Below are 112,685 nucleotides of genomic sequence, written 5' to 3'. Positions count from 1 at the left end.
GATGGTACGTAGATACTTTTAACTTTCTGTGACGATATATCATTGTACGGAGGTACTAAGTATTGCAGTGTATGAGGCGTCACCAGTATAATTTAATACTGTCCTGATTTTCTATCAGGTGAACTGTCAACTTGTTTGTTATTTTAAACTACATAGAAAATTTATTTCATTCTCGCCTGTATCATACATTCTGCATTTTCTTTCTGTGAATAGATAGATAGATGTATAATTTATTTGCATTACTTATGTAATACGTTATATTACGGCTTTAAATACAATATCGCCTGTAATATACAATAATAATAATAATAACAATAACAATGTCACATCGCAAGCGTGTTGCCGATTCTAAAAAAATACTTAGAAATTACGTTTGATGGAGTTATTTATTATCTACTAAATTCAATGTACAGGTGCCACATTGAATTTTTATTTTTGTTTAAAAGGGCAACTCACACTCACTCACATTACGAATACCTATAACAATTCCTGAAAAACATAAAATTATTGCAACAGTAAAAAGTCTGTCTATCTGTCTGTTCGTATGTTTTTTCATTACGGATATATTGAACCAAATTTACATATAAACTGGGATAGATATAAAATAGTGGAGTATTATTTCAAGCTTTAGAAAATTACATGCAAATCTAATCGATCTTGGATAAATCCAACGAGAGAGAATGGATGGAATTTGAATCCCGCGTTCAGGAGCTAAGACTTGCCGCATTTTATTCAGGAACTAATTTTCTTGTTTAGTAAGTATTATCTCTTGAAGATTTTAAAGTATAATTCGATACACTATTGCAGCAACATTTTGAATATATATATATATATATATATATATATATATATATATATATATATATATATATATATATATATATATATATATATATATAATATATATATATATATATATATATATATATATATATATATATATATAAAAACTATAGCTTTGTATCGAAGACTGGCAACATACAAAAGTAAGTATCATATGTAAAGATATTACTTTCTATGCTATAGGCAACATAGTGTATTTATAACGTTCATATTTAATATCGTTCGATTCTATCGGGTGGATAGTCAGCTTATCATTCCAAATCGTATAAAAATAATCTAACCAAATGAGTAAAATATAATATAGAATTGTAGACAAACACATAAGCCTTATTAAACACATGCGTAAGTAATTTTTTATATTACTTAAATAAGAAGTTGAGAATTGATTCTGTAATATATGAACTGTTATTTTGTCTTGTTCAATAGATGCCTGCACTTGATGCTTTGTAGTCGAAAAACATCGTAACTCGACGCTTAGTTAGTGAACTATTTTCTTCAATTCCGTAAAACTACTACCAACGCGAGTTTCTCTGAAGTCGAAATTAAAAGGAAAATAGGTATACCAGCCAGAATAGAATGTTATTTTATAATATTATTAATATTATATCACGTCAAAAAATAAGCAAACTTTATGGAAAGTGTGCTCTAAAAATACAGAAATGATAATGTATTTGAAACTATAATACATTCGTACTATAAAAATTCTGTGCCACGATGTTTATTCATACTATTTCACTGAAATCGCTTAACTAATTTTAATAAAATTTTGTGTGTATTATTTGTTCCCATTTGAGAGATAAGATAATTTTACCTAATAAGAAAAACTAGAGATGGTACCTACCAAGTCTATTTTTTCTTAAAAATTTAAACCTGATAGTAAAGGACAAAATAACATTTTTTTAGAGCATTAAAATAACATTTTATGATTTTAATTTATTTGTCGTAATTAATAATTAGAAAATATTACTTACAGACACGTTTATAAAGATCGATAGTAATAATTAATAATTAAATGAAAATAATAAAAAATAGTAAAACATGATTAATTACAAATTACAAAAATTTTATTATTAGATAAAGAACTAAGTACCCACGCTGACGATTTATTAAGTTCGTTACATTAATGTAGGATTTATTTGTGTTAATTGAATAATATTTAATGGAATTAAAACACCTTGTTAAAACCCTTTCGGGTGGCTTCGCTACCAAGTTTAACAAGGTGAGTTAATTTTATAAAATTTACCAAATAAATCTCATTAACAAAATTCCAAATTGAATTCACCAGATTTAACGTTATATCTCTAGTTTAATTGAAGATAATGTTCAAAACTACTAATGTACTTTACTATTTTCTTATTTTAGTTAATAGTAAATGAATTTTATTATATCATAAATATGATGAAGTACAGTCAAAAGAAGCTATTTGTTTTGAAGTTGCCATCTATTTGCTTAAAAATTTACAGAAATAAATTACATGTTATAACTCACGACTTTTATTTGTTTCTAATTAAATTTTATGTATGCACGTTTTAATTTTCATGTTAACTGATGCTTTATTATTATTTCAGCCATTAACTGTCCACTACTGGACATAAGCTTCCCCATAAGGGGAGTTTTGCCAGTAGTTGCCACGCTTGGCAGGCTGGTTGGCAACCGTAGTTACGCTTTTAGAGAGGTTTTGAGAGGGACGCTGCTGACCATCCCTCGCATGCCCTTAGTCACCTCTTACGATACCCACTGGAAAGGAAGGTGTGGCCCATTCTATGCCGGGGCACACACGGCAATTGATGTTTTAGACCCATAAAAAATACGCTTATGACTTATCGTAGATATATTAATTGGATCCATTTTGATGAACACAGTATTCGATATTTAGCCGAACATATTTGAATGTAACGTGGTACAATAAAGCAAAGCTATTATCGTCTCTTAAAATAGTAATTTCAATATAAATTAGTAACCTCTAAAACAATATAAAGTAAATAAATGTCCACCAAATAACAATTTCTTAAACACGTATTATTGACTATTCGGCCCATTACATTCTGTTCACAAAACTGGAAAAAATGTCGTTATTGCCAATAGGGCATGCGAAAAAAGCTAAATATATATCGTTAAATTACTTGACTATAGAAGCACGCGTCATTAAGTTTCAATATTGCTTAGGAGGCTCGCCTCACCATACTTCAGTGGGCGAGACATGAAATCACGCGTTTTATACTGTCAGCGAAAATTCAATCGGGGTAACTCCGGTAAATCGAAGGCGTCGTGAGAAGCGGAAATATGCAAAAATATTCCTAAAAGTGCGGAAATGAAGTCGGCGTATGTAAGTTTAGAGCCTTTGTGATGTGAATAAAGATAAAGTAAATATCAATCCAAATAAAATAGTCTTGTCAAAGCAAATCACAATGATTTTTATATGATCCAAAAATTAATTTAAATCCTAAATTAACATTTCGTGTTAATTTTGGATTTTGGACGGGGATACTCTTTATCCCAAATCATGAGCAAACCCCAACTTGAAGTATTGTTGGTACCAAAATAAATTTCTGCTTATCTACTCATAATATTTACATTACCCCTTTATTCTTAAATCTAAATCTTTCTACAAACCTACTTCAACTTTTGCACTGTTTTGTTACTTTCTTTCAAATTAGGAATTTAGCACCAAAGAAAGAGACAAAATAATAGCTAAAATGGGTATAAACCTCATAAGAGAAATTTGTCTTTTTTATAAATAGGACAGTTTTACAGTCGTGATTTATTCTTTTTTGTATTGGATACTTAAGTAGGTACTTGTATTTGTAATATAAACACCAACTAAATGTGTTAGATTTTATCTTATTACTAACAACAAGCTGGTAAGTAAATTATGTACTTCCGAGTTACCATCAACACGGCGAATATTGTATGAATTTCCATCAAGCAAGATTCAGAGCATCGAGGCGCATTCTATATGCATCCGCACTGGGAATACTACACGCTACAACATGGAACTTTCTTGTTATGCACTGAACGGCTTTTACATACAATCGAATGAAATCTCATTTACAAACATTTGAGTAAACCAAAGTATAATCTATATTAAAAGATTATCTAATTCAAAGAATTGATTAATTCCTTTAGATGATAAAAAAGTTCACAACAAACAAAGTGGTATTATTACTTATACTATGGTTTTTTATGATTAGGTATTTTTTTAAACTATTAGTTAAATTCCATATTACAACGACATCAAAATTTTAAATATCAGTATGAACCAAATCCTACTATTATTGTTAACGCGAAAGTTTATGAAGGCGTATGGATGGACGTTTGTTGCTTTTTTACACAAAAACTACTGAATAGATTTAAATAAAATTTTATGCACGAATAGGTGTTGCAATTACTACATGCGATACTTTTTATACTAATTCACGCAATGCATGATACAACTAATTTATAGTCTATTTGATTCAAAACTTCTCTATTTTATTTTTATTTTAGCTTGTTAATAATTCGAGTAATCAATTTAAAATTTTATTTTAGAAATAGTTTAAAAAAATGGCAATTAACACTCAACACTACAGTGGTTATAACATATATAACCACTGTAGGTGCTTTACTGCTAACTGCTTTAAAAATAATAATAACCAAGAACGAAAACATTTCATTTTTTAAATTATTATTATGAATTAAAATTCTATAATTACACGGAGAGAATACGCCAGCTGCCACAAAGTTCGCCTGATTTGATAACAACTCGAGACTATACAGCCTGAAGGTTGAATTCGCAGAATAGTTTATTTGTGATAAACTTCCCATTGTGTTTACCCAACTCCCGTTTTGTTTCGCAGTTTTCACAAACAATACGCGGCATTTACATTGTCCCGTCATCACATTACCTGCGCTATGTCCGACCGTGACAGCTCGATGAAAGATGTCTACCTACAGAGCGAGCTCTTTTGTTTCCCCACTAATGTAGGCGAGTGTATTAAATACCGTTTATCACTTTTACTACTACTATTATCTGCAATTCACAGCTTTGTCCATATAAATAATTATTGTTATTACACGGCACCATTTAATCTCAAACTAAGCAAAGCTTGTGTTATAGAAATGACAATTAATGTGCATGATCGTGCGATTATGCACGGGCTTTTAACGACCATGTAATTTTAAACATAGATACATAGCACATAGAAACATACACTTAAATACACATAATGTTAACAGAGATTTAAAACGGTAACTGTTGAGTTTCTTGCGGGTTCTTCAGATAACAACTTTACAAACGCTGCATTCATAAAAAAATAACGATTCAAAAGTACTTATAAACAAGTCTATTTAAATAAAGTTGAATTTGATGCTAGACAATTGGTAGCCATACTTGCTTCCTTTTTTATAAATACATACATATTATACATAAAAAAACCCAGGCCAATAAAAATAGATATATGTATTTACTATAACTTAAATGAAATAGCGGCGACCGTCACCCATAGACACGAACAGTACTATGGACATAACAGAGTATACTGTTTCACCCATTATACCCCCATGCTTTGTCATTCCCGAGGACGCAGGTGTTATTATTCCTCTGTGCCCTGTAAATTCACGCCATATCCCACCCTTCAAACTGAAACACAGCAATGCAAACACAACCGCTTTACGGTTGAAACTCGAATGGGACAGAGGTACCCAAGCAAACGACTTGTGTACCAAGTCTTCCTCTGGTATAATACAAATATAAATATACAAATATATTAACATAAAAACGTCCATACATACACGATAATATATTGTAATACCAGTAAAGTACCAATAGAGATCAAAGGTGATGATAAAATTCATAAGGGATTCACAGATTTTTTAAAAGAAAATTGCAACTTCATCTAACAAATCACATATTTTGGAACAGTAAGCGATTATGAATGCATAGTGATGACCTATATGCGGACGCGTGAACCAAGTGTGTCATTTCATTTCCTTTTTTCCATTTATCCCAACAAAAGCAGTTTCTGTCCCGTATATATTCTTCCTTTTTTAAACAAGCAAGGAGTTACAAGCCATTGGGGTTGACTAAAAATGATAATGGGTTTAATATTTATTATTTATTATTACACAAAAAATTATTATATTTTTTTATTATTTATGATTAAACACTTCACATTTTTCTCAGGAACGGCAATACATGGGGGATATCATGGGCGAAATAGTATACTCTGTTATGTTCACAGTGCTGCTCATGTCTATAGGCGACAGTTATCACTTTCCATCAGGTGGGCCGTTAGCTTGTTTGCCACTCTAAGTTGCATAAAAAAAATATGAATATGATTTTAATATTTTAGTAATATTTCTAACTTAGCTTTCGTAGTGCCTCAACGATGATTGCCAGAGCTCGTACAGATAGTTTTGACGTAGTCTGGCGTAAAACGACAACTTCGTTCTTACATAGAATACGCGGAAGTGGCAACAGTATCCTGGACATATTTGGAGAAAACTAAATCATTATTAGTAATTAAGTATTAACATAGTTTTTAAGTATATTTACTAACAAAATATGGGCTCAAGTTGTCTGAAGTAAATAAATAAATTAATTTTTATTTTTATTATTATTAGGTGTAGACGTGCATAATACATATAAATATATAAACATGGAATTTTTATTGGAATTTTATTCTGCTTAGAATGGCAATCATGTTTATTACCTATGTAATGAAAAGTAGTAATTGTCGCCTATAAATTTTAAATAAAATATAAAGGAAATCAATATGTATACCTACCTACCATCTATGTAACATTTATAAACAACTAATAAAATGCATTCATTAAAGAAGAAGATTAATTAATTTGATTAATTTATATATTATTTTCGAAATATGTAAGAAACGAGGGATGTATCCTGTTAGTAGTTAACTTGACCTCAGTTCCACGGTGGGATCTACCATAAAGGTATGAAGTTATAAATCGTGACCTAACAGGTTAAGTGGCTATGAAAATTAATTACATTTTAATGGTTATTTTAAAATTAATAACTTCTTTTATATTTCTGCTAAAAAATTCATTACTTTTTGTAGAAAATGTACTTTCTAATTTTAATATGTTAAATATATTTTCAACAGAAGATAGTTTAATGTATGTTAAAGTATTAATGATAAATAAATATATTACTCTATTACTTATCGTCGGTAGGGGCTGTCCACAAGGCGGTGTACTGTCACCACTATTGTGGAATATAGTCGTAAATGAGCTCATAATAGAGCTCAACGATAACAGCCTCTACACGGTAGGTTATGCGGATGATATAGCTGTACTTTTAACAGGAAGCTTCGAAGGTACTCTGTGTGATCGCATGAGAGTAGCTTTTGAAATAATTGAGAGATGGTGCGCACAGCATGAACTCTCGGTTAATCCTACAAAAACAAAATTAATCATGTTCACAAATAGAAGAGTTACATGTCCTTACAGACTACCAAAACTCTTCAATACGGAACTGAAACTTAAGGAAGAAGTCAAGTACCTTGGCATAATACTAGACAGTAAATTGCTTTGGAATAAACATCTTGACTACAAACTTAACAAAAGCACAATTGCATTCTACCAGTGCAAAAAGATGCTAGGAAACAAATGGGGTCTTTCGCCAAAAATAACTCTATGGCTGTACAGAGCTGTAATCAGGCCAATGTTGGTCTATGGTGCACTGGTTTGATGGCCGAGGACAAAACTATCGACCACCGCCGCCAAACTAAAAAGCTTTCAGAGACTGTTTTGCTCTTCTGTCAGCGGCTGCATGAAAACAGCTCCTACAACAGCAATAGAGTTGGCCCTCAACATAACACCCCTAGACCTGCACATACAGCAGGAAGCGGCGTTAGCCGCTATCCGACTGATGCATTTGGATCTATGGGGTAAAAATCACTACAGTCCCCACACTTCTATTCTGAACCAGGCAATCGAATATGAACCTTTGATTGCGGCTCCGTGTGACAGGACTCATAATCATTATATATTTAACAAAAAATACCAAATACAAATTCAAGAAGAGGAAAAGGACCAATCCGGTGTACATGAATTACGCATATACACCGATGACTCCAAAACCGAGAACGGTTCAGGAGCCGGAGTCTTTTCCTTAGACCTGAATATAAACGTGCACATACTGCTTGGCGTACACAGCTCAATATTCCAATGCGAATGTGTTGCAATAACCGAGGCTGCTGCAGCTGTACATAAGCTAGGAATAAATGGTTTTAGCATTAGATTCTTATCTGACAGCGCAGCAGTACTAAAAGCATTACGAAACAACAAGACAAACAACAAATTGATAATTGAATGCCACCATTCACTGGATAGGATATCTTCCAATAACCGAGTTATCCTCCAATGGATAAGAGGGCACAGTGGATCTTATGGTAACGATGCCGCAGACGAACTGGCTAGAAGAGGCTCAGGAACGAGGGTGGTAGACCCGTATCCACTTCTTCCTCTTCCGTTCTCGCAATTTCGACTGACATACAAAACCAAAGATGGATACAGGCTACTGATTGCAGACAATCAAAATTGGCCGTACCTACGTTGAATCAACGACTATCAAAACGTTTATTACATCTAGATAGAAAAAACCTCAAAATAATGATAGGGACAATAACGGGTCATTGTCCATTAAACAAACATTTATACACAATAGGAGCCACAGACAGCCCTCTATGTCGAGGCTGTTTCGACGCTGAAGAAACGGCTTCTCACGTAATCCTGGAATGTGAGGCTGTGGCCCATCAACGTTTAGAAATCCTCGGAACGGTGAGGTTGCTCCGTGAAGCCTGTGAAGAACCCAGGAAGCTTCTACGCTTCTGGGCGGAGCTAGGTTGGCTGTACTAGCCACGACTCACACGCACAACGGCCCAAATGAGAGGCTAAGTGCGGAAAACAGAGTCTTTCTCATATTCACATTCACATTCACTCCTATATCCAATCGAATTTTTGCTATAAAAAAGTCACTTAAATCGTAACAAAATTTGTATGAAACCGAAGAAAACAGAGAAAATTATTATAAAATTGAATCAGATTTGATCACATAAAACACAAAAACTACAAAAGTCGAATTGAGAATTACTTCTTTACTAGAAGAATAAAAATTGTTGAAAATAAAGTTAACTATTTCATATTATTATGAGAGGTACTTAAACGCATCGTTTATTTCGACCGTGCAGAGTACCTATTTATATTAATTTGCCCTCCGAGACGTTGGAGTACTTGCCTATTCTGAAACTATGGTTCACGAACAAACTATATCAACTCTGTACTTTGAACCATTAATTTAACAGCAAGTAAACTTCAACTATCACCCGAGAGTTAAGCTTGTACAACCTTTACTTGAGTTCGTGTGATGATAACGATCTAAGAACGTTGATTCTCACGTGATCACCTCTCTTTACGACTGCTTAACTCTACGGGCACTACATAAATACACATCTAAGTACGACCGCAGGAACATTTGCATGGCAATTAGAACAGAAGCCGGGTACCCATTACCATTTCAATTGTGGAGAATGAGCGGGCGTTGCATTCACTGAGCAACACCTCTCCGCGCTCCGCTGAATGAAATCTTGCTCGGTTGATTTTTGATCTTTTTGTACCTATTTTCGAATATGAAAGGGAAGTTTGTAAGCCGCCGCAAATTAGCCAGCTCGCTGAGCCACTGCGTCCTTTATTTTTATGATGGCTTTCATTCGCGTATATACCTAGCAATTTAATTCAAATATAACTTTTGGAAATGTGTTAGAATTTTTAAGGGAAACAAAATTAAATATTTTTATGAAAATCTTTCAGTATATATTCAGTATTTACATGTATTATTTTCAGTGTTTGCAGTTGTACTATAGTTCTCAATATTGTTAATGTGTAAGTGAGTTTGTTTATTTATTACCCACAGGCAATAACTAATTTATAAAATTAATATTAATATATACGTACCATATGAGATGGAAAAGGGTCATGCGAACAAGGTCGCAAGTAATACCTGGTAACTTACATAATTTATATGAATTTATAATTCAACAAGATTATAAAATTTTATTTTTATACATGTAACGTAAATAACTTACATATAAAAAAAACATCCTCGTACATCCAAATACATGACAATACCATAAGAATAAATTATTTTTTTTAACTCAGATTATTACTTATACTTATGGTGTATACATTGTATTGTTAATTATATTTTGATGTTAACAATTCAACAATAATGCTGTGTGGTCCTGGCATTAGAATGGGTCAGCCTTTCCTTTCCCCATGGGAGTCATAAGAAGCGTCTAAGGGAACTTAATGGTCGAGTTATGGGCATTAGCGATGTCCCTCTTAAAACATCACCAAAGCCTGAATCGCCAACTCGCCTGCCAAGCGTGGCAACTACTAGCAAAACTCCCACATATGGGGGGCGCCAACTACAGCAGTGGACAGTTAACGGCTTATATGATATGGTAATTCAACAATAAATTGATGATATCAAATAAAACGGAATATGTATACACTTATACGAGTACATCTTTAATCAACTTAATTTAGGCTACAAATTTAAGTAAATACGTCAATAATATTAATTATGTATCGAGAAGTACAGACCTAAATATAATTAATAGTCTCTACATGACCCAGTGTCTGTAGGAGAAACTGACGTCAGTAAGGTATAGCTTTATTACGATCAGATCCCTTTTATCGGCGGAATACAGGCACCGACAATATATTAATTAATTTAGTATATAACTAAGTTCTTATGCCGGTGGAATTAGGTTTTACTTATAATAATCTTTAAATATTTAATAACTAGAAACTTATCTTACGAATATAATAAAACTATGACTAGACAGAATAGAGAAAATTATATCTGTACATGAGATATATATAAGGAAAATTAATATGAGAGCTCTTAATAAGACCAATAGATGCTGAAATAATATTTTTTTGAAATTTTGTTTGTCTGTATTGGCATCACGCAAAAACCACAGCACGAAATCGGATCGGAATTGAAAAAAATCTAATCCGATGAATTTTTACAATCTTATTTCTAAAAATCTAAATTATTAATTATTCTGTCTTTTTCAGTGTAATTTTTTGGAAATATATTGAATTGTGAACCGATTTCAATGATTCATCAATGATATTTATTCTTTAACTGAAAGAATTTATTTTTAATTGAATTATTTTCGTAACAAGCAATAAAGTCGACAGTAATTTGTAGCCCACCGTCTCACGAATTAATTAAATATTTGACATAGTACTCACAACATGCAAGAACAAGATTAAAATACACTTAAGTGTTGTTTCAAGGTCAATGTGCCTATATACCTATCGAAAATAGATTTATTAATATACAAAATTTTAAGGGTTATTATTTTCAGATACATTTTTTATTATAAAAAAATGTAAATGTATGTATAATCATTTAAAATGAAGAATAGAATAGCATTATATTATTAAATTTTATGCAAAGTTCATCCAACATAATCCGAATAACAACAGTAGGCTCGCCTCCTGCCAGAATGGATTTAAATTATGTTCGGAAAATGTGAGCATGATCACTACAAAAGCAATTGATATTTTTTTCTGACAAATTGTCAAAAAAACATTCAGGATTATAGTTATGATCTTATTTCTCAAAATCATGGTGGTTCTTAATTTTTATATAGTAATAAACATTTCCCAAAAAATTGTCATTATTCATACAAAATTGTCGAGAAAATAGAATCGTTCATAACTATTTTACGTGAAATACAATACAACCGGGATTGTCAGTAACAAGATTACAAACAACAAACTGGGCCTGCTATGTTATTCTATAAAACTCAAACGAGAATACACCTTTAAATCTGCGATAAAATTACAGTTTGGCATTTTATAAAGATTTCACAACAATAGGTAAGGTATAAGGTGATGTAAAAGTTAAAATGAAATTACGTGACAAAACTCTTCAGTCCTCAGGAATGGCACCATTGACAATGTACAAAATATATTCTGTCAAGTACTCGGTGCCGTTCATGTCTACATATTCGCAATTCGTACCGTATAAAAACGAAAAAAATGTCGTGCACGAACAATTGGGTTTGGCAATAATTTTTAATATAAGTTAGGATCCGGCTTAGCTTCGCACGGGTAGATAGACTTTTCGAAAATAAAATATTGCTCGCTGATATAGATGAAAGAATTTTTAAAATCGGTTTAGTAGTTTTTAAATTTTTCCAATAAAAATAAATAATCGAATCTTTTCTCTTTATAATATTAGTATACACTTGCTTTTGTCCGCAACATCGTGCCCTTGGATTCTGAAAGTAAGCAAACACTTGTATATGATATATCAAGACAAAACATATAACAAATTTTAATTTTTATAAACACCACTTTAAAAAACCGCATTTAAATTAAAGTAATATTTTTATGCGTGATTCCAGAGCAAACATACAAACGAATAGATAAACACTTTTAAAATTATTGTTTTAAGTTCTACTACTACTGCATTAACTGTCCTTATATATCATTTAGGTAAATATCTCCTATGTACAGACATGGTCTGGTTATAATTTTGTTATATTAGTAAAATTATTATTATTGATTTTTTTTAATAATTAATCTTTATTTCACTATTTGTTACAATATGGTTTGAAGCCCTTAACTCCCGAGGTAGGTATGAAAACATATCAATAACTCCTGAAACACAGGTTTCAGGAGTTATTGATTAAGACAGTCAGATCAACTTCTCAAGCTTGTATGTGCTAAAGATTCAGACATGTTTCGTACACATACACATTAGATAAACATAAGACACATAAGGCGTGGGGCGAAATACAATATTTTATATATAACACATATGGTAAAGTAATTTGTCCACCCCAGCCCCATATTTCATATAATATATTCATGACATCGTGGCAAAAGCACAGTTTCAGCGCGGTCATCGTGACGCCCAAAGACCCTTGGGAATTCATCTTATTACGATATTTATAACAAATGGAATATATACCATTAACTAAGAATTATATCAGTTCCTGCATGTTTTTTAACGAAAGTAATAGATTATGCATGAATAATAATAAAACTCGTTCCTGTGGATAATTTTATGTTATTTTTATGGTTTAATCACAGGACAGCTTCGTCAATTTTATTATACAACTCCGTTATGCCTCGGCTTCGTTGTTATAATTCCAATTAATATTTAAAATGTTGGAGAGAATTTTTCTCGGTTTTATATTTTCATCAATTAATTAACTACAACAAAATATATCCTTATACTGAATAATATAAACGAATTATTTGTATATCAATCTGTTAAATTAGGTCAAAAAATTTTGTATACAATAAAAGTGGAAACCTCTGATATCCTCACATGAGTACTTGAGAAGTAATAGTTACTAGTTATATGTAGGTATAATAGAGATACTTTGTACAAAAGCTTTCTGCTTGTGTACCTCTGTCCCAGTTCAGTTTATACCGAAACAGCTGTGGTTATATGGCTATGTTTCGGTATTAAAATTGTGACTACAGAATATATAGTCCTCAGGAATGACAACATATGAGATTTAACATGAATCCCACCGTAATATATAGTTATGTATAGCACCAAGAACATGAATCTCCAGGCAAAGGGAGTCATGCATATTGAAAACTAACATAACCAATGGCTACCAGTGCGAATTTATTGATGGGCGGATTTTACTATAAAATGGCAAAGGAAACAATCGAATCGAGTTGTTAATCAAACCAACTTGGATAACTATATGCTGTCCAAGTTGGTTTCGTTGACAATTTCAAATAGCTTATTCGTTGAACCCGCAAATATGAGTAGAGTTGAAACATTTTTTTTATGTAAAATTACAAATATACAAAATGAATTAATTTTGAAAACGTCCATTCATTTATAAAGCATTGTGAATTTAAACATCTTACAATACTCAGTCTAGTTTTACGATAGTTTTTAATTGGAAAACAGCAAAGTTAATTCAAATTAACACATAACATCCACTACCTTTAAAGAATTAGAGCTACATAATTCTACTTTGTAAGCAAATACTTTAAAAGTTATCAAAACCGTGTAGACTGATACCTCTATGGTCTATGGCTGGCGACAGCTGAATCCCATTCGTAATGTCTTAAAAATGAATAAGGCGTCTTTGTCAGATATTGTACTAAGGCATAAAGTGCAAGAGAGAGAAAAGAAAGATTATGCCGCGAGCCAGGTTGTCTAGCTCTTGGAGACACGTCTATGTCATAAAGCCCCTAGTAAGATGGTTTACTGAAATTGCTCCCTGAAGTATCCTATTCCTTCGTAGTTCGTACAGGCTTTCCAGCCATACGACGTTTAGTAAGTACATGAATTTTCAGTACAGTGCACCTATTTTACCGCCGATTCGAAAGTTATGAAATAACGTGTTTGTTATTTATTTCGATCTCTTGTAATATTAAATAAATATAACATAATATATATAATAATTTAGTATATAAATATAACAATACCACTTTGTTAACATTTTACCTGCATTAGATGAGTCTCATATAGATATGTTTTTTTATATATCCTATTTATAGATAATCATAGAGAACAGCAAAGCAGTGCATATGTGTTTAAATCTGGCCTATATCACAATTTTAAGTCAATTTAATTTCCGATCAACTCTCTGTTGACGCTAAACATCATTATCAAACCTAATTAATCTAAGAGGCTATAAGCTCGCTCTCTGCCACATTGGATTCCAATATCCTCCCCGAAATGTGAGTGAGCTCCTCTCATTTCGAGTTTCAACATATTCGCAAGAATCGACAAGTCTCTGTATATCTCATCTTGTTATCGGATTATAGTTGTCAGGATGTTTTTCTATGAGGAAATATTATTCATCTATCTATCTTCAAATCAAAATCATATCTATTCAAAATTAAATTAATCATATAGTTTAAGATCTCGCTGCCGAACTTTTACAGGCATAACGTTTTTAAAAGAAAATTGTTTAAATAAAATATAAGTGAAAAGTTGTCTGCTCCCATTTAGCCGCTACTTAGGGTATAGAAAGGTTATATTGCCTTTACCAACCTCGCAAAAGACTTAACATAAAGATATTTTATTTATATAATAAGACTTTCCAATAGTTATACATTTTACCCTATATACTTACATTTTAACATAATTTAGACTACGTACCGAATTAGAATGCAGCAATTTGGTTATATCATTTGTCAACTCTCTACTAAGCTTACAGCAGCTTACCGACTTTACATCGGATTAGATGTAACTGGTACCCCCTTTTACCCCCTCTGTGCATACATAACAAAAATCGAGGTTTCATTGCAGTTGCTACCTATAGTAATACGAACGTGAAAAAAACTATTAACTTTTACTCGTAAATAGGAACCTAGTATTTCTGCTGACGATCGATTGAGTCATTAATATGTCAAGAAGTAAGAAACAAACACACTTACACGTTTTAATATACATCAAATACCAAAAGACCAAGTATGAATCAATTATTACAATCATAACCTGAAAGTCACTCGATAATTTAAATTGATATAGAACACTCTTATGTGTCAGCTGCAAACGAACGTAAGACAATTGAAATTTTAATGAACAGTTTTTTTATAAAAGATAATTATAAAAATATTGTTTCATAAAAAACTTAATAAAATTAGTCTTTATAAAATTAGTACTCGTACATACTACATGCCCTTTCGAATTAAAAGAATTACCTTAAATTATTGGGAATAGTTTGGAATAAGCTACTTTTTGGTATCGATTGAAATTATTTAATTGCATTTAAGAATTTATACCCCAGTAGATTAACAATTTGCTAGTACTACAAACTCATTTTTAATAATTGTTAAAAACGCTTTTAAAATAATTATGTTCATTATGCCTATAAATTATACTCATTTGTATTTTTCGTTACAAATTTTAATTTAACAAAGAAATACAAAAACAGTCCATCCAAATGGGGTTGGAGAGCGCCGCAGGTGCATTTGCGATTGCTGCAATAAATATTCGAAATTAATAACCTACCGTTACCCATTTCGAGCGGAAAGAGTAAGCTCGTGTCGTACCTACTTTGCATCTCGTTATCTGCTTCACACTTCTTACGTACGAATAGGACAGTGATATATCCCAAAACGATGATAACTTTTTATTACTACACAGAACACGTACTTTATCTTCAGGTTGCATTGTTTTTTTTTTTAGATGGGTGAAAATGGAATGGTAACCCCGCCTGCGCTAACGGGATACGCTAGCGGAGCACCAGTGAAAGGTGATAGAAGATAATAAAACAGGCCAGTTAGCCCATCATGATGAATTCATCAGGAATTAACCATGATAGTTTCCAGGGGGAACTGCGAGAAGGTCGACCTGGTTGGGTATATTGCTAGCAATGGGATTCTTAGTCTCCATAACTAACAATCCCTTGCCCCCTGCATTGTGCGTTGAAACTATTAGATACATATAACATATATTATATAAACAATTGCATTGGTCAACCCATAACTTACGCCGTGTGAATCGTAACCATTAAAAAAGTATCCATCATAGATGAGAATAGTAACCACGATATATTCAACTTCATCTAAAACAAGTGTTTCCTTTTCTATTTTATTTTGCATTAAATAAAATATAAAAATAATTCTGTAGTCATAAATTAACAATAGTGCATAATGTTAAAGGAGTATTTTGTAACTACACCGCTCAAAGAATTTTTTAAGCTACACTAGCTATATATTTGCCTAATTTCCATTATCCAATACATTTTCGTCCGTGGCAAATTTACCTCGCCCTTACAACACTATTATAGTGGTTTTACTCTTATTTCAGACGCTGCAAACTAATCCCCCGTTTAATAGCCCGTGAAGCCCAAGGGTTGTTAAGGGGCATTTAAGGAGCAAGTTCATTTGAGAACCACTCGCTTGATTCTGACAAAAGTTGAACATCCTATAAAACTTCCTTAAGAATGACCGTCTGTTCAGTAATATAAAGCGGATTCCAATTTGGAACGTCAAAGCCGTAATTACTACCTTAACCCAATGTTTCTGTCTACAAGATTCCTTGAAACTTTGTTTGCTTGCTAATAACTTTATTTGATGTCCGTAATTTGTCGTAACAAGCAACGAACTGAAATTAATACGAAGAAACAAAATATTTCTTGCAAAAGTTTGTCTATAAAAAACATTGTTCAGAAATACTTCTCGAGAAAAGTAGATATATACAACCTACGTAGATTATGTATGCCTGCTGAAGTGTAAAATAGATAGAATAGGTTACCTATTTAAGTGTATTTAAAAAGGTAACCTATTTTACTTATTAAATAATAATCGGGACTTAACGCGATGTATAAGCCTTTACAGGTAAATAGCATCTACATACTTACTTCTTTCCAACGTTTCAACATTAACTATAAATATACCCTTTTTATACTACGGATTAGAAAACAAGCTAACAATTCAATAGTAGTGTGAACCATCATTTATCATACCTAACATCGGTATGGACATCGCAGAAAACATTATGATACCTTGATATTCCTCAAGAAAGAATAGCATTATGTCTGTATTCTCTATTTCACTGCCTAGAATTACCGTGTCAACAAATACCCAGGTATATTTGCGTATAGGGATGGATCTTACTTTCAAAGTAGATAGTTTTAAAATTAATTAATTTACTTAATATAGCATTTTCAATTTCACATACGTACTAAAACATATACTTAAATTTGCAAGTAGTATTATTATGAATACCGATAGAAATGCAAAGTGCACAGCAGGGACTGTCAAAATTGTAAAATTTCAATTTGCAGAGAGTACACTATGTTTGGAGCACGGGGCACGGATTCGATAAGCTTCGAAATCAATTTCGACTTGTTTACATAGGAACCACAGTCAAATAGATCTGCTGAGCGGAACTCACCTCGCTACAGTACGATTTAGTGACTGCCTAATACCTGGATGAATAAACTCCGTTCCGTTAACAAAGTCTATATCAAAGGGTATTTTCACAAACTCTAATCGATTTTACTAATCTTTCGACTGGTACTTTCATCGCACTTGATTATTCCAAACATTTTCCTTCCAAAACTTATATTAGGTACATGAAGTACCAAAACAATTGGACGTCATCAAGCTTAACAAGCTGAATGTATAAAATGATCTGGCCCTCAATTAGACCACCCTAATTTAATACCTATCAATATGAAGCTCTCACGTAATCAAGTACTCGCTGAGACATCCTGCAGGTATGCGTTACATCTTGAAATCTCAACCCATCCTTTATGTTAATTATTTAAAAAGAGTGCATAACGTGGTGCTGTTTATGTCTATAAACGATAGTTTTTACATCACATAGAGTTTTAAATTTGTATTAACATATATGACCATATAGGTACCATCGTTGTACCTATTTCTTTTTTTAGTTTGAATCTAACTATTCTAATCTATCTAATCTACCACTTTATTTAACATACGTTTGAACTACTAATCTTTATACTTTTGTCTATACACAAACATTAAACTGTTAATATAATTTTATATGTACCAAATATAAATATGTTATTTGTAATAATTTTATCAATATATTAAAATGCTCATTAATAATAGAGCTCAAGTTTCATTCCCCATGTACTAAATACTAGAAAGAAAATATGAACACAAAGTGAATTTTCGAGATATAGTAGTAGAAGAATCTATTAAAAACATTCTTTAAAGAATGTTAATGTTATAGTAATAATTTTAACTGTAATGTTTGTGTCCACAGACTTTATATACAAGCAAAGACAGAAAGAAAATGAGCTATTTACACAGAAATAAAAATAATGCCAGTCAATCCTGTTTTGTCAAAATTTTATTTTTAAATCTTTGAGTTTAGAGTACCCATTAGAAAAATACACTAATACAGTTCGTAGAATGGCAAACAAACTGACGGCCCACCTGAAGGAAAGTGGTAACCGTCGCCTATAGACATGAGCAGTACCATGGACATAACAGAGTATACTGTTTCACCCATGATACCCCCCATGCGTTGCCATTCCTGAAAACTCAGATGTTATTTCTCTGTACCCCGTAAATTCACGCCATATCCCACCCTTCAAACCGAAACACAACTGCTTCACGGTAGAAACACGAATGGGATAGAGGTACCCAAGCAATCGACTTTTGTACAAAGTTTCCCTCTGGTTGTTTTCATATTTCGGCATTTGAAGTTATTGAGTGTCCTGATTACTATTGTCTGATTTAGATTTACGCCTTAAAGACAATAATATTTCACATTTACCTACATCTATTCCCAAAAAGAGATGAATAGAGAATATTGAATGAATTGTACAGTTTTTACTTCGTTTGACTCATTAGCTAAGTATGAACATACTCGTATTCTTGTATCTTGAACATATATAACTTTGTAACAATACAAAAATATAATCATGAATTGTATTACAGTATTTGTATAATATATATATAAACATAAACAAGAAATAATGCGAAATGAACGTTTCAAATTTATTAACTTTTCCCACGTCTTCCTCCGCATGACCTAGATATACTGATTGTTTGTGATAAAAATTAATCTATGTCCGTCTCCATCTCTAATAGTTTGTGTATATAACATTTCATAACGATTGATTGAGCCAATAAGGCGCCAGGTGTTAGCAAATAAATAGACTGACTTCCCCAATTTTGATATTAGTAAGCATGTATAAGATTTGCTAATAACATTAATAAAATAATAAACATTTATAATTACCTGTTGTTAATTTCAAATTTGTATAATTATATTATTATTTTATTAATAATTTTAGTTTCTTCCACACACAACCACTCTTTGGAATCAACTTCCAGCAGCAGTATTTCCGTACCGATACGACATCATAACCTTCAAGAAAAGAGAATATTCCTTTTTAAACGGCCGGCAGCACACCTGCAATGCCGTTGGTTTTGTGGGTTATCATGATCGGCGGTAGTCACTTACCATCAGATGAGCCGTATGCTCGCTTCCCCCTGTTGTAAAAATAAAATATTAAATGTCCACTGCTGTATATAAGTCTCCCCCATATTGGGTTACCTGTAGTAGCCACGCTTAGTTGCCAGGGTTGGCAACTACAATTTTTTTGATGGGTGAAAATAAATTGTAACCCCGCCTGCGCTAACGGGATACGCTGGCGGAGCACCAGTGAAGGGTAATCGATGAGAATGAAAACAGGCCAGTTAGCCCATCATGATGAACTCATCAGGAATTAACCATGATAGTTTCCAGGAGGAACCACGACGAGGTCGGCCTGGTTGGGTATATTGCTAGCAATAGGATTTTTAGTCTTCATTACTAACAATCCCTTTTCTCCTGGCAACCACAATTAGGCTTTGATGTTTTAAATGGGAATCTACTGTCCATCTTTTAACCATTAGGTTCTCTTTGTCGTCTCTTAGAACATTTACGGGAAAGAAAGTGGTGGCCTACTCTATGCCGGAAGCACACGGTAAATTAAATCTTTTCATATTTTTAAAGTTTATATTTAAAATACACGTTAAACATTAATAAAAATCTACTTTCGTTGTCTATAAACTCAGTTATTTCCTTTATCTCCAAGGAAAATATCATTAGACGATATGTGGTACATATATCTTTTGTCGCTGTACCCACCGGTCCCTAGGCGTGCCGTATCAACTAAACCCAATGGCTCGGTCTCCGTCTTGTACATATCCCATACACATACATATGGCTCCTAAATAAATATTTGTAAGGAAACATTCCCCATTGACTAGTCACCTGGTTTTATTAAAATCTATCTTAATAAATCTAATTCGTTTACTAGGCAAATTTAGGAGCTTTTGAATTCTGATAACTTTTTTAATATAGATTTATGTCTATATTAATAATTAAATTAAATAATAAATAAATATTGTATTGATATTAAGCATTTATGACATAAAAATACTTTAAGCCTGACAAAAATAGTATAAACTAGAGAATAAATTTATTAGAATTAAAAGAGAAATAAACAAAAATTTGTACATATTCGAAAAACACATTTTTGAAATTGTTTAAAAAGAGAGACATTGAAAAGCTACATGTAAAGATATAATTTTACGCATATGTATCAATATGACTGCTTGTTAAATTATTTTTATACATAAAATTTCCTACTTCACTTCTATTTCCAATCAGAAATTGGTTCTAATCCGATTGCTACATTAGATGGCCGCTATCAGCCTGCCAATGAGATAATCCCCTTCAAATATCTCAATTAGACAATCACAACGAAAACACTTATCGAGAATTCATCAAAAGCACTTCAACAAGCACTTTACTACAAGTATTGGTACGTTTAAATGTAATATTTTATAAAGTTTGTTTTAAATGAAAGCACCATTATGTCATCATTTTTTAGATAATTTTGACTAAGTTTATTCAATAGTAAAACAAAATAATTACATTTTTTTTTGGGGGGTTTTGGCAATAATTGCCGCGCTTGGCAGGTGGGTTAACTATGGCAGTTAGACTTCGGTAATGTTTTAAGAGGGACACTGCTGCCCATCCCTCAACCATGAATTTCTCTTAGTCGCCTCTTACGATAGCCACGGGAAAGGAAATGGTGGCCCATTCTATGTCTTAATCAATATAATAAAATCAATAGGTAAATCACAATCCATTTGCGTTTGCAACATACAAAATGGTTGTCATCTACACAAACAAATGTCATGGTTATATGTATATATATCAACAAACTTTACATGTCTTACTGATCTACATGTATAATGAATAATACACGATGTGGGTTTGGTGAAAACGCAATATTACTATGGATTGTACGTAGCCGAAATAAAAAAATGAATTGAATTTACATCTACACCGACTGTCGTCGTGTTTGATTGGATCTGTGATGATTTGTCTGTCGGAGCAGAATTCATTTCGTTGTGGTGAAAAAAAAAATCTCCTACGTGACTGACATGGAAATCCGTTGCGGAAATGTTGTTTTCTTTCTGTAAGCCGCTTTGGCTTCTTTCACTTTGACATTCTGTTTCGCAAGTTTGCAGTACGCTCAAATGTCTTTGTTCAATTTTGTTGTTTATTTGTATATTTTATTAAATTTTTGGAAGGAAGATGATCTCGAACGGTAATTTCATTTTCGTATGTTTCAGTATTACCTTATCAATGGTAGTCATAAGCAATAAAATTCTCTGTTTTTGTGCGACTTCAAAAAGGAAATGTATTACGTGGTAGGAAGAATATTATATCCATATTGATTTCGATGATTCTTTTTACAATCAACATAATTTATTTATTCGTATTTCGGGTGTATAATAAATTTGTTATGATGTAAGCCAGTTTTTGCGTGGGTAATATCTTAATATACAGATTATTTGAGTCAGAATATTATTAAATTAGTACTTAAAATAGTCTTTAAATTAAATTAGTCTTCTTTATTTTTGTCTACATATTTATACTCTTTACTACGCTCTTTAACAATATCTTTGTTATTTTAGATATAGATTATCTATTTAAATAACGCGTAGTAATATTACTTCGTGATTGTCAAAGTACATATACATTTTTTTAATCTCAAACTATAAAGTATCTGATTATTGAATGAAAAGAGAACTATCGAGTACTTCACTGTGAAATTCTCAGAACTTCTACAGTGAAACATGGCATTATTTTGGCATGGCATTACTTTTCAAACTAAATAAAATGAACACTTGTGCTACAGTCTACAACTACTGTCTACTTAGTTAACAAATTGCAAAACACGCTTTACGACCGTACATGTCAGTACTTACCTGCAAGTCAGTCTGTTGCACTTTTCATTTCCTTTACACCTGCTTTAAATGTACACGGTACTAAGTTTTCTATTCGAATTTATTATCTAAGTTTAAAACGTATTATTTATTAATAAATAATACGTTTTAAACTTAGATAATAAATTCGAAAAATTTTGAAAATTCAGAAAAATATGTAAAATTATAAATTATGCCTGTTGTGAAATTTTGTATAGATATGTATGTTTGTTACTTGATCATGCTTAAACAACTGAATAGGTTTAAATGTAAATTGATACATAAAATTGATACAAAAAATAATATCATACAAGCATTTATTCTCCTAATTTATATGAAAAAACCCGCTATATATAAAATAATTTGTATTTTCCTTCATTTTCTCCACTGTTCAATAATATATAGATAACAACTCAGGCATTTTATTCACTACGTAGCCCCAAGCGGGCGGGTCGGCGTATGTTATAATAATATGTAGTTAGTTCATCCCGGTTGGCCGGATAGCTGACAAATTTGTCTACATACTCCTGTATTTGTTGGAAATATTTGATCGATAGCATTTTATTTTTGTATAAATTAATATAAAAAAGGCTTATTCTATATTTATTTCCAAAAAAATATATTAATGATATAGTAAAAACAGTGAGTTGTAGCCAGAAAGAGACCTAATTCGAAGAACGTATAGAGGAACGGGCGACTTTAAAAATTTGTACTGATTATGATAATTGTATGTATACATGCATTCTATATGTAGGTGCATATATATCTTAATAGACGCACTCATAACCAATAATTTTATTTATTTATACTTGACATTTTTAAATGATTTCCAAAAGAAAGAGATTCTCAATTCGTCCGAATGTTTTGTGATTTTTATAATTCATTTAGTAATTATAGAGTTTACTTTCATATTGGTCTCATACTTTGTGATGATTGAAACTACTATTTATTTGGAAAATAAAATGCAAACGCGATTTTGTGTTCTAAATTAAAATATGTTGTCGTTCATCAATGTGTGTATGTGTTTATCGTATTTCACGATTGATGTCGCTTTATTAAATTATCGGGTCCTGCTCTATATTCTAATCGAATTAAATACATCCTCTTAAAAAAATCCTCTCCAATATTGGCTGAAGAAATCCCTTTATGAGCTAAGCCTGCCATTGTACATTAAATCTTCTTAATGTCTCTAATATAAAATGTTTACAATAAAGATTTTACAATACAATACATCAATACAATATTATTAACCCTTTATTAGGCTTTAATCGGATTTACTTTTCTCGAACGTATACGCAAGAATTCTTTAAGCATCTCAAGATAATAATTGTATTAAGATAATTTTGTTTCTAGTACATTATTAGTAATTCTGAATCATTCACCTTCAGTTTCAAATAAAAAATAGGGAAAAATCTAATGGTTCGATATACAAACTGCACTGTACACATTTGGTATATAAATTATTATACTCTTACATATTGATTGTAAATTATCACTTACAATCTTATTACAATTACAATCAATAGGTAAAAATTAAAAATAATAATGACAGTTGAGGTGTATATATTACTGAAAAAATTAAATAAAATTATTGTCGTATGGACTACTACCACAATAGTTTTATTACCTCTACTAGATGGAGCGACGACCTCAAGTGTCAGGGAGTCAGTAGATGCTACTGGCTCGGGACTTGTCCTTATAGCAATCTATGGAGAAGGTCTATGTTTAGCCGTGGACAGTTAACGACTGAATGATGATAATAATGATTGTCGTACAAGAAAAATGCTCAATTTTTTTAGAAGATTTTATTATCAACTTTATATATCTAAGAATAATACACAGATCTCTAACCATGAGATCACCGAGAGATGACTAACACAGATCAAATCTATTCACCGCCAGAGGCGCTTATTGTTGCTTACTGTAAAATAAATTTTATAATATAACTTCTATTATTTTTTGTTTACATTTATTTATATAGAAGAGAACTCCTTTATACTTGTACCTTGCAGCCACGGTACATGTCAGAAAGCAGACGGTATCAAAAGTAATAGATGTCTTACTTTACGACACGTTAGCTTGGCCGTCATTTTCCGTCGAGAAAAATATTTCACTCGTCCCGAGACGCTGGCGTTGGCGACGTCTCAGTAATAAACTTAGCGCAAAGCCAGGTGTGAGCCGTTTAATTTGTTCGCCGGAACCCCCAAGTATTGGGTGTAATTTCAAAAAGATATTTGATCTTCTTGGATAAAATAAATGTAAAATTTCCAAATCCAACAATTTGTTAACAAGTCGATCTAGTGACAACTTGTACTTTGAATTTACATAAATTAGTGATGATATGATATTGTAAAATTTATTCTAAAGTAACGTTTGTATAATAGTATAATTTATTTCGTAATATTTATGTGGCAAAATTTAAATTCACCTAACAGAATTTAATCCTTATAATATTAATATACTATTAATACAAGAGTAAATATTTTTTTCCGATTAATAAAATATATTATCTATAATAATATATCCTATCTCTTCTTTACACTATTCTTTTTCATCCTTCAACTCCCGATTACCTCAAAATGTGCTTTGAGTTTCATGTCGATTCTCAGGGTCGTACATTGCGCAGCGCGAGATCCCTTCGTTTAGTAACTCCTATTCATTCTTCTAAATTCTATTCCTATTCTTTCACTATCCAAGCTATCCGTCTCTGGAACTCCTTACCTCTTTCTATTAGATCAGCGCAATCTCTTGCCTCGTTCAAGAGGCAGGTAAAATCTCATTTCCTATCTCTCTAATTTGCTTTGACGTTTACTATGTGTGATTTATCTTGATCTATTTAGTATATTTATGTTTATGTATTATTATTTATATTATATATATGTATGTTTATGTATTATTATTTATATTATATATGTATGTTTATGTATTATTATTTTTATTATATATGTATGTTTATTTAGGTTATGTAATCTTATTTTTATATTTAGAATTTTTTGCATTTTGTCTGATTCCTTTTATGCATTTACTGTGTCTGATTTGCGCCATCTACCTTTCTCTCTGTACTTATCCATTCTTTATGCCAGGTTGTCTGTAAGAGATTGCTTGTAGCGATAAGGCCGCCTTTTGTATATGCACGTTCTGTATAAATACTCCTTGTATACATCTTTACTGTGCGCAATAAAGAGTTTATTATTATTATTATTATTATATTTAATTTATAATCGGCAAAAATGTCGCTTAATATATACAAAAAAACTACAATTTAATTAAAAATCTTTTTTAAATCGATCATAAATAAATATTTAACAATAAGTTATTAATTATTATATATTATATACAAAACAGGCTTTTTATATGAAATAACTATAGTTAATACTAACTTAAACTCTATTGTCATCTTGTCTGAGGCATTGGTTAAGTCCATAGTTCATATTAATAGAATATATACTACTCCCATTTTTTTTTTTAAATTAAATCAGCGCTCACTGATTCGTATTTAAATTTATACGCTGACGAAAATATATCTTATAAGACTACAAAGATATTTCCTGTATTTGTGCTTATAGGTATGTTAATTACCACTAATCCGACCAAAGAGTCTAAAATAAGTTTCATACAAAATAATTTTTACAAAATCAAGGTATCGAAACTCGGACTTGGGTGTCAAACTCAATACTTAAGTCACAATGGTTATCAAAGTATAGCATCGAAGTAGTATTATATTTGTAAAAAACTTTACTAATATAATAATATTTAAATTTAAAACACAGTAATTTCGCATTTTTTTCTTAAATATACATGAAGCTATTTATTTAGCTTCAACATAATATAATTTGAGAACAAAAACATTTTCATCAGAGGTGGTTAACCTACCTAGTTAGAATATACTTGGTATATTTTGTTTGTGAAGAGTTTTAAATATATTCTATAAGATTAAAAAAAATACGTGAAATTTCTTTGTATTTAGAGAAAGAAACTGTAAAATACCTACTTGTATGTCTTTCAATTACTTGCTTGTTACAGAAGCTATTTCTTGATAGCGCTCATTCTACAAAACCCTTTCCGAAATAATGTCTCTATTAAATCTTATTTAGCAAAATATGATATTCAAAGTGATATAATGAAAAAAAAATCATACCCAAACGTGCATTTGTATCATTCATTTAGCTAAATCCAGTTTTTATGCAATTTAGAATAGCCAATAAGTTAATGGTTTCTTGATGGAAATTGATAACTATCATGTATATTATACATTAACAGCACCATTATTATCACATAATACTTAGTAAAACCCATGGTATGAGAGCTATTCAATAACTTTATCTATAAATAAACACGTATGAGTCTCTAATATGTTTGTACTTTATTAATTAACGAAATTACTTCCTATCATTTCGATATTAATAAACTATATTAACCTTTGACATCGGTATAATAATAAGCTACAAATATACTCTTGAACTTCCGTATTGTAATACAAATTTTATGTTTACTCGAATTTTTAAAATGTAATCTAGTTGCTAATGTCCTTGACGTTAAAGGGTGGTAAAAATCGTTGGAATTGTAAGCTCGGTCTACAGGGAAAGAGCCAATCTCTTCTTTTATTCATTTACGAGCAATGTCGCTTTGTAGTAGGCGCGCAAAAACTACCATTGGGCCTGTATATTTATTTTAGAAGCAGAATAAATATAAATAATCATTAACGTAAGGAATTCTAAGTACTTTCTGCTTCAATTAAGTAACGTTATATATTTTAACAATTTGTACAAAGCAATAAACATTCCTTCCGACCCATTTATTACTGTTCCGGGACATTTGATTATTAATCTTAATAACTATTCAACATTACGGTGAGTATTATTATCTTTAAATGAAGGGTGGGTCTCATTTGTCCGAAAGGAGACAAAATTAATTCGATGAAATCACGCAGTCTGATAAACGACTCCTGAGATTCATATAATTCAGACTTTTAAAATTCCATGTGAAGACTCAGTTCGAATGCAATTCGTTACACTTTTCTACCTCTGGGATACTCTAAGACGTATTTTGAATTTTACAGGTAAAACTACCATTTCATTATCATCCATTTTAATATCGTTCTTCATCCTCTGATGGAATTTTAAACCAATCTCGTAATTAACTATCTACACCATGGTCACTTAAATTCAGAATTAAATTTAGAATGTTAGTAAAATAATTAAAGTCTATTATGGTCAGTTATATGAAGTAATGATAGATTATGTAACTTTTAAATATCCACACATTTTTATACTTTTACCTGTTAACAAAAAAAGCTGATTAAAAAGCAAAATGAAAGAAAATAAAAAAGAAACAGATGTGATAATATCAATTATCTCTCAAAATTATAAAAAGAAATATCTTCCTTCTAAAAGATAAATGTTCCGTGTGTTTAAGAAAAATGTAATCTACAAAATCCAACTTCAAGTAATTTATATAAATATTAGGTAGGTATGCTGTACCAGGAGTGTTTTTCTCTAGTCAGGTTCTAAAGTAAGAAACACACGGATAAAAGGGCCTCGGCCTTCCGAGTAACTGTAGTGCAGTTTGCAATCAGTACCCTCTCCGGAAATACAGTGTCCCCTTTATCATTCTCCCCATAAATCAGTCATTCTTTTTTTACCAATTTCCTTTACCCATTTCCTGAGTGCCCTCTTTTTCCTCGATTCTTTCTTCCGTACTGTTGGATACCACCAACTCTAACATTCCCAAGGAGGGTTAAGGTCAAACAGGCGACCGGTCGAACTGGAAAACCAAAAACCAAAATCATGGCTAGTATGGGTAAAATTGTATTACATCGACCCCGAACATTTGTGATAAGAGCAGGATGATAATGATGATTATGTAAATATACTTAAGTATAATAATACTAAATAAATAATTATATTTCATTATTTATTAATTGATAACTTCCAAAAGGAGATTCCCAATTTATCTAAATTTGACATGTTGTCATGAGAGGGATACCAATATTAACCTTCCATAAGCTAGCCATTTTTGCCGTGTGGTCAAAATTTTGCCCCGTTCCTTTCCCGTGGGTGTCGTAAACAGCGACTAAGGGAGGGCGAGGGATGGGCAGCAATGCCAACCAAGCATGGCAACTACTGGCAAAACCCCTCAAGGAGGTGGCTTAAGTTCAGTAGTTGACATTTAGAGACTAATGTGATAATGATAAGCTGGCCAGGTGGTTTGGTATTATTTTACTTCGAGTTTCCTATCACTTATATACCGTATAGTAATATGCTTTATTCCGCTATTACCTTAATAAGCTGTTACGACATGCTAGGGATGAAATAATAATTCTTACTCTTATATTACACCGAAAATACATACGGGTCCTAATCTTATGACTTTAATAACACATTAAACATTCTACTGCCAGGCACAGGTCTCTCATAAAAGAAAGATTTTAACCTACTATAGCATAACCGCAATTAGCAGTCACTTTTGCCAGTGTGGCTTTGAGATTTTCTTCTTTTGGGATAGTATATTGTAAATTACCTTATTAAGTAAGTCACTTACACCGTGTAAGTCCCGGCATAGAATGGACCACCCCTTCCTTTCCCGTGGGCGTCGTAATAGGCGACTAATGGAGCTTATCGTGGAGGGATGCGCAGCAGCATACATAAACATTTGTAAAAGCCTAACTGCGGTTGCCAACCCGCGTGCCAAGCGTGGTAACTACTGGCAAAAGTCCCCTTATGGGAAAGGGTTATGTTAAGCAGTGGACAAGTAATGGCTTAAATAATAAAAAAAAAGTCACGTACGATATTCTAGAGGAATGGCCATACGTAGTATTTATGCTCCATTAACATACTAAAAATAATATATATAAATATATACATATAAGTATTAAGTCCATTAATAAATCTTTATCGACTGATAACGATTAGCGCGTACTTGGCAAAAAGTAAACGTGCTGAACTTGTGAGCGAAACTTCGGAATTGCGCAACCATTGGCTCAGCTCGGGCTCATTAAGTTTAACTATTCGCCATGGGTTCCACCGCTCGAGAACAATCCGCTAATGTTGAACTAGAACTTACGACATAAGAAATTTTGTCCTGGAAGAAACAATTAAGTGCAATAAAAAAAAATTATGTCGTGTCGTGAGTTGTATGTTTATCTATAAAGAATACCCCAAGAAATAAGTTTAATTATTCAGTAATTAAAAAATATATGTATATTGTTTTCCTTTCCCTCGCAGTACTATTAGTAACAATATTAAAAATATGAAAGTTTATAAAAGTGTTTGAAGATTTAGATATGTCTATGTTTGTCCTTTAATTACAGTTAAATAACTGAATTAATTTAATTTTCACTTATAGATTAATATCTTATATTTATGGTTATAAAAAAATGTACACTGGCAGAGTTAAAGAATAAAAGAGATTTTTTCTACTCAACCTTGAGAATCCTAAAGAAAAGGTATCTATTGGGTTTTTATATAAAGCATAACATAATAATACGATGATATTTTTTTGTAATTTAAGTATATTAGACAAATGTATTTATCTTAATTCGAATATACAAAGGTACCAATGAAATAAGATGTTGTATAATATGTTAAAAAAATACACTAGGAAACTTTAATATTTGCCTATTACCTATCGACTTGTTAGTCATCATATATTAACATTATATATTACTTTTGTGTCTGTACTGTCTATTCTAACAGATATAATTTATACAAACTTCTTAGAATTAACTTCCAGTCAGCGGTTGTCTAATTAATAAAGTACAATAAATACGACAATCTGGACAGAGATAGAGCTAATAAATCACCGGGACAACCCCGAGCTCTTCCAGGTGAATTTATCTGCGTTCCCCAAGTTTACGGTCAATTAAACGAAAGAAACTTATCCCCAACTTTGATGTACCGCCGACCTGGAACTAATTAGAATTAGGCGAAAACGGTGCGCTGCCCGCACAGCTTTCGTTCAGCTCACCACTTATTGCTAAAGTTAAGGAAAAAGGGACGAATAAAATTTGAAAACGTTTGTGATGTGCCTTATTAAAAAGAAAATCATTACAATCTATTATCTGTTTATTACATTTTTACTGAACTATTTCGCTAAATAGATGGGTATGCGCTTAATATGTTAGGACTAATATGGAAGTTTTACCAGAGGGAGACTTTGTACAAAAGTCGTTTGCTTGGGCACCTCTATCCCATTCGTATGTCAACCGTGAAGCAGTTGTGTTTGTATGGTTGTGTTTCGCTTTGAAGGGTGGGATATGGCAATGAATTTACAGGGTATAGAGAAATAACACCAGAGTCATCAGGAATGGCAATGCATGGACGAAACGGTATACTCTTTTATGTCCATGGTACTGTTCATGCCTATAGGCGACGGTTACCACTTTCCATCAGGTGACCCGTCAGCTTGTTTGCTATTCTGTTGTATAAAAATAAAATGATCGCGTTAATTCTCGTTTCTTGTAAACCATAAAATATGCAGCGCAAAAGTTCACAAGTTAATAAGTATATATTTATTTTTTTTATTCATATTTATAATATTTTGTTTATATTTATAACAAATTTACTATTGTAATCTTTTGGAGAAAACAATAAAGAGTCTCTATCTATCTATCTACTTACTGTTACATACAGGTACCTATTTTTATATGATTTCTATAGATCCAACCATTAGTGGTAACCGTCATAAAATAAAATACCCATCATGGTGACCTTAAAAGGTACTAACATTTTAAGATCACCATAAAAAATATCGAGATAGGTATAATTTTATCTAAGAACATATATTAATTATATCTATAACATTTATTTCTTACTTGTAGAGTTACAGTTAACACTGAGCCAACTAAATAAATTTTATAATTTACTACCACTTTAATATTAGAAGGACAAAAGCGATAAGAAATTTAAACGAAATTTCTCATATAATAATATATTTGTTAAACAATTAATAATCAGAAGTTTTAATAACCAATTACTATTTCATTTTATTTACAATAACAATAACCTATTTCAGTAACATCACGCTCATTTCGATTTAAAAAAAAAAACATTTTAAATTTTGATATCATTAGAATTTCTTATCACAAAATTGTAGGTATGTCCGTACATATTTATAGTATAGTAGTAGTATAGATACGTATCTATATATACATATCCAGAAATATGTTATGTCGATATCTATAAAGTTATTCCTGATTTACGATTATCAGCTGTGCCACTCCTCTTGATGAGGTAAAAACTTATATGTACCAATATTTTAAGTGTGTTGAACGCCAGGAACGTCAAAAAAATATATCTATATAGAGAGTATATCTAGGTAAATGAGGTAAGTACCTACTTCAACATCCTCCTAATAAAATTAGCATATTCATACTAATATATTGTATAAAATCTATTGCTCAAAATTACCTTTTTTATTTATACTAGCTTTACCCACGACTTCATCTGCTTAATTGGGATATATTAACTGGCCAGGATCAAAAGTATTCTGTAACCTTCTACATCGCATGTAGTACGTGTATACCAAATTTAGGGATGGTAAAGCCGTTAAGACGCTATAAAGTAACAAACAAATATACATATTCTCACAGTCATAATATAAATAAAGATTATCTACGTAACCTTCATTTTAATAGACAATTGTATACAATCATGTTTACCAAAAATTTAAAAACAATATTAAGAATTAAAATATTTAAAAATTACAAAAGTATTATTCATAGATACAACTGATGTCCGCAAAATCGATAAATAACAATAATAGTATAGAAAAGAATGACCAGTAGATATTATCATTAAGCACGTACATCTTCATAACAACTGACATTGAATTTGAATCGAAAAAAAAATATTGTGAACAGTCGTCTCTCTTACCTTTGCGGTCGAGGTGAACTGGGCTGGAATTTATTCCACTTGTAACAGTTATGAGTTTTCCTCCATACCTAAAAAATATTTCAATATTTAATATCCCTAAGCACCTATATATTATATTATTCATCAAAATTCGCATGGAGCTTACTTGAAACTAATCTATCTAAACTGTCCAGATAAATGATATAAAGCTTTGAGAATCGATAATACTAGAATTATATTATAATATATAATAAAATAGAATATATATTCATGAAATTATTTTCACAAATAGGTACTACGAGTATATTCAGAACTGTGCTGATACTAATCTTAGTCGCTAACCAAGATGTAGTAGTTTTCAACCGATTTCTATGAAAGGAAGAAATTCTCAATTCAATCGTATTTTTTTTTTGTTTGTTACTTCTGAATTTCGTCATTTATAAACTTTTTTTTTTATCAACTTAGAATGGCAAACAAGCTGACGGTCCACCTGATGGAAAGTGGTAACCGTCGCCTATAGACATGAGCAGTACCATGGACATAACAGAGTATACTGTTTCACCCATGATACCCCCCATGCGTTGCCATTCCTGAGGACTCAGATATTATTCCTCCGTACCCAGTAAATTCACGCCATATGCCACCCTTCAAACCGAAACACAGCCATGCAAACACAACTGCTTTACGGTTGAAACACGAATGGGACAGAAGTACTCAAGCAATCGACTATTGTACAAAGTCTCCCTCCCTCCCTTATAAACTGATTTGGTTTTCCTAAACGGTTTCTTTTTAATCTCGAAAACTATATTTTCAGATTGATTCGTTAGAAGTTTTATCAAAATTGGTTTAGTAATTTTTCTCTTTTGAAACAAAATATATTATTTTATTATAATATCATTGGTTGTTTGAGTGGGTATTTTATATTATTATTATTGAATTGGATAATTATTATGAAACAAGTCAAAGTCATCTCTTCATCATGTACGTAGACTGCCCTGACTACTTTTTGAATTCGCAGGAAGTCACAATGTAAAAAATATAGCCACTTATTTATTTATTTATTTGAAAATTACTCATCACACTTACAGTCTCCCAAAACGTGTAGTGAGCCATAGGTTTAATTTACAAACTTACAAATTTTGTACAACATTTTAAAATTTTGTCATTAAATATATCAATATCTGGCTGCTGAGCAATCAGAGAATTGAGCAGAGAAATAGCCTGATAAGTGGGAGCAAACTGAGCAGTATAGGTGCAAACCGGCGGTGCCGATAGTAGTCGACAAGCACGTAATCGCATACAGCGTTGGAGTGCGTACAATGAACAACGGCTAAGAGTTGCAGGATTGTCTATTCCGCCGTTGAGCAACCGATTGACCATTGGTATGTTTTCTCCAATCACAGTTTAGTAATGCCGCTCTTTGTGCTGAATCAACAAGTTTTGTATAACAGCGTATCATATCATATTTTGAATATTTACGATTTATTAATATTTCTAGGTAAAACAATTTTTAAAAAATGTACTTGCACATATGTTGCTAATTGCCTTTGTTTGTCTATATACAAATATATTTGGCAGCTTTTATAAAAGAAATAGAATGAATAGTTTTCACTGTTAATATAAAAATAATGATTTATTGATTATTGCCTAAAATAAACTATATTAAACCTTGAAGATGTCTACGAATAAACTCGTTTATTAGATTTCAAATAACAAAGCCATATTTAAATATTCGATGAAATGGCGGTTTGCTCAAATTGAAAACGTTTCATATTCTTACATTTACACATGTTTCGCATAGCCCTCGCCGGAACGTGTTCCAGATGAGCAAACAAATTGGAGATCCAATCACATCCGTCAACATAGCATGAAAATTTGATACGAGCATGTCAGTGCTAACCGGAGCTTAAATGCGTGTCGCCCTAATGTTCATATCTTTGTTTCTTTATCAAAATAATTCTAGGAATAAGTTTATATAAATAATCTAAATAAATGAATTAATGAATAATAATTTTATTTAATGCACATATTAAGTCAACATGTAACAGAATAAACAAAGATTCACAAGAAAACTGTCTAGTGATAAATTTTTAGTAGCTACATTAATGTGTTGTGCATGCAAGGGTTAACGCACATTTACTGTGAGTCCTATAGTATAGAATATCTAGCAAACTTCTAGAAACTCAGTATTAAACTTTTATAGAAGATTTCGTATAATGCTCATGTAAAGATTTTCAAAATGTACATTAGCTAGTTAAGTATCTAGTTTCATAAAATTTCTCTATAACTACAATAACACTAGGGGTAATATATAGCAATATTTATATATTTTACTTAAAAGATCTATATACTGAAGCAATAACGTATATATTTAAAGTCTGTTATACAAAAAATAATAATAGCTTTTAACATATTCGAAAAATATATCCGACCGGTATAGGCGATATTGAAAATGGGTGATGACCTTTTTTCCGCTATCAATGTCCAGCAACATCCAATATATAAATATCGGATCGGTATCTATATTCTCCGCGCCTAAATAATACAGGTTTATATTTACAGATAATCTTATAGAGCTTTCATAGCTAAATTATGTCAAAATCATAAGGTTTTTTTCTAAAAATAGCATACACATATTTACTTATTTACGCACTTGTAAGACAATATAAAAATATTTACATAAATATTAACATTAAAGTATCAGTACTAGTAACTTAACTAGTTAGTAATTAAACATTACTTAAATTTAATGTGTAATGTAGTTAAAACAATATTTCAATCTGGTAGACAAAACATTAACGTCACAATCTTGAGATTGCTTAATATTTCATACAATCCTTAAACTAATGGAATAGGTAGTCCAATGAATACTCTACATTGTGTAATACCTTATTGATAGATATAGGATACATAGCTTAAGTTCACCTCAATCTAGGGCATTCATTGAGCACCGTCAATGGAATTCTGATGGCCCCAATCCGACCCACAAGATGCCTGGCGTCGCAGAGATTATCTATTCGTTGCCGAATCTGTTATACCTACATAGAAAACTTATCATAACTAATGTAGTTATATTATTTATGTTATTGCTATAAGTTTTTTTTATGCAACTTAGAATGGCAAACAAGCTAACGGTCCACCTGATGGAAAGTGGTAACCGTCACCTATCGTCATGAGCATGGACAAAACAGATTATACTGTTTCGCCCATGATACCCCCATGCGTTGCCATTCCTGAGGATTCAGGCGTTATTCCTCTGTGCCCTGTAAATTCAGTGTCATATCCCACCCTTCAAACCGAAACACAGCCATGCAAACACAACTGCTTCACGGTAAAAACACGAATGGGACAGAGGTACCCAAGCAAACGGCTTTTATACAAAGTCTCCCTCTGGTAAGTAGCAGGTCTGGTAAGTGGCAGGTATTAATTTTTTTTTCCGCTTTTAGGATGCTGTACCAAAATGGTACAAAGGATTATGGAGAGACTTGTCTGTTCTTCCAGACGGACAGACAGACATCTGTGATAGCGCTATATCTCGGCTACTAATGTTATCGATTTGGAATATTTATTGAATAGATATTGTTGGCCCATGGGTTACATATATCTTCATATATTATTCGTACGGAATCTTTGATATGTAAGTTCAACTTACCTTTCATCGGTATTATTAAGTACAGACAGTAGTTTAGAAAAGAAATTAATAAGATATTTACGTAAATAAATAACTAGAAAATAAGGTCTCATTACATGTTTTGTGATTCAGAGGTAGTATTCATGGAACTGACTCAAGTTGTCCCAAAGAATATCTAGGTCAAAATATAAAAGTATCTTTTAATTTTTCCTTACGTACCTGTTATTTATTATAGAAAGTAATAAAATATTTATAAACTGTATGTATAATAACATTTGTAAGGTTTGTAGCCGTGTAGGTTTCGATATAGAATAGGCCACCCCTTCCTTTCCCGTGCGTGTCGTAAGAGGCGACTAAGAGAGCTTACAGTCGAGTGATGGGCAGCAGCGTCCCACTTAAAATATAACCAAAAGCCAAATTGTGGTTACTAACCCTCCTATCAATCATGACAACTACTGGCAAACCCCCTATATGAGAGAGGCTATGTTCAGAAAATTGTAAACTAAACTGCAGACGTTATGTAAATATGTAAATGCAGCAAAATATATAATAAGAAAAGGGTCTTTTTTTTTGTTGTAGATTTTGTGGCACATAGCAAAATATACAGTACAGCGATATAAGTCCCTAACCAAATTTTCCTTAAAAAAGTCCCTTCGTGAACATTGCTGCAATTTATCACAGCAATGAAAATCCATATAATTAGTTATGATTTATATATTTATTAATTTAATATGTACTATGTATTTATATGTATATTTTTGTAAGTACAGTGAACGCTCGAAGTGCTTGCTTATATAGCAGCCTCTCTATAAGCAACATTATTTATATTTTATTTATTCTACTATCTATGCACCGCCATTTACTCTCACTGTTTAGCGTAACAGTTAACTGGTAGAAAATGCCATCAGGCTTTAAGACATTTTTTTATCTGTTCAAAAATATAAATAAATAAATTATCCAATGCATCATGGTGCAATTTTGAGTTGACATAATAAATCAGCACAGTAAATTGCGCCTAAGTTATTGAGTTGACGCAAGAAAAATCATTACCCATCTTTACAAAAATAACAGAATAATAAACCTGCGTAAGAAAGTTTAACTTTACGTGATTTATTTTTGTTGCAATTACGACGTGGTACATTGTTTTAATTTATTCAATGTTAACATAATTAAAATCATGTTCCATAAAAAAACCAACTTCAATTGTGATAAAACTAGTTATTATGATTTAAAAATAAAGCTACTAAACCGATTTTGATAAAATTTCTATAGGACTAATCTGTAAGTATATTCTTTCAGATAAAAATAGAATTTTCCAAATCAGTTTAGAACTGACGGAGTTATGAGGTTACAAATATATAAAAAATACAACCGAATTGAGTACCTCCTTTTTTTTAAAGTCGGTTAAAAATTTTAAATTACATTAAGCAATTTACACTATAATAAGATAGATAACAATTATGTAATTACATTGCCTGATGATAATGATGTTATTAGGATCATATTCACCTGTTACACCTTACACAGACTTAATTATATATTATACATACATCGTGTATGGTATGAATAAAGTACCTACGTAATAAATGTAATAAGTCAATGTTGGGATCTGTTTATCAACATACAATGCCGTGTCTATTTTTTTTATTTATTCACTGACTTATTGAATAATGTAGATAATGTATGTGTCGTGATGTAGGAGGGATATAATGTATAAATGGACGTATGTATACATACTATATGGCGTGAATTTACTCGGTACAGAGGAATAAAACCTGAGTCCTCATGAATGGCAACGCATTGGGGGTATCATGGACGAAACAGTATACTCTGTTATGTCCATGATACTGTTCATGTCTATAGGCGACGGTTACCACTTTCCACCAGGTGGGCCGTCAGCTTGTTTGCCAATCTAAGTTGTATAAAAAAAACACTATATTTAATCCTAGAAATGTCAATGCACAATATCATCATATCATATTAGCCGTTAACTATCTACTGCTAAACATAAGGTTTGCCGGTAGTTGCCACGCTTGGCAGACGGGTTGGCAACCGCAGTTACCCTTGATGATGTTTTAAGAAGAGCGCTGCTGCCCATCGCTCGACCATTAAGTTTCTTTAGTCGCCTCTTACGTTACCCACGGGGAAGAAATGGGTGGCCCATTCTATGCCAGGACTACAATCATAATACAGTGAAAAAAAAATCAAAATTGAATCCTATACCAAAACGCCTGTCCAACCTAGTGTGGTTATGGTAAATGTTAATTAGCTTATTATATTGATAATGATGATATAATGGAGTCGGTAGCTATCAAATTAAACACCATTTAATATAATGACAATGAATTAGGTCTTAGGATTAAGTATAATGCGTCATCTGTTTTTACCTTTCACCGGACGCCCCCTTAATTAGAGAGGATAGAAATTGGCCCAATAAAGAGACAATTTTAGAGTTTATTTCTGTTTGCAAGTTGAAACACAGAATGCCAGAACGGGATTCTACGAATTATATGTACCATTGTATGACGTCAGTCACGTAGGATAGAGTTTTGGTATTCGTGTGATCAGTTTTAGGAAAAACTCCACTGAACTGTATTAATCAAATAATTACAATATGTTTTATCAAATTAAATAAACGAGGGTTATGCGTGCAATCACGAGTATCATTAATAATATTACCTATACGAAGTCGAAATTTAATAATACTGTTCGTGAAATTAAAAATATTTCCCCAAAAAGTATACTTAATCGAAATACCCGCGCGGAACTATTTTAGAATCTTTCATAAAAATGGCGCGATTCATTTTTCAACACTACATGAAAGGTTCATCAAAACAGAATACCGAACTAAATGTTGAACTGAAACAACTATATGTTGGTGGATGATATATTTATGAATAAATCAAAGAAATTAAACTAATATTTGATTAATGCTGTTTCAAAACCAGCAATGCATAGTTAACAAAGCAACGTTTAATTACAATTTACATTAAAGTTGGTCGACTGTAGTGCTATCACGTACAAAATTAATGATAGTATCGCTGTTTTAGAAGCACTTAGTTACCTCTATATTATGCTCTATAACTTCGTTATAGTAGCGAATAAAATTTAAAACATGGAAAAGTTATAAAATAATCGCAAAATAATGTTCCCGATTCTAAGGTGTAATTTTTTAAAACTAATGCTTTAATCTAATGCTTTCGTGAAAGTACTATTTTATAGATTATTATAAGCTTTTGATTAAATTTAGTTTTATTTATAATAATTTTTACTTCAATCTGTTAGAAATTTAGTTCATATTAGTTATTAAATAAAAAAAATTTAAACTGCAATTTTCATATCTATGTCAGTTTTTCAGCATTACATTTTAATAACCTATAACTAAATAACCAATAGCTACTCGTAAATAAAGACCCGAGCTCGTATCTCAGATAGATTGATTTTATAAATAGACTTTTCATTATTATCTCTATTTATTGTAAATAAAACAGCATATACCGATACAATACATATAAAAACCACGCAATTTTATTTGAACATCTTACAAATATTTTCAATATGGAAACCAAAAACTAGCTTGCCTTTTAGAATTACAAACTACAGAAATAGCATTTGATAAATGTTACTTAAAAAAGGGATACACTTAATAAAATTGATTATTAACATAGAATAGTTGAAGCTCTATGAAATGATCGACAGTTTATTAAATATAACTGTATTTGTAAAATTATTCAATATAGAATCTCTATAAATTTATTACTTATACAACAGTTAGCTATCATCCCTCTAGCTCGGAAACCAGCGCCCCCTATTCGCCGACATTCAATTGACACGACAAACGCACAATCAGCCTCGCTCCCGAATTCCAATCTCACTCCACAATGGGATTACACCATCACAGCTGACGTATAGCGACAGACATGAATATCAGTTTACAAAGTAAATTTACTCTCGTTTAAATTTATATGCAATGTTTCATTTACAAATGTTACGATGTTAAGATTCTTTGTAAACTAAAATCCTCTTAAAACTAAAAGGGAATTCATTGGTAATTTCTTTGAATGAGTATTTTCTAGAAAACTTTCTTACAGAACAGTCTAAGAAATATAAGCACTCACAGCATCATCTGGCCCCAAACTAAGAAGAGCTTGTACTATTGTTATTATTACCATTATATACTTACTTTTATTTATACATATACAAGTAATACTTTTATTATGTAAATACATACAAACTTTTAAATCAATACAAACAACACACTCATGAAAATAAATGTTTGTACTCGTATTCTACAGGATTTGAAACTGCAAATTATTTTTATTAGATGAGCCCGTATGTTATATCGCATCAGACCTCAAATTATACAAATACAAAAAAAAATATACAAAATTTGAAGAGATTCTTCCATGAAGCCTAAATTCCTGGCTTCATTACTTTTCTAAAATAACGACGACTATAATCTTGTCTTTACTTTTGAGTTTATAGTTAAATTAAAAATATAATTAACATCAAAAATATCAATATTAAGAGAAAAGATTTTTATTAAATTTAATACTACGATAACTAATATACTCATAACTATGTTACTTGTGTTGTAACTAGTCGTTTGTTCAACTTTGCATTTCCTACGAGCTATGAAAATGAAAAGGATGAAAGTTTCCCTACATAACAGATATGCATTGCCGCTATTATTTTCCGCATAATTCTACAGCGTTACGTCGCGTGTCAGACAACTATTCTGTTTTACAGTGCTATTCGAGTTTATGCAGAAAAGAGTCAGCACCTCTGCTTAAAAATATTATAAAATAAAAAAAAATTCATGAAAATAGCAGACTTTAATCGTGACAATATACTAATAGAGCTAATATAAGTTTACACCACTCTAATTGCAAAAATAACCATCGTAGTTGGCGCATAATTGTCAAAAATAATATGGGCTATATAGGTGTAATTTAGGCCAAAAAAGCTCATTGGTATATATTGAAAAAGGCCTCCATTTTTAACTCATTTGTAAATTACCGTTTATCTTATTTTAATAAACATAACACCTGTTTTCAGTCAGAAAAATGAAAACAGCAACAAGTTACTCATAATTTCACATAAATATTTTATCCTGATGGTGATATTTGATATGGCCGCCCTGAGCAAGGTAAGTGGGAAGCCGCTTGCGACAAAATTTATGCTGATTTTATCACCAGCGCATGTGCGAATTTAGTCCCGCAGGAATATATCTACGCACTCGCCGACTCGTAAAACAGCCTACTTTACCTTTAGCTAAGTCAAAAAATACCCGCACAGAATTATATACCGCGAGTCTCCCACGACGCTGTATTTGAGCGGGGTTTGATGACGGAAGCAAAAATCTTTTACTTTTTCGTCAGCAGCTTTTTTGCATTATTTGTACTCACCGGAAAATTTCCTTTCAAACACGTTTGAAATCATATAATGTATAAATAGGAATTTTCAAATTTAGGGATTTTTATTATTGTCATAAATCTAATAAGACTGCAAGCTAAAATTATGAGTAATGATCGTGTGGTCCCGGCATAGAATAGACCATCTCTTCCTTTTGGGTATCGTAAGAGGCGATTAAGAGTTTTACTTAACGATAGAGGAATGGGCAGCAGCGTCCCTCTTAAAACATCTCTAAAATCCTAACTGCAGTTGCCAACTAGGTAGTTGCCAAGCGTGGCATCTACTGGTGAAATCCACTTATGGAAAAGGCTTATGTTCAGTAGTTGACAGTTAATGTCAAAAATGAATAGCCTTAAAATTAATAAAACAACATTTTTTCACAAAAAAGAAATTTAAATAGAGAAAATTTCTGTAGGGCCAATATCTTGCGATTACAAAAGAATGTCGAAAGTCGGCTCAGAAAGGACGACTTACGAAAAGTATAGTACAATTTTTAAACCTAATTATATTCTTTTTGAAGTACTAATGCAATGCTCGTAATATTAATATTACTATTATGTAATAACCTACTTTTATGTTAGAATACTTATCTCATAAAGGAAATCATGTTATGAAAAATTATTTAAATTATCATAGCGTCGGCTGGGCAACAATTCAAACAAAATTAAACGTTGAACAATTAATTAAGCGACGAGCAAACTGCATATTGCTAAACGGAATAAACAACCCCGGTATTAATTTAAAGTCACTTATTTATTCGCCTTATATGCATTGTGTTTTAATGTATTTAGTATTGTTGAAATAAGTGTTATATACAAATTATACCTATCATACTATTCAATAATTGCAAATGCCCATTTCTTATATCTGAACATTAAAATATTTTAAAATGGAAACTGTGAATTATGTTTCTTCTTTCTAAACTATTACCTTTCAAACCGAAAGAAATAGAATAATGAACAAGTTTCTTCTATTCAAAACAGCAACTTCGAACGCTACGAAACCGGAGTAGTTACTATTGATTGCAGAAGTCATCTTCACCCTCAATAAATATATGTGTAAAAAAAACTGTTACAAAGTGACTTCAGCAGCTTAACTATGATGAAATTGAAAAATTGATGCATCTTACCTCCTAAAATCTTTATTCTTTAATTATTATTCTTATTTTTTTTTCTGTCTTAGTGTACATGATTGCCTTGCCTTTGCTTACTAATGTATAGATATATACAGATGTAACCAATTGTTATTAAACATTAAATACCATATAACTATGTGTCTATACGTGTTCTCATGTGTACGTATTGTATTTGTATCTACTACACCTAACAACTTTTGAGTTCTCCATTGTATGTATTACCATAAATTGTTTCATGCTAGGGAAGGGTCCTGGTGACTTGTGATACGTGTTCTTCAGATACCCAGTTCACACACCAGTACTCCACAACTTCGATGTATCTATGATATTATTTTAAGTATTTTATTGTACTCAAAAAAGTTGAGATAAATAAATAAACATTATTATTATAATTAATAAAATCTATTCAAACAACCAAGAATATTGCCAAAGTTGATCATTACGCACAAAAAATAATATCGAATAAAAGAGAACCTTCTCTTTTTTGAAAACGTTTTAAATAAATTATGTTCTCAGACATGGAATATTATTCCCATTTTTAGGGTACCGCAGCAAAAAATTACAAAGAAACCCTTATGATGCGATTGTGTCCGTCCGTACGTCCCTCTATTTGTCACAGCGTTATTGTTTTGAGACTACTAATGCAATCAATCTGAAATTTGGAGTAATTTTACATATCATCAACCCATACATATTGCAATTAAAATAACTAAAATAATATTTCAGACACATTTTTAATAATCTCTATTCTATTTTTAGCATCTCTAACTTCTTTATGAAGGTCATTTTATCTTACATTTAAATATTTATGTATGGTGGTACCCTCGGCGTGTAAGTGCAACTCATACCTAACTGGTTTTATTAATAATTTAGTTTATGATAGAGAACGTATGAGACAGTATATATAAATTAAGAATAATACTATAGCCAGAAAAATCACGTGTGTGTGATGTCAATATTCAGTATTTCTAAAAATCCAATTAAAATGCAAAATCAAAGTAAAATAAAGATAAATAACATACCTATCCAAAATATTAAGAACTTTAAATACTTAGAAATTATAATCACAGAGGCCATTAGGTGCGTATTGGATATTAGAACTAGAGTAACAGTCGCAAAACAGGCCTATATTAACAAAAAAAAAACATATATTTACATCAAAAATAGTCTGTGAGAAAAACGTACATTTGGAGTATAACATTATATCTTTATAGTCGTAGAATACTGACGGATCTTTATATGTAATCTTTGTCAGATCTGTCAGTATTCTATGACTATGACGATATGGGTGTCAAACATGGACAATGACGCAAAAGAAAAGAAAGATGCTTAAGGCATTAAAAATGTGGACACGGAGGGAAATAGAAAGGATAGGCTGAACAGAAAAAGTAACGAATGATGAAGTCTTGAAAAGGGTGAATGAGAAAAGAACATTAATAAAAACAATGGAAAATAGAAGCAAAATGCTGGGCTTCCTTATACGACATGACAATTTTTAAAGAAATTAAAGAGAGAAAAATAGAGGCAAAAGAGAAAGAGGAAGACCGAGGAATAACTACTCGTACATGGGATAGACTGAAAGAAAATGCATAAATTTGTTGCAACGACAAATGAAAACTCTTATATGAAAAGGAAGAAGAATGTCAATACAACTACCTATAAGACAAATATCGATTTAGCATTATAGCAGTTGACTATCTCTATCGAATGTCCAATTCATTACAAAGTAGTTAAGAGTGCGCGTTTTATGGCATTCCTTACCTGGGGTCTTGTTAACACACGGCCGAACTACGGCATTAAATTCGTTTATAGGCCCTATAGGTACACTTATTTGGCTCGCTACTTAAACTTAATGAAGGTTCGGAATTACGTACATATTAACTGCTTAAAACATTCACCTTATGTACGGCTTAGGCCTTGGTAACAATGAAACAACGTATTTAAATAACTTATATTTAGGCATATATTTTTATTCGATATAAAACAATAAACATGTTAACAAATTTGATTGAAAATATGCTATAAGCACAATAGCATACTCCATTATAGAATATTACCAATAATTTCAGAGCCTTACCTATTTCTTTTAAAATAAAACACAATCATAAAGATGAATAAAATGTTGGACACGACTATATAAGTACAGTGAAATTATTTCATATCTACTTTTTTATGCAACTTGGAATATCAAATAAGCTATCGGGTTATTTGTTATGCCCATCTAATAGAAAATGATCATGGGCATCATGGGATACCATCAGGAAGCCATATTACACCTTATACGTAACCGTTCCTCCCATTCTATTATCTCAATCATTGTTATGCCTCTTGACCATATAATTTCACTACCAAATTTCACCTTTCAAACCGAAACATAGTCATGCAAACACAACTGCTTGGCCATAGAAACCATATCTATTGTTTGAATAAAAAACTACTTAAGTATGTATTAATCAACAATAACTTATAATTTTCCAAAATTAACAGTTGGGACTGTCGTTACTTTCACTTACATGAGCGAATAAAATAAAACTAAAGCTACTTAAATATATTAACTATTCAGTCTATAATAAAAATAGGTGCCTCGTTATGACACGGGACGAACGTCAAAGATTAAACTACTAAAATATTGAATATTATTCTACAATATAAAAAATCTTTAATTGTTAAGACATATTTTGAAGCCAACAATAACGGAATTAAAACTCTATCCAAGGTTCATATAACTAATTTGGCAATAGTGGTAATGTCTTCATCTCCGGAGGAGACTCCCATGCTATAGCTTGCTTACGTACGTTTTTACTACGTAACTTATACCCAGTAGATAGCATTATTTCGTTTCAATAAGTATGGGTAAACATATATGTATATGCCATTTAATTTACATTTCTTCGTGATATTTAACGGAAATAAAAAAAAAATAGGTACAAATATATTTTTACAAAGACTCAAAAATTTATTTTGAAACTGGAACTGCGTCTGTGACCGTCCATGTGGAAAACCCTTTGATACATTATCAGATGGAGACGCAACTCTACTGAAGTGAAATAAATGAAATCAAAGACCTATCTGCTTCCACTTTAAGTTTCTACAGTTCAAGCAACTGAACGTTGGCAGCTGTGACGTAACCCGAAAGCCTTATGAATTATTTAAAAGGGAATCGTCCTCCGTCAGACATTTGAATTATTTTGAAGCCCTTGCTTGTGCATAATTAAGTACACCGTATTTTACTGTGACACTTTTACAAGCAAGGTCTGGTGGTAATTGGGAATTTGCAAATTTGCTAATTTATTACCACACTTGGACGTCCCAGTTAAGGAACACATTCTGGTGAAACGACACCTGCACGCTCCACGAAAAGTTCTCACTGCTTGAAAGTTCCCTCGCATAAAGATCACGTTACACCAAATGACGTTATATAAACCGAATGAACGGGTAGGTTCCGAGATGAAACTAAGAAAGTGAGGAAAAATTTATAAGATATCCAGAATATATAAATACAAATTTTAGTAAGTCACAAGTATTTAATTCTTTATTATACACACCAGTTATTTATAAAAATATAACAGAGGTAATCAAATGCTCAAAGGCTAGCTTAACTCTAATAAAATTCTCTCCCAGCAAACCCAAAGTGGAAAGGAGCATCAATGTCATCGGGTAGAGCGGTGTACAATATTGTGACAATTTTAAACAAAGAAACTAGACAAATTAAATTAATTACATTATACTTAATCGTATAAATACACATATAGATAAATATATACTTACACCTGCCACACTGCATATACTGCATATACTTACACATACATACAAACACATATACATATAATGTACCTACATATATACACGAATAAATATATGTTCATAGAGATAGAAGATGATCTTTAAGTCTACTCTTAAAAATATTTAGAGATTGACTATCATGGGTAGATATGAGAAGAGAATTCCACAATCTAGCAGCGTAGACGGTAAAAGATCCACTATAGCGCGTAGATAAATGTTTTAAAGGATTTTGAGGATATGAGATTTCGTCGAACGAGAGAGGTAATTTAAGACATCGTAGAAATCAAATTTTATTTATAATTTTGTGTGTTCAAATGGATTTAAAAAACATCGCACATTCATATAGCGAATTTTTTTTATCTATCTATACTAGTATGAGAAAGATGAACGATTTGATTGTTTTAAATACGTTTGTGCACGCTAATCTCAGAAAACGCTTGACCTATTTGAATGCAATATTCACTAATGTTTTGCAGTTTACTCCACTTAACTTTTAATGTTTGTTTTATTTCGATGAGTTCATAAATAAAAAAGTTACATCAATTTAAAGAATCATATATAAAATAACAGATCAGTTGAATTGGCTCAAACTTTTTTATTATTTGTATTGATTTTCGAAAATTCTGTCTACTAGTGCGAAGCGGGGTCAAATCGCTAGTGTATTAATAAAATAGCGACTAATTTCAAGTTTTTAAAAAGGAACACATATTTTATGTCTACACTCATATATAAGCGAAACTTACATTACATAGATAGTCTTCATACGAATGCTTCGAGAAAAACGGGTTAACTTTATCATACAATTGTACGTGATAAATAGTTATGAATGTTTCATTTATAACTTCTATATTTATTTTATTTTATAATTTTTTAATCTTTTTAATGCATAAAACTATTTATTAAATATGGACACGTCAAGAAACATTATATGCGTAAGTATATAGAACATTGATAAAAAAAACGAGTCAGCTAATTTGAGAATTAGCTGACAACAAGTTGACCCATTTTTGAGATTCGATGCTCTATCTATATAATCTATGAAGGCAAAGTATTCAGTAAAGATAAGAACATTATGAACAGATTATTTTGTTGTTTTAAATATATTCGTAAAAATTTTGTATTGTATTTATTTTTCAATTTAACCTTACAATATATATTATTACATTTACTTAGTAATAAATGTACATTTTGTTAATTCTATTCAAGCAGCATAGATAGAATGTTGAACAATTTTTAACTAAGTATTTGTATTGAAATTAGGGATGGATAACATTTGGCATTATCTATATATTTTAATTACAATACCTATATACTGGCCCAATAACGAATATGTTAAAAGTCTGTTATCTAAAAAATAATATCCGAGAATTGATTTTTAACTTATTCTATATAATATACGCAATATCAAAATGGGTGCTGACCTTTATTTTACCATCGATAATCCTGAGGAACCCAATATACAGATCATATATATATATATATATATATATATATATATATATATATATATATATATATATATATATATATATATATATATATATATATATATATATATATATATATATATATTACCTCTAAAAAAAAAAAAAAAGCTCTGCCTATATAATCTAAGATGACTGAACTGAAGAGACGCTGTTAAGACATGATTTCGCTTTTTAAATTCAAATCCATTATCAATCTATCACATCTCTAAGATTTCATCATTCATATAGGTGTGTTTTGCAATCACTGCTTTAGGATAAACAAAATATTCTTGTTATCTTGTTATAGTGAAATATTAAAGTACAGCGATATATACAGTCAATTGCATTTGACCCCAATACACTGACACGGAGCGATTACTCCACAAAATAGTACAAACATTCACCGACTGCAATCCCGGAGATGGATTCGCTTTCTTTGTCTTCAGCCAACTGACTCACGCTGGGGAAATTAGACTTATTACCTTTTCTCGTTGTTTAATTTATGTGAATTAATCAATCACTTAATATCATGATTTCTGTTGTACATTATTGGTGTAATTTTTAATGATTCCCAAGAAGACGACGATATAAATTCATCTGTACTTTTTGTGAATATGTTACCCGATATTCCCGACAGTTCTATACCTATTTTAACGACTATTTTACAATCGATAGCGTTTACTTGCATTATTCCTTATTAATATTCATTATATCATGGTTGAAGTTAATTGTGATTAACTCACTGATGCCGCCGTTTTTCTTTCTGGAACAAAAAAATACATTTTAATTTTTTATCCTTTTGAAATTAACAAACAAACTGAACAAGCAAAACAGCTCACCTAATGGAAACAAAAGTAACATGCGCCTAAAGCACGAACAAAAACATAAACAACATAATGTGTTCTGCATGATAATACTGTGACACTCATGGCATCCCTCTTGTTACTACTGTGTCACAATTATTCCCTCTAAATTAAATGCGACCGCGCTCAAGTTACTAGTTTTTTTCTAATATATTTTATGAGACTACGGTACAGATACATAGACAGTGCCTATTTATTTTATTTTGTAACGTTTCTTGTGTTATTATTATATTATTTTTGGGAAATCTGTAAAGCAGACCTAAAATATGTAAGTAAAAACAAACAAACATGCAAGCAAGCAAACAAGCAAGCAAGCAGCTAAGAAGAAGCAAGCGAAGATACAGTCAGACACCGACAGCAACTTGGTTTAAAATTTAAATAACTAATAAGGTGACCGAGGAAAACTAGTAATCGTAGCCAGATAATGGACTTCTGTGAAGTCCATACACTGTAACTCCCATAGTGCCCTTCCTGCATTACTGTCCCTAAGAAGTAAGTTTTTTTTAATGGAATTTAAATACAAGAATTGGTCATGATGGTTTCCAGGGGGAACCACGTGGAGGTCGACCTAATAAGGCATATTGCTAGCAATGGGGCTATCAAACTCCATTGCTAACAATTCCTCCTCTCCCCCCCCCCCTCCCTCCCCCTAAGGAGTAAGTTATGACTACGTATGTTGTAATTTTACGGCCATATCATTTCTAATATAAACTAAATATTGTATAACTATACTCGCTCAAAGTACATTTTGAAATTGCTGGCTCATATATAAATTACTCTACATTAGATAAGTAGATACATGATCCCCCTCCCGTATGACGAAATAGGGAAATTATGCAAGAGATGTGACAATGAAGGTACTGTAAACACTAACAACAGGTATTAAGCTTACAACTTTAACACAGTTTTGTTAGAACAACGCCATTTAACATCTGCTCACTTTGTACTATATAGGCAATATACTTATTTACTAATATTATAAAATAATGTTACAATGACCTTGTTACTTTCTCTCTCCCTTTCTCTCTTGGCACTTTAACAGCTCGACCAATCATCATCAAATTGTCATCAAATTAATGAATCGGTATAAAGTATGGTATATGCCAAGTAACGATCCTCTTATACTATCTGCGTACCAAATTTTATTCAAATCTATCCAGCACATTTTACGTGAGAGTAATAAACATCCATACATCCGAACATCCTCACAAAATTTTGCATTGGAAAGAAGGAATTGTTGGTACTGGGGATTAGTAACCCCATTGCTACCAATACACCCTGTCAGGTCGATCCCTTTGCGGTTCCATCTGGACACCATCATGTTCTTTTCCAAGTGACTTTAACACGATTGGCTGGGGGAAAGGGATTGTTAGTAATGGAGACTAAAAATCTCATTGCTAGCAATATACCTAACCAGGTCGACCTCCACGCGGTTCCCCCTGGAAACTATCATGATTAATTCGTCATGATAGGCTGATTGGCCTGTTTTCATTCTCATCGATCACCCTTCACTGATGCTCCGCCAGCGTATCCCGTTAGCGCAAGTGGGGTTACCAATCCATTTTCATCCAACAAAAAAATACCCGATTGGCTAACTGACCTGCTTTTTCAATCTTACCAAACACTCCTTATTGGTGCCAGCATATACTGTTACCGCAGGCGTGATTACCATTCCATTATCATCCATTAAAAAAAAAACTTTCGCATCTATAATAGTAATACATTTTGAAAAGAAAAAGGACATACTCGTAAGTACTACTACTTTTTATACAGGATAATCAATATATCCCTTTCACGCAAACGAAGTCGCGGGTAAAGACGTGTAGGTCGTATTTAGAAAAGCTATTAAATTATAACAGAAATAAAACATATCGCGCTCTGACACAGTTCTGTGCGAGGAAAATTTATGTGAAATAATATTCTACTACCTATTATTACCTACGAGTCGAGAAGGAAAAAGGCCGTTTTATGTTGACATTTGTGCATTCTAGTGTGAACTACACTATGATCATGATTATATATTGATTTTAATGTGAACTTACTTTTCATAAAAAATATATTTTGATGATATTAAGTGACTTTACTGTTCGGACTCAATAAGATGTCAGCCTTAAGTTCAAGGCTATCCAACATCAAATTTTGGTCCTATTCAATCCCCAAGATAGCAAAAGGCTCGCCCGTCTGCCTCTTGGATTCTAATATGTTCAGTGAAATGAGGATGAATTCTCCACATTTCTATTTAAATATACCTAAAAATTTAACATATACATAAAGGAAGGTAATCCCCTAAGGGGGAGGGCTATATTCAATGGTGATCAGTTAAAGGCTAATATTCGTATGATGATATTGATGATAAAGAAAGATATTATTGTTAGTCAGTTTGAAATTTATTAAACGTTCTCAAAAAGTTAAAATATAATTGAATTAGCCTGTATTTCTTTATTTCTTATAAGTTGCTAGCTGTATTCTACGGCTTCACCTGCATAGATCAGATAAAGAATGTGCTAAGTTAGGATGTAAACCATCCGTGTACCAAATTTTATGGTATTCAAAACCGTTCAGTAATTTTTGCGTAATATAATAACAAACATTCATTCATCCATCTATTTATCGTTACATACTCTCGCATTTATAATATTAATAAAATATAACACGATATCATCACCAGTAAACTAATTATTAAACAAAAATAATTCTTGTTACACAAAATAAGAAAGAGGAATTGAATTGAAACCTTTTTGGTTGGCTTAAAAATGCAATTAACCTAAAAAAATTGCATTCGAGTCCATCATGTTCATTCTTTCACCGGTCACATTCATTGTTTAACTGCATTCTAAATTAAATTAACTGAAAGAGACTTTGTATAAAAGTCGTTTGTTCGGATATCTTTGTCTCAATTATATTTCTACCGTAAAACAGTTGTGTTTACATGGCTTTCTTTCGGTTTGAAGGGTGAGATATGGCAGTAAATTTACAGAGTACAGAGATATTAACACCTCAGTCCACAGGAATGGCAATGCATGAAGAATATCATGGGCGAAACAGTTATATTCATGATACTGTTCACGTCTATAGGCGACTGTTACTACTTTCCATCAGGTGGGCGGTCAGGTTGCCATTCTAAGTTGCGTAAATAAATTTAAATCGTTTTACTTTAAATCAAATAATAATTGAAAAACAAAAATTGAACACACAACATATATAGCATCTGTTTTATAACGTTACTGCTATTGGAAAAGTTGATGAACGGCCCCGAACAAGTCCGCTTACCCGAAGCCCGAAATTAAAACTGTCTGATGCTAAACACAGAGTGCGGGCCGGCCGTTTCAATGGTTTTGATGGTTTTCTGTTGATTTCTTTCTGCTATATTACAGTTCACAACTCATTATAACGTATATTAATGCAATGAATATCAATATATCTAATATTTGTAAAAAACGTTTGAATGTTTGCGTATTTGTTACTAAATCACACTTAACAGGTTCAACAGATTTTAATGAAACTTGTCACAAAGATATACCCTAAGTTAACACATAAGATACTTTACGTACTGATTCATACGGGCAGTTACGAGAATATATATAACAGTTGATTAAAAATAAATTAATAAATACATAATTGAAGATTGGGTTGTCAGAAATACTAAGATACAATCTTTAATCATATAAACGTAAATACTTTTAAATTCAAATAGCTTAGACAATAATAGTTATCTCACCTATATGCACCAAATTAAGTATTAAATAACAACAATACAATGGGTCTCAACTTTCGAAACTTATAACTAGTAAACTCTGCAACTCTATACAGATAAGATAGTTCTTTCAAAAGTTTGTATGTATTTTTAGAGTCTTCGGTATTTGCTGAAGCGAGAAATTGATTAAAGAGGCGGATTTGTTGAGTGAAAAGTTGCAGACGAGTTTTCCCCTAAATTTAAGGGGAAACAAATTAGGAAGTTTCTCTTATTGATAACAATGGGCAAGACGAGTGTTTTGTTCATCACAGCGGCAATATTAGACAAAATACAAAGCTAGATGAAGTACAACTAGCATTGTAATCGTGATGTCGTGAAGTTTTTGGCGGTGTCTGTAGCGTCAACGACGTATTGTGTCATTGAAGATTTCTAGTGGATAACTCAGACAACGATTGAACAACAGGAATTATTTTCAATCGACTTCAAAAAGGAAACTTTCAATTCGGTTAAGTTTGTAAGCAGATTTGTATTTTTTTTTTATCTGAAAGGATCTACTTACATATTGTTCCCATTAAAATCTTTATCAGAATCGGTTCAGTAGTTTAGTTTTTAAATCATAATAACTAGTTTTGACACAATTGAAGTCGGTTTTTTGTAAAACACAATGTTAATTATTATTATATTTAATATAGTCACGACAAATGCTTTACGGAGTAGGCCGAATATACCTTGTACTAAAGACCTCTATCTTTACACAGTATTGGTACCTCATCTCATGCAGGAAGTATACTATATAACTAATTTAATGCAATATAGCGGAAATACCCGTATATGAAAAGATTGATAAATGTAGAGGAAGCGAAAGAGATCTGTTTGAATTGAAGTAATTGACTTTCCATTGTTTCTGCCTACCCTAGCGAGAGAGAGGCATGACAGATATGTATATATGTATTTGTGAATTTTACTAAGTCATAAATAAAAAAGGGTTAAAAAACGTAATTGCGATAAAAAATTATTTAAATATTAACATGTTTACTTAAATAGCTGAAAATATTTTAATGGAATTTTATATGCAGATAGTAAGATATTTTTTTATCTAAATTCACAAGTATCAAAGAAACGAAGTGGAAATTAAATATATTAGGCTTGAGCTTAATATATTTAATTTTTGGTGTTCCTTCCTTGCTTACAATAAATTAAATAGATACAACTGCCTACTATGTACCCATATATGTATATATAGATACGCTGCAATTGTAACAAATAGTGATATAATTAATTAATATTATGCTCTCAGTATATGCTTACAACTATTTACGCATCAAAATAATCTGCATTTTATAATCTACAAAAATTATACTGCGCCATCTATTTACAGTCAACGGAACAAGTAAGAGTACAATATAAGGGACTCATCTTTGCAGTACAATTTGAATTTACTTTATCCAAAGTAACTTCACATATTATACAGCTCATTAGTTCACTACAAAAAGTTTAGATGGAGTTTATTGTTAATACTTTTACAAAATAATTTTACAAAAAAGTTTATTTTAAAATATGATGAATATATCATGTTTTTAAATAAACTCTTTCATGGGCGTGAATTTGTACGTTTTTTACATTAATAAAGAAAGCATTTTATTTGTTGAAAAATCTAAGAAAGAAAATTAACTTTCTGACAATAAAAAGGCAACAAAAACGCTCACCAATCCAAGAAATACAACGTAATAATAAATTTTATTTTATTCTACTTACTCTTTAGATAGGCCGTTAGTTGGTTTACCCTACCAAATAAAAAAGCCATGGTTTTAGAATAAACATTTAATACATGTTATAACATTTATATAATATATCATTATTACGTTTTTTTTTCTTTTTTTTTTTTGTTTAGATGTGGGAGAGGTTTCGGGGAAGGAAAATGTAATGGAAGACGAGGTGAGAAATTTTCTGGTGATATGGCAGGTATTCAAGTCTAGTGTGGTAGCCTTTTGTCGTGGGCATGTTTGATTAGTGTGAATGTTTAGTATTTGTAGGCTATCTCTGGGTTGATGCCAGTGGAAGATAAAACAATTATTATTATTACAACGAGACAACTCTCTCTCTCTCTCTCTGCGTGATAAGTATCTGACGCGACACAAGCAAGCTACATCATTTCCCTACATATTCGTTTCACAATACACAAACATAGTAAAACTAGATGTTGACTGACTGACTGATGACTTTATTTTATTTCCTTAGTTCCATGTTCTTATATAAAATATTCTTATTAACTTACAAAAACATAATATAAATTACATACGTACATTATTTTAAATGGTAAACTCAATAATTTTTTTTTCTTTTTAGTAACGTAATTTATGGTATATTTATACATATACAAAATACTAGCGCTCCGGCCCAGTTTTATACTAGTAGACTTTTCAAAAATCAATAAAAAAGTTTCAGCTAATTTAACTGATCGGTTATTTTATAGTATTTTATATATGATTCTTTAGATGGATATTAGTTTTCGTTTAATGGAGCAAACCCAAATGTATTAATGAAAACCACATTCAAATCGGTTAATCCATTTCTGCGATTATCGTATACAAACATACAGACAAACAGACAAAATTCAAAAAAATCATTGTTTTGGGTTCTAGGGTTTGGGTTCTTTGGGATATGTCTAAATACGCTATTATTATTAAAAAGTAATTCGACTTCTTTTGAAATGGTAAGAGAATCCTATTATATCATAATTGATCTGTAGGTACTGGTATTTGCTTTGTTCGCGTATATTACACAATATCTTTGACACTTCTGAATCAATATTTATAACTAAATGTTTCTTTAATCAATAGAACTTAGTCCCGTTTTAGTCTCACATTAATTTTGTTACAATTAAACTTACAGATTTTTTGTAGAGCAAAATTTAAAATTAGGTTTCATTCTATCTCCGAAACTTCACCCACAGCGCAGTACTATCCAAGATAATTGAGCTGTCATATTCCGAGTCGAGATTAATGCAATCGCTTGATAGCAAGTGTTGTGGTAGGATAAGCAACCGGCGAGTGCAATCCGCGTGTCAAGTTAGCTCCACTTTGTTACCTTCGTATTGTTGCTTACAGGGGCCAGTATTACACTGTTTTTTTTTTTCAACGTATTCTGTCTCTAAAATAAACAAAAATTTATGCTACGAACATACATGTCCAGCAATGGAGCTTTAATTGGTTATTATGACATGATATGGCTGGAAAAAAAACATTATTTTAAGATTTCCTTAAAAAATTCTATTAACAACAGAGGCATTTGAGAAAAAAATCTCTCCTCTTTACGTATTTCGGCATTTGTTTAAAAAATTTTAAGATTGTAAGTTTATAGAAAATATTCTATAAGGATTACCTGTACATTTTTGTACCTTAACACCATAAAAACAGAACCAGCAACGTCCTTTTTCTATTTCCTCCACCTATTACTTCGATTTTACGGCATAAGATATGGGCTTATTACTGTCTTATTATATTTAAAAAAAATGTTCAGGACTATAATCCTTAATGGAGTTATCAGAAATATTTGTCGACTATTTCTATTGTGTTGAATGAACGAACTCAAAATATCCACATTTCGAACATATTAAAACCGAATATGGCAGAGGCAAGCCTACCGCCATCTCTCGGAATAATTTCTTGTTGGTATTTTCCATCAACAGAGATTTAGTAGGAAATTTTGAAGTCTGCTATACGAAGACGACCTTTACAATCTGTTAGTCGAACTAAAAGTAGTATATTACTTGACTACGACATTCTGTTCTCATCATTACAAGTAGTGTAAAAAATCAAATAGCAAATATTAATCATATCCAAGCAAGATTTGTTGATTTTTTATGATTATATAGAATGTTATTTGATTTTTTATGATTACATTTCAACGCACAATTCACCAACAATAACTTCTAATATAAATAACATGAGCAAAATTTCACAGGTATCGCAGAAGACGTCTTAATATCTAAATTTATTGTAAATAACATACAATAAAAGATGAATAGATTAGAAAAATATCTACAATTATTTTATAAATGTTTATTTATTTTATAAAATTAGGAGATATTGATAGTTAACCATGGTTTTGTTATATTCTTAATAATGCTAGCAACAGTAGTGCAAGCAATTATTTTAGAATACACAGCAGATTGTGCTAGTAAAATAATATCATTTACTGTTGTGGTTCTTACCTACATATACCTGGACGTGTAATCCCTGATAACAATAAATTACTGCTATTGTCAAAGACGCCCATAATTCGTCCTCAGATGGTCATTTTTCATATGCTTTACACGTACGCCAGTGACTGTAAGCTCTTTGTGCTTTTTGTGTCAGTAAATCTTTATAAATCTGCATTGTGACTACAAACTGCACATTTAATAAATATAATCATATGTTGCAGCCTTTTCCCATGCAAATTCTAATTCGTTTTTTAACTAAAAATTAAATAAATTTATTTAATCGTTTAACATTTATAAGTAGGTAGTTTAGATATTCTTAAAAGTACTCATGGACACAGGTAATAAAATATATACTGTCCCATACAACTTTACACTATATAATCTTTACGACAGGTCTCTTATAAGTTAGGCAGAGATAATGAAATCCTAGATACATCTCTTGATTCATCTACTTTCATTAAGCATCTCAAACGTAGGAATTTGAAAGATTTACTTTACCGTTTTTAAATTTTTCACGGATAACGGTGTACTAATATTATAAATATGCATGAAATTTGATAATTTCTTTTGGATATTTATAACTCAATCACAATTGAACAGCTAAACAAATGCCAATGTATGCAATTGCATATTCAAATTAACCATCTCCTGGTATATTTTTATTCAAATTCATAAGAATAAAGTCGTAAATTATAATTTGCAAGAATCTGATAAGGGCAAAAATTGCGATGAGATAAATTTACAATTAACGCAGCTACAGCCTACATAATTACGTCTAAAACTAGATGGTGTTTAAAAAGTTTCTCAGACATACTTTTCGACATTGTTCGTTATCAGAAACCACACCTTTCTCTTTCAAGCTGCTTTAAAAGATTTGTGTATTCAATTCTACTAATAAAGGAAAAAGTTTGTAAAGGGACGATTTTCAGCATTTCCGACCTCTGTCCAACTTCGATGGACCTTTCAACTGTGCTACCAACTTCGAGTCACCAGAAAAGCTAATGTTCTCAAAATATACAGGAACCATTATAAAATACATACTTTCATTAAGTCCAAACTAAAAAAGGCAGAAATCGCAATTATTAAAAATTATTTATATATATTTGTAACTCAGTCTCGTTTAAATAGGATTTGTATAGTATTTGGTATACATAATTATAGGCCACGACTTTGATTAACACGTATGTCCATTTCATTTTAATCCACGCCGTTGAAGTCACGGGTCGCATATACTTTTAATTCTTTCATGGATCGTGTTGTTTTAAAATTTTCATATTAATCTAATTATTAACTTATACCTACTTTTATAACTCCTTATATTAATGGCAGATACATTTCTGTACACCTTGTATAAATAAACAGCAAAGCAATTATTGAGTAATTTTACTTCATTCTAACACGTTAGACGATTGATAACATCACAAAAATTACATAGATTGCGATGTTTTTAGCACTCTTGTAATAACTAGGTATAACGAAGCCATTACAAACTTAAAGTTGAAACTTATGGAGCATACGCTCTCATAGTGGTATATTATATAGATAGAGCAGTAAAACCAGCTGTATTCGACAAGCGTATACTCCGGACTGATTCCAGAATGTTACTGAATCAACCTCCTTTTAAATTAAATTTTAAATAAATAATTAATTATAATTTATATACTCTAAAGCAAATTTTTCTGCACTAACTAAAATTTACTCTAAATATCCTAATGATAATTGCAGTATGATTCCGGCATAAAATGGACCACCCGTTCCTTTATCACTCGACTATTCAGTTCCCTTAGTTGTTCTTATGACACCCACGGGAAAGGTGCCCCTCCTAAAACATCACCAAAGGCTAACTGCGGTTGCCAACCCGCTTGCCAAGCGTGGCAACTATTGGTAATACCCCCTTTATGAGGGTAATCATCATCAGTTAGCGGCTGATATAATGATAATGATACTAATACAATTAATTAAATCAATAAGTTTATAATGAGTGAACGACCACCATTTGAGTATTTCCTAATCTGACATAAATATGAACTTATAAAATACAATTATCAATAATTTTCAATACTTATACTGTAACAAAATATATGAATAAAAGTTATTGATATGCATCACAATTAATATTTTCCTTGAAGAAGAAATTCTTCTTTCTTTTACATACAAAAAAAAATATAAAAATAACAAAACAAGAACGTAATGTATATTCATATGTATAAAATCTGTTTCTATTTATTTTGAAATACAATTTAATATTCTAAAATGTTTTTACGATGCTATAGTCGTGGGTAAAAGTCGATAAAATCACTTGAAAAGGACACTGGACGCAATGCGCACCTATGATAGCAAGTTTATGAATACAGCTCGACAAAAGCTATGAAAACAGTAGACTCATTGCTACATAAGTTAGAGATAGTATTCAATGTTTTATCTATGGTGGGTATATATATTCGTATATTATTTATTAAATATTAAAAAAGAATAGGTAATTCACGCCTTAGGAGTGACAAAGGAGACTGATACCATAAACGTAGTATCATTTATTTTCGACACAATATATTTTGTGATATAATGTTTCGAAAAGTTACTACAAAGACTATATTTGCAACTGTAGAATTCATTAAAAATATTATTATTATTCATTATAAATTCAACCACTCGTGTATTTCTTTTATTTTTATATTCATCTGTTCAACTGCATAGGCGATAGTTGCCAGTTGCCAGTTGCCAATTGCTAAAAGTAGGAATACCAATGAAGTAGTCAACCTATAGATAGCGCAAGAAGATGAAACCTAGACCAAATATTAAGTTAGACCTTCAGGAATACAACTAATAAAGGGCCTCTAATTTGATGTAGTAGTTTTAGCATGATGTCGGAGCCAACATACAAACAGACAGAAAATTCTGATAATTATTATTTTGGCATCTATGTTATTATTAAGAACCTTCATATATTTTTTCCTTATATATTTCCCATGTACAGATATTGTATAGTTACAATTCTTTTAAAATAGAATTTCCTAATATATTAGTAAGATAAGAAGTAAGTAAGATAAGATACTATATTATATATTATACCCCTTCTTTTCGCGTGAATATCATAAGAAACGCCTAACGGAACTTAATGGTCTAGGGATGTATAGCGGCATCCCTTTAAACCATCACTGAAACGTGACTGCGGTTGTCAACCCGCCTGCCCAGTGTGGTAACTACTGGCAAAGCTCCCACAGGAGAAAGCCTATGTTCAGTTTATACGAAGTGTTTGTTATAATTAGTCAATCAACCACGAATTAGAATGAAATTTGATACACAGGTAATTTTTTTTAAAATCACTGGGGGCAATCGAACATACGACTCACCTGATGGTAATTGACTACCGCCACTCATGATCACCCACAACACCAAAGGCATTGCAGGTGTGCTGCTACCCTTTTAAAAAGGAATATGCTCTTTTCTTGAAGGTTATGATGTCGTATAGCCTAATTTTACATATAGGATACATTGTATGCTAGTTTTCGCAGGAATAATGCGAGAAACAGCTAGTAGCTATATAAAAATAATTACTCCTCAATCACACTTCGGTTGCTAGAGCGTAAACAAAATGAATGATGATGGCATACAATCACAGCTTTAAACTACTGCACGCGTCACTTGCCCTACACAGGCAGCTCATTAGTTACGCGGCCGTATTTACATTTATCATGTCACGTCAACAATGGGGATTTATGATGTGCAATTATTAAGGCGGACAGCAAAAACAATCACGACGCACATCACAGCGGCCAGAGGACAGGAGCTCCTCAACAACTTATCATTAAGATCCTTCGCAGTTAATAATATTCTGTACTTTAAATAAAATTTATTTACAAGAAATATAGATAACAGTTAAATATAACATTCAAATCTTGTATCACGAACATTTGAAATGCGGACACAGAAAGTACCCCTCGTTAATAGTTCTGCGATAGACTAAGGAGCAGTGCAAATCTAAATCCATCATAAAAAAACTAAAAATTTCGTAACTTAGGCATGTACTTAGATACGACAGATATTACCTTCTACATGTGATTATAATAGGTAAAAATGCTAGCAAGAGAAGTTTTAGTTGTAGAAAAGCTCTTGGCTACGTAATATCTGGTAGTGGGACGAGCATTGTTAGTGCATCCGAATTATTCCATCTCGCAAGAGACTAAAAGTAATACTGTGAGCTAATAGACAAAAGATTATTATACATTGCGTAGAAAATGAATTCGAAAGGAATTTCCTAATGCCTATTAAAGTATTACAAAATACCGCAAGTAATTAGGAAGATGTCGCTCAATATATTTAAAATTGACCTACGCAAATGGCTAATCGATAAATGTTATTATTCTTTAGGAGAACTCAAAAATATTAAGTGACACTCACATAATTATTATATTATCTACACAATTGCTTTTTTTTATTAAATAGTACTGACATTGAATTGAATTTAATGAATTTTTACTCATTCATTTTTTAACATACTACTATGAATATATTATTGTTAACCTAATGAATAATAGAAATAGCTAATTATTGAAATAGTTAAGTATAAAAACTTATAGCTACCGATTAATGAATTTGCATTTGACTATAAGGCTATAATAAAAAGATCTGTAAAAACAATGTTCTAGCAAATAAATTTATCTACATATTAATAACAGAGACTTATTTACTTTGGATTATTTAATAAAGTAAAAATTGTATTTAAAAATATATAGGTATTTACCCAAATAGTTTAATACTATATTACATAAAAAAATAATAACAAAAACAACTCGAAAAATGAAATAATTATCAAAGACGGTTAAACAAAACACAAACTAAAATTATTACCTAAATTGATAATAAATTATTATCAGTACGTGTGAATTCCTAAATGATGAAAGATTGCGAATGACATATGTAGGTATGAGAGAGCGGCGACAGGCGATCCCGATAGTAAATTGGTAGTATAAATATGCTAGGACTCACTAGATGCAAGTAATACAAAACTTTTGTTTAGTCCTCATTTTCGAGTACTGATATGTTCAGCAATAATAGAAAATAAGTTGGTGAAATAACGTGATATATCGTCATAGTCGTAGAATACATGACAAAGATTACATATAAACATCCGTAAGTATTCTACGACTATGACGATATTATGTCATGTCAAGACTCATTGAAATTGATTACTTTTTTTATAATAAACTACAGATATAATGGGTGGACTCTGTTGTTTAACGTTCTTTTTCGATATAAGTTAATTTCATCGGTACATTTTATATCAATTTATTATAAGAACTATATATAACAACTAACATAACGACCTATACAAGTGTATAAATACACATCGTATACAAATAAATAACTATAGTATAATTTCAATATTTTTTATATTTTTTTAATAAAATTAATTTAATTAAAATGCATATTTTATAGTTATAAATTCTGAAATACGAGAGCCGGAGCCGTAACAGTAGTATCAGAAATCAACATTTTCTTTTCAATATAAAAACATGAATGTATCATCATTATTAAAACCAAGTAGATATAGCATCATGATATTTATATGAATATACTTCTTTCCACAGGAGCACTGTTTACTTGAAATAATTGAGTAATTACAATCGAGTAATCTTTCGCCCGCAGCTTGGTTTGCAAGAGTTGCGCATCGATACGTTCAACAGATTTTAAATATATTACTGTACTACAAAATTATACAGAAGGCCTTAAAAATGGTCTATATTTTTCTTCCAAGATTTAAGGATAAATTCAGTACCGGCCTTAGGGAGATGTACAGTCGAGTGACTCCCAAGGGTGTCAAGGTTCAACGCGCCTGGAGCCACTAGCTAGGAATCCAGCGATTTCCCAAATCAGTGGGTCAGTTTACCGATCCAACAGTAGTAATACCATCAACTCGCTCACTAGCACTGACTTTTAAAAATTTTCTTTACGGACGCCGGATATACTAAGGTCAGACCTGGGTTTTATTTTATGCAACTTAGAATGGCAAACAAGCTGACGGCCCACCTGATGGAAAGTGGTAACCGTCGCCTATAGACATGAGCAGTACCATAGACATAACAGAGTATACTATTTCGCCCATGATACCCCCAATGCGTTGTCATTCCTGAGGACTCAGGTGTTATTCCTCTGTACCCTGTAAATTCACGCCATATCCCACACTTCAAACCGAAACACAGCTATGTAAATACAACTGCTTCACGGTAGAAATACGAATGGGACAGAGGTACCCAAGCACTCGACTTTTGTACAAAGTCTCTCTCTGGTCTAAACCTGTAAGTATGTATATATATATATTATTTACGTCGGCATATTACATATATAATTTAACATCTGCAGGAAATAGCTAGCTTTTTATAAACATCCATGCGTTAAAACACGTTGCGAATAGCAGCTCATTAAAACCATTAAAAATTATTACATAACCATAACTTATGGATTTAATAAAAAATTTTGATTGTGACAAATTATCAATTTTACAAATATTAGAATGCTTTCTGACCAAAAAGCTCACACAGTCGTTTTACAATAAAAACTACCCATAGATAGCTGTCAATCACATCGCTCTAAATTATAAGAACAAATTAAGATCATAACACTCAAATGATAAATCTCATCCCTTTTAAAAATATAGTTATTATTTCCAATTCTTTTTTGCTTTTGAATTACGAATTACCACAGATAATATAATACTACTACTATTTATTACATAAAATCTATTTTAATCATATAATTTACCTACCGCTATCTTAAAACTTAAATAACTGTATTAGAAACCTTAAACATAATATGGAACAATAGAAAAAGGTTCTGACTAAACGTGAGCAATAGATTTAATTCCGGCTTGAAAGGATCAATCATGGCTGTAGGTCGCTTTGTGGACGCCGCCCTGGGTGGTACGCTAACTAAAATATTTATACAACTTATGCCACACAATGGCGACGTATTTCAATGACGTGCGGTGCGCATGCGACGCTTTGCCTAAAGCGCTGCGTGCACATGCGATACTGTAAAATAAGTAAAAAATACAGTAAATGTTTGTATATGTTTACATTGTATTTATATCAGTTGTACTGATATTTTATGTCTGAATAAATAAATGTTATGTTCGCAGTTTTGTACAGCGTCCGAGTTGTTAGTTATGTTGACAATTTCTATTGTATATTACATTAGCTGTTCCCTCGATTGTGTCGACATGGTAGTGGAAATGAAGACAATTCATAAAATACCAATGTTATATTCTATATTATATCAAGATTTCGTTTACGATGAAATCCACTTTGCCTACTTCTAAGGTAACAAAAAAAAAAAAAAAAACAGAGAAAGCACAATTCTAAAAATAGCTGATTTTAAACCCGGTGCATTTCTAGCCTCACCAGCATATTTTGCAAATAAAAAACTCTAATAATATCTATAAACTATTGCACCATAGTCGTGTAGGTACCAGCATAGAGTAGGCCACCCTTTCCTTTGCTGTGGGTGTTGTAAGAGGCGAGTAAGTGTCCCTCTTAAAACATTACCAAAAGTCAAACTGCGGTTGGCAACCCGCCTGCCTAGCGTGGCAACTATTGACAAAACCTCCTTTATAGTGGAGGCTATATTCAGCAATGAAAAGTTATCAACTAATACAAAACAATACAATTGCACCATAACATTTTATTTCAGGATCTAATATATTACCTAAATTATATTTGTATACTTAAGGTACAATAATAAAAGAAAACGAAACCAGTTATTTGTATTTAAAAACTAAACAACTTACCTTATTTTAATAAAATTTCTATGAAACCAATGTATAAGTATGTTCTTTCAAATAAAAAAGAATTTTTCAAATCGGTTCAAAACCTGCTTCTTTTTGAAGTCGGTTGAAAATATTTTCGTAGTCGTAATAGATCCTAATGCACGTAAAAAGACTTACGTTAAATAAAAAAAAAAACATTCTATTATGTCAAAAATATTATAAAACTAAGATATTTTATCACATCACGAGTCACAAGCGGTTGTAAAATAAATTTCATGTCTTTGAGTTTATGTTTCAAATAATCATACTTTATCCGGCAACAATTTGTTACAGGTAAGGAGCTTTTTATTAAATTTAAACTCGAATATGTTTTGTGATAAATAGCAGCTTGAAAATAATTATTATGACTGCATACTAAATATTAGTCTTCAATCTTGGATGTTTTAAATATATGTAATATGTATTTAAAACTGAGATATCCTAAGAAAATACCAACCTCCAAATATAAATATTCATGTTACAAAAATTATATTTAATCAAGTACTAAATTCAATTTATGAGTATCTGTATTCGCGTCTATTGATGTTTCTACACGTATATAAACATAAATAGATTATCTTTTACCCGCGACTTCGTTTACGTGACCGGAATATTTTCAGTTACCAAAATAAAAAGCCTGTATTCTTCTGAATCCTATATACTACGTTATATACGTTTCATAATGATTAGTTAAAATTAAGCGAAACGAACAAATTTACTTTCACAGTTATAATATTAATAAGGATATACATTAATAAATATTAAATATCCTAAAAATCACCAAAACCATATATAAAAAAAAAATTTGAATACTTCAATAGGATATATTAGAGATAAATTATATTACAAGATAAATAAATGTAAAATATTATCACTTTTATGTCATACTTACCTAGGTAATGGGTAAGCAATAATATATATATAATGGTTTTCTAATAAATAGGCCGTCAGTATATATGCCGTATCCAATATGTATAAATAAAAGTAAAAATAAAATGTATATTAAATTCCCTACCGAGAAAAGTTTCCTATTCAGACCTAACAACGTTATTCTAATGAGAGCGTTCACTAAGGTCTCGTCCTAAATGGTAAGCGTTCAATCGATTCATTGCAATAAACAATTTTATTTTTCATAAATATATCATATGTAGAAATCGTGCTGTACGAAATTCGAAATATCAAATCAGTAACGAAGTAAAAACATAACATTTCACCACTCCTTTTCGTCTCTAGGAGCTTATGATAAAAGACTGTTATATAAATAAAACTATTATTATTATATATAATTATAAATCTTTACTACTTAATATTATAAATATGAAAGAAAGTTTGTTCGTTTATTTCTATATTTATATCGTTCATCCATTCTTTCGTTGGTTTATTTCTTTGTTAACGACACCTTAATGGCTAAACCGATCTACCCATTTGAAACGAAGAAGGACATAGGCTGCTTTCTATCCTAGTAAATCATATAAAATTTATATTAAGGTTAAAATTAAGATTATTAATGACATTTTGGAGCACATTTTTGGGTAAAACATATAAATAATATTATCTTACTGCTGGGAAATACTATTATTACAATATAAATGCTACTGTTACGTATACAAATTTCTGAAAATGAATGGATGCTTGTTATTCTTTTACACACAAACGACTGAACGGATTTGAATGAACTGTATTACACGGATAAGTTATATCCAAACTTAAAGCCAGCTTGTTATAAATGATATGTGGTGTCAGTTTGAATAACTAGAAGTGCCCATGTAAAGTTTCCCTAAACAGTCCAATACCTTAGCAATTGTACAGGGCATACTGACTCGCACCGCCGCATTCATTATTAGTATGTAGAAAAAGGAGCAAAACGAAATACCTATATCACGCCTGAATGGTAGTTATCCAGGCCGAGACACGATGACCGCTAGTGTATTTCTCTTAGGTCACGAGTTATCTAAATACGGTAATATGTTTTCAAAGGATATTAGACTTTTAAAGTGTTTCTATTTATAACGATCTATATCTGTAAGTAAGTGATAGAGGCTGTTAACACTCGGTTCTTTATGTGTAATCATTAAAGGATCTGACGAGAAATATTTATTACGATGATGATACAGCTGTTAACTGTCCAATGCTGAACATAGACTTCTCCCTTGGGGGTTTTTGCCAGTAGTTGCCACATTTGACAAGTAGATTTTAGTGATGTTTTAAAAGGAACACTGTTGCCCATCCCTTGACCATTAAGTTCCCTTAGTCGCCTCTTACTACACCTACAAAAGGGGTGGGGGGTGCCTGATGTATATCGCGACTACACAGCTATAATACTTATTATATTCACCATCAAAATAAATCCATCCATAACAGCCCATTATTCCGATATAGTGCGCGTTTCTCCTCATAATAGAAAGATATTCGCTAACTAGTACCACACTAGACAAGTTTAGCAAATAATTATATTTTGAGAACTATGTAACACCATTATTAGAACTGATTTATTGTCTACTGCTCTCATAATTTGCCATAAAAACCTGAGCTACCTACATCCATCAATTCTCAATAATTCCTATGGGAGTCTATGAGATTTGATGTAGTTGATATTTTGAAATATTTCGGTTTCATTAGTCCCCACTGGTACTTTAGAAGTTATGGTTTTATATATGACCGACTTCAAATTCTATTTTTTTATATTTGTGACCTCATAAGTCTATCAGTTATAAACCAATTTGAAAAATTCTTTTTTTTTAATCAGAAGACTAACTTACAGACTGCTCCAATAGAAATTTTATCAAAATCGGTTCAGTAACTAAATTTTTTAAATACAATAACTAGTTCCGCCATAATTAAAGTCGGTATTTTTGTGAAACACAATCTTAATTATTAATGAAAAGTTTTAACTTTAGCTTCTCAGACGCAGCTCAGTCGACTTGATTCGCGATCTACTGGACAAAGCTGTATTTACCAAATATAAGAAGTTGTTCAGACACATTGACCGTTATCGGAGTGACTTCACTCCTAGTATTCCTGCCTATACGAGATCTGAAGATAAAAACAATGTTTATAAACATATATATAGATATTTTACCATAGTTGCTATGCAATAATAACTCTAAGATGAAGTATATATAAAGCAAAATAAAAAATATATACCTATATTAATAAAATAAAATAAATTATTAAAAGTGTAAGTGACATCACTTAAGAGTGAAATTTGATTCCATTCTTGTAGGTGTCAATACGCTTACAATTTTCATAGCATTTCATAACTATAAAAATTATTAATAAGAATTAAAAATGATTCCCTTTTTTATCCCACGACGCGGAGCATAAACTTGACGTACTAGATCTACCAACCTATATGTCTATACATACAATACCTTATTTGATGTCATTATGGCATCTTGTTTTTCCAATTACCATAACCCGAGACCCATCTAGAACCCGTTCCACTATTGGGACAAAAAAATAAAATATCTAGTAGTTACGCAAGACTGGGACTGAATAAAAAGTGGTTTCCCTTTCGTTGAAAGTGCAGTAACCTTTAAATACCTATTACTAATGAAAATGAAAAGGGCAGTTTTGTATACATTTCCATTATCATTATAATAATTCTATCTTTTTTAATGAAGAATTGAACCGTGAATCTTATATTATGTACCTACAATAATTATGTAAATAAAGTTTACAATTGAATGAGTAAATAATTTATTCATTTTAATAACACCTAACTACGATAGGCCGGGGAAAAGGGATTGTTAGTAATAGGGCCGACCAGATAGGGTGTATTGCTAGCAATGAGTCGGCCATTGCTAGCGATATACCCTATCAGGTCGACCTCTACACGATTCCGTCGTGGTTAATTCTAGTGGAATTTGTCACGATGGGCCTGACTGACCTGGTTTCATTGTCACCTATCCTCCTTGCTCCGCCAGCATATACCAATAGCGCAGATGGAGGTACCATTTCATTATCATCACTTACAATAAAAAAAAATCTACAATAGGCCGAGAATCTTCAAGCTGTTTCGTAGTTTTTGATTGGATGGACGATAATCGTAACAATAAAAAATATTAAGTGTTCGTTTAAGTCGTTCCACATTTCAAATCCCTTAAACTGTGTATTATTGAGTAATACACATATATACAAACTTTCACTATTACAGCAAAGTAGAAATAAGATTTTAATTTTAATTACGTATAATCCAGTCAGTAACCTATATCATAAATCCTAAAGCCGTGAGAAATAATCAAAAAGTGCTCCATTAATACGGCACGAACATAAACGACAATATTAGATACGCTATAATTTCTTAGCCATTGCTTTTATATGCAAATCGGGAACAATTTATCAAGACGAGACGTTTCAATGGGTAAGCACTCTCCATACTACTCGATAAATAAACGGTGGCCGCCGTGCGCGCAGGCCCGTCTATCCCACCATCACTCGGATGACTTGAAACTCACTGATGCATGCTATGTTCTCCACCGAGATACAAGATTCGATTATCATTTCTATAGCATTCAACAAAGACTTTTTGCAATTGTGAATTGTATAGGTAAATGTGAAATTTGCTCCAGTTTCCAAAATTTAATAGAAAGTTGAAATTTATATAAACATGTTCACATTTTATGGCTATATAAACGATCCAATGCTTTGAGTTCCAAATTCGGTTCTTGTTCGAACTGTTAGTTCATAGTTTCAATTCCTAGATTATTTAAAGTATACTGCGGATTTTACTACCACACTACAAAATTTCAGCAACTAATCTGCATTTAGCAACCATGGTTACATGATTGCATCTTTGACTATTGTCTTTAAGAAAAATATTAAGCACTTTACCAGACAGAAATTTTACACACTAGCAACTCATAATTCTGTCGTTAAACATCTGTGGTGTAGTTTTATTTTAATTTTGACTAATTAGCTAAAATGGCGATGCATTAGGAATGCCATGGGCCTTGTGCCTGTTATCTGGTAAGCAAGGCACAACCACTTATAATATTGGCTATAACAAGTACAACACATAGCAAGGCTTACAGTAAGTACGTATGTTTGCCATTTTGGATTACAAATATTCACAAAAAAAATTAATTATTCATTTCACGTCGTAGCAAAGGACTCTCTCATAAACTGCCATATAGTATGAATTCACAATCACTTCGCATTTCGTGCCAGCATCACATCGATGTCACGACAGTTACGAGAACAATAGATGCAAAAGTTTCTGAATATATTTTATATAAAAACCAATGATATTATAGCTAAATAAATAGATACTCTTTACTATTAGACAAAATTAAGTTTGATACTCTATAATAGCATCCTGAAATTAGTAACATATTGGAACCGAGATGAGGCAAGCATTCAGTAACTGATATGTGGAATTATTATCTGGAATTATTGTTGCTAACATATTTGTTAATTTGAATTAAGGTCATATACTTTAATTTTTGTTTTATTTATTATTTATTCATCAATATTAAATTAAACAACACATATATTAGGTATACGATGAATTACAACTTATACTTAAAAATTTATATTGTTTATAAATCAAAACTAAACGGATATAATTTCCCAGGTCGTGCGATGATAATTAAAATATATAAACAATATGTATTCACTGCATATTATGCGAACATGTGGCATAGAATGCCTACGGTGATTTTTCGCGCCGACAAAAAATATTACCATTGAAAACAATTAAAGCTTTAATAGACTCCGTATGCCAGCAAGGCATAAGTAATTGGGTATGGTGTCATCTAAATCACGTTTGGAGGCTTTTGTTGCTCGGCACGTCATAATTTATTATTCTGGATCAGACTGCAGGAATGCCTTTTGCTGCATTAAAACTGATTTAAAAGTTTAATCTGTATAAATTGAATAAATTATAATTATGATACTCTATATAGTTGTATTCATTTAGTAAAAATAAACTTATGTGACAATATAAATACATTTTTATTTTCCGATTTTTTTTATTGAATACTCGCGGCTTTTCCCGCGTTAGTCAATAACAAAAGAATCTTAAATGTTAATCTAAGTTGTGTATTCCAAATTTTGCTTAATTTAAAATAAAATCTGCCTGTGTACCATATTTTTCAAACAATCATTAGTTTTTTAATTTAATTAAAAAAAAAGGAATTTTTCGAATGAACTGATGAAATCTACAGTTGACGTCCTATTTTAATAAATTTTTTAAAACTCTTTTGTAATAATTATAACAAAATTAACGCCAGACATCAATGGAATAAAATAAAAATATTGTAACTATATTTTAAAATATAACGAAACGTCCATATTATCCGACTTTATATCTCTCAGCAGTTAATAAATCTCGAGGTACTCACTCAAACCAATAAGTTATTCATAATTCATACTATATAATTTATGAATTTAAAAAAGAATGTATAGCGAAACTGATTATATGAAATCGATGTCTTAACTCCAATCGCGATAGAGTAAACCTATTATTATTACTGTAATTAGAGGCTTGGTAGTTTAAATTCGCGCTTTATATTAGGGCACAAAAAATGCATCACTCTTTGCTCTTTAGATACTTTAGGGCAAAAAAATTACCATAAGAACTCTAATTATACTTCATAAACGGAGCCTTATACATTTTATATTAAAGTAGCACCCACGAATAACAAAAAAGTGAAGAAGCAATTTATTTTGACAGGCAAGTACTTAACACAGTATGTACAAATGCTTATTCGACGTGGTTCTTTTACAAACAATTATTTTTTCCATACAATCTAATATACTTGTTATTCATATTCTTGTTATTATATAACTGACAACAACGTATAAAAAATAATGATAAAGACTATGTTAATCACTCTATAATTTTGTTTAAGAATTTTATTTTTGGTATATTATTGTTACAATAAGTGTGAGAATAAATGAGAATTTATGATTGTCAAAAAAAAACATAATGGTATCTTATATAAAATTTTCGAAATAACACGTTTTCATTACCTCCACCGTAAGAATAAGAAAAAGGTAGAAAAGACTCTCGCAAATTCAAAATAATAATACCGCGTTCGTCGCTAGAACCATAGACAAGAATCGAATGCCTTTAAACAGCGCGCTCGTCCGAGACTCAGAAAGCATGTTTAATAATAAACCAAAGATGGCGCTATATTTTTTATTTTACCAATTTACATTAATGATTTGTTCACTTAGCAAACGTAATAAATTTACCTTATTTCACAAAATTAAATTTAATATTTTTCACAGTATAACTTCAGTTACTGTTTATTCCACCTATTTTACTATAAAATAAATTATATAAATAAATAGTTATTCATAATTAAATTAAAAAAGACCACCTCTTTTTTAATTTAATTATGCATAACTATTTTAATATACTGATGGTAGGAACTTCATGGAACTCTTATTAATGTCTGGGTTTCCACCCAAGAACCCAAAGTCATTTTCCACCTTTTCGATATGGATACCAATTTTGACGAATGCGGTAGTGTTGACTTCAAAAATAATAAAAAAAGATGACGTATATAAATCTTTTTTATGGAAGAATGGTAAACCTTACTTACGAACTTTTGTTATTATTATTTTATTTACTCTTATTAAATGCCTAAATAACATAAACTTAGAAATCATACCTCAAAAGCTACCTTAAGCTATATAAAAAAAAATAGTTTTTTTTTTTTTACATCTAATGATAAACAGTTATAATAGCATGAACACTACAAGTGTCACTTGCGTAATCTTACCCTTAAAAATCTCATTAGCCTCCTTTTTGTAGAACTTATTACAATATCCTCTAAGGAAAACCTCATTTTATTTACTACAGTCACACAATTTATTTCATTATAACAATTTATTATATGTGGCAACCCCGTACGGACAAACGCAGTGTAGAACGACCACCCACTAGATGTAGTGACGACCTGAAAAAATTGTAGAGAATCAGTGGATATAAGTGGTTTAGGACTGTTCTTTATGGCAGTCTATGGGAAGGCTTATGTCCAGCAGTGGACGGATAATGACGATGAATAATTCATTAAAATACTAACTGCATCCTGCGACTTTGTCTGCTTTTATTGAATGCTGTACTAACTATGCGTAGTTACCTACTCAACAGTTAACGTGAGATATAATTTCATCTATCTTACACTGATATTATCAAAATGAGATAGGATCATAATCAAAGTTGGTAGGTCGTTATTTATTTTTTATTAATCTTTTACTTGCCACCTAGTAACTGACAATACATTATTTTCTCACTCATCCATCAAGATCATACCTAATTACGTAAACGTATTTCAAATTATCTTTTGTCTATCAAACAAGTTTGTTATTGCTCAGAGCTCGTGACTCACTATCTGTGCGCAATATAGAGTTACTTTTTATATTTATCTTTCTCACGTCTCATATTTTAAGATTTTTAAGGTACATTATGAGCGGTATTTTTTTCTTTTGTTTTATTATAATTGTACAATAAATATTATTCTACGGAACCAAACATTTCATAATATATAAAATAACTGTACTTAATAATAACATTAAATAAAATATAAGTAAAGTATAAGAATATGTTCTAGTGTGACAAAAGAATGAAATTTAATTTCAAAACCTTATTATGTTTTATTGCCGACATGTCATGTGGTCTCGGCACAAGATGGACCACCCCTTCCCGTGGGTGTCATAAGAAGCGACTTTAATTTAATGGATCATATATCAACAATAAAAAACAAATACGCTCTAAAATCACCCTATACACATTCAAAAATGACACATGCAATACCAATGAAACTTCCTATTCTTTTAAAAATACGCTGAATTTATTATCACCCAAACTAACAATACAATTTAATTAAAAATAAATAACACATACACATTTAGGGAACAACTACACCGTTATAAAGTGTAAAAGCGTTGTATGATAACTCAATTACCGTCGGGTATGTAGGCTTCAAATGTTCACGCATTGTTTTAGTAAGAACCGTAATGAAAACAAACATGCATTGTAACTGTACAGACGACTAACCCACAACACCGACGAACAATCACACGGCAATATTCCCACGTGCTCATCCACGTAGGTACATAAAACCACCTATAAAAGTCTAAAGTAACAGTATGACTTAAAATATATACAAATAAAAAAAAATATATGTTAATATAGGCCACAATCATATAAAATAACTAAAATACGATATGAGAAACCAGACAATACGTTTTTAATTAGGACAGTTACTATACAGAAGTAGCATCTGTCTCATTATCCTGACTTTATTCTTGTTATTAGTAATTCTTATATTTTAATTTTTACTCATTCATTTCATTTGAAATATAAATTAAATAAATTTATTTGTAAAATAAATGCCGGTAAGGATAACCTATTACTTCTTTGCGAAAAATATTCAGTTTCACTATTAGAATATACTGTAACAAATTACGAATGATTTCTATTTAAACTCATCTTTTAATTATTATATCAATTTAGATTTTAAAAATGCTTAACATTTAGTAATTTAACGCTTTAATAACTTAAAATTACGAGATCTTTTAATATTATCTCCTTATAATATATATCTAGTTTTTATCTCAACAATATATCCTATTTTCATAATGTTCAATCAATGACAGAAAAATACAAATACCTGCGCACAAATGCAATTGAAGTCATATAGAAATCGCGCCTCGAAATAACCTTCGACGTGTTTCTGCTTCATAACATAACCACCATATTTGGTGCGGGCATAAGAAATGCATTTAAAATGAACCACTTGACAATCCACAGATGAAGTAAATACCATTTTAAGAAATACCCTGTTTGATTTCACTTTGCAGGGTTACCAAAAACACGTTTAAATTCATTCGTTCATATAAAATATTTGATTTTCAATTAACCTCATAATTTCGACTATACAAAGTACCCGCTGCAGAACTTTCTGAAAGTAATGGCCTTCTTTCCTGTCAAAAAAATAGTTTAATGTTGTGAATATTTAACTATTACTTCCAACAACTCTGTACCTAAAATCACTTAACTTTCTTGAATCGACTTGCACTGATCTTGCATTATAGCTGTTACGTATTATATAATGAAATATATTTTTTACGCATCACTTTCCAAATCAAATATGATATTTTGGTACTTTTATTAAACGTTATTTGAATGCTGAAGACACTAATGTACATATATAATGTTTTTGTTGTCATTGGCGTGCTTATGAATAAAAGAGTAAACTGTTTATCGGTTTAGCTACAATCGATTAATTTCATGTCCATGCATAATGTATGATTAGTATGTCACATTAGTGCATCAGATACACTGCGTGGATAAACGTGGGAGTCATTTGTATGGGAAAATATTTTTTCCAATCATTATCTAGATTATTGACTGAACGGACTTCGTCCAGTATAATGTGAAACAAACGGTTTAGTTTTTATCCACAAACCCTTACACTATTTTCATCAATCGATTATTACAAATATTCTATTACCGTTTGACAAGATAATAGTTGACAAATTATTAATTAACGCTGATTTATTGATCCTAATAAATCTAAATCTATATCCTAATAAATTCTATATATATATATATTCTATATATATATATATATATATATATATATATATATATATATATATATATATAATCTTTTGGAGGAAACAATGAAGAGTATGTATTTAATAAATTTTGACATAATTTGTATATCTATTATAATATTTCATAGACTCTTTTAGGAAAAGATAGATTAATATGTTTTAATAAAAGTGTAAATGTAATTGAAATCTTTGTTAAATTCTTATCCATTTTTTTTTTTTGGTTATTCAAACACGGAATTGATAGTAATCGCGAAACAATCTAGACTTGCTGATGTAAAGATTTCGTGGAAATTTATTCATAGCGTCCATAATAGTAAGTGTATTTTAGCCAAAAAAACGACGCCGATGACACAGATAAACCCTGTACAGTACAGTTGATAATCCAGCGAGTGGCAACCCTACATTGTCTGCCATGTTAGTTCACAACCGGAACAAAGGCCTATAAAGTAGCGTCACAGTATCATGAACATCGGGAGCCGTCGCAAATTGGTTTATTGAGATTGCAACCGCGATGCAATGCAAGGATAAAAACGTTACGTCCCACTTATAACCCGTTTTTAAATGTGCCCCCACCCGTAGTATAATTTCCTTCTCAATATAATATGTAAGAATATAATTCAACATATCATAATATAAAAACAATATATCATAATAGTTACACTACGCACTATACTCGCAAACTGATCAGTGTCCATTTTACGTGCTTTCTTTTTTGTTGTAATATTGATAGATATCACATTTAGCCCAAATTAGCTTAGAATCCAGCTAAATTTCGAACTGTAAACTCTACATAAAACTCATAAATAAAATGCATATACGCAGCATTATAATCCGTAATATAGTAGACAAAATCATTTTTTAATTGTTACATTTATCATCAAATAAATTTATGAACTGGGTAAGTTGTACACGCGACTTCGGACACGTGACGGAGATATGATCATTGACCAAAACTGAGAATAGCCTATACCCTTGTCCATCCCAACAAACAAACTCACTTTCACATTCATAATATCAGTTCTTACTAATATATCCGGATATATTAAAACGATCAACAAATACCGCTTCCATATAATATCCTGAAATCGAACTGGCGCGGTCGAAGGATTACTATAATTGAATAGCCCTTGTAATATTATAGTATAATAGCTAAGTAGAAATAATATGACATGTTTGATTTTCATATGAATTGAGCTACTTGCGGCATCTACTTAAAGTCGTATACACTCAATGTAATGCAAACAATTCAAAAATTAATTTATTTAAAACGAACTTGTTTAAATGACTCTAACTTTTTCATCTTAAATTAAATACGAGATTGTATTTATATAATTGATGATTATAACTCTGTTATGTCCATGGTAATGCTCATGTCTATAGGCGACGGATACCACTTTCCATCAAGTGGGCCGTCAGGTTGTTTGCCATTCTAAGTTGTATAAAAAAAATAAAAATAAAATGATTATAACGTAAGCATCCTCAAAAACTTGATTTTTGAAATTTCAACTTAAAGGGGATAAATATGACACCATGCGTGTAGAGCCGCGGGCAATAGCTAGTTTATTATAAAAATAAAAATAATCCAAGTAAATATTTTTAATATTAAAAAAGTTTAAAAGTAACCATCTCATTAAAACCCTAAGGAGTAACACTGAAATCTCCACAGTGGACGTTGTCCACAAATCACTATAACGACCATTCAGTAACGCATTGTGAATTCAATTTATATTAACGACAGAGCTTACCGTGTTTTTATATGGCATTTCGGATACATTTGATGGAATATTATATAAAATTAGCAATAACTTTAAATTTAATAGATGATTTCGCGTTTAATATTTTAAAATATTGAAAAAAATCTAAACATTTGTTTACTTTAAACACAGTATATCCCTTACAATTTCATTATATGCATTGCATTGCAATTATGCATTTCCATAACTTTGTTTTAAAATTTGATAATAGACACTTATTATTAACAGCGTAAAACATTATTTTTTATAATGTTTTACGCTGTTATTAATATGCCGACTTGCACAAGAATTAAACCTTTACCCTAAGGTTGTCTTACAAAGATTGTTTTCAGCAATAAGACTAAGACGTCTTACTGTACTTATACAACTGAGTATATTTATTAATTGTATTGCTTATTCCCTATATTGTATAATGTAAATAAAATATACTCCTTCAATTAATTATACATATCTTTCTATTATTAAAAGTTCTATGTGTATTTTATTAAACTTACAAGTTTTAAAAAAACTCTACAATTATTTTCAGAGATTAATTATTTGATTGCTCACTAACACATCAGTCATAAAAAATCTAGAATGTTAAGTTAGACCTGCGAACTTGAAACTTATTTAACTTACAAGGCGTAACTGCAGAAAAAAAAAAGATTGAAACGACTTTCAATATAAAAAGCGATTTTAACAAAGTCTGGCATTCTAATTACAACTTAAAGGAAATCTCTGGATATATCTATCTATCTATTTTTCACTGTAAAAAGTTGTAAAATCTAAAGTAGAGCTACGTATTTTAGGGTCCGTACCAAAAAGGTACAAAGGAACCCTTGTGGTGTAACTTTGTCCGTCTGTCCATCTGTCACATTGTTATATCTCAGCAACCACTAATACTGTCGATTTCAAATTTGGAATAGTTTTACCTTAGAGTTTTATATATCATTGTCCGGCAATATTTTTTTTTTATTTTATTAAATTATACAATTGGTTTATGTACAAGTATATCCCACAGTGAAAAATACCTATATTTTCCATATTAACAATACAGTACGTATATATATATATATATATATATATATATATATATATATATATATATATGTTGAATAATATATAAATGTTTATACAATATCTAGCTAAATCCATACTAGAAAATTCGAATTCAAATCGAATACGTGCGGAAGCCAATATGAGAAAAAATACTCATACTTAATGAAATTGTAAAAGAACCAAATAGCAATTGAAACTAGGCGCGAAGCGTAACGAAACCAATTATACTAATAATTATAAATTGCGCAACTTACCCGATGGCGCGTTGTTCACCTCTCCTATTATCGTCAAGTTAAATAATACGATCCTTTTTTATTTCTTTACGCTAAGGATTCAACTTCGGTTGCACCAGCTGTATGTATTTTGAAAATGTAAGTATAAAATCTAATACTTTTAATTAGCCTATAATTAGATATTATGTGCCATAAAAATACATAGTTTTTTAACTTATTAAATATCCACGTCATTGTTATAAAAAGTTTCATTGAAATAAATCCAACAAGTGCCTCACTTACTGGTTAAGATTATATTATATAAAATAGACGACTGCAAAGACGGACAGCTAAATAAGTAGATAAAAATACGAAAAGTATTGCTCACGACTGCAATCTCGGTGCTATAATACTCGGCATTCCTACATCTCGCCGAGCAATTTTGTTTATCAAATTATTTTAATAAATACGTCAAATAAATAAGAAAGTATTTAATACAGTACAATAATGACAAATATGGTCAAAATTGAAATAAAATTAAAAGTTTTTATTCTTTCATATGCATATATACAGTTTATACCACTCGCTGATATTTAAAATCACAAATTACAACACAGATGGATTTAGACATATCTCTACCAGCGAAAATAAAATTTTATGTACGTCAATGTATATCCATTGAAGCTGTTATAAAAATTACGTACACCTTGAGAATGTTGCACTGAACATGATAGTGTTTGAATAAAAATATAAATTTTTCTTCAAAACCTATTTTTACTGATCTCATTTACTAGATTTGTTACATAATATAAACACAAACAATAGATACCAATAATAATATAATTGGAAAGTCATAATGAGATGTCTTACTGTGTTGAATGCAATAAAAGACTAGAAGCCTAAACTTGTATAGTTTATAGACTATTGCCTCTCTAATGCTGATAGCGAGTTCAATACTTGTGTAGGCAGGCTCTCGACTAACGAACGAGATGCCCGTAAAACGATAAAGTCTGCATTTCAATAGGTACGCAATCCAATGTGACAATCGCTGAATACCACAGTTAAACACTTACTAAGGCGCCTACACGAATTTGTTTAGTGAAAACGTGATAGTACTTAATTAAGGAACAGAGTATTTTACATATTCATTGGAATGTCGATCTTTAAAGGCAACTTAAACTAATGAAGTCAAACCTTGTCTCTACTACCACAAAATAAAAAATAAAAACATAGATTAACTTTAAGCATGTGAGAATAGGGAATGCGTAGGGAATGATACCGAAATCAAATTAACATTTTATCCAAAGAAACATTGGCCGAAAAATGACAATTAATTTCAAACTACCACGTATATTAATACAATGTATTCAACTGCCAATATGCAATTTCCATTTAGAATTTAATTTTAGATTTGAATTAAATTTAATAACGGATTAAAGATTAATTTACTCTATTTAAAAAAAAAAAAAACTATTGGCAATTAAACAAAATGATTCTTCGTTAAATTTAACTCATACGTAATATTCGATATGCTACTTTTTATCATAGGCATAATTATATTTTTTTATTATATCATTTGACATTTTCAGGCATCAACGAGTACATACGAATTACGAATAGATACTATAAATTAACATTTACACTCCAATTTAGTAGTATTCACAAATGACACAATTTCGCAATATCCAACGCCATTACGCTCTACTAAAGTAACATCTGTACAAATAAAATTACATTCATGTGTGAATGGAGTTTATATAACCTAAATCGACCGATCAGGTCCACATAGAAATGTAGGTACTTAAAAAATATAACAAATTAATATTAAAAAAATATTTGTAATATTATGAATACAAAAGTTTTGATTACATTATCTATATTTCATTCATCCCATCGCATTCATATTAGTCCCATCATCTTTATTAAGATGAGAAAATATACACGTACTTATAAAAAAGTACCACTAATACCAGAAATATGTATACAACAGGTAATAAATAAATATAATTATTGTTTATAATTATTTATATTTTTGTTTTAATTGTTATTAGTATGCGCCAAATAAATAATTCTTTAAAATGTTGAGTGTTATGTTTATAAAAATGAAAACAATCCAGCAATCCTTCTGATTAACCCTTTAGGAATTATGGTCATGAGTTTTTTTTAACAAATCCTTAACTGCGAAATACCGTGTTTTACTAAAAAGTGAACACCGAACACACCTAGACCCGAGACAATGTTAAAAGTTCTTTTCCTGCGATCGGAGGCTCATTTTACATAGAACATCGTCCAAACTATTGGGGCAATAGTCTGCACGATTCACGATTCACTGGAGTCATCTAATAAGCGTTTTGACGATCCCTAATATTAAATACCCTACTCGTATTATAAATACGAAAGTATGCAAAGAAAAGAGCGAGTTTGAATTAAATAGTACAATAGTTTTTATTTATTTCTATGCTGTGTGGTCCCAGCATAGAATGGGTCACTACTTCCTTTCCCGTGGATATTGTAAAAAGCGACTAAGAAAACTTAATGGTTGAGAGATTGGCAGCAGCGTCTCTCTTAAAACATCACCAAAACCTAATTACGGTTGCCAACCAGACTGCCAAGCGTTGCAACTAGTGGCAAAACCCCTCTTATGGGGAAGGCCTATGTTCAGTGAATATGTTTATGTATGATATAATGATGATTATGATAATGATTAGTTTTGCGTCTTAGTTACTTAGTCTTAGTCTTCATTCATCGATCTACAAATCCTATGTTGACTGTTAAAATAACATATTTCTTTCTTCAGTCCAAATACTATATGATAGCAAATGTAATGACGATCGGTTGATCCGATAAAGCGTAATTATGTAATTATCAAACTGACTTCCACATTTATATATTTTTTAGAAATAAAAATAGAATGAGAACCCGCCGACACTATCGGTATAGGTACACTAACTGGACACCAGTGTGAGATGATAAGTGAAAATGAAAAGAGGGACATGGAGGTCGACCTGATGGAGTATATTGCTAGTAATGATACTGCTAGAGTCCATTACTAACAATCTCTTTCCCCCAATTTATAATATTAGTAAGCATATATTTTTATCCTATTTCAAACTACCAAAAATGTGAGCTACCTACATTTACTTAACTAATAAATATCTCTAAAATATAAAACAGCAGTTGTATATAGGTAATTTTAATTCCATCTTATTATTGTTATTGCAGTAGGTATCTATTGACTGTCTGAGAGGAAACCACAAAATGGACAATTAGCTTTTTACACAAGCCGATTGGCAGCAAGGTGTGGGAACCCGTCGTCCTTAATCAAACCACGGGAAACAATTTTATGCTTCGCTTAAAAGCGTTCGTGACGTAAATCTGCGTTCTTTACTAAATCAAATACAGGAGAACTGGCTTTTTTTTTTTATAATTGTTGTTGAAGTTATTTGTTAATAAATATAAAAATAATTATTAACTATAGGATGTAACTTTCATTCATATTTGCTAAACATTTAAACATCAATATTAATATATTAATGTTCAAGTTCGTTACATTATGTATTATTATAGTATTATTACTTTTTTTATAGTATAATTATTATAAAGAAAATAGTTGATAATAATAATCATAATGTCTAACCAGATGAAGACTTTGTACAAAACTCGTTTACTTGGGCACCTCTGTCCCATTCGTGTTTCTACTGTGAAGCAATTATGTTTGCATGGCTGTGTTTCACTTTGAAGGGTGGGATATGGCAGTGTATTTACAAAGTACAGGGGAATAACACATGAGCCCTCAGGAATGGCAACGCATGGAGAGTATCATAAGCAAAACAGTATACTCTCTTATGTCCATGGTACTGCTCATGTCTATAGACGACGGTTACTACATTCCAACAGGTGGAACGTCAGCTTGTTTGCTATACTAAGTTGCATAAAAAATACTACTTTACATAGAATTATTACTTTATATTTATATTACTTTTAACATTGTAAACTTTAAATTAAAAAAAAAACTCTCGGAGACTAAATTGAAATTTAATCTCAGTCTATAAGTGAAGCAAAAGAATAAACTTTTTAAAAAAAATTAAATATGAAGAATATTAAAACTTTATCAAATATAAAATATGGATATTAAATTAACAATTATTGTATATAGCTTTACAAATAATTCATGTATAATCATGTAATAAAAAGCTGCACACTATAAAAACTCGGATGAGTTTTAAAGTAATTTTATATAAAATTAATCAAAAGTAATTGCAATCTTACAGATTGAATTTTTATTCTGATTACAGTAATAAAACCAAACACAATTCACAAGGAAACCATAATAACAAATATTATATATAAATAAACATATGTTTTAATAGTTCAGAAAAAAAGCAATATTTCTGATATGTTATTATAACCACCATTGAAAAAGATAAAAACAAATAGATATAAACATACATACATACAAACAATAAGATTAACAAACAAAAATAACAAAATTAATTAAGAATATAAAACGCCTAAATCGTATTTTTTTACTGATCTTATAAGTTTTAATAGTAATACCTCTCCAGCCATTCATTTTATTATACATAAGATATAATATCAAAAAAAAAACGTGCGGAATTCCGCAATTATGTTTACTTAATAGTCGAAGACAAAACATCGATGAAAAATGTTTATCTACTGTATAATAAATGATAGCAAACTTAAGTTCTTAAGAAAACATAATCACATAGCTAAATAGCAACCATCTGCAATTATGATCGTTCAGAAGCTACACAATGTCAAATTAATACTTGCTCACGTAGTACGAAGCCATTGAAAAAGCGTTTAAGACTTGATGTGTTTATTAAATTGTCTTAAGTAATTTACGAGCGAGCGACGACTCTTGTCGTTTAAATAATCATCGGGTGATATTTTTCTTTTGCCGTTAATAATTCACGCAGGAAGAATCGGACGGAAAGTTTATTTATTTACAATATTTTAAAGCGATTTCGGAAAGGATAATATCGTGTCTATCTTCGAAACTTCAATACCGTAATCCATCACTGACAACATGCAATAGTTTTAATTTTTGACGTTTTTAAGTTTCCCGAATGCTGATTATGACCATACGATTTTGCATCATTCGAATTAAAATTACAAAACAGTAAATTAGCCGTACCTACCTCACTTCATTCCGTAAAAAAATACTTTCCTTTTTTAAAATAATAACATTTAGGTTTATCTAATCGTAATTCTTAATTAAATTTATTGCGGAACAAAGGGGATTGAACTTTATATTGTTGTACCTTACAATTATTTGATACTTTTATTTGTAATTTAAACGTAATTAGACGATTGGTTTTAAAATAAAGAAATAACCCTTGTGAATTAATAAAATTAAGCAATATTGTGTGCGGTCACTCGGATTAATGACTATATCGTCTGGAACTGACCACAATGCAAAATCCATCAGTCTGGTGAATTAAAACTTGATAGAATACAATGATGAGACTATGAATCTTTAAATAGTATAACGGCATTGCAGTCAGCGTCTATTCGTATTTCTTATAAACCATACAACAAATTTTAAGACGAGTTTTACCGTCATTTAGATATACTAAAAGGTGACTTTATAAAATAAGTTACCTGCTTGGGTACCTCCATTTCCTTCGTGTTTCTGCCATGAAGTAATTCTTTGCATAGTTATATTTCGATTTGTAGGGTGAAACATAGCAATGAAATTACAAGGTATAGAGGCTTTACTACATAGGGTCAGAAACGCAACGCATAAAGAGTATCATGGGCGATACCGTCATTATATCCATACTTACTATTCATGACTTTGTACAAAAGTCATTTGCTTGGGCACCTCTGTCCCATTCGTGTTTCTACTGTGAAGCAGTTATGTTTGCATGACTGTTTCAGTTTGAAGGGCGGGATATGGCAGTGTATTAACAAAGTACAGGGGAATAATACATGAGCCCTCAGGAATGGCAACGCATGGGGGGTATCATAGACGAAACAGTATATTCTGTTATGTCCATGGTTACTACTCATGTCTATAGGCGACGATTACCACTTTCCATCACGTGGGCCGTCAGCTTGTTTGCCGTTCTAAGTTGCATAAAAAAGATATATATTACAAATAATTTGTTACCTACGTACAATAACATCATAATTACATATAGGTCACTAGCATATTTATATATAGTCAATGTATATACGGAATTAGGAATAGCCAAATTGTTTTATGAATCTTTTATATACTGCATAGTTCTGTCACAAACTTTCTTACACTCGAAGGGCATGCACATACTTACTATATTTCTACTAATATGGTAAATGCAAAGTCAGTAAATATATTTAGATTTTTATTGCTAAATTATATTTAAACGTTTAACAGAGTTAAACTTGACGAACATAGAATAAATATGATTTATTTAAGTAAGCAAAGCTGTGGGACACAGCTAGAATGGAATAAAGAATAATATAATAAATATGATACCCTCAGCATTTTGCACTTTTTATAGAGAACGTAACGTTGTTAGAAGTGCGTTGGCGTCTACGAGAATTTCAAGCAAAAACTGGTATAGGAAACTAGATTTCCACGTCCGTAGAGTTTAGAACGATTAGCCTGTAGTCCGCAAGGGACGCATTGTTGATACGCTATCAGCTGATTCACCGCAGTCCGCCATGGTAGCGCGACCGGTACGCATGCGCGCGGCGCTAACACGACGCGTGCGACGTCGCTGGCGTGTGCAACATTAGAAACATCTAAATCCCAGATGGCTTGATTTTTTTTTTATGATGCCGTGCAACGCGAGAAAGTTTATTCGGGTGATAAAGTTCTTGCTGGCGGGGGTTATGATTTTCTGTGTGAGCTGGATCGCCAGTGTCAATGAATGGCATTCGGGGGTGCACTGGGGTGGACGACGAGAACCAGCTGGATATGGTGTTTCTACCATGAGAACTATTGTGGCGTACTCAGAGGGCAAGCAGGCAGAAATGGATCGACCGTCGCCGGTCACTTGCGACCAGATACCAGCTATCCCGGTGATACCACACATTGTTAGCATCTTATTTTTAAAAAATAAGTTTCCTGAAAATTTAACAACATAAGAACTCTTCACATTATCTACTCAACTTACGAGCATATTTTTTTATATTTTAAGAGTATAAAAAAACACCGTTGGACATTGTTATACTTAAGTTACACTTTACTTTTTTACTTAATTTTACTTACTTATCTTAGATATACCTGCTTCGCAAATACGGGATCAATAATAATTAAATTGTAGGCACCGAACAATGCTTGACATACGAGTATATTACTACTTTAATAAGATTAAATAGGATATTCACTTCTACGAAAATGCATGAAAATGATATAGACCACCCAGATGCAATTTTTTTTTTAATTTTTGTATTTACTTAACTGAAACAGAAATCCTATTCCTATATTTTATATTATAATCTTATACAAAATGAAATGCCTATATACATATTTAGTAGATACATTTAAAAACCATATGTACGAGTACATAAATATTAATGTTGCTACTATTTCATTATAACATATAACCTATGTTATAATGAAATAGTAGCATATATATATATATATATATATATATTATAATAACATATATATATATATATATATATATATATATATATATATATATATATATATATATATATATATATATATATATATATATATATATATATATATATATATATATATATATATATATGTAATTTAAATCGAAATATTTGAATTTACTAAAATATTATTTATAACAAAATAGTTGGTTAATAAAATGCTTTAGAAATAGAATCTTTAATCATAAAAATTAACGCTCTCTTTATGTACCTACAACTAGAACTTGATTTAAAACTCCCATCAAGTGGAAATGATTTACAATCTCTATGGGACCGGTATTTCAACAAAAATTGGCAATATACTTTTTTATAAGCAACAATGAGTATTTAACATACAAATTGTTGTTATTTAATAGCACAGTTGATAGCATCAGACCCTATCCAATATGTAAATGAAGATACTTCCTGGCGAATTTAGAAGGCACCAAACTTAAAAGAGCCAATAAAAATATTTAATATCCATCTCAGCCGTGGCAAATCTTTAATTAAATTCTCCGAAATTTATTGGATTACTTTGAACGTTAACAATTTATTTTTATATTTAAAATTATTAAGTATCTGGATATCTTATTTTTTTACTTTTGTTTACTATCCGGATGAGATCACTATGTGTTTATTCTTAATTATTTATGTAAGTGTACCAAATAACATAAGCCGTATTATTTTCATAATACAATACCTATTTTCAAAAACAATACAAAACATATTTTTGTAAACATTACACAAATTTCAATGAATTGTCTTTTATAATGAATAGTAGGTATTTGTTTTTTACTTATAATTAACTTTTACTTACTTTTATTAAGTCATTATATTATTACGTTTATTACGTATAAATTAATCGTCGTGTGATCCCAGCATAGAATGGGCCACTCCTTCCTTTCCCATGGTTATATTAAGAGGCACCTAAGAGAACTTAATGGTCGTGGAATGGGCAGCAGCATTTCTCTCAAAACATCACTAAAGCCTCACTGCGGCAACAATTAGCAAAACTCCCCAATTTATGAGGTAGGCCTATCTTCAGCAGTCGACAGATAATGGCTGATATAATGATGTATAAATTAAATTAATATTTTAATTTAACAAATGCGTTATTGTGATAAAAACATAGATTAAAGAGTAAAAAGATATATATAATTTTATTACTGTGACTCTAAAGGCTAAGAATGCAAGAGAAGCGATTCTTATTACAATGTAATAAATTAATGTTCCCATGAGAATACATACCTCTGTATACCTCCACAAATCTGGTTTATAAAGTATGATTTATATAAAATATACAATCTGTACATAACTAATCTAAATATAAAACCTATTTATTCATACTATAAAAATATACCATTATTATAATTACCGAAAAGTAACCATTTTTCGTTACCGTACAACCCGTTATAAACTAAAATTTCATCCCAACGATCTGGACGAGTGGCGGTCTTCACCGTACGTTTTGAAAGGCTCTTTCTTCCACGCACAACCAATCTTTAGAATTAACTTCCAGCAGAAGTATTTCCGAACCAATATGACATCATAACCTTTAATAAAAAAGCATATTCCTCTTTAAAAGGCAGGTAGCAAACCTGCAATGCCGTTGGTGTTGTGGGTGATCATGGGCGGCAGTAATCATTTACCATCAGATGAGCCATATGCTCGTTTGCCCCCTGTGTTGAAAAAATTGTTTTATTTTCATACTTTTTGTCAGCAAAGTAAAAACATAATTTAAGACTTTGTACAAAAGTCGATTGCTTGGGTACCTCTGTCCCATTCGTCTTTCAACCGTGAAGCAGTTGTGTTTGCATGGCTGTGTTTCGGTTTGAAGGGTGGGATATGGCGTGAATTTACTGAGTACAGAGGAATAACACCCGAGTCCTCTGGAATCGCAACGCATGGGGGGTACCATGGGCGAAACAGTATACTCTGTTATGTCCATGGTACTGCTCATGTCTATAGGCGACGGTTACCACTTTCCATCAGGTGGGCCGTCAGCTTGTTTGCCATTCTAAGCTGTATAAAAAAAAAGATGTGTGTACAAGTAGAATATCATCACTAACATATGCACAGTAAGTAATAAAGGCTGTAAAAAAATTTTAAATGTAATGACAATCATATACATTGCAATTTGTAAACCAAAAGTGTCACTTACTTCATGTCTCGGATCGCTCTCCCAAGTAAGAGCACTATTACTTTCACACTAAATTTATAAAGGCCTGTACAGACGATGGACATCTCCTCAAAATTTCTATTTGTAAGTTATATTTAAACAAGATGCATGCATACAGCATGCAATTTTTGAAATTATCTACATAAAGGTGGAGGTTGTATTTTTTTGTTTATTTACGAGGTAATCACCGGTATTTAGAAACTTAATTGGAATATTATTTTTATCTGAAAGAATATACTTTTAGATTATTAAATATAAATATATAGAAATTTTATCAAAATTGGTTCATTAATTTAGTTTTTATATCATAATAACTGGATGCCACGATTGAAGTCGGACTAAAATTTAAGCTTAGACTTATCTCTAGTCTGCCCAGATCATAATAAGTATATATACCAAAGAAGTAAGTACTTAATATTTAAAATATTTAACGATAATATTAATTAGCGCCTTAATTATTATAACGACTTCTAAAAGGATTTTTTTTTAATTCGTATAAATTTACGCAATTCTGGTCAATGACAGATGAATGAATGAAAACTCTTTATTGTTCCTTTCAAGGAATAATACAAATTATAAACATTAGCGATATGTACACAAACTAAATAATATAAAAGCAAGATACTGAGGCAACAATTTATATATATATATATATATATATATATATATATATATATATATATATATATATATATATATATATATATATATATATATATATATATATATATATATATATATATATATTGTATATTTGGTAAGTATGAGAATAGGTCGTAAAGTATATTTTATATCACCAGGTGATTTGGGTTTTCACTATACAGAAAAAAAATATGTATATGGCAGAACAATGTTTGCCGAGTAAGCTAGTATTGATAATAATAATAATCTACTTATTTGCTCTTAACAATTCATCACAATGAAATACAATGAGACATGCTTATGTTAAAGTAATCAAATTATAAATATAATTGTGAGGGGACTGGTGCTTGAGATAGATATAAGAATACCTGTATTATAAATCACTAGTAACTTATATAATACTTAAATATATCTAATTGAAATCTCTACAACATACAAACTTTGATTATAAACACAACATATTTAGATTATATACGAGTACACATAAAATATCCTGCGCCTAAGTCTTCCTTATGGACTTTAATTAGTTAAATTAAGTACTGTAACAGTTAGGCAGTATAAAATATAGCCGCAGTTACTCTTGTTTATGTAAATATCAGACAAGAACGGCTGCGAAAATGCAACACTAAGAAAATATGGCCTATTGTCATATCTACTTAGTATGCAGCGGTACTTCCTGCTACTAACAATAAATACAGTCATGACGCGATCTTGTGGTTGTAACAACTTTTACATACAAAATGGTATAATTATGTGTCACACACCCATCCGGTCAAAATTGTTTATAGAAGTTTTGATTAAATAAGTTCTGTTCTTTTGAACAGATGACATTTGGCCATTATAAACTATTAATTAGTTTTTACAGCAGCAGCATCCCATTTAAAACACCGCCAATGTTGCCATGTGCCATGTGGCAACAACTAGCAAAACCCCCCTTATGAGAGAGGCCACTTTATGGCTGATATAATAATAATAAAAAACTGTCATATGTGTAAGTGCTCAAATCAGTTTATAAGAAATGTATTTTAAATTATTTATTTATTTCATTCTATAATTACAATAAAATCATGAGCAATCTTTTAAAAAAGTGTTTTACCTACTTTTTTCAAATAAATATTGGTTACAAATTACAAAAACCTAAAAAAATTTTTTTATTTTTAAATTTAGCTAGTTTTTTTTGCAAAAAACTAGCTAAATTTAAAAATAAAAAAGTGTCTAAATAGGACGCAAAAAAATAAACCTAACAGTTCAAGTAGGATATACGTGTTTAATAAGTACATAATTAATTATTATTAAATTAAATAAGAGCATCTACAAACTACATACAAGTATAAATTATAACCAGTATTACACAGGAAATTGTCGCAACGGCAAGCACTATATACTTACATAGTCGTACCTGCCGGAAGAGGATATTGAATTATAAAACTAATGATAGGTTCCTTTCTATAAAATTAAACAGAATAAATTTACCTATCTTCTGGTGTTTTAACTATAAACAATTTTTTTTTTTTTGCAAATTTTTAGTTATTACTTGCTGATCAATTTTTTATTTACTATGGTCTTGTATTTTAGTTTGACATATATATTTTAAGTGTATTGTTCATTCCTAATTGAAAATACTTAAATATTATAATTTTTCAATACTGGTAAGATAAAATAAAAAAAAATGATCTTTAGTATGGCAATTCTATGCTCTCTCTCTCGGTTTTTCGAGTCTGTCGTGGTATTACAACAGATAGTTTACAACTGTTGTAAATTAGATGTTTACCTATAATTTATCGATATTGAAGGATATGGCAAACTCTAAGAATAAAGAATATTTTTGATATCAAGTTAGATAGGAATGGGTATTTTATTCGATATTTAAACAAATAAAATATATTTATTATATATTTCAATAATATAGTATATGATAGAATAGATTTCCAATGACACCAGTCGTGGTAAGTCTAGTAGCCATCTCTTGATATTAGCGAAATTAGATTGGTAATTCCGTTGAATCCTTTTTTTATATTTTTATATATTTTGTAGTAAATTATAAAGTCTCGATAAAGTCTACTTTTAAAATATTTTCTTTTCGTAATCGAAGGAAATTCACGTATATTTTACTGTTAGCTCCTTTTAAATTCCAGAAATGATTGTCAGAGGTAAAACAATCTATTTGCTTACATTTCATTATATTTCATTAAATTCTACCACCACGCAAGTCCGTACTCCGGACAAATGCCTACACTACCTACACATTTAAAATTTACTCTACGCGAAAATGTCATCATATACGAAAGCAATGATTAGAGATAGTTTATGCATCAGCATTGTATGAAGCATTTCGACCCGGCTCTAAAAATGTCACATTTATCAACAGATTTTTTTAGCATCGATATCACCCACATCAATTGAATTAAGTTCATTTAAAAAAAAATGGAGACGACTATTAAAACGATATAACACTATTGACCTAAACTTCTATTAACAGTAGGCTTCAGCAACAAAAGCTTATTAAATAAAACGACAGAAACGAATTCGCAAGATCGTCTGTATCGCACAATCAAAGGCAATGGCAACCAAGCGCTGCAATAGATTTTATAATACCTCAACTCGTTTTGTACATCGATAATCTATTACGATGCCGGTCACGAATGGAAAATAAATCGAAATCAATATTCTCTACGGGCATTTCTAATAGTATGCCGCCACTGGCATCGAAGTCGGGACGAATGCGAGCTCCTTGCACGAGCATCTTCACATGCCTTACATTGTCCATAGAATTGGTTTACGGCCCTTTCATACATACTCTCACTATTGATGATTCGCTAAAAAAGTTTTTAAGTTTGCCTTTAAAAATCGAGTCCAGGTTTAATAGTAGATGTAACAATTCTTCATGATAAAATCCTTTTTTGGCCAAATTCACAATTCTTTACTACCCGTGAGTATTTATAGTCGCAGCTGTTTGTGGGTCACTGCGAAAATACATATATATACGATTCATATAAAATGACAGTTCGTTGATGTGTGAATGTAACCTTAGAGCATTTACTTTTACAGTTTAAACATTATTCTACAATCGTAGTGCGTATTCTTAAAAGGAACTTATTAGCATTTCTAAGGTAAAAAATAACAATATTTTAAGAGTTTATTCGCAATTATATTTCGCCTTTATTTAACTAAAATGAATAGGAACTGTTTTTCTATATTTAGTGTAATAATATATATAATATAACTAATATATATTTCTTTATTTATATGAGGAGGTTAGATAAAGTGATTAAATAAGTAATTAACAAGTTGATCTTTTTTTTTATACAACTTAGAATAGCAAACAAGTTGACGGCCCACCTGATGGAAAGTGGTAACCGTCGCCTTTAGACATGACCATGGACATAATAGATTATACTGTTTCGCCCACGGTATTATGAATAAATGGATAATTATTTGACATTTATATAATATTTAAGTTTCGATTATTATTATATCTGTTAATAATTTCGATGATTTAAGTAAAATTTACTTAAATAATCGAAATACAATATAACCCACAATTATTTTTATATAGCTATCAAATATCTTAATAATAAAATATTTAATATAATAGCTAAAATAAAATCCCATCTTTTTAAAATAAACATAGCTTCACAAACGAAGGTTTTTGGCGGCAGAATGATAAAAAATATTTTAATCTTGAAACACTTTGGTCATACATAAGTTGTTTCTCGACTACTGAATGTTTTTCCTTGTATGTATATTCGTATATTTAAATTCGTGTATATTTAAATATCTAGCACAGAGTGCACCTAACTGACTGAAACCTATCTAAGTGAAATGATTCATAGAATCATTTCAGTTAGATAGGAGTGCTTTAGGGCCACAAGGCGACTATCTAAACATGAAACCATAAACTGTCAAAAGCTACTTATTAAAAATATACAAAATTATAATTAATACGCAGTCATAAAATACATAGTATGTAACTAGTTTTGCTTTTAGAGTAATACTCCCCATAAGTATAAAATACCTGTTTTCCTATACTTCGAAATCTAATTATATACTTTATCTAAAGGTGGTAACACTGGTTCGGTTAGATCTGCTTAGACGACTACGAATTAATCTAATCGAACAGATAGTTAAGCACTATTACTATTCTCATGATAATAGAACACAATATTCAGTTACATAACACATAAAACATTTGCATCAATACACACATGTGAGATCAAGTACATTATGCAGTTATTTCACACTGTATTTAAAGAATTTACATGCATTATAAAAGGTATTGTATTCAAAATTGTTACTTTATCTAAATAAATTCAATGGACGTTTTACGCTTGACATAGTTATTGCAGTTTTTTTGCAACTTGAAACGTTTATCATTTTATCATTTCACAAGCCAAAAAAAAAAAAAAACAAATTGTAAAAACTTATAACCTAACCTAAAGATATGAACATAACGTAAAAATTACAAAAATAAATTCACAAGAGTGGTCTTTTGCATTGCCAACCCTAAGGATTAAGGTGTATGTCTCCATACCTTATAATTTCGTATGCCATATCGTATATTATGTATATTTATTTCGCTTCAAAATGAGAACATCCAACAATATACAGCCACTAACCACTCAAATTATTTTGCCAATTGAGTGCTATATCGTAATATTCGTATTATTCCAATACGTGATGATTGAAAAACACTTTTTGTTTTATGTCGAAACAGCGAACATCGCAAATAATAACAGCAATAATCTGTAATAACGCGAAGTGCTGGTATTCACACGTACCAAAATATATAATTTTGTACAGATTATTTTTTTATTATAATAATGGTCAACCAATATCAAATGTGTTCGACATACTTTTTTAGCAGCAATGTCAGGTAGAATGGCTTTTAAAGCTTTATTCCATCTAAAAGGATTTCAGAGTGTTTAAAAAATAAAATATAGTTGAGTCGATACGGAGTGTTTGTTTAAATGTTGTAAGGCTTTTATATTTTATTAATTGTATCTTAATTTTAACTATTTTATCAATGACGTAGGTACATCGATACATGACTCGTTTATTATATTATTTAAATACAATTATATTTTGTTACATCTATTTTTTTTTAACAGATTAAATGATAACTTGCATTCTAAGTTAGTTACAGTTATTACAAGTAATATTATGTAAAATACGCAGTATGAACTTTATTTAGGGCCTCTAACAGTCTTTCTTTATTATATTACAGAATCCTACGTGAGGTCACGTCGCAAGTACTATTTCGTGAACAACATAATATTTCTCCATCACGTTCTTTATGGTTCCTAGTACTTACTCATTCTTATCAGGCTCCCGGATTTAAATATTTAGTAAGTGCAAGCCATAATTGTCCTACAAACGTATTATTATCAGGTCCTGTATTATTGAATATTTTAATAGATTTTACAGTTAAATTTACAATTAAAATATAATCAAAAAATTTAATACAAAATTGCGAACTTTATTTTGTTTATATTATATTTTATTCTTAATAGATTTTTAAATCAAATTAATCCAAGTAACTTCAATAGGCACTCTCTCCGCTATCTTTGTTGAATTCTAAGACGCTTTGTGAAATGTGGACACGTCGAGACAACGTTCACTACAGCAACAGCTGTCATTAAATGCTCCCGAGTATATGATTACTAGCTTTAACCCGCAACTTCTGTTCAGGATACGTTTACTGACCGATATAAAAAATAGCGTGTGTATACCATATAATATATGTACATCAAATTTCATAGTGATTGGTTAAGTCGTAAAGACGCTAAGAGGTAACAGATATAGAAACTTTTACATTTGTAATCAAGGATAGCGGTGAACATTTTATTTTATATTTCAATAGATTCTTACATTCGTTGCGCCGGTAGTAGCTGCTGAACTAGTAGATACTTTTAAGCGAACATAGTCTGAATTGTAAAATAATTGTGCGACATTCCAGATCGACAACAAACAAACGGCGTATATGCTAAGCTTTCCTTCTCGTACAATCACTTACTCGTTTAAGGGCCGAACATTCTATTCCCTTAATGGAATAAATATTTGTATCAATCTCAAATATTTATTCCTATTCTGAATAAGGCATCAAGATTTATATATCTTTGTTTGAGATCACTTTGCCTTTTTTATTTTTAATTAACTTTATTCTAAAAATATTTCCTCAGGGAAATTTCATGTTTAGCGCTGTTTTAAAAGGAATATAAATAACATACATCAACCTGTAGAATCTTAATTATTTCAATTTAAAGCGTAATTATAGAGCGGAAACTCCTTTTAAGACTAAAAGCATTGCGTCATAGTATATAAATTGTTTTAGGAGGTACCTAACCGAAATAAGAAAAAAGTTACGCTAATAATAACTTACGGGCATAATACTACCATACCGTTTTATGTACCGATGGCAGGTATACTAAATATTGTTATTTTTTTATTTGAACATTTTTATAATAAACATTTGACTACTAACGCTATTTCTGTCGTAATAAAAAGAATATGGAACCAGCACGAGAGTAAACCTAACCGTATCAATTGAAAAAAATATTTAAATTGACGAAGATTTCACTTAAAACAACCTGTATTTTTTTTTTATTAATTGTATAAAGAGGAAGATCTCAAGAAATTCCTCTTGTGATAAAATGTGACATAGTTTAACTCACTTGAACGCAATAATCGCCTTCGTGAAGGAAAACAGCAACAGTCACTTAAAGACTTGAATATCACATAGTAAACTACGGCGCCCATAACACTTGTTACAAGTGTGCACAATGTGCTGGTCCTCGTTATATATTTTTATTTATTAATTATATTTATTATTAGTAAAAATGCCGTCTGTTGACTTGATGTAATATATGTATTTTTTGTTCTATTTCAATTGTTTATCAATTTTCTTTTTTATAAAAAACTACAATTGTCAATGTATTTATAAATATGTATCTTATATCTGAGATTTCACTAGATGTAGATAAAATATATAGTATGAACAATTTAGTCATACAATCTCTCTAACCTATTATTAATAAAGCTCATGAAAATATTACTTTTAGAAATGTAAAACTACCTATGCCACTGGCTTTATCGATGTTACCGGAATATATTGATTGAAACAAATTAAAAATTGTCTACTCTAGTACCAAATACTATATTAAATTCTATAATAATTTGTTAAACTGTTCTAATACTCTAATGCTTACTGCTTTTAAAACTTAATATTAGTAAGAGCACAGATTGGCATTCTTTGCTTTTATTTAACTTATATATATATATATATAAATATTTTACATAAAAACTTTTAAACTAATAGAGATTTAATAATAATGCAATGTATTTTCACATACGTATTTGTATTCTCGAATCATTGTCAATTATAAGTGTCAATTATGAGTGTCAATTAACTAAAGTAAATGCTTTTAACACGATATAATAACCGTTCACGCTTACTTAAGCTTTAATTCTCGGCAGAGGAGCAATTATCTATGAATTACAAGCAACTGGTGAGAGAACCCGCACCTATACAGGTTTACACTTCGCCTATTTATATACACCAATTTCCGCAATGCTAACACCACATTTTTTTTATTTACCTATAGGTAACTATAGTAAGGAAAAAATTATTCACTTTTATTTTATTTTTCTTCATCGTCATCTTTCTGCGCTTATACTAATTATTCATGTTTGACGTTATATGTTTTACTTTCCTGTCATCTCTATTCGCAGTCATTTCCATATTCACATCCATTCTGGTAAATCATCTTTCACACAGATGTCTCCATCCACATTTCACACAGATCCTCCATGTCTTTACAGGTCTTCCTCTATCCTTATAACTAGATGGTTATATATGGTGATGTAGATATATCATTCTTAAAAAATACATATAGATATACATATCTGTCACTCCTGTCTCCCATTAGGATAGAAGGAAACAATGGTATGCCAAATGCTTCGATTCAAACAGAACTCTTTCGCTTCCTATACTTTTGTCAATCCTTTCATACACGTACGCCGACCGTATTGTTTTTAATACTCTTTTAAAACATGATTATTATTTCCTCTGTTTAGATAAAAAAAAAATCTACTTTCATAAAACAATAAACGAAGTTTATTTGATGATAAAAAAACCTTATAACTTACTATTATCATTGGTGGTATAACGGATGATAATACGTTACTTTATTAATTTCAACAAAAAGGCTGTTTTGTTTTACTTACATAATTTGCATTATCCTATAAATAAAATTTCTATTCTATAATTTTATGCCTATACCTATCTATAATTGTAAACATGGCAAGTAAACCCAATTATACTTGTAATAGTATTCAATTCTGCAAACACTTTTATTTTACATTAGCAATCATACTCCATAAATTTTATTTCTTTGATTTCCACTGCACTAAATTCCCCGAGGGTATAAAAGTATAATATACGATGTGTTTGAAGCGTTGTACTGGATTTATAAAGATGGGGTTAGACTAAACGAGCGAATTCTCGTCCTTTCTTATCATACTTCATTATTTTTTATTTAGCGCTATATGTTGAGAGTATTCTTGCGTTACTTGACTACATCTGCGAATAACTTTATATATTTGTCTTCCGTTATTATTTTTATCCAAAACTACCGAGTTCTATGTTCCATTGCTTGTCTAATTCCACCTTTACATGCACGACTCGCGGCGCATGGTTATCATAAATCCTGCCTTCTATAGCAAAACTTGATGCTGCCTACCGTGGGATCCGATCAACTTAGAAGCTGAGACTTATGCAAATTGTACCCGATAGATACCAGGGCGGTTTAAGACTAGTCCTTTAGTCAATTACTGTCGGGTGTTAGAAGTGTTATCTTCTATTTCCTTATAACATTAGACATAAGGAATAAAATTGATCTTTATTGTAAGTATAGGATTTTAAATAAAGTTGAGACTTTGAGTTGTTACTTTACTTAATTACCTACTTATAAACTTCTAGTTTATCTGATAGTATAAACATTTTAACAAATAGCTGAATGCTAAAATGTACTAATAGTACTTGTTAATATTGATAAGAAATTTCTCAAATAAAGTACCTAAAATGTCATAGTGGCAGAGTTACAATATATGAATAAATGTCGTATAATTATTTATTTAAGACTACTTTTTAATCGCAACTGCCACATAACCTGGAATTTTTTTATTCATCAATATAAAAAATAGTCTATTACTAAGCCGTTAAGGTACCAAATAAACAAGGTCACTGTCGCATTAATAGTAGACATTTGTTAGGATTTATATTTTATGAGTTTACCGCCATCGTGTAATCACCAATTTTGCTAATGATGTACCCGAAGTTAATTATGCTATCGGTAAAGGTCAATAGCCCAATAAGTCGTAGTTGTGAACTATGAGTAGCGATACAACTTATAAAATAATATATTTAAATATAACCAATACTTATTATTGAAATAAAATTTTACACAAAATAAAATATAAAACAGTCTGATATGAATAAAATAGTAATTAAATAAATGTAGCTAACATCTACACTAACGGTACTAATCCACGCTTTGTATTAAAATATATTTCTTATTTTGTATTTCAATGAAATAACGAACAATATCCAAATAATTCTCAGGAGTCATACGGCTAAAAGAATAAAAACTGTACAAAAGATGGCGTCGCATGCACATTACGGCTTTTTCGGTAGGCACATTATTTCATTAGTCACGAAATAAAGTACGATATTTTTTTATTTAATTCCAGGATAATTGATTGTCTATTTGCTGCTCTACTTATTTATTTATTTATTAACTCTTTGTATTATTGTTTAATACAAATATATATATATATATATATATATATATATATATATATATATATATATATATATATATATATTTAATATAACAATTATAAAGTACAAAAGACGGTCTTATCGCTAAAACAATCTCTTACAGACAACCTTTGGATAGAGTAGAAAAAAATAACGGGAGCTATTTACTCACTTTATTTAAACCACGTAACAAATTTTCGTATAATGCACAATAGTATTATTAAAAATGTAACAATGTTTCTTTATTAATTAAAAGCTCCAACATTAATATATTCAAAAATTTTTAATGCAGGAGATTTTGAGGAAAAATATTACTATAAACTAGCACCATTACTTAAATTTTCCAGTTGACTTATCCGTCGAATAAATAACATGATAAATAGTTTATAATTATTATGTTTCCCTAAAACCTATATATAAAATAGTATTATATAAAATATATGACATTATTTTAAAAACACATTACACCGGACCCCAAATATAATTGGGATAAAAGTAGGAAGATAATAACGATGATATGACATTATCTTATTATATACAATATTACATGAAACAGTTATATACGTGTCCATTATAATATTTATAGACACCTGAAGCATATAATTTCTATTATCCCCCGCGCTTTGCAGCTGCTACACCCATTAATCATAATACATAACTACTTCAATTTTAACACAATGTAACTAGTAATAATAAACAAGCTTCTTAAGACTTAAACTTAAGGGTAATTATTAAGGAAAAATGCTGAGATATTATGTTATGTATTCCTATTACCTTGTTAAGTAATCAGCACTTTACGAACACATTTTATTTAATGTAAACATGGGAACAAAATAGAGGCAACAGCTTCTCTGCATACCCCACACTTATGTTCGTCACGTGTACTTTATATATATGTAAAAGTTAAATAAACAATAATACGACAGACTACAACAATTATTACAATAATGCTTAACCTTAGCAGTCACAGTTCAGTTTTGTAACATAGCCTACATACTTTTTTGCCCCTGTTAAAAAAAATTAATTGTTAGGCCTCTAAAAACTCTTAGGCATTCTATATCTTTGCCTTAACTCACATCATTAACTATAGATATATGTCGTAAAAAATATAGTTTAAAAAAATTTAAATATCATTTATTTTTGTTGGCATTTAAGTTTGTTTTTGTCTTATGCGACCGCTCAAGGTAAAAATTGCTGAAAAAAATGTAGATAATTTTATTTTTCAGAATCGAAGCTGGTCTCCCGGGCCTGCTTCGGACTCATCTTGGCAATTAGTGACTGGTACAAGTGTGTCACTATATGCGGCGTATTATGACGACAGAACGCCCCAACGATATGTACGCATTTTGGCTTCATTTCACGGTTAGTATGATTTTTTTTTGCACAACTTTGCACATATCGCACGGTATGCTTTGGAATGCTTGTCTCGCCAATTCGATTACAACAAAAATTATTAATTTCGTGCATTAACTCCATAAAACTATATTTTCCTTATTAAATTTAATATCATTAAAATACATATATATACAGCATCTAATAATCATCGTTGAAAGTCGTGAATATTTTATTAATTTTGTTTTGTTTATTTATAAGTGCTACAAGTTTAAAATATACATATTTTATCGTTTCTTTTTTAGTCTTCAGAATTAATCGTTTATTTCAATATTTCATCATACATTTTAATTTATAATGTTATAAAACTGAATACCTACGTTTCATTGCCTGCAGCACAATTATACGAGGTACATTCAAAGCTTATACATTAATAGTAAAATATAGGTAATAGACTTTCTCAGATAAAAATCTGATCACGATATGTTATGGTGCCCTCGAGTTGATGATTTTAACATATTTCACATGCAGGGTTATCCTTTTTTTTTGGGCAAGCTTTAAAAACGTGATTATGTCTTATAAAACTTTACGGTCGAAATTGTATCTGCTTAAAAAGCACGCACCAGAATTGTCGTTATGAAAGCTATAATTTTTATAACACACATAACCTTTGCGAAGTGCATATGAATATAAATAAAACAAAACTGCTTCGTACTTTTAAGTAAAAAATTGACGCAATCTACATCAATAAAGACATCCGCGAAATCTCGTGCGGTGATAAAACAACACCATAATTATTGGCGAACGTGATAGCCGATCGGCGGTTTTCCACGCGCTCGAACAGAAAAAAAGTACATTGTAAACAACTTAATCGCGTACAGAAATACGGAATGTTATTTACTTTTAAATTTTATTTTCGGGGTGTGTTTCAATAAGTCACGGGTGGATGTCTCATTAAAATCAGTTTGCATGCAATATATAGTGAGTCATTTATATATCGCGCAATGTATCACAGCAACAAAAGTGGCAGTGTCCGAGAAGAGAGCGCGAATGGCGATAAGCTCTCGCTCATTTGTCACTGAAGGCGAGCGTACATGTCGTGTAAATTCCTTCCCGGCCAAGATAAACGCCACTCCTATATTGTAACACGGACAGATTAAAATACTACATACACCTCGACACCACGATTTTTAAATTCGCTAATTTAGCTACAGCGGAGTATCATTTACTTGGATATATGCGAAAAAAAAATATATATATAAAAAAGGAACTGTATTCCTTTTTAATAAAGTTTCTATATATCTAAGAACAATAAAAAAAATCGCTATTATACTACTATATATTCTACAATCTCTTTACCAGCTAAATTTACCTTATTTTCTTAATGACTTTGAATAAAATTATGTTTTAATTATTTATTATTATTCTTATTTCTTCAAAAAGTTAATAAAAAAATATCGTTCATTACCTTAAAAAAAATTATGAACAAACATCTCTTTTTCTGTAATATCTTTGGAGCAGAACCCTTATCACTTCAATTGACACAGTTTATTCTATTTATTTGTTATTAGACTTAAGACCCCATTCCAAGAGGATTTAGTTAATTTTCAACAATCTGTTAATTACATATCTTCTCGGTCTTTTAAGTGGATAATAGAAGCGACTTGCATGCTAACCTAAATCGTTTTCTTCGCAACATAGTCGGTGCGCCAGTAGACAGGATTGAGTATTACAGTAATGAGGCTCATTAAGTCATTTAACGAAAATCTTTGTAACATGTAGATATGAGAATAAAATTACCTTTCATACATAATGCTACCTTTTGGTTGCAAATTCGAGCAAAAGTTATACGATCTAAAACTAAACATTTACTTTAAAAACTAGTCTTTTTCGTATTCTACTCGCACTTTTTTTTATTTTCTATGGTGATTTATTTTATTATTTTAAAAATTCTTATGGAATGCGATCAAACTCCACTATTATAAATCTAACACTCTACAATACAATACATGTAGAATTTTTATTTATATTAGATAATTTATAGAATACGCTTAATAACTATAATTTCTTTCTGCAACTACAAAATTAATAACGCAAAGTTCATTATAAAAATAATGTATACTTAAAATGACTTATAAAAAACAAAGTGGCATAGGGTTTTCTCAATACTAATGCTTCAAATTACGAGTGCCAATAACGATTTGATGTTAAGTATCTTGCCCTTATAGTAGTTATTTCTGACTTCTCTCAACTGTAATAAGAAGCAGTTCAATCCTGTTCAGAAAAGGCCGCAATTGAAGCACCGTTGTAATGACAGTTCCTTGCAAGAACCGCTGTGCCGCATCTAAGGAAATGACTCTGACAAATTACTATCATGTAACTCCAAGTAATGGAATTTCTCAATGTAATCCGTACAAACGTGGCAAAGTTACGTCTATATTTATAACCGTAATCTAATCAGAATTGTAGTCGTGTAATCGTGTGATTGACTTTTACCAATTAAATTTTTTTATTATTATTATTTGTTTACAGGAAGAAACTTTTCTACAGAAGAACCCCTATACTGCCAAACCCGTGTCATTAGCTCGTTTGAAAACTCTGTGGAAGTAGTTGCAGCTAAACCTTTGGAAATCTGGTGGCACGAGTGGGATACCAATTCTTTAGATGTGGAAACACCATTACTTTTATCTTGTCCTTTAACAGAATCTCTATATAGCCCTTCAGTGGTATCTATCGTCACAGAACCATGTAATGATCCTACCAACGCCTTTCTTTTAAAGCCAAATAAAAAACATTCTAGAAATAAACGAAATTTTACAATATGTGTTAAAGATATTAATTTTGATCAAGATATATCGCTGAATTTAATAGAATGGATAGAAACAAATAAATTACTTGGTGTAGATATAATTGATATATACATTGATAGAATAAATAAAGAAACTCAGAAAGTTCTGTCGTATTACAAAGACAAAGGTTACGTTCGGTTATATCAAGTTCCTATTAAAAATAAGTCAGATAGATCTCTTTGGCAAAGAAGACGAGATCATATCATAACTTATAATGATTGCTTGTACAGAAATATAATAGAATCAGATTTCGTAATCCCTTTAGATATAGATGAAATAATCCTACCTAAAGTAGCTGATAATTTAGGCACATTAATTGATCGCCTATCTAAACGGGGCTGGGATCCGATACAAAACTCAGCTATTTTAGTACAGAATGTCTTCTTCTTTGGTTTCATGCAAGGAGTAGATAAATATAAAAAAGTTTACAACACAAGTAAAATTTATGTTAAAAGAGACGATGTTCGAATTAGTAATAAAGAAAACTTAGATATAAGTGAAATAGAATTAATAGATGATAAAAATAGTTTAAGCAATGAAGTTGCGGAAGTTATAGAAAGAGGTGTTAAAATAAAGAATGAATACAAATCTTGGTGTGGTAAAGAAATACCCGTACCTAAATTAGCAAGACACGTTGTGAGATCAGCGATAGAGAGTCCTATGGGATATTATAGCAAAAGTATAATGCTGACGAGAAGAGTATTGACAGCATTTAACCATTATCCTTTAGCCAGTCTCGGTAGCTCAGGATTTGGTGGATGGTCAGCGCCATTCAGCGAAGTGCAACTTAACCATTATAAGGTATATATAGTTATATTAGTTTACTTTGCTCTCAACGAATCCAAATATTAAATTATGCGAACTAAAATATTTTATAATTATATTATTTACATAAATATTATATGTTTCATATATTTGGTTAAATTTAAAGTACAAATTTTTTACACATATGTTTAAACAAAATCATCAACGATATAATCCTTTACTATCCTTATGCTTACTGGTATTTTTAATTTATTTAAAATTTTATTGGTTACTCAAAGTACATTGCACAAAAAGGGAATTTAATGCTAATTAGCAGTATCTCTCTCTCTCTCTCTCTCTCTCTCTCTCTCTCTCTCTCTCTCTCTCTTTGTCAAATAATAAATATGAAAGTGAGTTTATTTGAAACTTTCTCCATGTAATTTAGCATTAATATAACTTATTTGATAAGCAAAAGAAGTGTACAAACTACATTTATTACTTTCAATCTATGTCCCGGAACACGCGGGCGAAGTCGCAAACATAGCTAAAGAATCTATAATTGAGTTTTTTTACTTCTTTCACGTAAATATAAAAGGTAAAAAATTTGCACATATTTTGTTGAATATCCAGACCCCGTAAAGTACATCGAGTAAATAAATTTAAAATTTATCTAATTTATTTGTTATAATTTTTTTAACAAAATAGTTTAGAAAACCGTGACAAATAACTGTACTCCAACAATGATATTTTCTGAATCCCTTCACGTTTTCTCTAATAAATAACAGTATCGTGTGCTCACGTTGGACAGGAGTCGTGCAACACGACGGTGGTGGTAGAGTGCGCGAGGTACGGACGGCGAGCACGCGTCGACCGCGCCGCACTGCGCCTGCGCCGGCGCCTCACCGCTGCCCTTGTCGACGCCATCTGCGCGCCAATAAACATTATCTGATACAAACTTCTTTTATTTTATTTTAATGACATAACATAACCCTATTGGTCGTATTTAACATATCGTTTTAAAAAAATACAATATACAAACCTTGTTTTTATCAATTTGAAAATTTACAAAATCGCCTGAATATTATTAAGATCTAATAATCATATTATATCAAATAGGTGACATAACGATAAACTCACAAGTACAAATAGATCGATAGAGATAGATTATTATAAAAAATTTACAAAGTGTGTGCTTGGTCGGTACAAAATATTTCCATAATATTACACGTGACTACATACGAATACATATACCTGTTATTATGCTTATACATGGAAATACAAATTATACGCACGATTGATGATATAAATATGTATGTAACAAAAATACGCCTTAGGAAACACGGGCCGTGTAAAATTTACATGAAAGAACATGTAACTACCTACTCACTTGACCTTTACATGCCGTTTTTAAAACTGATGATGAACAAAACAAGCAGCATAGAATTTTTTACTATAATCTTGTACAATCAAAACAAAAATAAATATTTCATTACACAAAAAACTGAAAATCATAACAATGTATAAATGCATGTATTTTATGCATATATTTGATAAGCCCATATTTATAGAGCACATAGAAAACTAAAATGAGTATAAAAAAGCGCAATTTCTCAAAGCTCATTTTCTAGTAAATGTCTTGGGTACATCTAAACATAATTCGGATAACTTTTGTTTAACATAATATCACTATATAACAGTGATACACTGTGACCGAAAATTGGATTTTTTTCTCGTATTTTGCACTATAACATAAAATATTCTTAAAATATTTACGAAATTTGAAATCCATATAATAAACTACATACTTATTATGTTACTTCCAGTTTTAGTGTTATATAGTTACTAGTAGTAACCGTAGCTTGGATCGCGTGTATTACAATAAATAAGTAGCTAGATATTACAAATGTATCTATCACTCCAAACTTTTAAACTAAGCAGAACTTATAAAATAGGTACTAGGCAACTTAAATAAACTTTTTATTGTACATACTTACGTAGTGACTATTTGATAATACTGCAAAGATCGAACTAAATACCATGAGATGATAAGACAATACTTTGTAACTCTTAGTTGTTTATTTTTTTATGCCACTTAAAATAGCAAACAAGCTTAATACTTTATTTTCGGCAATGTTACGTATTTCAAATTTACATTAAATTAAAACAATCAGGAAAAACAATTAGTCGACAAATAATTTATCATAATAAATTAAATTCATAAATATTTATATATGTACTTAAAATCTTACAACAGCCAATGACCACAAACAATGAATATACCAGAAAAAATAGATAGACAGAAAAGTATGAACATAAAATGATCCAAATAGATATCTACCAATGACATGACAATAGGAAACAAATCGCTAATGCCACGAGCAATATTTCAGACGCGGTCTGCCATAGGATTATCATTTATAGTAGAATGAACCGCATTTGAATTTCCAAGTTCTTGATCTTCGATCAACAATACTAACTAGATACAATACAGAATAGAAACACAAAAGAGAATTAAAATATGATATTTCCCTGTCTATTATACAGGCATAAAAGGCTCTAAAAGTGTAATAATTTCTATTTACCTATTGTAACATATACAGTATAACTTGAATCCTAAATGCAAATGTTAGCACAATTTACTACCTATTAAAATAGGAACTTGCTCTGTAAATAAGGCGTTATTGACATAGTAGACTGTTTTGTGCACGTTGCCTGGACATCTAACTGCTATTATTGATTAAAGTTCTCAAAACACAAAATTAACAATCTACTCCTCTTTTAAATAAGTCTATGCAGACTACTGTAAATGCCATCATCAAAACGTATGATGTGTGTATGCAAAATGAAGTAATGTCAGTAATTATGAAAAAACTATTAAAGACTAAAATATAAAGAAAGCTGTATCTAAATTTTTATCTCGAGATCGATTACTATAAATAACTTTATTATTCTGTTACTATCAGTTAAGTAGGAAGATACATTAGTACAAGGTAGGGATCGCTGTAGACGGGCTTGATTTACTGCGGATGTAAATCGTGTGTGACGAAATAAATCGGTAATGTCATTATAATGACTCCAAGCATAGTTACATCACTATAATGTTTTTCAGTCACGAAATTACAATAAACGACTCATTCTTACAACTATTATAATATATCACATGGATCGCATGATTTTAAAAACAAGATTTTTAGTATTCTCACGAATTAATACAAAATACCGACATTTTATCTTTTGCATCTGCTGAACAGAAAAACAACGTGTCATCTCTTCTTATCATCACCGTAACATAAGAAGCGACTATAGGAATTAAACAAAACACACTGTTAAATAACCGGTCAAGTGTGAGTGTGAACTTACCACCGTACATAAAATAGTCTCTGAAAATTCGCCGTACATAAAATAGTATTCCAAAGGCAATAAAAAATCTAAAGAGATAAAAATTTGAACATGTTGTACACTCACCGTTGCTTCAAAAATAGACCGAAACACCGAGAAAAATAAACCTGACCAAACCTACAAAATAGACGTGGACACTAGAAACAATTTCCGGCAATTCTCGCGGGAACAAAAACGGGTTTCCGGTAATGAAGCCGCAAAAAGTAACTAATCAAAAATATAATTTCAAACAAGCGATATATTTCGTTAATAAAACTAAGAGACAATATATAATACCAATGAGATTGCATCAGTACTTGTGCGTGCGATCCTTTATTTGCATATAATATGATCATTATGTATCTTAAGGATTGCTTTTTACACACTAAAGAATTTCACATCACTTGTTGAACAAACGACCGCAGTCAACATATTATTGCCATATTTGCGGCGGTGGAATACACCGCAAATGCAAGATGATAAAACCGTCAATACTCGAAGATACCAAAACGCATTTCTCGTAGATAGATCGACCACACAGCTATGGTTTATCTATTTGTTTTTTTTTTTGTCTTTAAAATATTTATTTGTTTAATATTTATATCAACGTTGTTTATACTTTTAATTAATAACATTAACTTTGTTTTGCCATTCTTCAAATAAGTAGGTACGACAAGTAACATAAGGTAGGTTTTTTCCTAAAATTATTGCAATTTTTAATTATAATGGTGATCCTACAAAACGAAGGATATCTTAAGATATCAATATTATAAGATATTAAAGTCTAAAGTTACGTAAACAATAGCCTTTATAGTATAAACATACTAGAGCTCCCGATACGGGATATACAAAAACAAACCATGACAAATAATTTCATAAAACCTAATTGTCTTTATGCGAAAGTTATTAAGTAATTGAAAATAAAAAAGGAAATTGTTCTTTTTAAAATATTATATCAATGCCAAACCATAAAAAAGCATTAGGGTCCAATGAGTCACTGTCATGGTAGAAAGTTTCGCGAGACTCAGAACTGGAACTGATCCATTAACATCAGATACCACCGACTAGTTTATTGGACATTGTGCGTTCTGATCGCAGATAAGCTGATATCGTGTTCGGCGCGGTAATCAATTACTACCGCCTACCCACCAACCTACCTTCGTGCTGCTCATTCAATACCACAACATTCTTATTGTGGCGACTGTGAAAATTAAACACTCGTTACATTTACAGATGTATGATAAAATTGCAATTGAATTTAAATTGCTGTATTCAATCTTCTTTGTTTATTTAGGACCTTGAGGATAGGCCCGCTAAAAGTTTATGAATTGCTTTACCAGTTTCTGAGTGCTTCGTTGGCCCTTTTATCCTTTTTATTGCACAAATGAGCTTTAATATGGGCGACTGCTTTTAACACTTCTTACATATAAATTTTATTTTACTATGAAAGGATCCCTTATTGACCTTGATGTCACCTGATGTATAATGAATGAACGAGGAGGGAAAGAGTGAGAATAAACAAATGGAAAATAATGAAGGAATAATGCATGAGGTCGAAGATAAAACACACGAGCCCACAAACAGCTTATTTAACTTTGATTTAGAAGAGCCTAGACTATGTGAATCCGTAAAAATAGGCAGGGGATGAATACCACACTTAAATAATACGTATTATAAAATAGAAATAAACTTTGATAAAACCTTGATAACAATGATAAAACTTTAATACACCTATATAGTATAAATGGCAAAATTAACACTATATGGTATTATCTACCAGTCGATCGTAGACAGGAATAATAGAAAAAAATATTGATATAAAATAGTAATATATAAATAACATGCACATAATATTCTTATTGCTTTCATTACACATACATATATATGATAATTAATAATATCAAACGAAAAACCACTCATATATAAAGAAAATACCAAAATCATACAAGGCAGAACGTCTAAAATATATTGTGATTCTAAGGATTTTAAATAAACAGTACGCAATTTACGCTTGAATGCCAATTTGGTTGGAACAGATCTAATGTCAAAGGGTAAAGCATTCCAGTGCCAGATAGCCTGAATGGCGAAAGAATTGGAGATAAAATAATTATAGTGGACAGGAATATGGAACAAGAGATTTCTAAAAGAACGAAGACATCGGTTACTGACATCTCTGTGAAATTTAAATTTAAACTTAAGGTATTTAAGCGAGTTTGAATCGTATAAAATAGAGTAGAATATATAGAACAGTCGAACATTTCTACGTTGTCTGATGATTTATCTACGACATAAAGATGCAAATCCTCTCCTTTAAATTTATTGCTTGCGATTGGGCGTTTTCTTTTTATAATTTTTTTATTAACTGTTTATATTCGCGATAATTGAAAAATTATTTGATATTTCATTTCTATGATTTGGAGATTGATAGCTAATATGGAAGGTTGTAAAACGTCTTGTAGCAATAGTAGTGGTTAATCTTTGAGTGTTAGCAGTCATACACATACTGATAACGGAATCAAATAATATAATTTTAATCGAGTAACCAGTAGTATAAGCTTCCGCAAAATAACACCTTATTCAATTAAATAATAAAAAAATAGTTTTAATTATGGATAATTCTTCGTTAAGTTGCAACAAAAGCACTTAAAAACCCTAATGTATATCTTAATTTTTAATTTAGAAAATAAACTGGTTACATGTTTTACATGTCATGGTATATTTTTTTAAATTTGCTAATATATACCAAGTATCTTGTTGTATAGTCTAGACTTGAAGTTTACAAGTATATAGTTATTTTACAATCCTTTATCTAAAATATCTAACTATTGCAAAATCAAATTATCTTCATAAAAAATCTTTAGAAATTTATTATATTCTTCTGATCCGTTATGAACTAATCAAATATGCGCAGGTGCTGCCAAACCGCTGACCCTTGCCGGTTTATCAAATTTTATGATCCTATTGAATAATATTATAAAAAAATCATACTATACTTAAAAATATTTTTTGTCTCCATCGAAAATATAATCGGTTATGAATAAACATCAGTTTTTTAATACATCATAACCTTATAGTAACTCTATTATATTATCAATGATCGTAAGTAGGTACTTACTACTCACTGACATTGACTTCTCTCCAACTTATGTTTGCTAGAAGGGAATTCTTTCAAAATTAACTTATCGTGTTGTATATCTTTTCTGCTACCATGTAGCTGAATGCATTATATTTTGTATAATGCAGTATATTAATAAATAAATATGCTCTCTCTAGAATCAAATCTTAGTGGTATTACGAGTATGTGAGTGAGTAACAAGATTGAATGTTAATTAAAAAATTCAAAGGTAACGTTTAAAAACATCCGGATTCAATAAAGACAAACGGATTAATATCTGTGAATCAACTCTAACCATCGGAAGCTCATTATCCAATGTGATTATATCAGCCGTTCAACGCATTCGATTTCAGATAACGCCTCACAAGTGGTAGTTCGAACAAAATAAGAGGGGTCGTAATCATAACTTCTGGCTACAGAATCAAGTACCACAAGTTTATATAATATATAAACATAAAAAAATAGTTCTTGCGGATTATCTTCCCTAATTATTCTCTAATATTTAGCCAAACTGCTTAATACATATGATAAGAAACTATATTTTTCGAGTCTACAGGCAACGGTTACCGCTTCCTACTTTCCGTCAGATAAGCCGTCGGCTTATTTTCTTTTGCAGCAATATAAAAAGTTACATTTTCACTATAGATTTGTGTGCTCGTCTAGATAAGTAGGTTGTCTTGGTGCTACTTTTTATTACGGTAACTTTTTTTTTAATCCATTCACTAATTTTGAAGCTATGCCTACTTATTGTATGTACAGAAGTAGGTACAGTTTAAAAAATATTTTAATTGAAATAAAACTAAATATGTAGCAACTTTAAATAGAAAATTACTTGAATGGCAATATATTTTCACTTTAAACATCGCGTGCGAGCACTGTGATTGCAAAAACTTTAGCACACGTTCTCTCTAAAGCCATATAAATTCATGACACAAAAGACAACGCAATTGCCGCGCTATATCCATGTCTATGACACTTAAATTTTACCTTAAGGTTTAAAGTTTTAATATTAAAATTATTATATAATAAATTCTCGCCTTTATCTCTTCAACAACGGTGACAGAGATTATTCAGTGATACACATGGTGCTTTAAAAAATCTTACTCCATCCAGTCACATACAAAAATTTGTAACTGTTGTTTATTTTGTACAATTTGTTCTTGAACAAGTACATTGAGTGTAGTCAACATTAAGTAAATATGAGCTTAAATGTTGAACTTTGTTTATGTTATAATTGCTAATTTTCTCAAAATATACATAATATATTATATTCAATAATAAAAATCAATCACTGAATATTTGTAAGCAAATCATTTTTGAACAGCTACACCAATTTTGATAATTCTTTTTTTACTGTGCAATTGCCAGGACAAGCTGTGTACGGGTACTAAAGAAAATAAATTAATAATATATAAAAAGGGAAGTGATGCGATTACATATATTCGATAATTTATTTTTATTTATAAAGATTATATCTAGCTGATACGAGCAAACGTTATTTTGCTTATTGCTGCGACTTCCATCCGTTTTTTTCTTTTTATCAGGATAAAACTATCCTGTTGTTCAAGTTAGAACGCATAATCTCTGGTATTGTAGGTGTTCATACGCTACGGTAACCACTTACCATCAAGTGGCCGTATGCTTGTTTGCCACCTCAATGGTATAAAAAAAAATAAAACAAACAATACACAATTACAAACGGTTTTGGAGATTACCGTGAACGAATATCGTGACACAGGATTTTTATATATTATGATTAACTACCTCTTTATGGTAGATATTAATGCCGTTGTAGAATTATGATAAATAATGCGCCGAACTGAAGTTCTATCAATCACGGCTTCTTGTATAATCAAACCTCGTTGATGTATCAACAGCAAAATCGTAATTAATAATGCTACAAAATAAACTCTATGTAACAATTATAAGTTAGATTGCAACAAGAATATATTATGTTAAAAAAAATTGTGTTTTGTCAAAGATTTACCATAAATATATATACACTCCGCTCAGGCAGCTTTATTAAATTTTAAACAACTAAACAATTATGAAACATAATAATTTATATTTTAAAAACTTTTACAATACAGATTTTAATACGATCTCAGTATTCTTCTTACGTCATATAATTTTTGTCTTTATATATATTTTGACTTGTTTGAAAATATTTAACCCTACCTTGATCGTTACCAACCGCAAGATAATTTATTTTATATTCAGTAAATTACCTTACTTATATTCAAAACCGTACTATAAAATTATGCTTTCAATATCCGCTAATATAGTAATGTCAGAATTTTATGGAAATTTTATAATAGGATTACAGAAATAAATAGTATTACACAGAACTGATTACACTCACTCAGCATAAGATGTTAATGACGCCATAACCTGCGCACAACAGGATAATTATTTCAAGAGAATGTTTACACCATCTCATGCTATAAAATGTAAATTAGATAAGTACAAAATATCACCTCTATACTTTCTTATCATGAAACATAAAAATTAAAACAGTATTAAAACGTTATGTCTAGTAAAAAGGTTGTTTACATTGATAAGAATGAAAATTTGGTAATACATTGTAATATTCTAATGTTGTCTAACATAGCTTCTTGAATTTAGGACAAAGATACATCTAAAATGTGGTCCTTTCAATAAAGGACACATGTTTATTCACTGATAGAGAATAACTGAAAAATAATGATAATAAATATAACGTATATACGAGTATGTATATGTTTTTTTTAATAGATGATGATGAAATGGTAATCCCGCTTGCGCTAGCACGTTGTGGTTAATACACCTCGAATTTAACACGATGGTTTCCAGGGTGCACCACGTAAAAGTAAACTTGTCAGTGTATACTGCTAGCAATAGGACTGGTAGTCCCCCTTACTAACAATCCCTTCCCCTTCCCCCAATATGTTAATGTTAACTGTGTAATATAACTTATAGAAAATCGATCGATTGCGA

At 30.7% G+C, this 112,685-nt stretch overlaps 1 protein-coding gene and 1 long non-coding RNA gene across 3 annotated transcripts; one reads left to right on the top strand and one right to left on the bottom strand.

Annotated features, from left to right (window-relative positions):
• Positions 1-48,019: 48,019 nt before the first annotated feature.
• On the bottom strand, positions 48,020-112,200 carry LOC128201202 (uncharacterized). Of its 2 annotated transcripts, none has more exons than XR_008253109.1 (3): positions 112,072-112,200; positions 104,016-104,140; positions 48,020-48,655 (listed from the first exon to the last, which is right to left on the bottom strand). It is a non-coding gene; the product is annotated as an uncharacterized LOC128201202 (long non-coding RNA). The 2 variants fall into 2 exon arrangements; XR_008253110.1 differs by lacking the exon at positions 112,072-112,200 and adding an exon at positions 111,938-112,067.
• LOC113520673 (uncharacterized) lies at positions 84,674-104,171 on the top strand. The gene is made up of 4 exons (XM_026906076.3): positions 84,674-85,080; positions 99,518-99,653; positions 102,156-103,273; positions 104,025-104,171. The coding sequence occupies exons 1-4, from the start codon at positions 84,817-84,819 to the stop codon at positions 104,163-104,165; spliced, it is 1,659 nt and encodes a 552-aa protein (XP_026761877.2). The 5' UTR covers positions 84,674-84,816; the 3' UTR covers positions 104,166-104,171.
• Positions 112,201-112,685: the final 485 nt, after the last annotated feature.

The sequence above is a fragment of the Galleria mellonella genome, unplaced genomic scaffold (genome assembly GCF_026898425.1).
Source record: "Galleria mellonella isolate WM207_F2 unplaced genomic scaffold, CSIRO_AGI_GalMel_v1 utg36, whole genome shotgun sequence".
NCBI classification, from domain to species: Eukaryota; Metazoa; Arthropoda; class Insecta; order Lepidoptera; family Pyralidae; genus Galleria; species Galleria mellonella.
The sequence above is the reverse complement of the archived record's forward strand: the minus strand, read 5'-3'. Positions and strand labels throughout refer to the sequence as shown.

Excerpts from the sequence above, each read along its gene's own strand:
- LOC113520673 (XM_026906076.3), top strand. The coding sequence starts at position 84,817 with ATGATGCCGTGCAACGCGAGAAAGTTTATTCGGGTGATAAAGTTCTTG. Across the intron at positions 99,654-102,155 it reads CATTTTGGCTTCATTTCACG|GAAGAAACTTTTCTACAGAA; the intron begins GTTAGTATGATT and ends ATTTGTTTACAG. Across the intron at positions 103,274-104,024 it reads TGCAACTTAACCATTATAAG|GAGTCGTGCAACACGACGGT; the intron begins GTATATATAGTT and ends CACGTTGGACAG.